The 132500-nt window shown below is 42.0% G+C and overlaps 3 protein-coding genes, 2 long non-coding RNA genes, 1 other non-coding gene and 2 pseudogenes across 8 annotated transcripts in view; 6 read left to right on the forward strand and 2 right to left on the reverse strand.

Moving 5' to 3' along the window:
• sptlc2b (serine palmitoyltransferase, long chain base subunit 2b) overlaps positions 1–1205 on the forward strand; it is a 20880-nt gene extending 19675 nt beyond the window's left edge. The window contains exon 12 of the mRNA XM_070548858.1: positions 1–1205. This exon is cut by the window's left edge and continues 501 nt beyond it. The gene's annotated coding sequence lies outside the window, so the exon portion shown is untranslated.
• A 558-nt stretch (positions 1206–1763) lies between these two features.
• Positions 1764–28420, forward strand: ism2b (isthmin 2b). Its single transcript, XM_015948218.3, has 6 exons — positions 1764–2454; positions 16645–16893; positions 18605–18935; positions 23595–23732; positions 23829–23897; positions 25152–28420. Exons 1-6 carry the CDS (start codon positions 2353–2355, stop codon positions 25667–25669), a joined length of 1407 nt encoding a protein of 468 aa, XP_015803704.3. The 5' UTR covers positions 1764–2352; the 3' UTR covers positions 25670–28420.
• LOC139066355 (uncharacterized) lies at positions 20100–21383 on the forward strand (annotated as a pseudogene).
• A 9688-nt stretch (positions 28421–38108) lies between the features above and the next one.
• On the forward strand, positions 38109–39654 carry LOC107378155 (tubulin alpha-3 chain-like; annotated as a pseudogene).
• A 1651-nt stretch (positions 39655–41305) lies between these two features.
• Positions 41306–81070, reverse strand: LOC129162055 (uncharacterized). The gene is made up of 4 exons (XR_008562089.2): positions 80888–81070; positions 79606–79755; positions 73870–73945; positions 41306–41614 (listed from the first exon to the last, which is right to left on the reverse strand). It is a non-coding gene; the product is annotated as an uncharacterized lncRNA (long non-coding RNA).
• LOC139066356 (uncharacterized) lies at positions 44588–56668 on the reverse strand. Of its 3 annotated transcripts, XR_011519255.1 has the most exons (6): positions 55292–56651; positions 52885–52950; positions 48036–48095; positions 47823–47936; positions 47073–47147; positions 44610–45208 (listed from the first exon to the last, which is right to left on the reverse strand). It is a non-coding gene; the product is annotated as an uncharacterized lncRNA (long non-coding RNA). The 3 variants fall into 3 exon arrangements; XR_011519254.1 differs by having other exon boundaries at positions 44588–45208; positions 48036–52950; positions 55292–56668; XR_011519253.1 differs by having other exon boundaries at positions 44612–45208; positions 52885–56647.
• Positions 81071–81157: 87 nt separating the features above from the next.
• trnat-ugu (transfer RNA threonine (anticodon UGU)) lies at positions 81158–81230 on the forward strand. Its single transcript has one exon. It is a non-coding gene; the product is annotated as a tRNA-Thr (tRNA).
• Positions 81231–82896: 1666 nt separating this feature from the next.
• On the forward strand, positions 82897–85753 carry LOC107378067 (cholesterol 24-hydroxylase-like). Its single transcript, XM_070541894.1, has 8 exons — positions 82897–82920; positions 83029–83139; positions 83385–83458; positions 84621–84707; positions 84861–84968; positions 85137–85221; positions 85410–85520; positions 85661–85753. Exons 1-8 carry the CDS (start codon positions 82897–82899, stop codon positions 85751–85753), a joined length of 693 nt encoding a protein of 230 aa, XP_070397995.1.
• Positions 85754–132500: the final 46747 nt, after the last annotated feature.

Consider the following 132500-nt stretch of genomic DNA (forward strand, 5'->3'; position numbering starts at 1 on the left):
CGGATGACGGGGTGAGCATGTGTCCTGCTTATTCTGTTCCTGAAGACTCCTACTCGAACCGATTCTAGATGATCCGATTCTTCTCCTAACCAAAGGATGTTTATGTATAGATCTATTTTCTACCTTTTCCTCTTCAAATGCAAAACAGATGTTCCTAAAAGAAAATTAAGAAGATGTGTAACGGGGAAAGAATTCCAGGGAGCACGACTGACAGATATTTTTTTACTGCTCATATTTTTTTTTTTTTAGAAACAGTTTCAGTCTAATTTTACTGTTTACACCTGCACTCAAAAATGAGCCTAGAGTCTTTAACATTTCTAAAATGAGTTACACGTGTGATGTTGCTTTCTGTTGGATTTCTGCTCACTCAAGTGCTTTTTATGTAAATCTGAACGCGCTCTAACGCGGGTCTGTATGTATGACGATGCCGCGCTCATCTGATCTACAGATCTATTTAAGACGCGCTCGTTTGTTTCCGATCACCTGAAAAAGGCAGCTCTAAATGTCTTCATTCAACTGCACCACTGAAAGGCGTTTGAAATGCTCGCATGACGTAGGCAGGGAGATCAACTCAAACACCATATTTCTATATTTCCTCTAAAGTGGCTCTGGCATTCCGCGTGGACCTGGCTGGAAGATTTCTGTTGACGGTCAGAGCGTTGATGTGAACTTTAGACAAACGTCCATAAAGATGAAAGAAATACGTAAAGAGCCATGTTTGTTGGACATTCGATGTCCTCTTTACTTCCATTAAACTGTTTATTTTTGGGGGTGATGCATTCCAACGTTGTTTTCTAACGGTGTGAATAAGAACTGATTCATCCTTTTTTATTTTTTTTACCAAAATGTGGAAAACATGACTGATCTGCGTGCCCTCCAACAGAAAAGTGCCCCAACAAAGAATTTACTTCCCATCAAAGTTTCCTCTCAAGCTGACTGGAGGAGCATGCAGAATGTGAAGTCTCGACAGTTCTGCCTGCGAAAGCAAAAAAAGAACGTAATCACAAACAGCGACGTGCTGTTTCTTACTAGCAGGTTAAAAATCTGGGGAGACGTTTCTGAAATGTGTCCCAGTGGAAACGTATCAGCTGCTTTTTGCCCCTGACGTCGTTTTGGTTTAGGAACAAGCTCTGGAAGGAGTTTGTAAAGCCATAAGATTTGTTGCCCGTGTTGCTGAAACAGATTAAAACAATTTTCAATTTAAAGCGTGTTCTGGAGTGAGTTTGTTTGTTTAGCACATGCACACGAACCGGAGGGGAAAGGCTTTAAAAACTAATGAGATCATCATTTTGGTCAAGTTTCATGCAAGACTGAGTTTGACATCATCTCTTTGACTAATCTCTGAGCTTTCTTAAGTCGATGGTGACGTTCTTTAACTGCGAAGACTAGAAATGAATCGATTGTGTGTTCAATGACATTTCTAAATCCATTCATCCATGGTTTGAGATATTTCACTTTCACAAATTTGACATGTTTGAAGAATTCATCTGTGAAAATGGGGGGGAAAGCCATTTTTGACCATTTTTACTGAAATCCCCAGAAGCTAATATTTGTTGCTATTTTTGTAAATTTAGAAACGAAAGAGATTTTTTAAAAAAGTTTGTCTAAATTGCGTTTGAAGTTTAATGTCAAAATAAATCATGACAAACAGGCTGAACAAAACCTTTTCCTGCCTGGATTATCTTTGGTATTATTTTCACTTCCAGAGTTAAAATCGTTTCGTATCCATGAGGAAACTTCTGTTCCTGGTGACGTAGCCCCCCCCCCCCCCCCCCCCCACACACACACACACACACACATATACACACACACACACACACAGCTGGGAGCAATCCCACCCCCTCAGCATGTAACCTGTAATTGCGAGCCTAGAAGTTTACTGGACCGGTTGGCTGGGGCTGCACACACGCGGGTCCTATAGAACCGCAGGATGAACTTCAGCTTGATAATGGATTAACCAGCAAACTCCTGATGTCTGTGGATGAAACACCCACGACGAGTGAGTCACTCTCAGCTCCACACAGCTGAATAAACCCGCGCTGGTGCGGACGGGAAAGTTTTTCTTGGGTATTTAACTTCCCAGTGCTTAAAGCGTGCTCAGAGTCCGGCTTTTTATGGAGAAGTGGCGCGCGCGGAGCGACAGTTGCTGCGCGAGCCTCTTGTATCCGTCATGGACAGCGCGCGGGTGCGCATCCCCACAACTCAGCTGGCTCTAGAAGTTACTTTTGTTCCGAGCTGAAGTTAAAGGCTGACGGAGGGGTCTCTCTTCTGACCTAACGAGCTCTTTTACTCAGAACCAAACAGAAGACAGGTCTTATTATTTTAACAAAAGGAAACATCAAAGTGGAGAAGATGCGTCAGGAGGTCGCGAGGAGATTCCAGATGCTGCTCGTGCTCTGGTCCTTCAGCGTGGGGACAGGCTTCCCCACTAAACACAAGAACTTTCCTCACAAAGTAAGTTTTATGGGGCTGTTTTCTATTGACTGTTACTATTTGTGACTAACTCACAGTTAGTTTTTTAATTACTGTCTTTGGCAGCCAATTAACGCTTTAATTAATATGTAAATAGCGTTTTTTAGTGGCGTCTTATTTTTTCTTCTTATTTATAACAATAACAATTTTAAATGAACATAGTCTGTAAATTATTGTAACATTGTTTCTATACTTAAACAGGCTACTGAAGTTCCAAAAAGAGTGAAAAAGCAGAGAAAAACTAATTATTTTAGCTTAAACCAAAGTCTAAATCTACCTTTTATTGTGAATGAATGATTTTACTAAAACGTCACTCTCAAACTTCTTTTGCATTTTTATTTGTCACTGAACCCATTACAGAATGAATGAATTAGTGATTCCTCAGGTCTTGGTGCAGCATGCTTACGGTAGGTGACTGGTGATGATGGAATTATTGGCATAGACACTGTTTTGATGGCCTTTCTATTGTCGATACCGATAAATAAATGGCATGGTCAGCCAATGGCCAATTTGTGCTGCCGATATTTTGGGCTGATTTTTATGGCCGATATTTAGACGTTTTCCACCTTCATGCTAAAATGTCACAAATATAATCAGTTGACACACAAAATTTCATAAGTAAAATTTTTGAAAACTGAATTTAACCAGCTGTTAGATCTTAATATTGTGCACTGCTGTGTTAAAACCAGACGTTTCACTAAAGTTAATAATATAAAAGTTAGTTAAATGAACAAGTATTAAATATTTAAAACTGCTAAGTAAAAGAAATTTTAATTGGAAATCATTTTAGAGTAATTATGTAACGGCACCGGGCTGCCCAGGGATGTGTCTGACTTTAAAATATCTTTACAGAGGAAGTGGACGTATATCGGCTGATGCCGATATTTTATCGGAACATATATCAGCCCAATATATCAGCCGACCGATATATTGGTCTACCCTACTCCAAAGTAGAGGCCGACTGTAATGGAGACCAGGGGTTCCATTCATTACGATTTATGTTCTGTTATTTCCAATTGAAGGGTGTTATTGAAGTGATTTATTTTGTGTTGGACATTTGTAAACAAATTCTTCGGAAGCAGAGGGAATGGCCACCCTTCCTGTGTAAAGAGGAAATGTTGGTTAAATGTCAATATGTGTTTAAGTTAATCTCCAAAGTTTCACTCACCTTTCAGGTGGTGTCTCCTCAGCAGGGCGGGGCAGGGAAGTTTGTGTCCCAGGTGCTTCTGTTAAGCTGCTGGAGCATACCACTTAAATAAGGTGTGATTCCTGGAGGAGTTATGTGAAACCTAGTTTCTTTTGTTTGAGTGAACTTGGATTTATTTAGTTAATATAATTTGTATTTATGTAAATAATGTTTGGTATCATTTATTATTTGGTGGTTGGGTTTGGTAAATATTATTTAGTTATTATTTCTTTGATTACCCCTTTTCTTGGTTTCTTCCAATCATTCACTTGGTTATAAAAGGCAGTGAGCATTAGTGTTAGTTGTTGGTGATGGTGACAAGACATGCTGCAATAAATCCACCTCAACCTGATTTATTTGTTTGCCTCTCCTTCAAACCACGTGCCGCCGCAGGTCAAAACTGACACCGATCGATATGGTTTTTTTAAGGTCGATGCTGATACCGATTTTTAAAGAATTATACTTCATTTTACATCAGCATCCAGTCGTTTGTGTTCCAAACTGGTTTTCGTCAACTGAGATAGACCAGTTTTCATGTATGCTGTAGAATAATTTGTATACAACATGCCAAACATGTGCATTGAAATTCTTTTTATTGCTTTTTTATTTCATCTAAATGACATCAATTGATTTAGGTAACTCCCCTTAATGACTACTTTTCTCCGTGAGTACATGTTACTTTTTTTGCTCCGCTCTTCTCTCCATGTATAGTAACGCTTGCTACGACTGGGCATCCACCCTGCTATCATAAATCCAAACTTGTGTGTGCAGCTCCACACGCTGTGCAGTGTGTGGTGTTTCTAAGGGGATGTTTGTGTTATACACAGACATATTTGGAAATCAAAGTCTGTTTGTGTGTGTCAGAGTTAAGATTTGGTCTTTGAACTCTCCGTCTTGTGTGGCCTCCCATTGATGCCCTGTTAGAACTTTCTCTTTCATCATCTGTCTGATTTATGTCAAAGCCCAGAGAGATGGAGAGAAAACAGAAGAAGGGATGGATTAGTGAGAATATAATCTCACTGGAGTATGTGTGAGTGTTCCATTAGGTAGGTATGTGTTGGTCCAGGTATTGTTTCAGGGTCGAACAGATTCTTATGTAACTAGTATAAGGTCAAGTGTCATTCATCTGCTTATTTACATTGGCTCTTTTTTGCAGTTGTGTGGAATTTCCTGTTTCTTCTTTACCCCCCATGGCATTGAAGTGGCCTCTTTCCCAAAAGCAGGACCCGTTTGTCCACCGCCTTGTACCCCTTGCTGCTCCCCACCCCCCTCTGCCTTACAACCTTACCCTGTTTCCACCAGGCCATGCATTTGTTGTCTTGGTTCTATTTGAAAAATTTGCCGATCAAAGAGTGCCCATAGTTGATTGTTCTTCTGTAATGGTTTGGAAACAGCCAAGTGCAGAGGCCTTTGATTGCTGTGTGCACATAAATCAGGGCTGCCACACTGCATGCCTTCCCGTTCCTACCGGATCTCATCCCAACCCCTCACCTCACTCCACCCCCGTTGGCCTCATCCAGCCTCCGAACCCCTCCAACCTAAATGTGCAGCAGCAGTAGCAGTAGCCTTGAAATTGACATTTACTTCCCTTAAAAAAAACAACACAATGTACCTCTAAAAAACATCTAGTTTGAGACTGGAGTCTCCAAGTCAGACTGGGGTCCTCTCTGTTAAGCACACTACATGCCATCAGTCATAAGGTCTTTGATCAGAGGAGCCCCACTACTGAGAGAGGAGAGCAGGATCAGAGGGGGGAGGAGTGATATGCAGGGCAAAAGAATACAAGATCCAGATGTGAAACAACACAAGATGAGGATGGTGTGAAAGTATGTGAGTCTCCTTCATAAGTCTGGACTTCAGATATTTTGAGTGAGTGTTAGGTGAGTTAGATCTGACAGTACACTGAGAGATTTGTTAAATCTAGGTATCAGAGATATTTAGCAATAAAACTCTATTTTTATGCATTCTGATCATTGATTTCAGTACTTTTAGATTTCAGTGATGGAATTGTTGTGTTTAATCATCACCCCGGCACCAATAGGCAAATGGCAGAGGATATTTTTTGCCCCTCTTGATGTTTGTGTTTGCAAAAATCCCAAGAACCACTGGACACATTTGAATGAAACTCTCAAAAAAGTAATCATTTAATGTGACTGATAAATGTTTGAAGTCAACCCACTTTAAGAAGGCTACCATAGAACTTAACCAACCCATCTAGATTACTGTAACACACTTTTCACATGTTTTAACAAAAAAGCCATTGACCTCCTTCAGTTGGTCCAGAACTCTGCAGCGAGACTCCTAACTGGAGCAAACAGAAGAGCACACATCACTCCTCTTCTAATGTCTCTCCACTGGTTACCCTTAAACTTTAGAGTTCATTTTAGAATCCTGACTATAACTTTCAATGCTCTATGATCAGGCTCCTCCCTATATTACTGAACTGTTAAAGCCTTGTGCTCCAACCCAGCCCTCAGGTCCACACACCAGAACCTTCTAGAAGTTCCAAAGACCATATACAAAAGTCGAGGTGATCGCTCCTTCCAGACTGTGGCACACCGATTCTGGAATGATCTTCCTTTTGTCAGAACCCAAGTCCCCAAACCAGCCTCACCCAGCTAGCCGATCTCCACCATGGACCACAACTCCCAGCATGCCCCTCACAGGGATTCCCTCCACATCACACCTACGTCACGAACCACGACTATATACAGAAGTCGCCTCCCCAGCTCACCACTCAGTCATCGTTTCTTCGGATCTATGATCAGAGTTTCCAAGCAACCGATCCATCTTACGAACTCTCAGCTCACAGTAAATGTTCTTACTTACGTCTGGAAAACCCAGCATTTCCGTGTAACTTCATTGACGCTCGAACGCTCGGGAATTCCTAGATTAAACCGTGAGCCGGCGTTTCACCGAAGCTATCACTTCCGCGTCTGTGAGACCACGCTCTCTACAAGCTCAACTCCCGTATCCAGCCGACCAGTCTGACAGGATGACTGAGTCCGTTAACCCAGCGGAGTTTGAGCAAATGAAGAATGAGATTGTTCAGCTCCACGCCTTGGTCGATTGGCTCAACACCAAGGTGAACTCCCTGACCGACCTCACCCTTCAATTGACCACATCCCTCAATGCTCTCCAGCAGCAAGCCCTCGCTCCACCTAAGGAGGAGCCGCAGTTCAGCCTACCGGAGAGGTGGAATGGAAAGGTTGGGAGCCCTGATGATCTGCTCGCCTCCCTCGATATGCAATTCGAGTGCCAACCAGGACGCTTCCCCACTGCCCGCTCTCGGGTTGCGCACCTCACCTCCCTGCTTTCTGGACGCGCTCAGGAGTGGGCCACTGCTCTTTATAATTCTAAATCCCCTGCCTGCAATGACTATGCTGCTTTTTTGGCCGCCCTCAGGAAGACCTTTGTTCCACCCAGTAGCGAAGTGGGGGCTGAAGCACGTCTCTTAAAGCTCCGCCAACGGGAACGCTCAGTGTGCACCTATGCATCAGAGTTTCGCACCATCGCGGCCAAACTACAGTGGGATGACTCTGCCCTTCGAGCTGTCTTCTTGGAGGGGTTGGCGCCCTACATCCGAGACAAGACGGTGGGAAAAGAACTGCCCCAGACCCTGGATGAGGTTGCCGAACTGGCGCTGCGCATCGACCAGCGGGTTCTGGTTCGACCCAGGTCCTCCACTCGCTCACTCAGAGCTCCCGGACCTCTTCCTCGTTCACCAACGCCAGCTTCCGGACCCACTTCTACTGAGGAGCCTATGCAGCTAGGCCACCTTCCCCCGGAGGAGAGACAGCGACGGTGTCGCGAGGGTCTCTGTGCCTATTGTGGCTCTCCCGACCACAGGCCCCTGGACTGCCCATTACGGCCGGGAAATGGAGGAGCCCACTGAGTATTGGGGTAGCTCAGCCCGGGTCACCCTCTGCCCCTATCTCTTCTCACCGACTCCTCCTTCCTGTCACCCTCTTTCACGACGAGACCTCAGGTACATGATTTGGTGGACTCGGGGGCCGCCGACAACTTCATGGACGTGGATCTGGCTAAACGCCTACGGATCCCCCTGACTCCCCTGAAACGAGTTGTTCCGGTGACCTCGGTGGATGGCAGACCTCTCCAGCCCTATCCTGTCAAAGACCGAACCCAGTCACTCCAGATGGTCCTCCAAGGCCACAGGGAAACCCTCCACTTTCTCATCATCTCCGCTCCCTCCTCTCCTCTAATCCTGGGGTTCCCCTGGCTCTGTCTCCACGACCCCCAGATTTCCTGGTCCCAGAACCGCCTTTTAGGCTGGGGGACCCAGTGCCAGGTCCACCTCTCTCCTCCTCCACCCATGGCAGACCGCCCGGCTGGTGGTCTTGGTCCTCTACCGCCCAATCTGCCACTACCCTATTGGGATCTGGCCACAGTCTTCGATAAGCGACGCGCCACCACAATGCTGCCTCACTGCCCATATGACATGGAGATCAAGCTACAACCAGGTACCAGTCCTCCCCATAGGCGCCTTTTCTCGGTCTCCCTCCAAATCCAGAGCTATGGAGGAATACATCAACCAGGCCCTCCAGCAGGGTTTCATCCGACCCTCCTCTTCCCCGGGTGCTGCAGGCTTCTTCTTTGTGAAGAAAAAGGAAGGTGACCTTCGTCCCTGTATAGATTACTGGGGTCTAAACAAGTTCACTATCAGGGACCGCCATCCCCTGCCACTCCTCACGACTGCTCTGGACTCCATCTCCCAGGCACGGATCTTCATAAAACTGGACATCCAGAGCGCCTACAATCTGGTCTGCATCAAAGCTGGGGATGAGTGGAAGACCACATTCATCACACCCACCGTCATTGGGAGTATCAGGTCATGCCCTTCGGGTTGTGCAATAGCCCCGCCATATTTCAGTGCCTCATTAACGATGTCCTCCGTGACATGCTGGGCCAGTGGGTGTTTGCCTACCTGGATGACATCCTAATTTACTCCAAGTCCGAGGCCGAACACCTCCATCATGTTCGTGCCGTCCTGACCCGGCTCCTGAACAATAACCTATACTGCAAGCCCGAGAAATGCTCTTTCCACCAGCGGACCATCTCATTCCTGGGCTTCATGATTTCGGATCAGGGCATAACCATGGACCCTCAGAAGGTCCAGGCGGTCACTGACTGGCCCCTTCCTACGAGCCTAAAACAGCTACAGAGTTTTCTGGGCTTCTGCAACTTTTACCGCCGTTTTATTAAGAACTTCAGCACCATTGTGGCAACGCTCACCTCCCTCACCCGACCAAGCCCACTCGGCCAACCGTTCCGTCTAACTCCAGATGCCATTCGGGCCTTCCGCCACCTGGTCACCCGGTTCACGTCGGCCCCTCTCCTCCGCCATCCAGAGACTACGGAGCCCTTTGTGGTCGAAGTCGATGCCTCGGACGTCGGTGCCGGTGCCATCCTGTCCCAAGGCGGGCCCGACGACAGACTCCATCCCTGCGCCTACTTCTCTAGGAAGTTTTCCGCCACCCAGCAGAGGTATGGCGTGGGTGATCGTGAACTGCTGGCCATAAAATGGGCGCTGGAGGAGTGGAGACAGTGGCTTCTAGGCACCACCCAGCCTTTCACTATCTGGACGGACCACCAGAACCCGACTCACATCTGATCCGCCAAGCAGCTCAATCCTCGCCAGGCCCGCTGGGTCCTCTTCTTCGAGCCCTATGAGTTCCATCTCGCCTACCGCCCTGGAACTAAGAACCAGAAGGCTGATGCCCTCACCCGCCAGTTCACACACTCCACGCCGACGTCTGAGCATGCACCAATTCTCCCAGAGCACCATTTCCTGGCCCACCTAAGGTGGCCGTTGGAGGAGGCTATCCAGAACGCCCTCCGGGACGACCCTGCACCTCCAGAGACCCCCCGCGGGTCGTCTCTATGTCTCTACATCCTGTCGCAGCGATGTGTCGAACTATTCCTGGAGAACGTGGTGCGCCTCCACGGCTTCCCTGTCGATGTGGTCCCCGACCGGGGCCCCCAGTATACAGCCCGATTCTGGAAAGCCTTTTGCCACCTAATGGGAGCATCGGTCAGCCTATCCTCAGGCTATCACCCGCAGACCAGTGGTCAGACGGAGCAGGCTAACCAACAGCTGGGTCGGTACCTCCGGTGCTTTGTCTCGGCCCAACCCTCGCACCCTCGCAATGGCCTAAATACCTCCTCTGGGCAGAGCTGTCCCACAATCTTCACACCCTTCAACCACTCATATGTCCCCTTTCGAGGTCTGCTATGGCTACCAGCCCCCGGTCTTCGCCCACCAGGAGCCCGAAGTTGCTGCATCTGCCGCGCAATCCCTAGTGAGGCGCTGCAAGAATGCCTGGATCAAAGCGCGAGCTTCCATCACCCGAGCTATCGCCCGTTACGCTCGCCAACATCTCTGCCGACACCGTCCTGGTCCCTCCTATGTCCCTGGGGATAAGGTCTGGGTGTCCACCGCGGACCTCCGCTTCCGTGCTGGATCCAAGAAGCTCGCTCCCTGGTTCCTCGGGCCTTACACAATACAGAAGGTCATCAACCCAGTCTCGTACCGGCTGCGGTTGCCGGCGACTCTCCTCGTTCATCCCACCTTCCTCATCTCCCGACTCAAGCCCTATTTGGAATCCTCCCTGCTTCCGCCTCCGGCTCCGGCGCCTCCGCCTGCCCGCTTCCTCGACGGTGATCCCATCTACACCGTCTGATGCGTCCTGGACGCCCGTCGCAGGGGTCGGGGATGGCAGTACCTCGTGGACTGGGCGGACTACGGCCCCGAGGAACGCCCCTGGGAACTGGCCCGCTCCATCCTGGATCCTACCCTTATCTCTGACTTCTGGGGCCGCCGGGGCCGCCCTGGGACTTCAGGAGCGTCCCTGGACGGGGGGGGGAAGTCCCCAAACCAGCCTCTCCCAGCTAGCCGATCTCCACCATGGACCACAACTCCCAGCATGCAGCATGTCCCTCGCGGGGATTCCCTCCACGTCGCACCTACGTCATGAACCGGGACTATATACGGAAGTCGCCTCCCCAGCTCACCACTCAGTCATTGTTTCTTCAGATCTATGATCAGAGTTTCCAAGCAACCGATCCATCTTACGAACTCTCAGCTCACAGTAAGTGTTCTTACTTACTTCATGAAAAACCAGCATTTCCGTGTCACTTCATTGACGCACGAACGCTCTGGGATTCCTAGATTAAACCGTGAGCCGGCGTTTCACCGACGCTATCACTTCCGCGTCTGTGAGACCACGCTCTCTACAAGCTCAACTCCCGTATCCAGCCGATCAGTCTGACACCTTTATCCTTTCATAACAATGACAGTCTGGGCACCTTTAAAAAACAGCTTAAGACCATTTTATTTAAAGCTGCTTTCACCTAAACCTTTTATTTTCTCATTTTTAACTCAGATTTGTAATCATATTTCATCTGTTCATGAAATTTTATAATTTTATGACTTTGTTTTGATCTATGTGAAGCACTTTGTGATTTTATTTCTGTGATAAGTGCTATACAAATAAAATTTACTTAGTTACTTACTACAAAAATAGCGGTGACTCAGTATGAAATATACTGAGCAAAGGTTTGGTGTGTTTGTTTCTCAGAGTCAATCACTTGACATACTCTTGGATTTTTCCATGAGGTTGTGCATAATTTCATCTTTAGGATTTACCCACGATGGTTAAAGTCTAAAGATCTGGTTTGTAGAAGGGCCGAAAGGTGCAGGCAAATGCAGGGAGAGGCAGGCTGGCAGGTAAACTTGAAAAATAATTAGATTTTAATGCATTTACTTGTTCCGCATTGACAACTTTCAGTCAGTCTGTCACTTCGAATAGTAAAATGTCAATAACGATTGCAGCTCAATGTGCTTTTAAAGATACAATAAGTAAGAATTATGAAGTGAAAAACTCCCAAAATTTTCTAATGTCTTGGAAGGAAAGTTACATTGAAACCGATTTTCTTCTCAGCCGGGTGGGGGGTTGTCAGTTTTCTCCTCTTAAAAAAACATAAGAGGGAGATCATTTTTGTTTACAATCTGTCCCACCTCCATACTACTTGGTTACAGAGCCAATCATATGTGCGGCTGCAAGGTTGCCAAGTCTGTGCCAGCAACTGCTTCTGTGTCAGCATTTGTACTTCGACACTGGCCGGCAAAAAGCAGCATCGCTGTGGAAAGGATGGAGGCCAGTAAAGGGAGCGACCCAGAAGCTAAAAATATAAGCAAAAGAAAGTGTAAACAATGTTTGTTTTATTTTATATTGGGCAACGAAAGCTAAAGGCTAACATTGAGCCCCATACCCACTTCATACCGCCATCACATAAGGTTTTGTTAAAAAGGACATGATTGCGCCATGTTACTGCCACACTCTGACCACTTAGGCCTAATTTATAGTTCTCCGTCTGCGTTGGGATGGACGCACGCAACGCCATTATTCGTCCTTTTGAGGGCTCTCCGACAGGTTCGCAAGGACAAACGAAGTCAAGCACTCTTTTCTAAACATTTGTCCGTCGAGACGGAGAACGCAAGCTTGTGATTGGTCAGGAGGCCGCTGTCGTCTACAGCGCCGCCATTGCGCCCTCAAAAACATAAAGAGAGCCAAGGATATCTAGCAGCAGACATGGGGCAGCTTAAAGAATACCTCGCGGAGAAACTCTAAAAATATGAACATTTTATTCCCCCATGACTGGAGGAGTGAAAGGATCCGCAGCAAGCGTTTTATTCATGGACGGAAATGACGGGAACCATAGGTTTAGAGGTGGCGAGCGCATGAAGAGGTGGAGGAGGATGAGTGACAAATTTGTCTGTTTTTAAATGTCTCTTAAATACAAAATACACAATATAAACACACTATCTTGAACCGGATACATGACAGGATACCACAGAACAGCGCTACGCCCTCTGCTGTCCTGGTGGGGAATTGCTTTGGAACAATCCCAGGAGGTGGAGAAGTATGAGGGCAAATAGTCTCGGTCCATTCGTGCGTGTCTCTCCCTGGTGAAGCTGATGGAGAAGTATATATTAGGCTTTATAAACGACCCAAGGCTCCCTCATGCCGGCTCAACGTTGCGGAAAATTGGCGGCATTGTATTGTAAAAAATGCTAGTATGACTCGTCATTTAGATTCTTTTAGTGCTGATCTGTAACTGGAAATAGTTACTCAGAGCAGGCTCGTTTGTTTTGATACATCTACAACAGTACATACATTTGACCACAGGATGTCATTTTTATTTGATACACATTGAAGTACAAGACAGCTAAATGGTATTGTATTGAAGCCTCTTTTAGAAAACAATGTCGCCAATTTGCCGCAATGCTGAGCTGTCATCTGGGAGCCTTTGGTTGTTTATAAGTGGTCAGACCGTGCGGCAATGTGGTGCAATCATGTCTTTTACAAAAGATTAGGCGATGGCGGTATAAAGGGTGTATGGGGGCGGTCTCTGCTCTGCCGTGGACTTTCATTTATCGTGGACATAACTTATCACCCAAACTTATCGCCCTTGTTCACTTTCATTTTCAATATAGTTGCCGGCTGGAGCTCGGCAGTAACTCCCCACATTATCATGACACCTCCCTTTGTTTTCCAAGGCGTAAAATGCATTCACAAGTCCAGCATTGCAGTAATATACAAAGTAATTACCAAGTGTAACGGCACAAATGGCGCGAAATTCCCACAATGCCATGTCGCCACGGCGCGTTTACAAGACACGTGGCAGCAGTATTATGCTGATTTGCTGGCATGGTGTGCCTTCTAAAAAGGGCTGTGGAGAGTTGAAAGTGTCCAGTTCAGTCCAAGATACAAAAATATCAAGAAATAAAAAGAACTAATTATACAACTGAAATAAACAAATAATTGCACCAATTTATTCCCAATTTTTGTAGTTGTACATGCATTTTATGAAGTGAAAAAGGTAAAGTAAAATAAAATGTCATTAACAACAAACATTTATTGTAGAGCCTGGAAGAGTAGCTTAATCTAAAACATGTTGATTTGTGTTAGGTCTCCGGGAAGGTTTTTGTAGATTAATATGTTGAAGTTGTAAGTTGTTGCTGAATACTGAAGTGAATTGTGACCGTTTTCACTGGCTTTACTTTAATAAGTCTAACTTGATGAGATGTCTAGTTGGTCATTTCTGATTTATTACAAACGCAACGTTCCCAAACACTGTATTCGGTTACAAAGAGAAAGTATTCCCAACAGGTCGCCTGTTTGTCTTTGCCTGTTTACTTATATTTAAAGAGGGGGATCAACGCCATCATTCATCTTTCATGGCAGGTTTTTCCTCTTTACAGACTTTAGATGTCCGCACCCCTAAATCTGACCGCTGATGCAAGGTTTTTATGAGACAATCAGAGGCAGGCTCTGAAACATACACCCACTTGCAGAGGCCATAATTGTAAATCATCTACTTGCTGGCCATGAATTCAGTCATTTCTTCAACTCTTTAACCTTCTAACTGCTCCTGTTTTACAGAGCTGACCACAAACTGGCTCAAAATCCTTGTCCAATCATATGTTTGGGCCAGTTAATCACATGACACAGACATGTCCTTTAAAAGCAGCTCACTGGAGAATCAGACAAACTAAGTATTCATTTATTATTCACATGGCAGACATAAGGGAGATAATAAGAGCAATTTAGCTGATTTTCTAAAGTTCATTATAAAGGAATATAAAGTTGCTCTCTGGATTATTTCTTTTATCTGATGGCACCATCCAGTGGCTGACGGGCTCATCACATTGTTTTACTTCCAACGCCTCTTGTTCACAAACTCGTTGTTTTAGCCAACAAAACAGATAAAACACGTTGTTTTACAATTATTATGCTCATGTTGTGTTGTGTTTTCATATATTTTTATTTGAAATACGTGCTTGTCCATGAGAAAGGTCGCCAACTCTGCATCAATCAAGATACGTCTTTAAACGCTGGAGCACACTCTGATTGACGTCTGTGTGTAAGCGGTAGTCTAACGCTATTGGTTAGTGCTGACCGGCGCGCCGATCATATTGCATTGAGCTCTATTGTACAGGGGGCGGGATTAGCAAAAACAAAAAAGACATGTTGCCTAAATCACAATACAGGACAATCACTTTTATGGGTTTCTGACAAAACAATCATAGTTCCTGAAAAGATAAAACTACAAATAGCATCTTTAAAAGATTCATTTCCTTGGAAAGCATTAATGCAGCACAATTGTGAGACTTCATGTAATGAAATGTTGACTTGTTCAGAGCTTACCTGTAGATTAAAGGATATTATAACTGTCTGATCAGGAATAGGGGTGTGTATTGGCAAGGATCTGATGATACGACATAAATCTGGTTTCAATGCCCATAACAACTCAGGCTCTTTTGGCGGAGCACTGTTGCCCCACAGAAAGAAGGTTGCAGTTCGAGACTCAGCTTCGGCCTTTCCGCATGTCCTCTCCATGCATGCGTGGGTTTTCCTACTCCGGTTTTCCCCACAGGGGTTTGTCCTATAGGTTAAAAATTGTATGTCGCTTTAAAGCATCTGCCAAATAAATAAACATAAATCACAAAATAGGGGAGACCATACCCTATATTACGAGACTAAAAGCCAGACGATGTTTGCAATTTTTAAGACTGAGTTTAATTGGAAAATAAACCAGATGCATTTAAATAGGGCTGAACAATTTTAGGAAAAGATGAAACTGCGATTTAGGCTGCGCAGTGGTTAGAGCTGTTGCCTTGTAGCAAGAAGGTCCTGGGTTCGCTTCCCGGCCTGGGATCTTACTGCATGGAGTTTGCATGTTCTCCCTGTGCATGCGTGGGTTCTCTCCGGGTACTCTGGCTTCCTCCCACAGTCCAACAACATGACTGTTAGGTTTACTGGTCTGTCCAAATTGTCCTTAGGTGTGTGTGTGTGTGTGTGTGTGTGTGTGTGTGTGCATGATTGTTTATCCTGTGTGTCTCTGTGTTGCCCTGCGATGGACTGGCTCTCTGTCCAGGGTGTACCCTGCCTGATTGCCCGTTGACCGCTGGAGATACCCCCCCCCCCCCCCCCCCCCCCCGCGACCCTGCGTGGACAAAGCGGGTTCAGAAAATGGATGGATGGCTGGAAATCGCAGTTTTTTTTTTCAGGAGAATTTGCAATTTAAGTTCGATTTCCGATTTTCTTCAAATCAAGGTTCAACACATTATTAACATTATATTCATATAAATCATAGCATAAAATATTGAAATTTTCTTACATCCCTAGTCCGAACTGGAATTAAGCTTCAGAGGAAAGTGCTGCTTGACCTGAGTTAAGAATGCAGTCATAACTGCCCAGTAAATATGTCTCTAACTTGTGTCTTTCCAACACAACAATTATTCTTTATTTACTTACTGTAAAATCTGAAAAGTCACTTGAAGCAGGGCCACATAATGACAGCAACAGAGCAGGCTCAGACACACTTCATCCACCCAGGGGTCCCACGCCTCCCAGGCCCTCTCATTAAAGCTAAAAGAGGATCTTTCTGGCACAGGATGCTCTTTGTCCACAGTCTGGATGCCATAGCTGTTGTGGAAATCAAACAAATGCCGGTTGATCGCCTGCTGCTTAGTTTGATGGCTTATTTTTTGGCGGTGGTGGTGGTGGTGGTGGTGGTGGTGGGGGGGGGGGGGGGGGGTGCTATGACCAAGCTGTAAAGTAGAGGATTTTATCGCAGTTATATTTATGTTTATTTATTTGGCAGATGCTTTTATCCAAAGTGATGTACGATTAGTAGTTACATCATGGAAGCATGGAATGGTTGTATTTTCTCACCATTAAACCATCATTTGTAGCATAATATATACAGATTTGGTTATTACCTCTAAAGTAACTACTGTTTTTTAGTGTTAGTTGTTGATGTATGTAGTCTGTTAACTCCTTAAAAGATTTTTGCTTTAAATTTCAAAAGTTTCTTTTAGTAATGTTTCTTTCTTCAATTAATTTAATGCAAGACTTTGTAGTTGAGATAAACTCACCTCTACCTATGTCAATCTTTAGATTTACAGCCAACCAGTTCACAGTGGTGGGGTCCAGCATGCTTCTGAGACTTTAGAGGAGCACAACCAGGTTCAGAGTCTTCTGCCAGAGCCCCACAGCCAGCAGAAGAGGTGGTCTCACTCCCAGCATCGCTCTGTTGGTGTTCTTCCCCAGCCTGAACCAGAGGAGACCAAACCCTTTATCTTCGACCTAAAGAACTTTCCAGACCTAGCCAATGCGGACATCAATTCCCAGAACCCCAACATACAGGCAAGTGGGAGAAAAGGACCCAACTTTTTTTAAAATTTTTTATTGTATTTTAGAGCATGTACCAATGTGAAAGGCTTTAAATGCCCGCACCTTAAAACACAACTGTTTTTTTTTTTCATTTAGAACCAGGTGATATGGGGGACATGGCATTATTAAAAATCTGTTGCAACATTTACGGAACAGTTGAATAGATTTTTTTAATGCAACTTACTATTAAAGTCTCTCAATCATCTACCAACTTATTTGAAATGTGGTCACCAATTCCTTCCCAAAACATTTCCCTTTCTGACTCCTGAAAACTGAACAGAGAAAGGTTTCAGATAACCACTCAGACTCTTGGGAGAAAACCTTTACCTACATTTTTAAAACATGTTCAACATTTCACTGACAGAGGAGTGTGACCCTGCAACCCTTCACCAGACATTTTTTTAAACTTGCACAGAAAGCTGTTTGCATTAGCAACCCGGTGAGATACAGACTTTATTAATAGGTCCTTAATAGCCAGGGGCGCCTCCAGGACATTTTAATAGGGGTGGCCAGAAGAAATATTTGCGATGGGACACCAAATTGGTCCTTGTTGCAACTCTGGGAGAGATTAGCCTGTGGCGATGTATTGCATTGCTCCTTAATTTCTTTTTATTTAGAAAAAAAACCCAGTATGTATCCAAAATATTTAACTAAAATTTTACAAACACAAACATTTCAGAAAAATAAATTTCAGTTATTTAAAGTGTTATTTCAAATGTTATTTTAAAATGCTTTTTTTTATTTAATTCACCTGTTGCTGTGTTCACAAAAAACTATGGAGATAAAAATGTTTTTAGAATGGTGAGCAGCAGAAACATGTATTTTTTTTATTCTGAATATTTCTTTACTCATTAATTGTATTATTTTTATTTAGCTTTACAATTATGTCTTGAATGAATAAGATCAATTTATGGTTTAAGTGAACATTAATATGATTTATGATTTAATAGCAATTTATTAACAATGGCTTTTGCGGGGGGCGCATTTTGTAGGGGGTGGCCATGGCCACCCCTGGCCACCCCTTGGGGGTGCCATTGTTTATACCCTGTTGGTTGACAACAAGAACTTTGTAGATTGCTGTGGCTGTTGTGTGTGTAGAGGGTGTGTTCAAAACCTATTTAGCTGTCTCAAATGCGTCAAACCAACACTGACAAACTGCAAAAAATTCTACAAGATTGACTGGGTTACATTCCCTGTTAGTGGTCATAATATTGTGGCTAATTGGTGAATGTTTACATCATGCTCAGAGGGTGATTAAATCTTTTATGAGTTTTCCTTGTAGCATATAAACAAGGCACTGAGGATATGTTAAGTTTAAAGTAAACAAGATGAGTTTTCATACTGTAGCGTCTCGGATGAGTCATGTCGATTTAATGAGAGGCACTTATCCAGAATAAAGGTTCACATTCTCCGCCTGATTGTTTTGTTCACTGAATGTTCATTTTCACTCTTTGACTTAGAACTGCGAAAAGAGTGGAGTCACTAAAGTGTCATCTGAGGAGAGATATTAAGTCAAGTGTTAAAACAAACTTGACTAACTTTTTGGTTGCTTTTTTGTTGTCGATGTACTTTTACTTATATGAAAAAAAATGTTTTTCAATCTTGAAATTAATTATTAAGTCAGGAAAAAAGATGTCCATGTTACTTGGTGTGTCTAAATTATTATTAATTTTGTTGTGTTTAGGTCACCATAGAGGTGGTGGATGACCCTCAGATGGAGGTAGAAATGGACCTGGCTAATGAAAAAGACTGGCTACCCCCTTCCTCCTCCTCCCCTTCCTCCACTGTAGACTGGCTCGGAGGAAAGAAGCTTTTCTGGCCGCTGTTTTGGAGTTACACTGACTCTGATTCCAGTGAAGGCAGCAACAGTCGGTTAGGTGTAGAGGAAGCTGGTGAGGAGGGGGAGGAATATTACACTTTGGATTATGGCAGTGAAGAGCCCTTACCCAGTGGGGTGGGTGGAGAGTGGGACAACCATTGGAACGAAGGTTGGAATCGCATGCAGACTTACTATGGTATGTTTCATCAAATGGCCTGTCTTTTGTCTACCAGCAATTATTTTTTGTTCAACAATTTATAATGTGGGAAAACGAGTAAAGAGTAAAGAGTAAAGAGTAAATATTTCACATGATTGGTAGCTTGTCAAGTCATCCTAAATACATCATATTGGAATATCATGACAAAGAAGATTTATTTCATTAATTCCATTCAGAAAGGGAAACTTGTATATTAAATGAATGAATTACAGACAAACATATATTTAAAACGTTTATTTTGTTAATTTTGATGATTATGACTGACAACTAATGAAAATTCCATATTCAGTATCTCAGAATATAAGAATAGCAATTAAGACCAATGTATAAAAAAGGAATTTAGAAATGTTGGTCAACTGAAAAGTATGAACATGTTCAGTGCGCCATATTTGGTTGGGGCTCCTTTGGCCTGGATTACTGCAGCAGTGCGGGGTGGCATGGAGTCGACCAGTCTGTGGCACAGATCAGGTGTTATGAGAGCCCGTGTTACTCTGATAGTGGCCTTCAGCTCTTCTTAATTGTTGGGTCTCCTGAACATTCGCTACCACAAACTCCTTCTAGCCCAACCATCTCAAGCTCTACTGCTTCATTTTCCTCTCTTTCCCCTCTCACTGAGAACCGTATGTCCAAGCTTCTCACGTGCAGCCGCCCTACTACATGCCCACTTGACCCCATTCTGACTAAGCTGCTCCAAGTTATTGCTCCTACAGTAGCCGCAGCAGTCACACATGTGATTAACGCTTCACTGACATCCGGTACATTTCCCACCTCTCTCAAGCATGCTCAGGTTAAAACGCTGCTAAAAAAAAAACCCCATCTCTTCCTCCAAATCACGTGGAGAACTACCGACCTATCTCTCTCCTCCATTTTCTGTCCAAAATCATTCAAGCAGATCACAGAATACCTCTCACAAAACTGTCTGCTTGACCCTTACCAGTCTGGGTTCTAAAAGGGCCACTCCACTGAAACTGCTCTGTTAGCAGTGACGGAATCCTTAAAAGAAGCTAGAGCGACTGCCAAACCCTCAGTGCTTATCCTGCTCGACTTATCAGCTGCATTTGACACGGTCAACCATGGCTTCCTTTTGTCCACACTCTCTAGCATGGGCATTACAGAGAAAGCACACGCCTGGTTTGAATCGTACCTCACAGGACGATCATTCAGTGTATCTTGGCTTGGACAATCCTCTACCGTGCACCATCTTGCCACAGGAGTCCCCCAGGCTTTTGTACTAGGACCTCTTCTCTTTGCCATATACACCACCTCACGTGCTATGCAGACGACACCCAGCTCTATCTGTCATTTCCATCGGACGACCACACTGTGTCTGCACGAATATCAAACTGTCTCTCTAACATATGGAAATGGATGAAATCCCACCATCTCCAGCTCAACCTCTCTAAAACTGAACTACTTGTCATCCCAGCAAAACCATCCATACAGCACAATATCTCAATCCAAAATGACTTCCTATCTCTGGCTCCTTCAAAGGCAGTTCGAAATCTGGGTGTTGTGATTGATGAACACCTGACCTTTAAAGATCATGTTGCCTCAGTTGCTCGTTCATGCCGCTTTGCGCTGTATAACATACGAAAGATCAGACCATACCTAACACAGCATGCCACCCAGCTCCTGGTGCAATCTACTGTCATCTCCCACCTCGATTACTGCAATGCCCTTCTAACTGGTCTTCCAGCCTGTACTGTGAGACCTCTTCAAATGGTCCAGAATGCAGCGGTGCGTCTGGTCTTCAATCAGCCAAAAAGAGCACACGTCACCCCTCTGTTCATTAAGCTCCACTGGTTACCGCTAGCAGCACGCATCAAATTCAAATTGCTAACACTAGCATACAAAGTCTGAGACGGTACGGCTCCCATCTACCTGAATCCTCTTGCAAAGGCTTACGTCTCGGCCCGGCCGCTCCGGTCATCACAGGATCATCGGCTAGCAGTGCCTACGCCACGCTCAGGACAATCCAGGCTCTTCTCATGCATCATTCCACAAAGTGGAATGACCTTCCAAGCACTACCAGAACAGCGGCTTCCTTTTCAATTTTCAAGAAACTCCTGAAGACCCTGCTCTTCAGAGAGCATCTTCTAAACTAGCACCCTCCCTGCACCCGTCCCCTCTCTCTACTGTCCACTCCTTGTTCCCTCCTCTCCATGATTGATGTCAATGTTGTTGTTGATGATGTTGTTGTTAGCTTCAAGGGCAACATGCCGATTATCATTTGTAAGTCACTTTGGACAAAAGCGTCTGCTAAATACATAAACACACACACACACACACACACACACACACACACACACACACACACACACACACACACACACACACACACATATATAAAATCAAACACCCTCTCCCCAAACATGGCTCTTGCATGCTGTAAGTCTTCTGGAGCCCAGATCAATATATTGGGATGTATTTTAGAGGAGTAAGGCTGCAGCACACTGGTGGTCATTTCTTACCAGAAAAAGAAGTATCTATAATATTGGGTCTTAACTGGGTTAAATACTGGTGGAGTTTACACGGAATGCAACTCCCAAATAACAAAAAAACAAAAAACAAAACATGAGCCTCAGAAAAAAAAATCTATAAATGCTAAAAGGAGGCAAACCTGCTAAGGTCCTTGACCGAAACCATGTTATTTAGTGGTGATTTAGTTTGATTTGATGAAATTTTAGCTCAAAACCGCTGCCAGGTGTTAAAATGACAGTACTCACTGTGAGCTGCTTTTTGCCTCTTCGTCTGCAGCACGCTGTCTCCATGACTGCCATTGGTCAATGACGACATGTGACTGACAAACTAGAACAAAGCTCGTTCGTGAACAAGATGAATCACTGCACTTTTCTCTGATTTATTCCAATAAAGAGTGATTGAAACACAACAGAATCAGTAAAAAAGAAATCAAGGAATCTAATTGATCAAACCATTCGAATCATATGATGGTTCGTTTCAGCCCTACTATTGAGGCTACAACGGAGTGTGGCTAGACCAACCTGTAGAGCAAATTCTTTTGCTACTACTATGGTTTGTCTGGATTTTTAGGCTGCACGATTGGCCTTATCAGTGACTGATGAATCTGATACCCGTCATTCCCAAGATGCAATAAAAATATCTTTAAAAATCAGTTAACACACAATCACAATCATTGAGCACTTATTTAAACCTTGCAATAACAGAAAACTTCATTACAGAAGTTTTTACCCACAAAATCAAAATTTAAAGTAAACCAAAAACTGAAAATAAAAGTATTCTGACAATTAAAGTTGTTTGAGATACTTTGGTATCAAATACAAAATATAAATCTGCATTCGTTCTCAAAAACAGAATCGGTGCATCTGTAGTACAGCAGCTGAGGGAGCTGGTGTGAGAACATAACAAATGCTTGTGAGCGACTGAACAACTTCTACGGAATGCTCGACTATCACAGAGAGCCAAATGATGCCAGCATACGAGGAAGCATGAGCACTCGACCATAAAGGCATTGTGAGCTACGGTTGCTTTGAAGTCGACACTGCCGTGCTGGTCGCAGAGGCCCGCCTTTTGAAGATGGACTTGATGCGCTCGCTAATGGCAGCATGAGGCCGGACGGCACTGTTCCCTGGGACAAAACATCCCTCTGCTTGTGGACAATTAGAGGGCAGATTGGGAACGCAGAATGACAGGGACTATTTGGCTGTCTCTTTCATCCTTCTAGACCCCCCCCCCCCCCCTCTACTAGACCCTGATCGCCCTCGCCGTCCTGTGCGGCTCAGCCTTTTAAGTGTTCAGGAATGTAGGGAGACTGTAAAGGGCACTTGTGTCTCCAACTGCACAGATGATGTATTCAGTGGTAAAAATAGAGAAAAATGTGAGTGAAAGAACATTTCAGTCATTGAGAGAAAGAAAGATTATTATAGAAGAAGAGTCATGAACTCAGTTTAATGTGCTAATATAACTCTAAAAACGTTTCCAATAAATCAGATCGTTATTTGTTGTGATGGATTTAAAGGGGAACCCCATGGTTGCTGGTGTCTTAACGTTATTTTCCTTCTTTATAAATAAAGACGACTTGTCGAAGAGCAACATTGTCTATCAAATGGTCACATATAACGTCTCTGTGAACAGAAAGCAAGGATGCCAACCTTAGCTTCTTCTGTAATTACAGCTCTCCTGAGACTTCATAATCGCACGTCCACATGGCGAGTTGGCATTGCCCACAAAGTAAAATTGGGTGCTTGCTACACCCAAGCTGGTATTTCTGCACCCACCTCGCCTTTAATCAGGAATGACTTGTTTTTAGTGTTATTAACACCACAAGGAAATATGGTGCGGAGGCGGACAGCCACAGCACAGCATCTCTCCCTCTAATTTTACTGGAGTCTGATTAAAAAGAGTGTAGCGCGTCAGATGGGAAAAAAGTTAAGCCAGGGGAAAATTGTCATTTGTATAAACTGAGACATTTCGGAAACTTTGAGAGCTTGTTCTGGATTAGACAGTTGAAGTACACAAATCCTTGTCAAAACAAAAGTTTAGTTATGTTGTCTTTGTTTTACACTAATCTAATCAGAGTATAGAGCTGGCTTTGAACTGCGTTGGATAAACAAGAGCTTTAGAGTCAGCGCTGATTCTGATACAGTTTTCTCTCCACAGAGAAAGACACAGATGAGTGGACTCCTTGGTCTCCATGCTCAGTGACATGTGGACACGGGGAAAGGAAGAGGACAAAGTCTTGTGGCTACTCCTGCACTCTGACTGAAGCTTCTAAATGTGACCTGGATCCTTGTCCTGGTTAGAATCGGCCTCTATCTTAATAACCGTAATGCTTTTAGACTGGTTTACCATCTAATTTCTACTGAAACCCATCTACTCATTTGCTTTTCGCAGGTGATGTCAACACCATGGTAGAACCTTTCCCTTTTGAGATGGAGAATGGCACAGAACCCTTTGGAACAGGTGAGTCTTTTCAGATTTTAACAATGTACAATATAGTAGTTTCATTGTACTTTGTAATTTGCAATTTAAATCTTTTTTGGAATTGTCAACTAGTTAATAGACATGGTTTTGTTATTAGACCTTTGGCTTTGAGATGCTAGAAGCCTTATTAGAGGTGTAGAACACTCATTTAATAAATACATTTGCAGTGGTCTGTAGTACTCTGGGGAAAAAGCTTCATTGCACCAGTTTCAGGAACTAAAAATGGCCAGATCAGAGGAGAGCTTCAGATGGCAGGATTTGGAGTTTTATTTGCTGATATTTGGACATCTCACCTCGAATTGGATAACAGCAACAAGGATGTTTAACCTCCACAAACAACACAAGGAGGAGTTCTGCCATGTTGTTGAGTTGCTAATGCTAACAGTTAGCTTCTACTAGCTTAGATGTTCTAAGCTGCAGGGCTGCCAACTCTAACGCATCTGACCCCCTTCACTCACTCTCACTATCACGCCACACCTCCAATGTCTCACTCTGAAAAAGCACCCCCCCCCCCCCCCTCATGCATGGAAAACTTAAAGTTGGCCGCCCTGTTGCTGTTTCCTGGACGCTAAACCAACAACCTTCCCCGACGTGAGTCAAAATGGATGAGTCCATGATTGTTAAATAACAGTGTGATGTAGATCTGTCCAACTTTTCAAACCCTAGAGTTTCACCGTCTATTTTCAATTAGAAGCTAAATGCAGGATATATGTGTAGGAGACTCTTTTCATGTTCAGCCTGCATGAAAAACTCAGAGTGACTGATAATAATTAGAAACAATCATTAAAAAACAGGTTTTCAGTGTTCCACACATGTAAAAAAAGGACAATATGGGCTTTACTGTTAATATATTCTGTTAAATACTTTCAAATGTGTTAAATACATTTTAAAACAGGCTGCTCACCGAAGACACGTGCCTGAGTCATGTAAAACAAACAAGGGCATTTGCTACAATGATGCAGGAAAAGAGAAACGTCGGAAATACTATTAAAAACAGAAAAAGCTAAATGTAGGTTTTTTAATATTTTCTTTTACAAATCCGATCCAGGTCACTGAAAGGGCTCATGTCTGACTTTCCCTTTGGGACCTAAAATGACTAAATCCATCTCCTCCCATTACAACATGTCTCTAGTAAGCCGTAGGACTCCATGCTAACACCTGCTCTTTCTGTCACCGGCGTAGCGTGAACTTTTTAGGACACATTTAGAATCCCTTTGTCCTATTTCCCAGCAGATGTGGACAGCTGTGAGAAATGGCTCAATTGCAAGAGCGAGTTCCTCCAGAGGTATCTGCACCAGGTTCTGTCTGAGCTCCCCAGCTGCCCCTGCTCCTACCCGTCCGAGGTGGCGTACACTGTGGTCAGCCTGCACGACGACACTCACGGCCAGCCGTTTCGCTGGCGGGACGCCAGCAGCCCCAAGGAGCGTCTGGATATCTACAAGCCCTCGGCACGCAGCTGCATTCGCTCTGCGCTCTCCGGCGACTCATCCACTCTCGCAGCGCAGCACTGTTGTTACGACGAGTTTGGACGGCTGATCACGCGAGGGAAAGGCGCGGGCACGCCTAACCTCATCAGTGCGGAGTTCTCCCACGAACTGCACTTCAAAGTGGATGTGCTGCCATGGATCCTGTGCAAGGGGGACTGGAGTCGCTTCCACGAAGTGCGGCCGCCAAACAACGGATTGAGCTGCCCAGAAAACCCCCATGAAGACGTGTTTATGAATGAACTCGAGGAGGCCAGGGAGTACTGAGGCATCACAGCCAAAAAACGACCATGTGTCAGCCAGAAAGTCAGAGGACACAATCATGATTTTAACTGAAGATATCACTTTAAACCTCCATATCAGCTGTCAAGCATGCACAGGAAACTCAGAGGAAATCTATAATTGTGATTGTGAGTTTTGTGGTATAGTCGGGTTATCTAATTTTATAACTAAACAATCCAAGCAAATGGATGGGATGTTGTCTCACTGATTGCCAACCTCTTACTCATCTGGTATTATATCACATTTTAATTCCTAAACATTCCTGGATGAATGTAACCATTAAGTCCACCATAACTGGCTTCTGTTTTGCATTTTGAAGCGTTTTAATTGACAAAAGCAACACACGGTCTACATTCAGGTCATGTTTTCCTTCATTTTTACAGTAGAAAGTGCTATGTGAGTAAGGGTTGGTGATTTTTAGGACAATGACACAGCTACAGGCAGGATCCAGTGGACAAATATCGAATAATGCTGCTACAGTATATGCAAAAGACCCAAAATGCTTCACGCATTTACTTTAATGCACATCACAGCCAGAGCTGTCCAGTGTTACGGGCATATGGCTTTACACAACCCTGCTGTCCTCAGCAGACCTTCTAGGGAAAACAAAAAAGAGGTTAATGAGGTGGTAATGATTCAGAACAAAAGCAAATCTGATTTTAAATATTTCATCACACGGGTTGATTTGTTTGCTCGCATTTTCCTTGTGTGATCTGGGTGCCAAAGAGATACAAATCTAACTGTTGGTGCCAGTATGAATCCAGCCTCCACATATCTCCAGAGCAGATGTAGGAAAAACAGAGATTAGATTTCACTCAAAGATGTGTCTGTACAATGTTCTCAGGGGGACTAACTCACTATGACAAACACATTAGTTTTTTTACCTCGTCAGCAGAGCACTTCTGGGTCCTGTACAAATGTGTTGGGGTAAACGTTAGTGGGAGTTTACTAGCTGTGTAAAACAGATTGAAAGTGAGGAACAGATGATGTTTTGTGCGGTTTTTAAAAGCTGATCAAACACTTAAAAGCAAACGGTTGATGTATATGGTAAGAAGTTGCTCTCAGGCTGTTTATGCACAGAACTAGACTGGATAGAAAGGACATTCCCTCCGATAGAAAGTAATTGAGTTGGTAGCTGTTCTAATTAAGAATGTGTGTACCAGCAGCAGGACTTAGTTGATTGGACCAAATTCTTTAAAGAGCAAGTCACCCCCAAATCCACTTTTTTGGCTGATAATCTATGTAAATGTTTATGTATTTAGCAGACGAGTGTCTGTAAATGAGTGTCTAATTGTGCTGTAGACACATGTAGTCAGTAATTTGGAACTTTAGTGCATCTTAGTTAAGTTTTTAAATATTCTGCCTAAAGCTGTCAGTGTTGCGCCCTCTTCAGGCAAAAACTCCGCCCTACATTTGATTTTAAATCTGCTATCGCTATTGGCTAAGAGGTACTCTGTGACGTTAGCTGGTACCATATGATGTCACAATGTCGCTGTGAGCCAGTGTGTGTATTTGTTAGCGACGCCACCCTCTTGGTCTGCCAGGAACGCCTCCTTGTAGCGCATTTTTCAAACAGGAAATGGGAGTGGAGTAAGAATCTGGTAGGGGTGACTTGCTCTTTAAGTTTTTGATATCACGTTTGTTATGAGGATTTTAAAAGGCCAGAGTTATTACACAGGCAGATGGCCTCAGTCACCTTAGGCAAAATAATCCTAGTAAGTTCAAACAAAGGCATCTGAACTTATTTTAAAACTCACGGATATCTGAACTATGGCGATCCTTCTCAGTTAGCCTAAAAGGCTGACCTCTAAGCTTTTAAACCGAGGTGAGCTTCCCCTTTCTGGAAAGACGAGCTGCTATGCAACTCGCCCTTCTCTTGATGGTAACAAGCACTCTGAAGGGAGGAGAGGGATTTACATGCAAGTTCAGCTAGCATGAACTCGTGCAGAGCCAATCTCTGAGTTTCCACTGTAGCTGAGCTGAACACGTACAAATTCCCCCCCCCCCCCCCCACCTGACCCCAGTGACCACTTCAAACAATGCCGCTCTTTTGTTGACTCTTTCTTCTCGCGCTCCAGATTATAACAACCACTCAGGAACTTACCAATTCTCACTTTGCAGTGAAAAAGCTCCTCAGATGAGAGGCAACCCTTCGTTTGAACTTACTGGTTAAAAGTCTAGGAGTTTGTGCCAATATAACTGTCCTTCACTTCCAGATCAACAACAATGTTCGTCAAACCAACCTAACAAATGACAGATTTAAATTCTTCCTCCAGACACACACTTGGACTTTGGAGCAGCCAGTCTTTAAAGAAAGGCACTTTATTTTTGCCGTTATTTGATGACAGTGTTATTGTGTGAAGGTGAGCTTGCCAGAAGTGCTGCATTCTTACACGAAGGCGCAAACACATGTACGTGTTATTAAAAAAAGCATGATCTTTTTGTGATTGCTGAATCCAGCATTACATTATATATGTTGTTGTACAGTATTTATTTGTCTGTTCTCTATTTTTAAAACATTTGATGAAGCTTTGAAGTGTCTCTACTCAACATGGTGCACCAATCAGACTTAAAAATGAAGGCACCCGTTAACAAAGGGAAACCGCTTGTCTCAGATCACTTCCCACAGAAGCAACAGGTGTCTGTATTTAATTTGGTGTTGGACCACGGTGTTCTATGAATATGTTGTTGCAAATATATTGAAGAAAATATATATAAAGAGCTTGCATTCATCAACTGATTCTTGTTTTTCTTATGATTGGCGTCTTCTTTTTCCACACTTCAAATGCTGTGTAGTTGGAGCCAAGCAAAGCAGGCTGCTGTAGAGAAAAATGCTCTAAAAACAACGGGTTACGCTTTAACTCACAAGAAGAAGGCAAAGAAGTGCAGTTTCCAATCTCAAACGACTCCTTTAAGTGTTATTTATCCCCTTGAAACGTGTTTTAACGATCAAATAAAGTCAGACAGTCGAAAGGAATGTCCCTGGCTAATGTCGAGAGTGCTGTCCAGAGTTGATGGAAACTGCTTTGCTTTGTAATCTGTAAATGTGATGTGGTGAGTTAGTGCCCTCCCTAATGAGATGTAATGAGAATTTGCCAGTGATTTGTCTCTCCTGAACTCAGTTTTCTAATCAAAATGCAAAAACAGCATCCAGTTGCTGCTATTACATGACGGCAGAGTGCAGTAGATGTGGAAAAGCGTTGTTAGTATAAAATCAGATGGGTGCAAATCTAAAACTACAAAGACTTTCTCTGTATAAACAATCAACCACAGGTTTTTTTCATGCATCCAGAACATGTTGTGGGCATGTTTGTGGCGGTTCATGAGCGTGCCAGCCACACATTTCTGACCAATGTGTTTTTCCAGCTAAAAGTTGTAAGACAAGAAAAAGGATGACTGGAAAATGAAGTTGATTTAAACTCTAGAAACTACGTTTAGCCACCAGAATGATGCAGAAGTTAATTACACTTCTAAAAGGTTCACTCACAGGCACCATTGCTGTGGTTTCCGAGCTCAAGACCTTTCCTTCTGTCTCTCTAGAGGATTAAATGACATTGAGACTACAAGTTCAAAGGTCACAGTAATGCAAATCCTCATCTCATTTAATTTAAATAGTCATCTCAGGTACTCTAAATCCTGTCAGGGATTTTTCTTTCATTCCTTTTGACCCAATAATAATATAAGTAAATGTGTCCAAATGAACAGGGATGTGCTGATGATGCCATCTGTCTGTCCCAGTACTGTTCTCACTGTTAAATGATCAGCAGGTCATTGTGTGGTTCTTAGGTTGACTACAGATGAGGACTAAGTGGAGGGAAGCCAGACACATGTTGACCACATTGCTGCTGCTGAATAACAGATAAATAACCGCAGATGTGTGGACTGAGGAGAACGCTGGAAAAGGCAAAACAGAAGGGAGGGGAACTGGGAAGAACATGAAAGAGAGGGGAGGTTTGAAACCCCCACAGCTAAGAGATGTTATCTGACATGCTGAATGAAGCAGGAGTTTTCTGGGCAGAGGCTTTTTAAAAGGTGAATTTTCTTCACGGCTTGTGCATCACATCGCTGAAGGAGTGTGTTGTGGTTACACAGAAGTTCAAGCTGCTTCACAGGAATGATTTCTCACCCAAAAACATACAAAACTGGGCCAACAGTCAAGGTCGTAACGCAAGATTTGTTTGGCACCTTCCTTTTCAAGCAGTGAGGGTGTTGTATGATGCATTTGTTTAGCTATAGCACCAGTGGATCAGGCCTGGTGCCAGTATTTGGTGGTTACAGATCTGTTTACGTTTGTAGGCTGGCAGGAACATGAGACTTCCTCTGCGTGTACTGTGGCTGGTTGACCTGCAACAGTGTGGCCCTTCATGTGCCTGCCTGCTCTCCTTACAAGCTCCCCCAATCCCAACCCCCAACAGCGATCACTTACAAAGAAAGGTAACGCCGCACAAACAAATATCAATTCACCCATCCATCCATCCATTTTCATCTGCTTTTCCGGAGTCGGGTCGCGGGGGCAGTAGCCTAAGGCGAGAGGCCCAGACTTCCCTCTCCCCAGCCACTTGGGCCAGCTCTTCTGGGGGAATCCCAAGGCGTTCCCTGGCCAAGTGAGAGACATAGTCCCTCCACAGGTGTCCTGGGTCTACCTTTAGGTCCCCCCCTGGTTGGACGTGCCCGGAAAACCTCACCAGGGAGGCGTCCAGGAGGCATCCTGACCAGATGCCCGAGCCATCTCAACTGGCTCCTCTCAATGTGGAGGAGCAGCGGGTCTACTCCGAGCCTCTCCCGAATGACCGAGCTTCTCACCCATAGTCCCTCTATTGTGTCCTGGGTCTTCCTTTAGGTCTCCTCCTGGTTGGATGTGCCCAGAAAACCTCACCAGAGAGGCATCCATAAGGCATCCTGACCAGACGCTCAAGCAACCTCTACTGGCTCTTCTCAAGCAGCGGGTCTACTCCAAGCCTCACCGGAATGACCCTATCTCTAAGGGAGAGCCCAGACACCCTGTGGAGAAAACTCATTTTGGCCGCTTGTATCTGCGATCTTGTTCTTTCGGTCACTACCACGACAGATAGGTACAGTCCCTGCATCACTGCAGATGCAGCACCAGTCTGTCTATTAATCTCATGCTCCATCTTTCCCTCATTTGTGAAAAAGACCCCAACCACTTGGGACAGGACCTCATCCCTGACCTAGAGAAGGCATTCTACCCTTTTTTGGCTCAGAGAGAACAATTGTATTTAAAAAAGAAAGGGTATTACACAACCTTTAACATTTCCAGATGGAATAGTAGTAGTATTGACCAAAAACCTGCAATATCCAGTCCTATGCAAGTTTTCTGCCCTCTGCTGGAGGATCTGCAGGTGGTGAGGACCAATATTACTTGTCTTTCACTGTTATATTGTTGTATTATATTACACACAAAAAAATCTGTTTATTTTATTGATGCTTTATTAACATTAAACAATACATAGTTAAGTTTAAAATTTTTTTAAACAACTTTTTATTCTGTTAATATTTTAGGCATTACAACATTAGGATGTTTAAATAAAAGCAAAGTCATCACCATTACCAAAATATGAGCCGGGATAGAAACAAAGTCATCCAACTTTAAACCAGAATAGAATAATTAGGGTTAAGTCTACAAATAAACCAGTTTTAATTAGTTACTGGTGTTTTCAACACCCAACCAAATCATTTTATTAGCTTTAACCAAGCAGTTTTGTCACTTCGACGTAACCAGGTAGTCGTGGTTCCTAAACCTAGCCAACTAAACCTCTACACGCTTTTCTTTTTCATGCTCAGATAATTTCACTGTTTCCTATCAAACAGTTTTTTTTCTGTCATATGCAGTTTGCTTAAACATAACCAAGAATTATTTGAAGCCTAATTTAAGAATAAATGAATAGTAAGAAAGAAATAAAATGAAGAGAGACATTGACATCTTGAATGGACATTCATCCCTTGGGGATACATATGTATATGGCTGGAACACAAACACACCAACTGACATCTCCTTTGCTACGTGTGCCTTGGTAAATGTTCTTGTTAGGCAAGTATGATATTGAGCATCATAGTCCCAACATTGGACATCAGTTTCCCTAAAGGAGTCTGAATACCTTGCATTCCTTGGATAAACCAAACTACAAACCTTGGTTTGTTTACTCATGTCCAGTGGGAGTCTTAATTTTCTCCAACGTGGATTCTCTGTTGATAATATAATCAAAAGAAAATACAATACAATACCTTTGGACATGGGGGTGGAACGGCAGCCAGCCAGCCATAACAACATCAAACAGCCCCTAGCCTCCAGCACATACATGAAGCCAAGAACCTAGACCAAAAATATGATTGCTTCTTTTTTAAAGATAAGAATGCAGACAGGCCTGAAGGTTATTGCAAACAATTTACACTGGTAAGAGGCAGAAAATACCAGTGAAAGAACGAATCACAGCGAACAAATGGGAAGAAGAAGGTAGACTTAGACCAGGACATCAGTGAGTCTAGCAAAAATATCAAGCACATAAAAGTCTTATACAATTTCAAAACAAAAGTAAATTGGGTAAATTGTGCAAAAGAAGACATAATAATGTTTTTTTGTGTGTACTCGTCTTTAAGATGAATAATACAAAAAGACTCAAGTGATGATCTGATGCAGAAACAACACATTGAAGACTGATGCTGAACGTCACCTGCTGAGTAAGAAGCCCAAAAGAATGAAGAATTATCAAATTTAACTCCAAATGGGCTACTTGAATAAAGTTAAATACTGTCCTATTTGAGGTGAACGTGTTATATTTGCTCTAAAATCACCTTTATTAAGTTCTAGTACTTGGTTAGTCCCCGTCTGCCTTCAGAACTGCTTTAATTCGTCATCTCATAGATTCAACAGGGTGCTGGAAACATTACTCAGAAGTCCTGGTTCATGATGACATGACAACATCACACATTTACATCCATGATGTGTGAATCTCCCATTCCACTTCATGCCAAAGGTTCTGGACTGAACTGAGATCGGGTGACAGTGGAGGCTGTAGGAGTCCAGTGAACTCATCATCGTGTTCAAGAAACCAGTTAGAGATGATTTGAGATTTGTAACCCTAACCCTAGCCCATTATCCTGCTCAAGTAACCACCAATGTTGCCCACCAAAAAGGACCCTAAACCTTGCAAAGGTTTTAAAGAGTGAAAATCAGTCAGATCAAGTGCATAGATTTGGTGTTTTCTCCTATAAATCGATTGCTATGCAGGATGACATGTCTGGAAAACAAAGATGCCGCAAACAGGAGGAAGTGAACTAAGCTAGAAGGTTTGTGTTTGCTCCGTCAACTCTTTTAAATTTCCTAAATGTCACTAACGATCTACCATTTGTGCCTTTGATTCACAAAGAGCATTTGGATCACTTGGTTTTACACCTCTGTGTGCATTTGGTCTGCAGGAAACTATTTGGTGAGTCACAGAATGCGTTCTTCCTGTTTTTTCCCCTGTGGTCTTGAAGATTCAGTGTAATTGCATATAAAATCACAGGAGGGGTTTCCACTTCACTAGCTGAAGGGTGTGCTGAAGGGCATTGATGTGCAACAGTATTCATTTGCATGGCTTGATCAGTTGAACCTATTTTAAGTTTGGTTGAGATTGCCTCCAAGCTGAAACTGATTCATAGTGGGAAGATGAGCTCCACTGTCAGAGGAAGTGCTGTTTGGTTCATAGCAACAGACGTAATCTCCAGTCTGTCGTCCTATATATGGTCATTTCAAGCTAATGGGCTTGGACAGGTGCCACGCCTTCTTCATCACAGGGTGGGAGTAACTACTATGTTTAAAATTACCAAGCATAAAACCAGCAAATGTTGACATTGAACTGGTTGCCACATGCTTTATGATGATGGTAAATATACTTTGTTTGCATAAACTGATGTAGTCAAACTGATTTCATTTGTTTAAATATGCATCTTTTTTTCATTTATGCTACAGAATATAGATATAGTAGTTGTAGTTTAGCCACTTTTGTGTATTGTGTAAACGTCTGGACAGAAATCTCTGAAATAGTTTGTGCGTGCTGTTGGACTCATGTTCCCAGTCCGAAGTCTTCAGCCTAAATGCCCTGATGACCACTGGCACTACCAAGGCATTGGATTTCAACAAATTCTTCTTTCAGTCCCTGGTATTTCTTATATTTTCATGTTTATTCTAGATGTTATAGTCAGTTGTGTTCTCTACACCTAATGTCAACATCTTGCTCTTTAGTTTTGTTGACCACTACAAGTTCTATTTTGTATAGGCTCCACCCTTTAGGGCTGCCATTGGATAACATTCTCTGTTAGCCAGAATCACTGGAGAGCTTGCAATATATGCCTGGATACCACAGGTCCTATTCTGGTATAAAAGGGGTGCTAGCCCCTTTCTCGTCACCCATTTTTCCTTCAAAAATCAGTCTCACGCCCAGGGCCATGTCAAGGCATTGTGGGCGCGGCAGGATGCCCCCCTCCCCCGTATCTCAGGGCTTCCCCAGAAGCCTCAGTACTTTGCACCCTGGTTCTGTCCTGCAGGTGCTAATGGACAGGGGTGCTGCCTGCAGCACTGTGAAGATGCATGCTGAAGCTGTGTCTTCCTGTCATCACGGCTAGAGACAGATCAGTTTATAATCTCCTCATAAAATGTTTTTAGGGGCATCAGGTGACGTGAACCTGCGTGCCGCTCACCAGTCCCCACTAGCCTTTCAGATCCAGGAGTCTTCCCTGGACTTTTCCTCCTCCCCACAATCCAGGCCACTTTCCATCTACCCTGACTGGTGCTCACTTGCTACATCTCACACTCTGTAATCTGAGATGCAATTCCCACAGGGTAGGGCTGGGCGTTATGGCCTAAAATCAATATCACGATATATTGAGGATTTCACCTTGATAACGATAAATGGACGATATCTACAGGTTTGCGCAGAAACAAAAGTAATCCACTAGATGGGGCTGTCACATGTATCACATTGAGTCACATTTTTACGTGACTCAAGTTGGTACAGCTTCTTAAAGGGACATGAACGTTGCCAACCTACAGACACCTTTTCATTATTTTTATTATCAAATTTATCGGCATGGGGAAAATGTTTTCGACGAGTCAGAAATTTTGATAACGATATATTTTCGATTCATTGCACAGCCCTACCACAGGGTGTTTGTGTATTACAGGGACTATTCCATTGGACGTCCTCTGTCGACCCAGTGCCTTCACACTGCCTGTGTGAGGCCTTTTTCCCTTGCTTATGCTTCATCAAGGTGTAACTCCCTGATAAGGTGAGAGCGCATTCCACCAGAGGGTTTTTTTCATCTTCTAAGGAGCTGACCAGTAATATGTTGGCTGCAGCTTGGTCTTCCGCATGCTCGCTCATTTATTCTTATTGCGAAATGCCTCTTCAGGATCCCTCTCTCACTCCATGCTTGGAGCCTCGATGGGCTGATTGGGATGTTCTGTGGCAGCGTGCCTATCCGCTCTCCAACTGCGAGTGCTTATGTCGCATCCGGACATGGATAATTGAGTCACACACCTCTATCACCATCCCTGATGGTTTTTCATCAATGCCCCATTACTCCCTCCTTTGAATCTTGCCAGGGCTTCCTCTTGGCACATTGGTCACCTTCCTCCTGTCTGGAGCGGTGTTTCTTACCCTGCTGGGTCGAGTGAGTCACTTATTTTTACTTGACTGGGCGTTATTGACACTTGCACAGCATCCTTCTGGGAGAAGTGTGTGTTTTGATGTAGTGGTTTTTTACTGGATGTGCCCTCTGTGTTCGATTGAACTAGAGAGACGTAAACTCATCTAGCTCTGCCTTTAATCCATTGGCAGCCTTAAAGGGCGGAGCCGATATGAAATAGAACGACGGTTAAGTATTGTAACCCCAGATCCTATGGGTATAGGTACAGCACCGGACCTCACTGATGGGTGTCACTGGATGCAGGTGAGTGAAGCGGAGGTGAGGATCCAAATGCTGGGGTGGAAGCAGGCAGGTAGACAGGAGCGTTTTAAAGGTTTTAACAAGGAGCATGCTGGACATAGAAATAATGAATCGACAAGACACACAGAACTGAGAGGGTTTAAATACATGAGGGCTGGAAGCTTGGGTGATTGGAAAATTAGAGGCAGGTGGGAGTAATCAGGAGACACAGGACTGAGCAGAGTGGGGAGACAGGACAGGGTGTGACAGATGGGGCTAGCACCCCTTTTATGACGGAATAGAGCCTGCGGTGGGCAGGCATATTGAAAACGCTTTATTGATTCATGGCTAACAGAGAATGTTTTCCAATGGCAGACTTAAAGGGCTGCGCCTCTACTAATAGAATTTAGACTAACAATACGTAAGCATCGGTCCAGGTGCTTATTTATCACCATTTTGTCTTTCAGAATCTGGAGGTCAAGCCACCTTCAGGTGAATTTCACCCAAAGTTTCTGTCAGCACAGAATGGGAACTAAAAACAAAGGTCTATTAGTCAAAAATAATTATTAAAATAAGTCTTAGTGTGGCTTGACTTGACTCAGATTGTCTTGACTTTGTTTGACAGAACTTGACTTTGCTAAACTTTTATGCAATTAAATTTTTATTTATATAGCACTTATCACAGACAGAATCACAAAGTTCTTCACATAGATCAAAACAAAATTAAACATAATGATCTCAAAACAGAAATAGATTAACATCAGAAAAAAAATTAAGTCATAAAATTAGAACATTTCATAAAGCAAATGAAAGATGATTACACATTTGAGTAAAAAAATAGAAAACAAAAAATTTATCTGAAAGTAGCTTATAAGTAATTTCTAACAGCACCCCTCTGTTTAACTTGAAAGGGTTCAGCTCGGTCATACGGCTTTTTCCAACAGCGTGGTTCGGTAGTGGGTAACACTTTACGATAACTTTATTAACATTATTAAGCATTAGATAAAGTTTAACAGATCGCACCCCTCTGCCCTTTTTTCAACCCTTAAGGACACTTAAAGTTAACAATATTGGGAATGATAACAAAAGGATCCTTTGTTTATTAATGCTCAATAATACAAAGGGCCCTTTAATGTAAAGTGTTACCCAGTATTGTCCGTTTTAGTGCCTGCTTTGTTGTGGTTCCCAGCATTCCGAGCCATTTCGAAAACGCAACATCAGCAACCGTCAGTCATTGATTGGCAAGGGGGCAGACTCACTGGTTGTTCCAGAGCTTTATGCCTGCTGCTGTTTTCAGAGTATGACAAAAAGCTTGAGAAAAACAATCAATCAATCTGTCTATCTTTTTCTCTTTCTCTCTCTGTCTTATTAAAAAATATTAAATAATGGCGCTCTCTAGTGGAGAACACCATAGATAGCAACTGCAAAAGAGGAAAATAAAATGAGCACTAAAGTTAAACTACAAATACATTTATTAAGCATGTTAAATGGCTGAATTAAATAAAGTTGATTATCTTAAACAAATAACAGTCTTTCTATGAGCAACAGCAATTTTGTCTATTTTAATTATTTCATCATGCATGCACTTAATCACGCCTTTAAAAATAAAATAAAATAATATTGTGAACACAAGTGTTGCAAATAAGAGTTTTTCACGTTTGAAAAAAAACCCGTTGTGTTTTAAAACTGGGGCTTACCATTGGCTCCCGCCGAAACTGAAGCCAAACGTTTACAAGCCCCGCCTTCTTACAAGGCTATAAAAACAAGCTGCTTGCCGCCGTCACACAGCGCCTCCCAACCGCGATACTTCAACGTATAAAGGGAACAATAACTGCTGAAAATGGTGAGTAAAAGGCCTTAATGTCTTAAGAAGTTGCGTTTGAAATATTTGGAAGAGGAGCTGGAGGGATGAACGAAACTTCTGTACCCTACCATTTTATGTTTGTTAAAGTTAACACCGGTCATTCGTAGCTAAACTGACGCAGTTAAAAAATACGTTTAACCGCTCATGAATATCCATTTTTTCACCGCTTCATTGAGTTTAAGTAGTATTCTTGATGGCTGAATAATATTTTTGGAGAATTATGTTTACAGTTAAGAACCGAAACATTATGCGGAAATTTTCCATTTTTAGCTCGAACGTTAACCCCAGGCCTGGCCGTTGGAGGCAGGGCGGTATCGTCGGCTCGCCTTTGCCAAGCGTGTCTTTCTCATCGACATATATACTGGATAATTCATTTCCATAGACTCCAATAGCACGTTTTTGAGGCTAAATGGGAGGTGGCCACCAAGCCCCCACAATGCGGCTTCGAAATGGACTCCAACCCAGAAGTAGCATAAATTGTTGTCATGAGTGTAAACTAGATCATTTAAACAAAAATCATGTTTTGGTACCAGGCTGTAAACATGTTTATTTCTGCTGTGAAATTGGTATTTTACTAAAAGTTCAAATGTGATGAGTAGGCCCATAATCATTCGTGTGCTTTCTGTTCCACAGCGCGAGTGCATCTCCATTCATGTCGGCCAGGCCGGAGTCCAGATGGGCAACGCATGCTGGGAACTCAACTGCCTGGAGCATGGTATACAGCCAGATGGGCAAATGCCCAGCAACATGAGCGTTGGAGGGGAAGATGACTCCTTTAACACCTTCTTTAGTGAGACCGGTTCAGGGAAACATATTCCCAGAGCCATCTTTGTGGACCTGGAGCCAGCTGTCATTGGTGAGATCACTGATTTAATGCTCACATGGTCACATTCTACACTAAAGAGAATAATGTTCAATACTTGAATATAAAATCTGTTAACTGATTTTTCTTTTTCTTAGATGAGGTTCGTACAGGAACCTATCGGCAGCTCTTCCTGTCGCGATGTGTGGCTGGAGATGGTGGACCATGTGTGGTGGTGGGTTCCGGAGGCAGAAGAGCAGGCACGGAGAACGTAAAAACAAATTTAATTACTGAACGGGAACGGCAGGAACAAACACAACGGTGACAACAAACAACAATGATCTGACGAAGGACAGGAGCAAAACATGTTGTATAAATACACAAGGCTGATTGGGAACACATGGGCAGGTTAACGAGGGACAGGTGAAAACAATATGGACTAATCGGGGCAGGAGAGAGACACAGTCAAGAGGGAGGGGGCAGATCGTGACACTTCCACCCAGAGCAGCTCATCACTGGAAAGGAAGATGCTGCAAACAACTATGCCTATGGTCACAAAACGTATCTCACCAGAGCCGGGAATGGAAACCAGGGGCGTTTCAGGTTGTAGACTCGCGTGGTCACGCGAGGGTCCGGCGCAGGTGGAGGTGCCGCAGGGCCAACGGTCAACGCGCAGGTGGAATCGGACATGTCGGTGTCAGCCAGCGCCGGTACAGGACACCAGACCCCCACGCCCGCGGTAGGCGAATCACAAGCCTCCGGGCACAAGGTTACCAGTGCCTGCTGCAGCGCGTCGCCGTCACCGACGTCTCCGATCGGGAAGGAGATGATTGACTTCGTTTTGGACCGAATCCACAAGCTGGTAGGTTTAATTTATTGAATTTCATGATTCTTTGTGGTTCTAAACTAACATGAGAAACTGTCCTGTTAAGGCTGACCAGTGCACAGGTCTCCAGGGTTTCCTCATCTTCCACTCCTTCGGAGGGGGAACTGGTTCTGGCTTCACCTCCCTGCTGATGGAGCGTCTGTCTGTTGACTACGGCAAGAAGCCCAAGCTGAAGTTTGCAGTTTATCCAGCTCCTCAGGTGTCCACGGCTGTGGTGGAACCTTACAACTCCATCCTCACCACCCACGCCACCCTGGAGCACTCGGACTGTGCCTTCATGGTGGACAATGAGGCCATCTCTGGCATCTGCCGCAGGGACCTGGACATCGGGCGTCCTACCTACACCACCCTGAACAGGCTGATTGGACAAATCGTGTCCTCCATCACTGCCTCCCTGTGCTTTGATGGGGCCTTGAACGTGGACCTGGCAAGAGTTCCAGACCAACCTGGTGCCCTACCCTCGTATCCACTTCCCTCATTTTGTCTATGCATGACATTCAGTATATCTTCAGAAACGTCTTCATTGCTTTGTGGCTGATGTATTGGTTGAACAGTTAAAGGATGAGTCAAAAGATGAGAGGATTCTGGAATATTGTCCTCTTCCTGGTGACGATGCAGATATTTTGAGGAATCCTCAATCCATTGCCTTGTTTTTGTAGGTTGCACATCTTCTATGCCCCCGTTATCTCCGCAGAGAAGGCCTAAGGCCTAGGAGAGGGGATGGAGGAAGGGGAGTTCTCGGAGGCCAGGGAGGACATGGCTGCCCTAGAGAAGGACTACGAGGAACTGGGCATTGACAGCGTTGGGGAGGAAGATGAGTACTAAAGTTTAAGTGTGTGTTTGTGAATGAGTTGTTCTGTTGAAACGTTATAGAAATCTCATCTTGTTTGTATGTTTGTGGGTTTCTTATTTTTTCCCACAAGTTTAAAAGTTCAGAAAGAAACTGAAGTGGGTCTGTTAAAGCAGGTTACAGAGAAGATGGTGTAAGAATAGCCTTTTAACTGGTAAACTTGGTTGTTACTGTTCTGTAAAATCCTGAACATTTGAAATGCCTGATAAAGTTTATGAATAAACTGTACTACAAAGGTTTGTTCTTACTGGTTTAAATTAAGATGTCTAACTTAAAAGAATCTCAGAATTAAAGTGGGTCAGGTGTGAACATTGGGTTTTCAGATATTGCAGTGGGATGCTAAAGCTATTAATCCTACCAAAAACCACCGGTTTTGGTGCAGCAGCTATTCAATGATCAAAAAATGAAAAAAGAAAAAGCTCACAGTGGTAAAAAAAAAAAATAAATAAAACAGTTAAAACCAAAAAGGATTAAAGCCAGTTAAAACCGCCAGACTTGACAGCTCGCACAACCAGGTGCTCTGACAGCTCACTCAGGGCTTGTGCTGATTTATGGAGCTGATTTCTTTTACTGTAAATCTAACAGTGTTTATACATCTGTAGATTTAGGAGGAATAAATATTCACTGACTGCATGTGACTTAACCTTGAAGCCTGACTCGTACTAGTATCAAAGCCTCATTATAAAGCAGGTTTATTTACAGACGCGAGTCTGCTGTACAATGGCGCCACCGGTCCCTCTGAAGACAACCAGCAGGCAAGGTGGGTTAAGTGTCTTGCCCAAGGACATCTAATATCTAATCTTCTTTGGGTTTGTAAGATACTTGCTACCTTTAGTTTGGATGAAGTGTAGCATAATTCGTGGAATTAGAAAACCAATGAAACAACAATGTGTCAAGACAAGAAATAAGCTTTGACGGATCAATGTCAAGAAAAACAAATAGTGTCTGAAGTGGGATTCGAACGCACGCCTCCAGGGGAGACTACGACCTGAACGTAGCACCTAGACCGCTCGGTCATCCTGACCACTTCTATTAGTGGAAACCCTCGTTATATTTGTTGATAACCATTCAGTTGGGGTTACTTCACAACCTGTTCACCTACTGCAATTCTTAATTACATGTATCTGCAGCATTAGCCAAAAATCACACATGAAATCATTTTATATAATACAAATCTGTCCCATGATGTGCAGAGGCAGAGCTGGCCTAAATGGCGCCCTGTGCGAGATCCCCCTGTGACCCCCCCCCCCCCCCCCCCCACACACACACACACACACACACACACAAGAAAAAAATTACACCTACAACTTTGTTTCAAATTGCGTGGAGTGTATCATATATGACAACGTTTGCTAACCGAATACAACATCCAGCTCCTGGCCACCTTCTCACCACTTGTCAAAGTTCTACTGAAATAGTGATGATGACGACATCTTCCATCGCCTTCATTCCTGGGAAATACAAAAGTAGTTGGCACCTTAGTAGGTCCTCTTCGAACTAGCTCTGTGCGTATGCTGTCGGTAAATGGTGATGGCCACTTGGCTGGGTCTGAAGAAAGAGGCTCATCATCACCTTCAATGGGACTCATTGGTTGATCGGTTTCTCTATTGGCAGAAAACAGAAGCATAACTCAACACATTGCTATGTGGACCATTTCACATATTCTATTAAAATACAATATGTGACATTCAAATTTCTCTAATGTTTGCAGGACACACACACACACACACACACACACACACACACACGCATACATGTATATATATACTTCTGAGGACACTGACCCTACCTATCTTTGTGAGGACATCCACTTCCTGCATAGCTGTAGTGTTGGGCCATGAAAATCTGACACTAGATGTGAGTGAAGAGTCAGAATCTCACTTCAAATTGTTGAAAAATCAAAGTAAAAAAAATATTTATTTGGTGTACTTGTGAGGACCCACAACCGTTGCTAGGCAGATTAGATGATGTCCTCACAATTCTGTATTTCCTCCCTAACCAATTTTTGATTAAATTTCCACATGAAAAATTAAAAATTCTTAAACTTTCAAAGCAATTTTAACTAATCAAACTGTTTTTACAAATATGTAACACTTGTTTATTATCAAATTGGCAATAGCAAAGTAAAATTTTAACATCTTGAATCACAGAGAAGCTTTTAATGTTTGCCTATAAAATACTCTATCAGTTTAAAATTTTTGTTTAGTTTTTCTTAAGAAAAAATAAAATATATTAGCTTAATTATTTTCTTGTTTGAGTGTGTAAGTTGCTAGATTTTCTTTATACTTTCAAAATGTTTTGCTTCTAATCCAAAGAGCTTTGTAATATTAAAGTGGAATGAGTGGAGCATCAAGCCCAAGTATTGTAGTGTGATTTTGGAGCTTATCCCTCTCCTTATTCTGGTCAGAATTGACAAAGCTCCTCAAATAAGAAGTGAAACATATTCAAATAACCAAAACAACTCAGTTGCCTCAACCCAAATCTACAAGGAATAACACAAACTGCATTTCGGAGAACCTTCACCAGGATTTAGCTTAAATAATATTAGATAAGGATTTTTTCTGTAATTCCCTATTCCAAGTTGTGCGGTGAAGTCTGAGCAGGTAACAGTTCATCGAGGCACCACACAAATGCTGCAAACTAAAAGGACAGACAATCATCAACATTAGGGATGCACAATCTGCATCAATAAGTTATTTTTAACATATTGGTATTGGTCCGATAAATAAAACTTGGTCAATATTAACAACAAATATTTTTTTTCCATTTTGTTTCCATTTGTTTATCTGTTTCAGATGGTTAGGGGGGTGGTGTGTATTTGTTTAGCCATGTGACAGTTATTTTAATATTCTCATAAGCGTAAATGTGTGTGGTGTGTGTACATAACAACGTAAATTCAGCTTTAATAATTTTCAATCAGTACAAAATTTGCTTATTTTAGAAGCATGTCAGTATATCTGTATCAGCAAATATCAGCTATCGGCCATAACAGTGATATCATCCATCCATCCATCCATTGTCGTCCGCTTATCCGGGGTTGGGTCGTGGGGGCAGTAGCCTAAACAAGGGAGCCCAGACTTCCCTCTCCCCAGCCACTTGGGCCGGCTCCTCCGGGGGAATCCCAAAGCGTTCCCTGGCCAGCCATGAGACATAGTATCTCCAGCGTGTCCTGGGTCTTCCTTTAGGCCTTCTCCCGGTTGGACGTGCCCGGAAAACCTCACCAGGGAGGCGTCCAGGAAGCATCCTAACCAGAAGCCCTAGCCACCTCAACTGGCTCCACTCGATGTGGAGGAGCAGCGGGTCTCTAAGGGAGAGCCCAGCCACCCTGCGGAGAAAACTATTTTTGGCCATTTGTATCTGCAATCTTGTTCTTTCAGTCACTACCCTAAACTCATGACCATAGATGAGGGTAGGAACATAGATCGACCGGTAAATCGAGAGCTTTGCCTTCTGGCTCAGCTCTCTCTTCACCACGACAGATCGGTACAACGTCTGCAGTACTGCAGAAGCAGTGATATTAATATCAAATATTGGTATCGGCTCATCGACTAATAAACATAGAATGATTTTGGATGGTGAAAGGTATCAAATTATCCTGGAGGAACCCAGACATACATAGGAAAAATATGCAACCACCATAAAGACTAAGCTGGATTCAAACTGCATTCAGCCGTGCAGCTCCCTGTAAATCTTAGTTACAGAACATAAATAACAGGAAACATGACAGAAATTACTACAAAGTAGTTATTTTATTGAAGTAAAAAGGATTTCATTAAACTTTGCAATTGTGACTGCAACAGTTGAACTAAAATAAACTTTAGGCACCTTTAAACATTACATACATATATGAACTCAGCTCCTGTTTCTTTTAAAATTGAATATGTTTACTTTTTTCTTTTTTGAGCTAAAATGCAGTTATACATGCAGTTTTTAAAATCTTTCTAATTCATCTGCTGATAAAATATAAATTTTAGATACCAAATAAAGTAAACACGGTGCATAAAATTACATAAATGAACTCAGATCCTTCTGCTTTGAAAAAGAAAATTTTCAAATATTGTTTTTATTTTCTTTTTGAGCTGTGATGCTGCTCTACTAGTAGTTCTGACATATTTCTAACTTCTAATAAATTAATACAACTTTAGGTACCATTAAATGCTCTGCATTTAACATTGCATGCATTAACTCAGCTTCTGCTGCTTTTAAAATAAAACATATCAACTACAGTTTTTTTTTCTTTTTTGAGCTGTGATGTAGGCTTGCAGAGATTAACCAGTTTGACTATTAACCCCTGATAACCCCCCTTAAAGATGTCTACCACACCAACAATAAAAAAAGGACTATGGCGTGACCCTCATGGACAAAGACAAAAGTGAAACTGAACGTGCTCACGCAGCAGAAGCAGAACCAGTGACAACAACCTTCGGGACTCCTCCATTTCCACCTAAGAAGCGGTTGAAGTCTCCTGTGTGGGATGATATCTAATATATCTAAACTATTTCCACACAGGAGAATTCAACCTCTTCCGAGGTAGAAATGGAGGAGTCCCGATGGTTGTTTTCACTGATCATGCTTCTGCTGCGGGCGCGTGTTCAGTTTCAGTTTTGTTTTTGTACTTACGAGTTACGCTATTGTCTTTTAGTTTTAGTTTGATGGTGTTGAAGATCTATTTACTTGGGGTTAACCAGGGTTAATAGTCAAAACGATTAATCCCTGCAATGCTACTGTGATGCTGTTCTACTTATAGTTTTTAACATCTTTCCAACATGTAATAAAATTTAAATATCTTTAGGTACCATAAAATGCTCTGCTTGTAACATTTTTGATCTGCAATGCTGTTATAATTATAGTTTTTAACATATTTCCAATGTCTCATAAAATAAAAATAACTAGGTATCATTAAATGCTCTGCTTGTAACATTACATGCATTAACTCAGCTCCTGCTGCTTTTAACGCAAAAACTACAGCCTTTTTCTTTTTTGATCAGGGATGTGGTTATAGATGCAGTTTTTTACATCTTTCCAACTTCTGTTCTAAAGTGCTGTCTCTGTACTGAGTGCTTTCACACACAGCATTTTACCAGGAACTCTTTCAAGAGTGATGTACCGACCAAGCTGTTGCCAAACCGCTTCTTTCCCAGATTTGCTCCAAATCTTTCGGTTGAATTTCTTAGAGGTTAAATCCTGTTGATCCATGTCTGTAACAAAAAAAAAAAAAAAAGAAACATGCTTTTATTAGTTAAAGTCATGACATCATGTTTAGGTTGTGTTTTCAATTCTGACTGTTTGGATTAGGGATGAGCCGGATACTCGTTTCAGAAGAGTATCCGGTACGGATAAAGCATTTTTGACAAGTGAAACGAGTAAAAATCGTAAATATCTGTAATCGTGCTGAAGGAAAATCCTCATTGGGTAACTGACTGTCTTCACGCTCTGTGATTGGCCAGTCAAATAGAGCACCCGCCCCTCCCTACACACAAAACTCAGCAGCCGGGAGCTCACAGCTCAGTCCGTGTCCGGTCCATCCAGAAAACTCCAAATCTTGCAAAAATTCATCTTGCAGTGCAAGGTTACAGACTTGGATCAGTGGGAAAACCCCTTTTCTAACCAGCCCAGTCAATTTCCTAAGATGGCAATATTTGGTTAGCTTTAGCTAGCATTTCATATTAAAAGTGATGAAAAATACTCTGTAAGGATCCTATTTTTTGGTGACCTCAATAATCACAGCCTGCAAATGAAATAACAGGAAGGAATACAGGAGTTATTTTAGACCGGGGACTACATTACGACAACAAACTGCTGCATGGCGCTGCTGCAATGCACAAGAACATCACGCAGCAACCCCAAAAAGACACCTACATTTATAAACACAAATACATAGCTACTGGGCTTATATCTGGGCTTAGATTCCAGTTCCTGAAGGACCTTGGTTCAGCGTGGTTGGACCTACAGAAATATTTGAAATTAAATTACTTACTACAAGTTTTTCAAACGTCTGTAACCCCCAAATTCCACTACCTCCGCTCCGCTCCGCTGCGGTCCGCCCCTGCCTTCCGCAGCCGCTCGCTTCCGAACTCAATTTTTACCGGTATGCGCTCTACAACGGCTCCGCTCCGGTGCGGAGACCTGAGGTGGGCAAACAAGCATGCGCGGGATTTTCAAGATCTTGCGATACAGTCCGAGCAATAAACGCGGAAGTTAGATCCAAACACCCATTGTGTTGGAGAAGCATCGGCATGAACTGTTTAATCTGCCCATCATTTGTGTAGAGATCAGCAGTGTTTGGATCAACAAAGTGTGACTACTTTGATAGTGAAAACTGTATTTATGGCTAACTTTTGTGCATTTAAACTTCAGCCGCCACTGATAGTTGTTAAAAGTTGTTAAACCTGTGCATATGAAACAAAAAACGCCTTTTGTTTATCAATTTATTGTGAAAAACGGAAGTTGTGCTTGCTCCTTTTCCTGTTGGGCGATGGTGATTTCTGTCCATTGACTGCGGAGGTGCTCCGGCGTCCGGCGAAAATAGGATCGATTCTATTTTTGCCGGACGCCGGAACAGAGGACGGCGCACGGCGCCGCACTGCCGGAGCACAGCCGCAGTAGTGGAATTGCTCTGATTGACTACAACGGGACCGATTTTGCTCCGGCGTTCGTGTCGGAGCGGAGGTAGTGGAATTTGGGGGTTAGACAATGTTTCCCATCCCAAGCGTGAAGCTGACAACGGAGCTGGAGAGTTCCTTCAGTAGCAGACTTACGCATTCTAGGTGTATGAAGGCATTTTGTCATTAATCCTTCCTTTCTGCAGCTGTTAAACTTTATAACTACCAAGATCACCACAAACCAAGTAAACAGCTTTTTTATCCCTGCTGACTTTTGTTATTTGCACAGTTTCTGTGTTTATTATATAATATTAAATGCACTATCTTGGGCAGGATAACACAGAGCAGTGCTACGCCCTGTTGTCCTGGCTGGGAACTGCTTTACAACACTCCCCAGGAGACTGAGAAGTCGGAAAGCAAAACATCTCTGTCCGTGTGTGTGAATGTGGAAACCACGCACCTGTTTTGTCCTTTCCATTTGACTCCTTAGACCACTCAGCTCCTGAAGGTTCTTGGCTCATCATATCTGGATGATCTACAAAAACATTTTAGATTATATGGCTTAATACAAGTTTTTTTTAGACTCTGAACTGTAGCTAGGAAATGTATCAACAGATCTATAATTGTTGTTGATAAACAGAAAAAGTTTAGCATCTAACTGAAGGAAAACTGAAGTCAAGTATCTTTGTGCCTAAAATGTTAATATGGTAATGATTTGATGAACTTCCATCTTTCTATAAAGGTTTATGTGAACTCAAACATCCCAAATACATTTCTGTATTCATAATAAGGACAACAATGTGAAATTAATGGGAATAAATGGCCTGTATAGGTATAGCGCCTTCTAAGGCCCCCAAGGCGCTTCACAACACAATCTGCTGCTGTTGTTATTTCCTTGGGCAAGGCACTTAACTCGCTTTGCCTGCTGGTGGTGGTCAGAGGGACCGGTGGCGCCAGTGTTCAGCAGGCCACGACAGCAGCACTCTCTGGTTGGAGCTGGGATCAAACCCGCAACCTTCCGGTTTCTGGACAATCCTCTCTACCTCCTGAGCTACTGCTGCCCCTAAGTAGTTAAGTTGTTCATACTTGTTGTAAAATGTCAAACCTCAGTTTCTTTTTTTAAGGTAATCTCTTTCAGTCTTTTATGGGGAGAATGAATTGCATGTTAGCCATTTTCAGTTACTTAAATATTTGAAAATCTGAACCAAACCTTGAGTAAAACCATGGACAGTGAGCAGGGAAGGGGAATGGGTGGGTGTTCCTTTGTTGGTCTGCTTCTTCTTTGATTTCCCTGTAGGCCTTTGGGTGCACAAGGTGGGTTCATCTAGAGTGATATGAAATTTATGAAAAAAAAATCCACTTAAAGCATTATAAAAAGAAACGGAGGCACGCCAATCCAGTAAGCCATTGATCATTGACTGACCTTCAGAACTTTGGTCGAGCCCATTGCTTTTGTTTCTCAGCTTTTATCTTTTGAAAGATGCTGCAAAGAAAAGAAAAATAGATCTAATGTCAAGCTATAGACATAACAGTAATAATTTCCTTAAAGAGCAAGTCACCCCAGAGTATAACTTCACCCACACTTCCCATTTTAAAAATGCAACAAAAGGAGGAGTTGCCAGCTTCCCCATACTCTGATTTTTTCCATCATCTGTGTGTATTTTTAAATCCACTGAGTCATACTGTTTTCGCATTCTGATTCAGGTGTCTCAACCCACAATCATTACTAGGGGTGTAATGGTACGTTGAACTCGTATTCAGTTTAGTTCAATGTTTAATATTCCGTATATTATTATTATTATTATTATATTTATTTATTTAATATCTGAAGTGACTCGTTACAACCGAGGAATGCAGCAAAGCATTTGTGAAGCCACAACATGCACAACCTTGAGGTGGATGGGCTACAGCAGCAGAAGACCCCACGGGGCACCACTCATCTCTACTACAAATAGGAAAAAGAGGCTACAATTTGCACAAGATCACCAAAATATGATGGTTGAAGACTGGAAAAATGTTGCTGGTCTGATGAGTCTGGATTTCTGTTGAGACATTCAAATGGTAGTCAGAATTTGGTGTAAACAGAATGAGAACATGGATCCATCATGCCTTGTTACCACTGTGCAGGCTGGTGGTGGTGGTGTCATGGTGTGGGGGATGTTTTCTTGGTACACTTTAGGCCCCTTAGTGCCCATTGGGCATGGTTTAAATGCCACAGGCTACCTGAGCATTGTTTCTGACCATGTCCATACCTTCATGACCACCATGTACCCATCCTCTGATGGCTACTTCCAGCAGGATAATGCACCATGTCATAAAGCTCCAATCTTTTGAAATTGGTTTCTTGAACATGGCAATGAGTTCACTGTACTACAATGGCCCCCACAGTCAGCAGATCTAAACCCGATAGAGCATCTGTGGGATGTGGTGGAACGGGAGCTTCGTGCCCTGGATGTGCATCCCACACATCTCCATCAACTGCAAGATGCTATCCTATAAATATGAGCAAACATTTCTAAAGAATGCTTTCAGCAACTTGTTGACTCAGTAGCCATGTTTACATGCACCAAATTTCCTCAATCCAATTCAAATCTTGGTTGATCGGAATTTCTGAATCACTGTTCACATGGACACAAACTGAAATGATCTGATCATGCCGTGCTTATAAATGCATTAAGCATTCAATCCGATTAAATAGGTTGAGCATGCGCAGAAAGTTGCCTTTCCCGGAAGAAAAATTGTAAACAAACACCATGAAACGAAATGAAAAATGTAAAAACAGAAATAACAATTCTTCCTGCTTTCCCGATTCATTTATTCACTTCAATATTTTTATTTTGCTCATAGAAGTTACGTTTTCTTCAGTGAATAACTGCAGATCTATGCTTTGCTGCATTTTTATTGTTGATTAAAATAAGGGAGGGTTATGTTTCTACCTCTTGATCAGCTGGTCCGTGGGTCTGAAGTGACAGATATGCCGTTGCGCTGCACTGTGGCGCAGAGTGGGGATGGGGGCGTTTAGACTCATGTTTTATTACTGAGCTCTGTTGTGGCTTATTATTCTTAACATGTGACAATCAGCTGAAACTGTTGAGAAAAATCTGTTTAAAATAAAACAACAGAAGACGTTCAGAAAGTTTAGAAGCCTGTGTTCATCATTAACGAACCGCATCTCAGGTCATCTGCGTTAATGTGCTTTTAACACGGACTTTACTGTTGTCCAGAATATTTAACCGAGGATGTTTTCCTACCCAACATCAGCCTCCAATCAGGTCTGTAAAACTGATATTATCCTGTCTTCTTTACAAGCGTCTCTGGCGTCTCCATCACCTGCTGCAGAAGTTGCTGCGTTCAAAGCTGACAGAAACGGGGATCTGTGCGCTGCAACCTCCGCAATAAACTTGGGTATTTCCAGTACAGATTTGAAAATGTTTGTCGAGTGATTTGTGCAATAATCAGATTTTTATTTTACTTCTACAAAATGCAAGTTCTGAATTAAATATTACTGAAACGGGACGGCTTGTTATCAAATTTAAAAGCCTCTGCTCATTGATTACGCTGTCATTTTTGAAGTCAGGCAGTCCAAATGACAGCGGAGAGGCCCGCTCGCTGTTGCACACATGCGCAGTGGGCATTATTTTACCCCAACAATCCGAATAGCTGTGTACATGCACGTCAATCAGAATGATGATCGGACAAAACCACCTCCCTCAATCGAATTGAAATTTCAATCCGATCGGGCCAAATCGGATCAGAATATTTGATTGACATGTTTACATGCAGAATTTTTTATCTGATTGGGCGTTCAATCTGATGAAATATGCGCATGTAAATGTGGCTACTGCCACGTCGAATTAAGACGGTTCTGAAGGCAAAAGGGGGTCAAACACCGTATTAGTATGGTGTTCCTAATAATCCTTTAGGAAGAATAGAATAGAATACACTTTATTGATCCCACAGTGGGGAAATTCACTTGTTACAGCAGCACCAACACTTAAGGGGATAATCAGAAGAAAATTATGATATAGGTACATGTATATACACATAGGCAGTAATCTAGTAATGTAACCTTCGACCACTAAAAAAACACGAATAAAAATGAAAAAAACTTGGGTTCCAACACTATGCAGCATGCTGTGACAACCTGGGCCGCATTCCGCTTGGCCTGCCGGTACCCATCAGCTGCCTCTGGAGTCCCACAGGCCAAACAGACCCTATAGGACTCTTTATCTTCAGCTTGACGGCATCCCTAACCGTTGGTGTCCACCAGTGGGTTTGGGGGTTGCCACCACGACAGACACCAACAACCCTGCGGCCGTAGCTCCGGTCAGCCACCTCGACAATGAAAGCACGGAACATGGCTCACTCGGACTCCATGTCCCCCGCCTCCCCCAGAACATTTTGAAAGTTTTGTCCGAGGTGAGAATTTAAACTTCTTCTGACAGGAGACTCTGCCAGACGTTCCCAGAAGACCCTCACAATACCTTTGGGCCTGCCAGGTCTGACCGGCATCTTCCCCCACCATCAAAGCCAACTCACCACCAGGTAGTGGTCAGTTGACAGCTCCGCCTCTCTCTTTACCCGAGTGTCCAAGACATGCGGTTGCAGATTAGATGAAATGTCAACAAAGTCGATCATCGAGCTGCGGCCTAAGGTATCCTGGTGCCAAGAGCACATATGGACACCTTTATGTCTGAAAATTGTGTTAGTTATAGACAAGCCATGACGAGCACAGATATCCAACAACAAACACCACTCAAATTCAGATCAGGGGGGCCGTTCCTCCCCACCACACCTCTCCAGGTCTCACTGTCGTTGCCCACGTGAGCGTTAAAGTCCCCCAGCGGAATGAGGGAGTCACCAGAAGGAGTGCTTTCCAGCACCTCCTCCAAGGACTCCAAAAAGGGTGGGTAGTCTGAACTGTAGTTTGGTGCATAAGCACAGACAACAGTCAGAACCCGTCCCCCCACACGTAGGCAGAGGGAGGCTACCCTCTCGTCCACCAAGGTAAACCCCAATGTACAGACACCAAGATGGGGGGCAACTAGTATGCCCACCCCGCTCGGCGCCTCTCAGTGGGGGCAACTCCAGAGTGGTAGAGTGTCCAGCCCCTCTCAAGGAATCTGGTTCCAGAGCCAGACCCATGTATCGATGTGAGTCCGACTATATCTAGTCGAGGTGACATTCCACGTACCGAGAGCCAGCTTCTGTAGCCAAGGATCAGACCGCATCTGAGCCTTCGGCTTCCACCCATCACACATTGCACCTGACCCCTTTGGCTCTTCCCACAAGTGGTGAGCCCATTGGAAGGGGGACCCACCTTTTCTCTTTGGGCTGTGCCCGGCCGGGCTGGGTGAAAGCCCAGCCACCAGGCGCTCGCCGACGTGCCCCACCTCCAGACCTGGCTCCAGAGTGGGGCCCCGGTGACCCACATCCGGGTGAGTGAACACTGTGTCAATTTATATTATTCATCATAATGGGTCATTGGGCTGCTTTTGGTCTGATCCCTCACCTAGGACCTGTTTGCCATGAGTGACCCTACCAGAGGCATAAGCCTCAGACAATATAGCTCCTAGGATCATTGGGACACACAAACCCTCTCACCGCGGTAAGGTGGCAACCCAGGGAGGGGCGTCTGGCGCAATTACATGTGAAAACTCTCTCGAGATGTAATGGGCTGGAGACCAACAGCCAGTAACTCAATGTCATTTGTGCAGAGTTTATTTTTAATGGTCACATACGCTGGGTTGCACCATTTCTCATTATTAAACACAACCAGACCCCCACTCTTGCGCTTCACACTCCACGCTCCTGTCGGCCCACGTGAGTTTAAATTCTCCCAGTGAAACCTCAGTCAGCTATGAGCTCATCCGTCCACGTTTCCTTAAAAAATAACAGACTACACTGTCTGTAGTCTTGCTGCAACCTGGTCAGTGCTGTGAGCTTGTCCATCTTATTGAGAAGAGAACGGACATTTCCCATAATCACGGAGGGAAAGGGTGAGTGTAGGTTTCTGACAGAGAACCCAGCTTGCTGACTGGTGGACTGTCTTAGGCTGAATTTTTAAACTCTAAATAAGATGCACTAAAAAGCCATAATAATGACCACACATTTCTACAGCACTATTAGACACTCATTGATACAGTTTATCAGCAAAAAATAAGTTGATTTGGGGGTGACTTGCTCTTTAAGTGATGTCTGCCAATATAGTTAGTGGATAGACCAGGAGTCACAACAACTCATACAATCACGTGAATGTGGAAGTCACTCACCTGTTTTCTCTTTCTCATTGAAATCCTCTGGAATCCCAGCTCCTGAGGGGCATTGGCTCTGCATGTCTGGAAAGATGTCAGATTAGATGATTTAACACAAGTTTATCAATAATTTGAACTATGGCTATGACTATTTAGCAGAGTTATTAATAAAGTTAGCAAAGTTTGAAATATGAAGGGCAGTCTAAGGCACTCCTTTACATTATTCAAGCTGTCTAATCAGCCCCTTGATTTGCCACACCTTTGAGGTGGGATGGATTATCTTGGTAAAGAAAAAGTGCTCGAGAACACACATGTAGACAGATTTCAGAATAATATTTGAGGGTCATGGGTGTTTGGTGTATGTAGAAAAAGTTTCAACTGTTTGAGTTCAGCTCATGAAAAATGGGAGCAAAGACAAAAGTGTTGCGTTTATATTTTTGTTCAGTGTAGATAACCAATCTAGCAAAAAAGCCATGTTTGGTGTGTTACAGCTGGCCGTAAGAACTGGTTCTCTTAAAAGATCCAGGGTTCCCATCACTAGTTAAAAGCGTCCGGCATCCGGCCCAAAATGGGTCAATCCAATTGTGTGTCAGCACTTTGCTGTAGGGTGGGAGTTCGTTTTGACGATCGTATCAAGAGCCCTATCCTGGCAGCAGCCAGCTAGTGCCAGCCGGGCACTACCTTGCGCGTCCTTCAGTCAGTTCAAAATATTCTACCACACAGCCCTCCCTCTTTCAGCCGGTTTCTGCTGCAGAGAGTCCAGATCTAAATGTGTAGACTCTACACGAGGCTACACATAGAGATCTGGCTGCTGCTAGGTTAGGGTCTTACAGCTCGGCTCACTAAAATGAACCGGCTCTTTCGGCTCTTAAACAGCTCCTCATATTTTTCGTTTCCTAAATGAATTTATCACCAGAAATTATATAAAACTGTATGTAAACTGAATTACTAATCTACAATATACATTTTATCAAGTGTTTATTGTTTAAATAACTTATTTTATTCAACATGAAGCAGAGAGCTACATAAACACATTTTAAATGACAAAAACAAACTCTGCAAGTAAAATTTGTATTAGTTTTGAACTATTATAGCCTTTTGGATATATTTACCCTTTGCACAATCTACACTCTGTCTTTTAATTGTCACTGTAGTTAAAATTTGTCCAAACCTTGGTGCCTGTCCTGTTTTCACTCATGTCCTCACCTTTCTGAAGCTTTGTTTGATTTTCCTTTCTCCTCTTACAGATTTGTCCCCACCAATATTTACAGGTCTTATCAGTTAATGTAATTTGTCTCACAGGCATTTTGTGCATGCCACCCCTCTCCCTGCCTTCACAGCATCGGAGCTCAGTGAAGCTGATCTCCCCCACTTGAAAAGTAAAAGCAAATAGGTTTGTGCCACTGTCGCCCCAATTTTAACTGCACAAACGAAGAACTAAAATGTAGACTATTTTGGAATGTTTTGGAGCATCACACAACAATAAAACTTGTTATATCTCAGAAACCATAGCAACACAAATTATATTTCAACAGCACAAACCAGCACAAACATAGCACTAAAAAGTAGACTACTTTGAACTGTTTTGGTGCAGTCTGGGTTAGGGTTAAGAATAACCTATAAAATAAAGTGTAATATCTCAGAAACTAACCGCACAGCCTATTTGCTTTTACTGGAGGTCAGCTTCACTGAGGCCCGCTGCACATGTGCGCTCAAGTTTTGCTGTGTTCTAGTGGCTCCAGGGCCTGCGGGTACAGTCTATGTAACTCACTTTGACTTCTCCAAGAGGGAGCCAGTTCCTGCAGAAGGGACCTTTCTCCTAACAGTCACATAAACAAGTCGGCTCTGAGAGCCGTTTCGTTCGTGGCCAACACGTCACTAGTGGGTTTTTTTAAATGTCAAAAACTGATTATTGTATCCACATTGCCTATGAAAGATTAGATTTCCCAACAAAATAATATTTCTCTCTTTTTAGATTTCATTGTACACCTTCCATCACACTGAATCCTTTTTATAATGTTAATGAACCCTATCACAAAATAGAACAACACTGCTCTGGTTGAAATGTACAGCATTATTAATGTTACATAAGACAAAACCATGTCCCTGATACAAAATTACTGAAAACTACACTTTGAGTCCTCACAAATACAGCTCACTTCAGGCCCCGTAGCTTTACCATGCAGACAGCCACTTTGTTTTAATTTAAAAATAAGTTTTAAAAATGTAAGTAGGTAAAGCGTGTCTTTATTTCTTTAAACATACCTTAAAGTTGAAAGAAAACAATAGTCTCTGATAGAAAATTACCTAAAACTCACAAGCACAGCTCAATTCAGTTCAAATTGTTTTAGCATGATAAGAGCTGTAATTGTCTTATTAAAAAAAGTGTAAATGATTTCATGGAATATTTTAAATTATATGTTACCTTTTTGGGCTGTGGAGTTATTCCTCTTTTCCTCTGTAGAATTAGTCAAAGACTGACAAAGTTGGAGAGATCCAGGGCAGCTCCGGTACTTTCCATCTACAATGCACATGCTGCTTTCACGAACAATGAGACTGCAAACTTGATACATTAAAAATTTAGGGTTTTCCAGCTGATAATGTCTTAACAGACTTCAGGCATGAGCTAATTTCATGTGCAATATTTAAGCAATAATCATTTTACAGAAAACTCATAGCATTCACAAATAAACCTCTTTAGATGTTTTTATTTCAGTATAGTTGGACACACCAATTTTCCCTGAATGCATCATGAACTTTTGCTCCCCTGTCCAGTGCAGGTGCAGAGCCACTCCCCACCCCCACTCCCAAAAAGTCTGTTTCTGCTGAAAACTAAAATCACACTTGACCATGTGAGTCTCATATGTATATATTAGATATTTATTAATAAATATATGAGCATATATTTCAACAGCTTACACACACATACATACATACACACACATTATATATATAATATTTATCCTGTTCATTTAATTTATTTTTTATGTATTGGGGCTCAACCAATGAATCAACTGTGATGGTGCAGAGAACAAGAACGTTCATACCTACAAACTCTGAAGGGGTGAAAACTGTGACAAATAAAATCAACCCCTGTAAATGGTCCTTGCATGCTGCAGATGTGAATCAGTAAGTTTTATAGTGGCCTGGGGTGTCATTTATAAAGCTTGCTTACCCACAAAATGGGGTGCAAAACTGCAAAAGTAACTTGCCATTCAAACTTTGGGATTTATAAAGGAAAAAGTAGTGGGAAAATGTGGGCAACTTTGAGTTGACCTAAGGAGCTGGCTTACGCACATTTTGGACATGGAGAGTTTTTGGATTTTGGACAATGTTAAAAGTATAGGAGCTTTTTTGGGGACATTTGAGGGGGCTCTTTAGACTAAGAATGACATATCAGAATGCAGACACTACCGCCTTAAAGGGAGGGTTATGACGATGAAGTGACCTGATTTCTGACCATTTACATCACTCCTGTGACCCACACCGTGACCTCAAAATTAGTGGAAAAGGCCATGTTAAAGTATGGGATCTTTTTGAAGAACATTTGGGGGGGCTTTTTTGCGTATGAATGACATATCAGAATAAAGACATGACCGCCTCGAAGGGAGGGTTATGACGATGAAGTGACCTGATTTAAGACCCTTTACATCCCTCCTGTGACCCACACCTTGACCTCAAAATTAGTGGAAAAGGCAATGTTAAAGTATAGGAGCTTTTTGAAGTACGGGGGTGGGGGAATTTTTTGCGCATGAATGACATATCAGAATGTAGAAATGACCGCCTCAAAGGGAGGGTTATGATGATGAAGTCACCTGATTTAAGACCATTTACATCCCTCCTGTGACCCACACCGTGACCTCAAAATTAGTGGAAAAGGCAATGTTAAAGTATAGGAGCTTTTTGAAGTACGGGGGTGGGGGAATTTTTTGCGCATGAATGACGTATCAGAATGCAGACACTACTGCCTTAAAGGGAGGGTTATGACGATGAAGTGACCTGATTTCTGACCATTTACATCACTCCTGTGACTCACACACTGACCTCAAAATTAGTGGAAAAGGCAATGTTAAAGTATAGGATCTTTTTGAAGAACGTTTGGGGGGGCTTTTTTGCGTATGAATGACATATCAGAATAAAGACATGACCGCCTCGAAGGGAGGGTTATGATGATGAAGTGACTTGATTTAAGACCCTTTACATCATTCCTGTGACCCACGCCGTGACCTCAAAACTTGTGGAAAAGGCAATGTTAAAGTATAGGAGCTTTTTGAAGTATGGGGGTGGGGTCTTTTTTGCGCATGAATGACGTATCAGAATGCAGATATGACCGCCTCAAAGGGAGGGTTATGATGATGAAGTGACCTGATTTAAGACCCTTTACATTGCTCCTGTGACCCACACCGTGACCTCAAAATTAGTGGAAAAGGCAATGTTAAAGTATGGGATCTTTTTGATCTCATGACACATCTGCGTGACCATCACCCACAACTCTACAGTAAACGCAAGGCAAGTTAACGTTAGCGTTTTAACTAAAATGCGTGATCCGAGGATTTGGGTTGAGGGTGAATGCAACGAGTTGCTATATAAAGCAGCCGAAACACTGCAACCTGCATGTAAACCGTGTCGCAGACACCCCCATATTGAAATGACGCTATGCATTACGGGGCTCCCAGGGACAGTTAAGAGTTGGTCTCTCTCCGAGAATAATTATGAATTTAACAATGATTACTGCCTGATGACATTTTCCCAAATTTGCAAAGCTCACCGGAAGGACACAAACCGAGGACAATTTTTTCCTGATATTCAGGGTTTATGTAGTTGTCTGAAAATGTAACACGTTTAAAAAAATACCACGATAATACTGAAAACCGTGATAATTTTGGTCACAATAACCGTGAGGTTAAATTTTCACACCGTGACAATGCTAGACATGACCACCTCGAAGGGAGGGTTATGATGATGAAGTGACCTGAATTAAGACCCTTTACAACCCTCCTGTGACCCACACCGTGACCTCAAAATTAGTGGAAAAGGCAATGTTAAAGTATGGGATCTTTTTGAAGTACGGGGAAGGGGGAATTTTTTGCGCATGAATGACTATATAAAGCAGCTGCAGCACCGCTACCTGCATGTAAACCGTGTCGCGGACATCCCCATTTTGAAATGACGCTATGCATTACGGGGCTCCCAGGGACAGTTAAGAGTTGGTCTCTCTCCGAGAATAATTATGAATTTAACAATGATTACTGCCTGATGACATTTTCCCAAATTTGCAAAGCTCACCGGAAGGACACAAACCGAGGACAATTTTTTCCTGATATTCAGGGTTTATGTAGTTGTCTGAAAATGTAACACGTTTAAAAAAATACCACGATAATACCGAAAACCGTGATAATTTACGTCACAATAACCGTGAGGTTAAATTTTCACACCGTGACAATGCTAGACATGACCACCTCGAAGGGAGGGTTATGATGATGAAGTGACCTGATTTAAGACCCTTTACATCCCTCCTGTGACCCACACCGTGCCCTCAAAATTAGTGGAAAAGGCAATGTTAAAGTATGGGATCTTTTTGAAGTACGAGGAAGGGGGAATTTTTTGCGCATGAATGACTATATAAAGCAGCTGCAGCACCGCTACCTGCATGTAAACCGTGTCGCGGACATCCCCATTTTGAAATGACGCTATACATTACGGGGCTCCCTGGGACAGTTAAGAGTTGGTCTCTCTCCGAGAATGATTATGAATTTAACAATGATTACTGCCTGATGACATTTTCCCAAATCTGCAAAGCTCACCGGAAGGACACAAACCGAGGACAATTTTTCCCTGATATAGGGTTTATGACTCAAGTAAGGGTAAAAAAAAGTATCTGATTAGAAGGCTACTTGAGTACCGAGTATCATCTGATCTAATATTTTTAAAATGATGACATCAAGCAGACAAAAAATAAGAAGTTATGGGCAAATATGCTAGAAATGACCGCCTCGAAGGGAGGGTTATGAAGATGAAGTGACTTGATTTAAGACCCTTTACATCCCTCCTGTGACCCACACCGTGACCTCAAAATTAGTGGAAAAGGCAATGTTAAAATATGGGATCTTTTTGAAGAACATTTCGGGGGCTTTTTTTGTGTTTGAATGACTTATAAGAATAAAGACATGACCGCCTCGAAGGGAGGGTTATGATGATGAAGTGACCTGATTTAAGACCATTTACATCCCTCCTGTGACCCACACCGTGCCCTCAAAATTAGTGGAAAAGGCAATGTTAAAGTATAGGAGCTTTTTGAAGTACGAGGAAGGGGGATTTTTTTGCGCATGAATGACTATATAAAGCAGCTGCAGCACCGCTACCTGCATGTAAACCGTGTCGCGGACATCCCCATTTTGAAATGACGCTATGCATTACGGGGCTCCCAGGGACAGTTAAGAGTTGGTCTCTCTCCGAGAATAATTATGAATTTAACAATGATTACTGCCTGATGACATTTTCCCAAATTTGCAAAGCTCACCGGAAGGACACAAACCGAGGACAATTTTTTCCTGATATTCAGGGTTTATGTAGTTGTCTGAAAATGTAACACGTTTAAAAAAATACCACGATAATACCGAAAACCGTGATAATTTACGTCACAATAACCGTGAGGTTAAATTTTCACACCGTGACAATGCTAGACATGACCACCTCGAAGGGAGGGTTATGATGATGAAGTGACCTGATTTAAGACCCTTTACATCCCTCCTGTGACCCACACCGTGCCCTCAAAATTAGTGGAAAAGGCAATGTTAAAGTATGGGATCTTTTTGAAGTACGAGGAAGGGGGAATTTTTTGCGCATGAATGACTATATAAAGCAGCTGCAGCACCGCTACCTGCATGTAAACCGTGTCGCGGACATCCCCATTTTGAAATGACGCTATACATTACGGGGCTCCCTGGGACAGTTAAGAGTTGGTCTCTCTCCGAGAATGATTATGAATTTAACAATGATTACTGCCTGATGACATTTTCCCAAATCTGCAAAGCTCACCGGAAGGACACAAACCGAGGACAATTTTTCCCTGATATAGGGTTTATGACTCAAGTAAGGGTAAAAAAAAGTATCTGATTAGAAGGCTACTTGAGTACCGAGTATTATCTGATCTAATATTTTTAAAATGATGACATCAAGCAGACAAAAAATAAGAAGTTATGGGCAAATATGCTAGAAATGACCGCCTCGAAGGGAGGGTTATGAAGATGAAGTGACTTGATTTAAGACCCTTTACATCCCTCCTGTGACCCACACCGTGACCTCAAAATTAGTGGAAAAGGCAATGTTAAAATATGGGATCTTTTTGAAGAACATTTCGGGGGCTTTTTTTGTGTATGAATGACTTATAAGAATAAAGACATGACCGCCTCGAAGGGAGGGTTATGATGATGAAGTGACCTGATTTAAGACCATTTACATCCCTCCTGTGACCCACACCGTGCCCTCAAAATTAGTGGAAAAGGCAATGTTAAAGTATAGGAGCTTTTTGAAGTACGAGGAAGGGGGAATTTTTTGCGCATGAATGACTATATAAAGCAGCTGCAGCACCGCTACCTGCATGTAAACCGTGTCGCGGACATCCCCATTTTGAAATGACGCTATGCATTACGGGGCTCCCAGGGACAGTTAAGAGTTGGTCTCTCTCCGAGAATAATTATGAATTTAACAATGATTACTGCCTGATGACATTTTCCCAAATTTGCAAAGCTCACCGGAAGGACACAAACCGAGGACAATTTTTTCCTGATATTCAGGGTTTATGTAGTTGTCTGAAAATGTAACACGTTTAAAAAAATACCACGATAATACCGAAAACCGTGATAATTTACGTCACAATAACCGTGAGGTTAAATTTTCACACCGTGACAATGCTAGACATGACCACCTCGAAGGGAGGGTTATGATGATGAAGTGACCTGATTTAAGACCCTTTACATCCCTCCTGTGACCCACACCGTGCCCTCAAAATTAGTGGAAAAGGCAATGTTAAAGTATGGGATCTTTTTGAAGTACGAGGAAGGGGGAATTTTTTGCGCATGAATGACTATATAAAGCAGCTGCAGCACCGCTACCTGCATGTAAACCGTGTCGCGGACATCCCCATTTTGAAATGACGCTATACATTACGGGGCTCCCTGGGACAGTTAAGAGTTGGTCTCTCTCCGAGAATGATTATGAATTTAACAATGATTACTGCCTGATGACATTTTCCCAAATCTGCAAAGCTCACCGGAAGGACACAAACCGAGGACAATTTTTCCCTGATATAGGGTTTATGACTCAAGTAAGGGTAAAAAAAAGTATCTGATTAGAAGGCTACTTGAGTACCGAGTATCATCTGATCTAATATTTTTAAAATGATGACATCAAGCAGACAAAAAATAAGAAGTTATGGGCAAATATGCTAGAAATGACCGCCTCGAAGGGAGGGTTATGAAGATGAAGTGACTTGATTTAAGACCCTTTACATCCCTCCTGTGACCCACACCGTGACCTCAAAATTAGTGGAAAAGGCAATGTTAAAATATGGGATCTTTTTGAAGAACATTTCGGGGGCTTTTTTTGTGTATGAATGACTTATAAGAATAAAGACATGACCGCCTCGAAGGGAGGGTTATGATGATGAAGTGACCTGATTTAAGACCATTTACATCCCTCCTGTGACCCACACCGTGCCCTCAAAATTAGTGGAAAAGGCAATGTTAAAGTATAGGAGCTTTTTGAAGTACGGGGGTGGGGGAATTTTTTGCGCATGAATGACATATCAGAATGTAGAAATGACCGCCTCAAATGGAGGGTTATGATGATGAAGTGACCTGATTTAAGACCATTTACATCCCTCCTGTGACCCACACCGTGCCCTCAAAATTAGTGGAAAAGGCAATGTTAAAGTATGGGATCTTTTTGAAGTACGAGGAAGGGGGAATTTTTTGCGCATGAATGACTATATAAAGCAGCTGCAGCACCGCTACCTGCATGTAAACCGTGTCGCGGACATCCCCATTTTGAAATGACGCTATACATTACGGGGCTCCCTGGGACAGTTAAGAGTTGGTCTCTCTCCGAGAATGATTATGAATTTAACAATGATTACTGCCTGATGACATTTTCCCAAATCTGCAAAGCTCACCGGAAGGACACAAACCGAGGACAATTTTTCCCTGATATAGGGTTTATGACTCAAGTAAGGGTGAAAAAAAGTATCTGATTAGAAGGCTACTTGAGTACCGAGTATCATCTGATCTAATATTTTTAAAATGATGACATCAAGCAGACAAAAAATAAGAAGTTATGGGCAAATATGCTAGAAATGACCGCCTCGAAGGGAGGGTTATGAAGATGAAGTGACTTGATTTAAGACCCTTTACATCCCTCCTGTGACCCACACCGTGACCTCAAAATTAGTGGAAAAGGCAATGTTAAAATATGGGATCTTTTTGAAGAACATTTCGGGGGCTTTTTTTGTGTATGAATGACTTATAAGAATAAAGACATGACCGCCTCGAAGGGAGGGTTATGATGATGAAGTGACCTGATTTAAGACCATTTACATCCCTCCTGTGACCCACACCGTGCCCTCAAAATTAGTGGAAAAGGCAATGTTAAAGTATAGGAGCTTTTTGAAGTACGGGGGTGGGGGAATTTTTTGCGCATGAATGACATATCAGAATGTAGAAATGACCGCCTCAAATGGAGGGTTATGATGATGAAGTGACCTGATTTAAGACCATTTACATCCCTCCTGTGACCCACACCGTGCCCTCAAAATTAGTGGAAAAGGCAATGTTAAAGTATGGGATCTTTTTGAAGTACGAGGAAGGGGGAATTTTTTGCGCATGAATGACTATATAAAGCAGCTGCAGCACCGCTACCTGCATGTAAACCGTGTCGCGGACATCCCCATTTTGAAATGACGCTATACATTACGGGGCTCCCTGGGACAGTTAAGAGTTGGTCTCTCTCCGAGAATGATTATGAATTTAACAATGATTACTGCCTGATGACATTTTCCCAAATCTGCAAAGCTCACCGGAAGGACACAAACCGAGGACAATTTTTCCCTGATATAGGGTTTATGACTCAAGTAAGGGTAAAAAAAAGTATCTGATTAGAAGGCTACTTGAGTACCGAGTATCATCTGATCTAATATTTTTAAAATGATGACATCAAGCAGACAAAAAATAAGAAGTTATGGGCAAATATGCTAGAAATGACCGCCTCGAAGGGAGGGTTATGAAGATGAAGTGACTTGATTTAAGACCCTTTACATCCCTCCTGTGACCCACACCGTGACCTCAAAATTAGTGGAAAAGGCAATGTTAAAATATGGGATCTTTTTGAAGAACATTTCGGGGGCTTTTTTTGTGTATGAATGACTTATAAGAATAAAGACATGACCGCCTCGAAGGGAGGGTTATGATGATGAAGTGACCTGATTTAAGACCATTTACATCCCTCCTGTGACCCACACCGTGCCCTCAAAATTAGTGGAAAAGGCAATGTTAAAGTATAGGAGCTTTTTGAAGTACGGGGGTGGGGGAATTTTTTGCGCATGAATGACATATCAGAATGTAGAAATGACCGCCTCAAATGGAGGGTTATGATGATGAAGTGACCTGATTTAAGACCATTTACATCCCTCCTGTGACCCACACCGTGCCCTCAAAATTAGTGGAAAAGGCAATGTTAAAGTATGGGATCTTTTTGAAGTACGAGGAAGGGGGAATTTTTTGCGCATGAATGACTATATAAAGCAGCTGCAGCACCGCTACCTGCATGTAAACCGTGTCGCGGACATCCCCATTTTGAAATGACGCTATACATTACGGGGCTCCCTGGGACAGTTAAGAGTTGGTCTCTCTCCGAGAATGATTATGAATTTAACAATGATTACTGCCTGATGACATTTTCCCAAATCTGCAAAGCTCACCGGAAGGACACAAACCGAGGACAATTTTTCCCTGATATAGGGTTTATGACTCAAGTAAGGGTGAAAAAAAGTATCTGATTAGAAGGCTACTTGAGTACCGAGTATCATCTGATCTAATATTTTTAAAATGATGACATCAAGCAGACAAAAAATAAGAAGTTATGGGCAAATATGCTAGAAATGACCGCCTCGAAGGGAGGGTTATGAAGATGAAGTGACTTGATTTAAGACCCTTTACATCCCTCCTGTGACCCACACCGTGACCTCAAAATTAGTGGAAAAGGCAATGTTAAAATATGGGATCTTTTTGAAGAACATTTCGGGGGCTTTTTTTGTGTATGAATGACTTATAAGAATAAAGACATGACCGCCTCGAAGGGAGGGTTATGATGATGAAGTGACCTGATTTAAGACCATTTACATCCCTCCTGTGACCCACACCGTGCCCTCAAAATTAGTGGAAAAGGCAATGTTAAAGTATAGGAGCTTTTTGAAGTACGGGGGTGGGGGAATTTTTTGCGCATGAATGACATATCAGAATGTAGAAATGACCGCCTCAAATGGAGGGTTATGATGATGAAGTGACCTGATTTAAGACCATTTACATCCCTCCTGTGACCCACACCGTGCCCTCAAAATTAGTGGAAAAGGCAATGTTAAAGTATGGGATCTTTTTGAAGTACGAGGAAGGGGGAATTTTTTGCGCATGAATGACTATATAAAGCAGCTGCAGCACCGCTACCTGCATGTAAACCGTGTCGCGGACATCCCCATTTTGAAATGACGCTATACATTACGGGGCTCCCTGGGACAGTTAAGAGTTGGTCTCTCTCCGAGAATGATTATGAATTTAACAATGATTACTGCCTGATGACATTTTCCCAAATCTGCAAAGCTCACCGGAAGGACACAAACCGAGGACAATTTTTCCCTGATATAGGGTTTATGACTCAAGTAAGGGTAAAAAAAAGTATCTGATTAGAAGGCTACTTGAGTACCGAGTATCATCTGATCTAATATTTTTAAAATGATGACATCAAGCAGACAAAAAATAAGAAGTTATGGGCAAATATGCTAGAAATGACCGCCTCGAAGGGAGGGTTATGAAGATGAAGTGACTTGATTTAAGACCCTTTACATCCCTCCTGTGACCCACACCGTGACCTCAAAATTAGTGGAAAAGGCAATGTTAAAATATGGGATCTTTTTGAAGAACATTTCGGGGGCTTTTTTTGTGTATGAATGACTTATAAGAATAATGACATGACCGCCTCGAAGGGAGGGTTATGATGATGAAGTGACCTGATTTAAGACCATTTACATCCCTCCTGTGACCCACACCGTGCCCTCAAAATTAGTGGAAAAGGCAATGTTAAAGTATAGGAGCTTTTTGAAGTACGGGGGTGGGGGAATTTTTTGCGCATGAATGACATATCAGAATGTAGAAATGACCGCCTCAAATGGAGGGTTATGATGATGAAGTGACCTGATTTAAGACCATTTACATCCCTCCTGTGACCCACACCGTGCCCTCAAAATTAGTGGAAAAGGCAATGTTAAAGTATGGGATCTTTTTGAAGTACGAGGAAGGGGGAATTTTTTGCGCATGAATGACTATATAAAGCAGCTGCAGCACCGCTACCTGCATGTAAACCGTGTCGCGGACATCCCCATTTTGAAATGACGCTATACATTACGGGGCTCCCTGGGACAGTTAAGAGTTGGTCTCTCTCCGAGAATGATTATGAATTTAACAATGATTACTGCCTGATGACATTTTCCCAAATCTGCAAAGCTCACCGGAAGGACACAAACCGAGGACAATTTTTCCCTGATATAGGGTTTATGACTCAAGTAAGGGTGAAAAAAAGTATCTGATTAGAAGGCTACTTGAGTACCGAGTATCATCTGATCTAATATTTTTAAAATGATGACATCAAGCAGACAAAAAATAAGAAGTTATGGGCAAATATGCTAGAAATGACCGCCTCGAAGGGAGGGTTATGAAGATGAAGTGACTTGATTTAAGACCCTTTACATCCCTCCTGTGACCCACACCGTGACCTCAAAATTAGTGGAAAAGGCAATGTTAAAATATGGGATCTTTTTGAAGAACATTTCGGGGGCTTTTTTTGTGTATGAATGACTTATAAGAATAAAGACATGACCGCCTCGAAGGGAGGGTTATGATGATGAAGTGACCTGATTTAAGACCATTTACATCCCTCCTGTGACCCACACCGTGCCCTCAAAATTAGTGGAAAAGGCAATGTTAAAGTATAGGAGCTTTTTGAAGTACGGGGGTGGGGGAATTTTTTGCGCATGAATGACATATCAGAATGTAGAAATGACCGCCTCAAATGGAGGGTTATGATGATGAAGTGACCTGATTTAAGACCATTTACATCCCTCCTGTGACCCACACCGTGCCCTCAAAATTAGTGGAAAAGGCAATGTTAAAGTATGGGATCTTTTTGAAGTACGAGGAAGGGGGAATTTTTTGCGCATGAATGACTATATAAAGCAGCTGCAGCACCGCTACCTGCATGTAAACCGTGTCGCGGACATCCCCATTTTGAAATGACGCTATACATTACGGGGCTCCCTGGGACAGTTAAGAGTTGGTCTCTCTCCGAGAATGATTATGAATTTAACAATGATTACTGCCTGATGACATTTTCCCAAATCTGCAAAGCTCACCGGAAGGACACAAACCGAGGACAATTTTTCCCTGATATAGGGTTTATGACTCAAGTAAGGGTAAAAAAAAGTATCTGATTAGAAGGCTACTTGAGTACCGAGTATCATCTGATCTAATATTTTTAAAATGATGACATCAAGCAGACAAAAAATAAGAAGTTATGGGCAAATATGCTAGAAATGACCGCCTCGAAGGGAGGGTTATGAAGATGAAGTGACTTGATTTAAGACCCTTTACATCCCTCCTGTGACCCACACCGTGACCTCAAAATTAGTGGAAAAGGCAATGTTAAAATATGGGATCTTTTTGAAGAACATTTCGGGGGCTTTTTTTGTGTATGAATGACTTATAAGAATAATGACATGACCGCCTCGAAGGGAGGGTTATGATGATGAAGTGACCTGATTTAAGACCATTTACATCCCTCCTGTGACCCACACCGTGCCCTCAAAATTAGTGGAAAAGGCAATGTTAAAGTATAGGAGCTTTTTGAAGTACGGGGGTGGGGGAATTTTTTGCGCATGAATGACATATCAGAATGTAGAAATGACCGCCTCAAATGGAGGGTTATGATGATGAAGTGACCTGATTTAAGACCATTTACATCCCTCCTGTGACCCACACCGTGCCCTCAAAATTAGTGGAAAAGGCAATGTTAAAGTATGGGATCTTTTTGAAGTACGAGGAAGGGGGAATTTTTTGCGCATGAATGACTATATAAAGCAGCTGCAGCACCGCTACCTGCATGTAAACCGTGTCGCGGACATCCCCATTTTGAAATGACGCTATACATTACGGGGCTCCCTGGGACAGTTAAGAGTTGGTCTCTCTCCGAGAATGATTATGAATTTAACAATGATTACTGCCTGATGACATTTTCCCAAATCTGCAAAGCTCACCGGAAGGACACAAACCGAGGACAATTTTTCCCTGATATAGGGTTTATGACTCAAGTAAGGGTAAAAAAAAGTATCTGATTAGAAGGCTACTTGAGTACCGAGTATCATCTGATCTAATATTTTTAAAATGATGACATCAAGCAGACAAAAAATAAGAAGTTATGGGCAAATATGCTAGAAATGACCGCCTCGAAGGGAGGGTTATGAAGATGAAGTGACTTGATTTAAGACCCTTTACATCCCTCCTGTGACCCACACCGTGACCTCAAAATTAGTGGAAAAGGCAATGTTAAAATATGGGATCTTTTTGAAGAACATTTCGGGGGCTTTTTTTGTGTATGAATGACTTATAAGAATAAAGACATGACCGCCTCGAAGGGAGGGTTATGATGATGAAGTGACCTGATTTAAGACCATTTACATCCCTCCTGTGACCCACACCGTGCCCTCAAAATTAGTGGAAAAGGCAATGTTAAAGTATAGGAGCTTTTTGAAGTACGGGGGTGGGGGAATTTTTTGCGCATGAATGACATATCAGAATGTAGAAATGACCGCCTCAAATGGAGGGTTATGATGATGAAGTGACCTGATTTAAGACCATTTACATCCCTCCTGTGACCCACACCGTGCCCTCAAAATTAGTGGAAAAGGCAATGTTAAAGTATGGGATCTTTTTGAAGTACGAGGAAGGGGGAATTTTTTGCGCATGAATGACTATATAAAGCAGCTGCAGCACCGCTACCTGCATGTAAACCGTGTCGCGGACATCCCCATTTTGAAATGACGCTATACATTACGGGGCTCCCTGGGACAGTTAAGAGTTGGTCTCTCTCCGAGAATGATTATGAATTTAACAATGATTACTGCCTGATGACATTTTCCCAAATCTGCAAAGCTCACCGGAAGGACACAAACCGAGGACAATTTTTCCCTGATATAGGGTTTATGACTCAAGTAAGGGTAAAAAAAAGTATCTGATTAGAAGGCTACTTGAGTACCGAGTATCATCTGATCTAATATTTTTAAAATGATGACATCAAGCAGACAAAAAATAAGAAGTTATGGGCAAATATGCTAGAAATGACCGCCTCGAAGGGAGGGTTATGAAGATGAAGTGACTTGATTTAAGACCCTTTACATCCCTCCTGTGACCCACACCGTGACCTCAAAATTAGTGGAAAAGGCAATGTTAAAATATGGGATCTTTTTGAAGAACATTTCGGGGGCTTTTTTTGTGTATGAATGACTTATAAGAATAAAGACATGACCGCCTCGAAGGGAGGGTTATGATGATGAAGTGACCTGATTTAAGACCATTTACATCCCTCCTGTGACCCACACCGTGCCCTCAAAATTAGTGGAAAAGGCAATGTTAAAGTATAGGAGCTTTTTGAAGTACGGGGGTGGGGGAATTTTTTGCGCATGAATGACATATCAGAATGTAGAAATGACCGCCTCAAATGGAGGGTTATGATGATGAAGTGACCTGATTTAAGACCATTTACATCCCTCCTGTGACCCACACCGTGCCCTCAAAATTAGTGGAAAAGGCAATGTTAAAGTATGGGATCTTTTTGAAGTACGAGGAAGGGGGAATTTTTTGCGCATGAATGACTATATAAAGCAGCTGCAGCACCGCTACCTGCATGTAAACCGTGTCGCGGACATCCCCATTTTAAAATGACGCTATACATTACGGGGCTCCCAGGGACAGTTAAGAGTTGGTCTCTCTCCGAGAATAATTATGAATTTAACAATGATTACTGCCTGATGACATTTTCCCAAATCTGCAAAGCTCACCGGAAGGACACAAACCGAGGACAATTTTTTCCTGATATAGGGTTTATGACTCAAGTAAGGGTAAAAAAAAGTATCTGATTAGAAGGCTACTTGAGTACCCAGTATCATCTGATCTAATATTTTTAAAATGATGACATCAAACAGACAAAAAATAAGAAGTTATGGGCAAATATGCTAGAAATGACCGCCTCGAAGGGAGGGTTATGATGATGAAGTGACCTGATTTAAGACCCTTTACATCCCTCCTGTGACCCACACTGTGACCTCAAAATTAGTGGAAAAGGCAATGTTAAAATATGGGATTTTTTGAAGAACATTTCGGGGGTTTTTTTGTGTATGAATGACTTATAAGAATAAAGACATGACCGCCTCGAAGGGAGGGTTATGATGATGAAGTGACCTGATTTAAGAGCCCTCTACATCCCTCCTGTGACCCACACCGTGACCTCAAAATTAGTAGAAAAGGCAATGTTAAAGTTTAGGAGCTTTTTTGAGTACATTTGAGGGGGCTCTTTAGACTAAGAATGACGTATCAGAATGCAGACAATACCGCCTTAAAGGGAGGGTTATGACGATGAAGTTACCTGATTTCTGACCATTTACATCACTCCTGTGACCCACACCGTAACCTCAAATTTAGTGGAAAAGGCCATGTTAAAGTATGGGATCTTTTTGAAGAACATTTGGGGGGGCTTTTTTTCCTTTTGAATGACATATCAGAATAAAGACATGACCGCCTCGAAGGGAGGGTTATGACGATGAAGTGACCTGATTTAAGACCCTTTACATCCCTCCTGTGACCCACACCGTGACCTCAAAAATAGTGGAAAATGCCATGTTAAAGTATGGGATCTTTTTGAAGTACGAGGAAGGGGGAATTTTTTGCGCATGAATGACTATATAAAGCAGCTGCAGCACCGCTACCTGCATGTAAACCGTGTCGCGGACATCCCCATTTTGAAATGACGCTATGCATTACGGGGCTCCCAGGGACAGTTAAGAGTTGGTCTCTCTCCGAGAATAATTATGAATTTAACAATGATTACTGCCTGATGACATTTCCCAAATTTGCAAAGCTCACCGGAAGGACACAAACCGAGGACAATTTTTTCCTGATATAGGGTTTATTACTCAAGTAAGGGTAAAAAAAAGTATCTGATTAGAAGGCTACTTGAGTACCGAGTATCATCTGATCTAATATTTTTAAAATGATGACATCAAACAAACAAAAAATAAGAAGTTATGGGCAAATATTGTATTTTAAATACTAAAGGGGAAAAATGTAAACAAATAAACAACATAATTACAAAATAACAAATTTTAGGCAAAATTTAGACACAAACTGAGGACAATATTTTCCTGATATACAGGGTTTATGTAGTTGTCTGAAAATGTAACACGTTTAAAAAAAATACCACGATTATACCGAAAACAGTGATAATTTTGGTCACAATAACCGTGAGGTTAAATTTTCACACCGTGACAATGCTAGACATGACCACCTCGAAGGGAGGGTTATGATGATGAAGTGACCTGATTTAAGACCCTTTACATCCTTCCTGTGACCCACACCGTGACCTCAAAATTAGTGGAAGAGGCCATGTTAAAGTATGGGATCTTTTTGAAGTACGGGGATGGTGGAATTTTTTGTGCATGAATGACTATATAAAGCAGCTGCAGCACCGCTACCTGCATGTAAACCGTGTCGCAGACACCTCCATATTGAAATGACGCTATGCATTACGGGGCTCCCAGGGACAGTTAAGAGTTGGTCTCTCTCCGAGAATAATTATGAATTTAACAATGATTACTGCCTGATGACATTTTCCCAAATTTGCAAAGCTCACCGGAAGGACAAAAACCGAGGACAATTTTTTCCTGATATACAGGGTTTATGTAGTTGTCTGAAAATGTAACACGTTTAAAAAAAATACCATGATAATACCGAAAACCGTGATAATTTTGGTCACAATAACCGTGAGGTTAAATTTTCACACCGTGACAATGCTAGACATGACCACCTCGAAGGGAGGGTATATGATGATGAAGTGACCTGATTTAAGACCCTTTACATCCCTCCTGTGACCCACACCGTGACCTCAAAATTAGTGGAAAAGGCAATGTTAAAGTATGGGATCTTTTTGAAGTACGGGGATGGGGGAATTTTTTGCGCATGAATGACTATATAAAGCAGCTGCAGCACCGCTACCTGCATGTAAACCGTGTCACGGACATCCCCATTTTGAAATGACGCTATGCATTACGGGGCTCCCAGGGACAGTAAAGAGTTGGTCTCTCTGCGAGAATAATTATGAATTTAACAATGATTACTGCCTGATGACATTTTCCCAAATCTGCAAAGCTCACCGAAAGGACACAAACCGAGGACAATTTTTTCCTGATATAGGGTTTATTACTCAAGAAAGGGTAAAAAAAAGTATCTGATTAGAAGGCTACTTGAGTACCGAGTATCATCTGATCTAATATTTTTAAATTGATGACATCAAACAGACAAAAAATAAGAAGTTGTGGGCAAATAATGTATTTTAAATACTAAAGGGGAAAAATGTAAACAAATAAACAACATAATTACAAAATAACAAATTTTAGGCAAAATTTAGACACAAACTGAGGACAATATTTTCCTGACATACAGGGTTTATGTAGTTGTCTGAAAATGTAACACGTTTAAAAAAATACCGCGATAATACCGAAAACCGTGATAATTTTGGTCACAATAACCGTGAGGTTAAATTTTCACACCGTGACAATGCTAGACATGACCACCTCGAAGGGAGGGTTATGATGATGAAGTGACCTGATTTAAGACCCTTTACATCCCTCCTGTGACCCACACCATGACCTCAAAATTAGTGAAAAAGGCAATGTTAAAGTATAGGAGCTTTTTAGAGTACATTTGAGGGGGCTCTTTAGACTAGGAATGACATATCAGATTGCAGACACTAACGCCTTAAAGGGAGGGTTATGACAATGAAGTGACCTGATTTCTGACCAGTTACATCACTCCTGTGACCCACACCGTGACCTTAAAATTAGTGGAAAAGGCAATGTTAAAGTATAGGAGCTTTTTGAAGCACGGGACTTGGGGGGGCTTTTTAGACTAGGAGAGACATACCAGAACGCAAACACTATCGTCTTAAAGGGAGGGTCAGAACACTATTACTAAAACAATAATTTCATCCAACCATTCATCCATTTTCATCCGCTTATCCTGAGTTGAGGCAGCAGCCTAAGCCATGAGGCCCAGCTGTCCTGAGAGAGAGTTTGGAGAAAATCACAATTTCCCATTGAAAGTGGGGATTTTTGGTTAGGGTTAGGGTTTACAACATATGTGAATTTCGTGTCCCTATGTAGAATATAACTATTTTTAATAATTTAAAAGCAACTGGACGTTTGGGCCAAACCCTAGGCCCCAAACGAAGCCTGACCTATATTTGTGCCCCTTTTTGGCCGCCGTTCGGCCCACGTTGGTTTGATGCACACAAAAGTTGTTTTGGTGCATCCCGATGCTGGCGCGACCCACAGGTTTTGAATTTGTGCCGGTCGCATTGTTGTAAAGGTTTGTTTGGGCCCAGAGGGCAGTTTCCCCGCCATTTTTGCCATGTGCTCGCAAATGTGTTATTTTTCAACCGATTTTCACCAAACAAACACCGATTCGGCATGCCACCGGCACCCCGAGCTAGCCCAGGCGGATTGGTAGCCATTGCATCGTTCTGGTGGTGTTCTGGGTCAGAGGTCACAACGTTTTGGTACATGCAGAAAAAAGGAAGGTTTTGGTCTGAAAAACAATGTTCTCTTCAACCTAGAGACTTGAACCTTTTACTGTGTCTTTACATAGCTGGCAACTCCAAAATATTCAAGTGTCAAGTTGCTGTCTCATTCAAAAGGGTCATATATGCAGAAAAAAGGAATGATTTGGGCTGAAAAACATGGTTCTCTTCAACCTAGAGAATTGAAACTTTAACTATATCTTTACATAGCTGACAGCTCCAACATATTCAAGTTTCAAGTTGCTGTCTCATTCAGAAGGGCCAGAGTTTAGAGCCTATATTGGCTATAGTGTATTATTTAATATGATTTAACAATGAATTTGAATTTATTATTATTGTAATTATTTTTATTTTATATGAATATAAGGAGCAGAATTAGTCATTAGAATTAAATGTTAACCGAGAATTAATTTAAAATATTTTGTCTAAACTTATAAATCCATGTAGTTTTTAAGTTTCATTTCATTTCACTTACTTATCAAGCAGGTCACATAACTACAAAAGCCAATCAGAAAAATCCATGGCCTCAGCCAATCAGAAAATTGGAGCAAAAAATTCAAGTCCAGAGCTGCAGTACTAGTGTGTGTCCACTAGGTGAGCTCAAGAGTTGATTCCAAAACACACATGTCAGTAATTACTATTTTTCTGAGGTATTTTTCTGAAACTTTGCCAGAACACGTTTGAGTGTACTTAAAGAAGATTTAAGGCAAAATTTTGTGAGGACATGGCAAAATGTCCTCACAAAGGAAAATGTCCTCACAGTACAGGTCGTTTGTCAAGCGTACGTCCTCACAAGTATAGTCATACAAACACACACACACACACTTGTGCAAAACTTACCTGGCGTATCTTGTTGGGGAGATGTGGCAGCTGGCTGTCCCTCATCAAGTTCACATATACTGACTGGTAGGTCTCTCTATTGACAGAAAATGGAAGCATAACTCACCACATGCTATATGGAACAATTCCCATATTCTGTGAAAATACTATTTAACAATTTTTTATTGATTTTCTTCATTTGGGTACCAACACATATAATGAAAATAACTCCACTCAAATCATAAAAAAAAAAGACAAGAGACAATTATGTGGCATAAATATACAGATAAACACAAACATGAAAACATTGTGCCCAATACCAATTTTCATTTCCCTTCTGTTAGCAAACCTGAATTCATGGTATGTTTGAAGTAGAACAAAAAATAAATAAATAATGGAGTGAAATAAAGTGTAAAAAAAAGAGAAAAAACAAGCAAAAAAACATACACCACCTGCATACATTAACAATATCAAATTACTTTGTCGTTTCACATTGTATTACCTGTTTCCAAAAAAGCAAAAAATAACTTACAGATCTCATCAAATTTCTCTAACATATGTTTTGTAAAATAGCTTATTCGTTCTAAAGCCACAAAGGATGTCATAGCTTCCAACCAGTCTGAAGTTGCACAAATGTTAGGTTTTTTCCAGCAACGTGCAATACATCTTTTAACCTCCAATAGGCAAATATCCATAAGATGTTTTTTAGAATTAGAAAGGATAAAGTTGTTAGGATATATGTTTAAAATACACAACTTAGGGTCTACAGGTATTACTTCATTAATTATTTTACCAATAATTAAAAGAGTCTCCTTCCAAAAATGTAATATTGGTTGACATTCCCACAGACAATGAAATAAGGATCCCCTTTGAGACTTACATTTAATACATGTGTCAGGTACATCAGGGTTGAACTTATGTAACTTAGTTGGTGTGATATATTGTCTGGTCATCCATTTGTACTGAAGTAATTTGGAGTTTGTATTAACAGTCTGGGTCTTAATTAATGAACAAGTTTCTGTCCACTCTTCCTCTGATATGGTTCCACCCATATCGGAGTTCCAGGCTCTGAAGATGCTCATTGATGAATCCTCAGAACTTTTAATTATCTCATTGTATTTAATGGAAATCTGTACCTTACCTGACTTGTATTTAGCCACAATCTCATCTAAAGTTGATGGTGCAGGTGGGGCAAGGTTGCCATTTTGACTTGATTTAATGAAGTTTCTGACTTGAAGATATTTAAAAAAGTGTTTTGGGGGAATACTAAAGTTAGTCACCAGGTCTTGGAAAGTTCTCATATTCTTTCCTTTATATAAATCAGAGATTGTTGCTAGTCCTTTTAGAGACCAAGTTTTAAATCCTGGGTCGTTTCTCCCTGGAGGAAATTCTTCATTGCCAAAAATTGGCGTAAGAGGGAATAGCTGTCTAGTCCCATCAAGGCAGTTACCTACCTCATGCCATATTTTAATTTTATTTTTTTTAAATGGGTTTTTGGTTACTTTCAACAATTTCTTTATATTTGATGAATATATATAAAGGTTTGGAGAAATTGCAATATTTTGAGCCTCAATATTGACCCAAGCTGGGGATTTATTTATTGGTTCAAAGTAAAACATACCCATCCTAATTTGAGCTGCCCAGAAGTACCATAATAAGTTTGGAACCTGCAATCCTCCTCTATCATATGGTAAATATAATAATGAAAGTCTAAGTCGTGGTCGTTTATTGTTCCAAATAAAGTTGGTGAATGTTTTATTCAAAGATTTAAAATAACTAAGAGGTGGGGAGAGTGGAATAGACTGAAAAAGGTATAAAAACCTACTAAGAACTGACATTTTCAAAATATTTATACGACCTATCATAGAAATAGGCAATGTTGTCCATTTATTAATTTGTTCGGAAATTATATTTGCTAAAGGTGTATAATTGGCTGAGATTATTTTTTCTATTGTAGGGGTAATTTTAACTCCTAAGTACGAAAACCCATATTTTGAGGTGGAAAAATAAGTTTTGATTGGGGGATTTAGTCTCTCTTTATCAGATAGGAACATTATTACTGATTTGTCATTATTTACTTTGTAACCTGAAAAAGTACCAAAAGTTGTTATCAAGGTATGTGAGTTTGGGAGTGATCTTTTTAAATTAGTACAGAATAATCTAATATCATCTGCATACAAGGAAATTTTGTGTTCCATATTATTAGTTTTTATTCCTGTTATGTTCCCTCGTTTGCGAATGGCCATAGCGAGAGGTTCAATGGCCAAAACAAATAGCAATGGGGAAAGGGGACAGCCCTGTCTTGTTCCTCGATTTAAATTAAAAGGTGCGGAAACAAGTCCATTAGTCATTATTTTGGCCTGTGGGTTGGAATATAAAAGTCTAATCCATTTAAGAAAATTCGGACCTAAACCAAACCTCTGCAGAACTTCAAATAAATATTCCCACTCTATCCTGTCAAACGCTTTCTCAGCGTCTAAAGATAGGACTGAGTGGTCTAGAGAGCCTGCTTTCTCATATATAATATTGAGAAGTCTTCTTATATATGGAGACCATAGCGGCCTCGCACAAATCCACACTGGTCTGGGTGAACTATGCAGGGAATGACCTCCTTTAGTCTGCTTGCCAAAGCTTTACACAAAATTTTCAAATCATTATTGAGTAGTGATATTGGTCTATAAGATCCACAATGAGTGGGTGTCTTTCCAGGTTTTAATATCAACGAAATCATTGCCGTGTTTAGTGATGTAGGGAATAAATCCCTGTTATAAGATTCTTTAAACATTTCGAGCAAAGGAAGAATTAACTTAACTTTAAAAATTTTATATATTTCTATTGGAATTGCATCAGGTCCAGGCGCTTTTCCACTAGGCGAATTTGCTATGGCTTCTGATAGTTCTTGCAAACTTAGATCCATTTCTAACGTTGCCAAGGCTTCATTCTCCACGGTGTTAAAATCTATTGAGTCTAGGAAATCTTTCTGTGAGGAAGAGTCATATTCAGATGCATAAAGTTTTTCATAGAACGTTCGAAACGTATCATTAATTTCTATTGAATTAGTAGTCAACACCTCACCTTCCATCATGACCGAGTTTATTACCCTCTCACTCTGTACCTGTTTGATTCACCAAGCTAATAATTTTCCAGCCCTTTCTCCCTGCTCGTAGTAAGATTGTTTTAGTTTGAGAAGACTTGTAGCTTTTCTAGTAGAAAGCAGGTTATATTCTGCTTTGTATTGATTAAGTTCAGCAGTAAATGTGCCACTTGGGTTTTGGAAGAACTTTGTTTCTTTTTCTTTTATTAATTTTTCTAATTTAGCCATTTGCACTGTCTCCTTTTTATTTCTAAAACTCGTATAGCTAATCATTTGACCTCTCAGGAATGCTTTAAAAGCTTCCCACCTTATTGAGGCAGATGTTTCATCAGTATTTTTATCAAAGTACAGATCTATTTGTTCACCTATAAATTTAATAAAGCCTGGGTCTCTAAGCCATATAGGCTGTAAACGCCATTGGTTAGGACGTATTATTGAGTTTGTAAATCTTAAAAGAAAAGAGTGTGGAGCATGATCAGAAATAAGGATGCAATCATACCAGCATTCTGTAGTAATAGAAATCAGGTCAGATGAAATCAAAAAGTAATCAATTCTAGAGAAGCTTCTAGAGACACCAGAGTAGCAAGAATAAGATCGCTGGGTTAAATTTTTAGACCTCCAAATATCTACCAGATTAAAGTCCTTAATCAATTGGAGTATTTCTTTTCTAGTATTAGAATGGGACATATCAATTCCAGTGGATCTATCCAAGTAAGGCTGCAATGTGCAATTAAAGTCTCCACCTATGAAATGACCCGATAAAGTAGCTAGTGTCATAAACAGTTGTCTAAAAAACTCAGGATTGTCATTGTTAGGCCCATAGATATTCACCAAATTTATTTTAACAGACGAGATCTCACATTCAATAATAATATATCTCCCGAATTTGTCTCCAATTTCATTTACAAGTTTGAAAGGAATGGATCTATGTATAAGTGTTATAACCCCTCTAGCATTAGAGCTGACTGAAGCAGAAAACAACCAGCCTGGCCACCTTCTGCTGACTCTGATCACATGTTCCTTAATCAGGTGGGTTTCTTGAATAAATATAATTTTCCCTTTCAGTTGTTGGAGTCGATTCATAACCTGTTTTAATTTAATAAATTTATTGAGACCTCTGACATTCCATGATGTAAATTGAATCTCAGTCATCACTTGAGCTATCTATAAGTAACATACAACATAGATGACAAGATATAAAGTGACTTTGCAGGAGAGAAAAAACAAAAAAACAAAACAAAAAAAAAAAACAGAAAACAAAACAAAAAAAAAAATAAAACACCTGAAACCCCCTCAAACATTCCCCCACCCTCCCTGACCTAATCTGCATCCGATTAGGCTCCGTTCTGAGCCTTGCCATGGAGCTGTGCCGATCCTCTGCATAGGAGGAGCAGCAGGCTAAGTAGACCACGGGGCCCCCATTCAAAATTCCACATTAACCTTGCACAAGTATCCTGAGTTTCAATACCAAACATATATTAATTTATCATTCCAACACAGAGCTGAGCATCAGCCTTAAATGATAGTCTTAATCTGTTCATCTAGTAAGTCACCATTACTGCTGTTGGTTTCTTAGTTCTTGCACAAACCTCTCTGCTGCAGCTGCATCGTCAAAGTTGTGACGTTTTCCCTTGTAGGTAATCAGGAGCCTCGTAGGATGCACAATTCCATATTTCAGAGAAGGGATGGAAAGAGAGGCCAAAGCTTTCTTCACCGCAGTAAAAGTTTTTTGCCTCTTGAGTAATTCAGGCGACACATCTGGGAAAAACATTATTTTCTGATTGTCCAAAAGTATGGTACCTTTAAGTCGTGCTGCGTTCATTATCCGTGTTTTGTCAGCATAATTCAGAAGTTTCACCAACATCACACGGGGTCGAGTAGCCTGTCGGGGGTTGGACGCTCCAGCTCCTGCTGTTTCACCGACACGTCCCAGCCTGTAGGCTTGTTGGATTTGCACAGGTCGGGGGAATGTTTCTGCACCAAACACCTCCGGCAGCCAACTCTTGAGAAATCCACAGGCGTCTGACTTCTCTTTACCTTCAGGAATACCCAAAATACGAAGATTGGATCGGCGAGTCCGGTTTTCTAAGTCATCAACTTTAAGCGTCAGGTCTCTGACAATAGCTTTCATGTCCGCGTTCTCAGCTTGAATAGAAGCAATGTAATCTTCGTTGGTGCTTATTCTACCTTCCGCCTCCGTGACTCGTATTGCCATCGCCTTGAGCTCTGTTTGGACTCCCTGTATTGCCTGTAGGAGTCCGTCAAACCTCGATATGAAGTCGTCTCTCATCGTTTGAAGTGTTGATAGTATAAAGTCTGAGCTGCTAGCCTCCGGCAGGCGGTCTGAGCTACCAGCTTCTGAAGAGTCGCTAGCATTTGCCACCGCAGCTGCCTCACATGGGTCTGGGCCCGGCTCGTTCTTCGCCATTCTTAGTGTCTTTTTGTCCGATTTCGGCGCCATCTCAGCCACACATTCACTGGTTATATGTTAGAGAGGTTTTTTAAATCGAATACAGGTACTACACAGGTCAGTTTGCATAGTTGTTCACGGGAGCTCTCACATGCGTCCGTTCAGCCTCGCGCCATAACCGGAAGTCCGAAAATACTATTTAAATCTCTATAGCTAAATGTTTGCTGGACACACACACGTGTGCAAAACCCACCTTAAGTATCTTCCTGGGGAGATGTGGTGCCAGCAGACTGTCCCTCCTCGAGTTCAAATACTGGCCTACTGGTATGAGCAGTGGAGGTAGATGGCTGTTCCTCAGTGGCAGCTGATGTCATCCCAAAATATCTGCGTAGGGCTCCTGATGCTGCATAAAACAAACAATACAATCTTCATGTCACGTCTGTTGCTTCAGCATTTTAATTAACACGTTACAATGAGCATTTACAGTTTTCAGCAGTGGTGGAAAGAATTCTGAAAATCTGTACTCAAGTACAAGTACTGTTACATTGCTAAAATATTACTCATTTACAAGTAAAAGTACTGATGTTAGAGAAATACTCAAGTAAAAGTACAAAGTATTGATAAAAACCTCAGAGTATTATTTCTTTTTAACGGCTGATTTCACCATCACTTCTCCAGACTGGGGCTGCCTGGAAATTGTGTGTTTTCCTTTACCAAAAGTTAAAATACCAACAATCTATTAATCATTAATAATTGATAAGATACAAAACAAGTGTTTTTCCCTAATTTTTTTGTCGTTTTAAATTTGTATTTCCTTATTCAGCAAATGTCTCCGGCAGACAAAAAACTAAATGACAAGAGGAGCCACGACTATTGATTAAATATCCATGAATCCATTTTAACTGGTTAAATTCCTCAACTCTCCCGCGCTGCTTCTTGGTCACTGTGAGTTTTTAACAAAGCCGCAGTGTGCAGCACACTTAACGCAACATGATGGCATCATCAACTTGTACAGTACAGATGTGCTGAAAGGCGAGAGTCTCAACTTTCAGCTAATAAAAGACCACTCTAGCTATTATAGTTTTTATTTTATGGCAGTTTACAGTTTAAACTGGATCTTACTAGCAGGGCACCTCCAGCGGCCCGCTGCCGCTCCGTTTTCCATGGGGTAATAGCTAATTTCCCGATTCCAAAAAGAAAGGCGAATGGCGCGAGAAAGCAGGACAACCTGCCGTGGTGATCAATACTAATATTAATGTATTTCAGCAAAATTCTCGAAGACTCATTTTTATTTGATAGCGTTTGGTTATTAGCCTTTCGGTTTTCCACTCTTAGCTTTTCATAAAAGCTCATTTGACAAAGAAAAAGCTAGCGGTTGTAAGTAGTTCTAAATACATGCAACGTAAGAAGCTAGCAAAAGACATTTGAACGGATCATCATAGCACCATGCAAAACCTACAGATTAGAGGTTAAGTTGGGGGCAGGTTGGGGGATAGGTGGGAAAAATACCAACTAAATAATAATGACACTCATACCTGCATCTTTTCCTCGTTTCTCCTCCTCTTCTTTTTTTTCCTAAATTGGGCACCAGATGGCTTCGACCGTTTCTTCTCCATTATGTTTGTAAGTGGTGAGTGATATGTCAAACGGTTTTACCTGTATCCCTCCACCATCATTCTCCGAGATCCCTCCGCCCCCACCTGATAAAGGGCGCTATAGAGCGCACTATCCCATCTTGCATCTACAGAGGCGCGGCGGGCACATGTTGCACATATCAAGCTCCACCTCTCGTTGAGTGTGTGTGTGGCTCCATAGCTCAGTGGTTAGAGCACTGGTCTTGTAAACCAGGGGTCGCGAGTTCGATCCTCGCTGGGGCCTAACACGCAGTCTGATGTCCATTATTTTTGCGGATGACCTTTATCCCAACCCACCCACTCATTTTGAACTATCACTGCTTGATTCCAAGTTCTTTGCGCACTCCAACCTTGAATGTTTTTAGTTCTGTGGGTGTTGATAACTGCACTACAAAGATATCAGATCATACGCCCTCTGGCGGCAACAGGATGAAGCTAACTCCACAGTAGAGGGTTTTTACTCTAAAATCAATTTACTAATGGGTCATTTTAAAAATAAATAGATTTAGTTTCAAAACGTTACAAGCCACAAGGTTATAGTTTTTAATAGAACTTGTCAGATATAAAACCAGCCCAATAATTTTTAGTTCAAAGATCAATAAAAACCCAACTGCATCTAATAAACACACAGAGAAATTGATACATTGTTTTGTTAAAGATCATTATTTTGTTTTCAACAGAAAAAGTATTTATGTATTTCGTTTTCACAATGATTGTATAAACTATCCATATAAATGACACAAAACCAAATACAACAAACATAACCAGTAACAGAGTAGAAATTCAAATCTTTTTTTTTTTTTTTACTGTTTTTTCTTTGTCTAAATAAACATTTCATTTTATTACTGGTAATCTGTGATTTGATTTGTCTGATGGCCACACACTCTGTCTTTAAATTTTATTCAACTGGATGAAAACGAAAACAACCCTAACTGCCTGGCTTTCGATAGTAAGGGTTTTTCTGCCCTCTAGCGTTCAAAAGCTGTTTTTACAGGCAATGTTCATAAAGCTTAACAACCCATCAGCACAGCTAAAAAATTCCTTCAAAATAAAACATGATACTTAAAATTTACTACAGGTTTGAAGTTGATGTTCAGCATACTCAGTCTAAATAATGAGAAAGCCAGAAAGTCCTCAATTATACAAACCTCTTAACTATTAGACAAAATAAAAATCTATTGTAACAAGATCAATGAGAAAAAGCAAACTCAGCAGGTAGGTTACAACACAACAAACGTATCAGAACACATGCCCTCACAAGGGCAAACTAGCCCCACAGTTTGAGGAATTTTATTCTTAATAAATTAAATCAAGCTATTAATGGGTAATAAAAATGTTATGTATTTTGTTACAAAATTTTACCAGCATAAGTTTTGGGTTTCTAATAAAAAATGTCAGATATAAAACTAATAAACAGCATCTAATAAACTCACAATGACACTGATGAACATGGTCCATAATTAGTTTAAAACATTAATGATTTAGATTCCACAATGAATGAATACACTACTCTTCTACTTGGGGCGATGATTCTAACATAAATAGAAACTTTACTTGAAAATTCCTTTTACCATCCCTGTTTATAGCCTGTTAAGTTTTTCTGTAATTATTCAACTTTTATTTTCAAATTCTCTTATGGTTTCATCTATTTACATTATCTTTACCACCAAATGGTTCCCGAGCGCTGCTGTGTCTGCAGCTCACCGCTCCCCCAGGGATGGGTCAAATGCGGAGAACAAATTTCGCGCACACATCAGTGTGTGTGACAACTAATGGGACTTGAACTTTTTATATTGAACTTTTCATGTCTTAAAATAAATGTTGCTGCTTTTATTTTTTTATCACATTACACAGCACGAACAGTGCAGCTTATTATAATGATGCTACAAGTAAAACTCATTTTGTGTGATATGCATTTCAGGTTCCAGAAGGTGGTAACACTTCACATATTAATCAGTAGCCTCTATAATTAGAATCACATCATTCCCAATGGGACATTGGTCTGCTGGTTAAGTTAAGTTTGCAGGTGTGTTTGTTTCCAGCTGAAAAATGAAATTACTATCATTTACAGGGCTGAGACCTATGGGCCTGTGTGCAGGATCAACATTCTGCACTGGATTATTTTATGCATAACCTGTCCAGAGGCTACAAAGGTAAAAAAAAAAATAAAAGTTCTGTTCTATTAAAGACAAATTACACACAAATGTAATCAAATGTTTCCAAAATACATACAAATAATCACATAACTGTTTCAGTCACAACACTGAACAGATTTAGTGTACATGCATTGAAGCAGTATTGGTTTAAATAAAAATAAAAAATAGCTCATTACATGTGATGTCAAACTGCGTTCACTCAGAAACTTGGAACGTTGGTATTTTATTGGTTCTGTTTTTAGGAAATCTTGATGTCCCACAAGTACCCCAAGACTGAATTCATCTACAAAAGACTGTCACACCTGTTTGGTCAAAGGTAGCTTTCAGAGTATTAGAAGCAAAAATGGATCTGATCTATAATAATAGTCAGACAACAACTGACTATGGCTGCAGCCATCATTGATCTTAATAATCGTTTAATCTGCCAAAGGCGTCGATTGATGATCGAATAATTGAAAAAGCCTTTATTATTGCTTTTAATTGAAAATGTGATCTAAGTAAAAGATTGATCACGGTTGGAGTATGGTTAGCCAGTAAACTTCTGATGGAGGGAGCTGTCTCTGTTCTGTCAAATCAGCAAATGTGAGAGATTGAAGAACTTTAGTGTTTCTGTCACAGTTTCAACTAGCTTTTGTTCAGGAAGTAAAAGGCAACTATTGTGGTGCTGAAACTTATGTGTTTTTGATTTAGCTTTTAAACGCGTCTGCGGGTTCATACGGCCCAACCAAAGGGATTTCTGTGTGGGCGTGGCCAGTGATAGCTTGTCTCTCCCTTTAAAAGTGACCCCGGCTTTCCACGGGAGCCGTCAGCAGCACGTTACTGCAGCAGCACGTCATAGCTGCTGATAGGAACCGCTGTGGTCAACAGAACCTTTTCCACCGGAGCCGTCAGCAGCGCGAGTCGGCCGCGTCTCAGGAGCAGCATGTCGCGGCCTTTACGCGCCGGTTCTATTTTCTATGCGCGACGCCTCTGAAACGGGTCAAGTTCGACATTTTTGAGGAAGGAAAGACAGGAAATCGGACGCGGAAATGGAGAGAAGCTACCGAGATTTTCAGAATAAAGAACGTACTGCTTTCCAGTTGCGTTACTTTTAGAAAAAGTTACTAACTGTGCGTCCCCGTGAGAAGTTATCACCTAGCTAGCGGTCTCCTTTGTTTTTCAGGTCCGTATTGGCGATTATAAAACGGACAGAACATAAAATACAAACCATGTTGTAGTTTTCTCCTGCTTGTTGTTGTGTTTACTGACGAAGTCACTCGTGTGACTTCGTGCTCGGTCGGTGACAGCTGCTCCCCTGCTGCTTCGCGTCTTGTGGGAAGGGCCAAGCAGCAGTTTACGCGAGCAAGACGTGCTGCTGCAGTAACGTGCTGCTGACGGCTCCCGTGGAAACCCGGGGTGACAAACGGCTCATTCTGGAGGGTCGTAAAAATGTCAAGAACAGAGCTGGTGTGATTGCTTTGTTCTTTCTCATTTTGCAGATTTTTAGGAAACGGCCTGTTAACAGCTCTGGATCATGGATTGTGGCATAAACAGCGTCGGCTCATGAATCCTGCCTTCTACAACTTGTGAATTATTCAGTTATAGTTCAATAATTATTTATATTCTGTGTTTTCCTTTATTGTTTGACAGTGCATCACTGTTCAGTTATAAAATGCCTCTAGGATTTAGCTGGTACCTTCTGCATATTTGTCGTAGGCTGAAACTTTGACTACTTTCAGGTACTTGAGTGATTTGATGGAGGCCTTCAATGAAAAAGCAGAGGATCTGATGGGTAAACTTGCAGATGAAGCTGATAACAACACTGTAGCCAATTTGCAGCACCTTGCTTAGCCAGGAGGGGCTCAGCCAAAAACTAAAATTAGAATTAAATAGACATAATCTTGATTATAACACAGTAGGGTAAGACTATCACCATTACAGATTCCTGAAAAATCACACATAATTCGTGAAATGGGGAAAACTCCGGATTGCTGCTTATTGTTTTAACATTACAGAGTGAGAAAAGAAGTGGATGATGTCATCGGGATGAAATATAACATAAGTTATGAAGATCTCGGAAAATTGACCTACCTCTCACAGGTACGCACCACAACTGACTTTGTACAGATAACATCTTTACTGAGTTCTCGCTTAAGTTTATATCTGAACATCTAATCCAATGAAACTTTGACTTTTTGTTTAGGAAGCAACAGCTAATTAAGTGTATTTGTACTTAATAAGCGGCCCAAATCCTTATAATGACACATCGTGACGTAACCCTCCCACAGGTACTAAAAGAGACGCTGAGACTTTACCCGACAGCTCCAGCTGTGTTCCGTAAGATTCCAGAGGACACGGCGATTGATGGTCTCCACGTCCCTGGAGGAGTCAGCTGTATAGTGAGTTTATTTCTTTAAAACATTTATGTCACCAAAGAAGAAAGTGATTTAATACTTTAAATAAGTGGCCACCTGTAGTTTGATAATCATGAATTTAGAATGTCAATCATGCAAGAATTATATTTAATTGTGATGTTCAGTTTAGCTCCTTCGTAGCTGGAAGACTGGAGAAATTCTCCAAGGAGCCACTGACATTCGATTCAGCCAGATTTCACCCAGATGCTCCGAAGTAGGCAACCTTTAGTTTGATTCTGCTCATCATCGCTAAGCCAGGCTAACGAAGAAAAACTGTGTGTTTGCTGTTCCCCAAGGCCTTATTAAGCTTGGTTTATGCTTGTCGCATTCACTTTCCGCGCGGTGATGCGGCTCGCGGATGGAACGCGCTTCACAACTCGCAGCGTTTATGGTTCATGCGGCTTGTCTCTGCGGTGAGCCAATATTCTCCCAAACTGTAGGGGGCAGCATGGAGCTCTACGGCAAGCATCCAACACTACACCATAGTAGAAGTAGAAATTACTGTTTACAACATGGCATTTCAGCATTTTTAACAGCGTCCTCGTCTTTTCCGACAGTGCGAGCTATTTCTCTTCAAGAATTATTAACAACATGTTGATCACGGTGATCTCTGAGAGCTGAATCATACAAAGGTCTGTATTTACGAACCTCTGCCATATTAGTTATTGCCGGTCCGCCATGTTTTTCCGTGTCTGTCCGTCCGCGTGGTTAGAAATTTTCCGAGGTGCGCGTTGGCGGAAATTCTGGGCTGTGCGGAGGCGCGGTGGAGGGGCGTGGTTGTTAAAATGACGCAAAATGACGCAACTTTTCCGCGCGAAGCCGTGCGGACCTCGCGGACGCGTCAAGCATAAACCAACCTTTACTGCTACTTCCCCTTTGGCCTGGGTCCACGAGCATGCCTGGAGAGAAGTATTCGCAGGTGGGTAGAGACCAAACATTACACGTAATAAAAAACACAGATGCAGTTCAGCGGGTGTTGTTTTTTCAGATGGAGGCTAAAGTTGTGATGGTGAAACTGGTCCAGAGGTTTGATTTCACCCTTGCCCCAGGCCAGACCTTTGACATCCAGGACTCTGCCTTATTGGGACCAAAGAATGGAGTTTTTTGCTTCGTAAAACATCGAAAATGAAAATGTAAAACTTCTCTAACAGGAAATTTGTGTCTCTCAAGGTGTCTGCTCTGTCTTCTCGATCCCCAGTGAGTCGTGGAGGATGGCTGCTTATACTGAGCCAGGATCCTCTGGAGGTTTCTTCCTGTTAAAAGGGAGTTTTCCTCTCCACTGTCGCTGCATGCTTGCTTAGTCTGAGGATTGCTGTAAAGTCACTGACACTATTCAGTGACTTGATGCAATTTGCTGGGTTCCTTATATAGGACATATTATTTCTGATTGGCTTAATGAACTGTGAATTGGAATGTTTATTATGTGAAGTGCCTTGAGACGACTCTTGTCGTGATTTGGCGCTATATAAATAAACTTGAATTGAATTGAATTGAATTGTGTGATTTTCCAGGATGGCTATGACTCTTTCTGGCTGTTGATGTAGATCTTTAATGTTTGTGTTCAGGGTTTTATTAATATGGGACATATTCTAATACCTACAAATAAAATCACCATAAAAGGCATTTTGCCTTTTCACATAGAAACTAAATGACAGTTTGGACACAACGTTGCTATGACCAATGAAACTGGTTTTGGCTGACCAAAGAACCGCCTCAGCATTCAGGTCTAGTGGGACGTTTTCCATTTTAACACCAAAATCTGAATTCCATTAAAAACACACAAGAATCACTGATTAATATGTGCAAACTGATGCTCTCTCAGTGGCCTAGTGGTGGAGTGTCCACCCTGGGACTGGGCAACTGGGGTTCAAAACCGGTCGGGTCTTTGGTATGACCTGACTGGTTTTGAACCCCCTGCCTTTCTGCTTGACACTCAGCCATGGGGGGTTAGATTGGGGGGGCTAAACCACCACATAGTTCCCAAACACGGCCACACCTGCAGCTCACCACTAGCGGAGATGTAATTTCACCAGTGTGTGACGACTAACAGGACTTTATTTGCACTCAGTTTGCTGTCTTGGTGATTTGTGTGAGTGTACACAAGGGGGCGCTGTCATCTAGACTGAATTTTCTGATCTCTGTTCTGTTTTTGACTGTAAGCCATCAGATCAGATGACTACACTTCATAAATAATGAGTGAAAACAGATCCAGAAATAGTTCAGTTTTAATGGTTAATATAGTAATTTAGACCATAAATAATATAGAAATAATCAGCTGTAACTTAATACTTCAGTTGAAGTGGGTGGGTTAGGATTTGTGTGTGTGTGTGTGTGTGTGTGTGTGTGTGTGTGTGTGTGTGTATGTGTGTGTGTGTGTGTTTGCGCGCACATGTGTGTGTGTGTGTGTGAGTGTGTGAAAGTAGTGTGATCTGATCAGGTGTTTTAAGAAGTTAATCACCTTTTGTTTGCATTTGTGAGTCATTTCCATTTATACTGTAATAAATTCTAGTTATTAAGTAAATGTGCATTTAATTATTCTCTGTTTGCTGTCATTAATCAAAAGGCTCAGTGGAATTTGTTTAACTAATTTCCACGATTGTGAACAGTATGCACTTTAATCTGAAAGCTCTCAATGCTCTGCCTCAGATTTACATTTAAATTCATCTTTTTGGCGGTTGACTTTTAGGAGTTTAGATAGATTTGCAGACGTTACATTCTTTGATGTTAGGCTTTCTCTAGGTCGAGTCTTCTTATGTTGTTTTAATTTCTTAGTATCTCGGGGTCTTGTTCACGAGTGAGGGAAAGCTGGAGCGTGAGGTCGATAGGCGGATTGGTGCTGCGTCTGCAGTGATGCGGGCGTTGTACCGGTCTGTCGTGGTGAAGAGAGAGCTGAGTCAGAAGGCGAAGCTCTCGATTTACCGGTCGATCTACGTTCCTACCCTCACCTATGGTCATGAGCTTTGGGTAGTGACAAAAAAGAACAAGATCGCGGATACAAGCGGCCAAAATGAGTTTTCTCCACAGAGTGGCTGGGCTCTCCCTTATAGATAGGGTGAGAAGCTCAGTCATCCGGGAGGGGCTCAGAGTAGACTCGCTGCTTTCCCCACGTCAAGAGGAGCCAGTTGAGGTGGCTCGGGGATCTGGTCAGGATGCCTCCTGGACGCCTCCCTGGTGAGGTTTTCCGGGCACGTCCAACCGGGAGGAGACCTAAAGGTAGACCCAGGACACGGTGGAGGGACTATGTCTCTCACCTGGCCAGGGAACACCTTGGGATTCCCCCGGAGGAGCTGGCCCAAGTGGCTGGGGAGAGGGAAGTCTGGGCCTCTAGACTTAGGCTACTGCCCCAGTGACCCGACTCCGGATAAGCGGAAGAAAATCGATGGATGGATGGATGGATGGATGGAGAATGAATGTGACGTGTTCTAATCTTTGTGTTTTTCCTGGATTTAGATTAGAAATAAGAAATATCTTTCATGGCCCAGTCCCACACAGCTGATCAGCAGTTTGAAGGTCTGATCAGGCAGATAATCCAGCTTTAGTCCAGCGCCCTCCTGCGTTCCGTGTAGTTTTGTCTCCTCTTTCAAGGCGCTGAGTTGTAGAAACATCTCACGATGATGTTAAAAGGCAGAAAATGAATGAGATCATTAACATCACAAGTCTGTTCCACTTTTATTGCATTCAACTTTGTTTTGTTACCCCACTGACACGTCTAACCTGATGGTTTCGTCTTGGACTGATAGAACGTCCGTGAGAATGTTCTGAAGGAATTATTTCACACATAAAAACCATAACAGTCATGAGTCTGGCCACCATTAGGCACACCTGTTCAGCTACAAGCTCATGGCAGCAGCCCACTCACACCGAGGAACGATTTAAAGTCTCCAGACAGCCTAACATGCATGTTTTAGTCTGCAGGGGGAAACAGGAGAAAACGCATGCATGGGAATTGAGCCTGCAACCTTTTTGCTGTGAAGCAACAGTGCTGCCTGTGCCGCTCTGAACTGATACCAGACAGCTTATTAGTTTGGACAAACTGGTTAATAAATGATCTGGAACAGCAGAGATCATTTAAATGAAACCGACGTTATTCTGAAAGCTGATCTTCTTTTTCATTCTTCTGTTTATACGGGCCAAGGTAGCCACTTCCTTGAAATGTAGGACTAATGATGGAGTAATTTATTCGTTTATTTGTTTTTGTGTGACTTTGGATCATTAATACACTTCTAGTTTCAGTGTTGTTCTATCAAATTAAACTTTTTGTTTTTTAGCCTTGTTTAGGTGCTTGATCATGCAGAGCTGTGGAGATGCAACAACCTGAAGATAGTCTTTGCTTTTAGAAGTGAACTCGTTTTATTTCTCTTTCCTAAATGACCCATTGACCCGTAGCAAACCTGATAAATCGACCACTATGGAAGATGACTAATCTCCTCTGGCTGTGAAAGTACCTTGTTCTCTTCGTCTTGTTGCTTAACCTAAAACGTTACTGAGAAACCAGCTGAACAAAAGAACAGACACCTGATGTGACGAACCATCTAACCGTCCATTTCCTCAGTGGACACAAAGGAAATGCCTGACTCCAACCTGACCAAAAAAGGCGGGAAAGACCTTCGTTCTCCAGCAGCCTTAAACCAAAACTCCTAGGAGTATCATGGAGTTGAGTAATGATAATTATTATTTTTTCTCACACAACATCTCAAGATGATGGGTTAGCACTCTGGGAACTGAGAATGACTCCCGGCAACCACCACTAAAGGATAGGCTCAATATGTGTAAATGTAGCTGAGTTACAGCCACGGTTATCCATGGTAGCCATCTTGAATCAGCTTCATTTAGATGCTCCTCCAATGATTTCTTTCTATGAATTGAATTGGAAACCATGAATGACTTCACAAGACATTTGACAATAAAACAGTTAATTTCACTCAGAAAAACTGAGGAAGATCATAACTCTCTGGAGGTACAGCAGACTGTGTAAATCTGATCCTAAGACCTGCTGGTTTGTGTTGGTTTAAGGACCCGAGGGCTTATGTTGGAGCTTCAACTTTTCAACCACACATTGAGAAGAGTGACCATGCAGAGCCCAGAAGGGGTAAAGTGTGTCCATCTTTTGAATTCAGACCAATCCGAAGCCAAAAAGAAGCTTTTCTGGTCAAATTTACTGGCGCCTTGTCCAGGGTGGTCCCAGCCTGTTTGCCCCAAGACTGCTGGAGACAGGCACCAGTCCCCTGCAACCATGGATGGTAAATCAATGTGTTGTCTGATCAGATGAACCCTGATGATCAGACATCAAAAGAAGTTACTTTTTGAACCAGCTAGTAGTTTCTGTCACAGCCATTTTTGAAACTTCTCCAAACTTTGTCCATCTTTCACAAGAATCCCCTCACATTGTTAGATCCAATGAAAGGAACTGCCAGGTTTTCTGTTCTACCACAAGGGGGCGATAAAGTCTTTCCACTCAACACCAGTGATACAGCAAGCTCATCCATTCACCATTCAAGGGCTAATCACGGTGAGAGCCAAAACTGGTGCACATCAGAGTTTTGGGGGCATCTAAATGTCCAACGATTTTTAAAAACAAACATGTTCTGGACTTTAATTCTTTAAAAAGTTGATCTAAATAGGTTAGAACACTTAGGCGCTGATTAACGAGTAGCAAAACGATCACTTAGCATTTTTAAAAACAATATCCATGTTTTCTGTTTTGTCTTTTGTTGTTTGATGATTTTTCCGGTGTCGCTGCACTTTAAAGATAATTCTTCATTTGACCTCTTTGAGCTCCTTGTTGAGTGCTGCTTTTAAGTCATCCGCCATCTATGATTACCTGTAATTAAAGACGTAAAAACAAACATCACTCATTATTGGATAGTAATTGTTTTAGGCTTATTTAATGATGATGATAGGAATAAGAAAGCATAAGATTTAAGAAAATAAACACCTTTATTTGAACGCACACACACACACACACACACACACACACACACACACACACACACACACACACACACACACACACACACACACACACACACACACACGACACGCACCATCCAGGTGAGTTTAATTTAAATAAAGTGAGGTGAAGATTCCTTGAATCATTGATCGGGAATTGGTGAAAAATGTTCAAGTTTGGTTTTTATCTCGTATATTTATGATGTATTAGAAAAATGTGCAAGGAAATCTTGTTTTAGATCTAGAAAAAAACATTTTATTTGTCCAGTTTTATACATTTTCTGCTCTCCAAAAAGGAAACAAGCTCTTTAAACTATTACTACAAAAGTTGTGTTGTGAGAAAAATTAGACTGACATTAAATTTGTGATTCACACTTGATTTTATTCATGTAATTTGTAACCTTCTACGTGACATTCAGAACAGAATTTTAAAACGTAGAGATTTGGTTAGTAAAATCTCACAAAGCTGGCTTTTATTGCCTTTATTATGTTTGGCAGACATGTTTCATTAGGAGGAGATTTGTGCCAGGCAAGACGCACAGATACCCCGCCATAGGGAACAGCCTTATAATGTGGCCTAGTTAAAGGTTTTCTGTTGTTTGCATCCCAAGTTGGTCAAAATTTCCCAAGATATGGCTTGTAAGAGTGCGTATGTTGTTGCTAAGGAACTGTTCCTCCTGTTTCTCCAGTAGGTGGTCTTTTTTATGAATATCATTACATTTCCCCATTCAGGGGAGGGAAGACATCTTTATCCCTTGCACAACATGCATATCAGTATTTCATTTCTTAGGGTGTAGAAAGAAATCTAGGTTTACTGACGGTGCAGATACAGAAAAATTCAGTCTTTTTGTCACATAAATGTTTCAGATCAGCAAACAAATTTCATCATCAGACAAAGATATCCTGTGTAAATACAAGATATAGTTTGAAATGATGCTCTTTTTTACATAATTATTTTGATTTCAGCCACATTGGAGGATTTTCCAGCATGAATGACCTGTTTAACGTCAAAGGTCAGACGTTCTCCTTCAGGATTTTCTGCTAGACAACAGAATTCATTTTTCCATCAACTAGAGCAAATGGTCCTGAAGCAGCAACACAGCCCCAGACCATCACACTACCTCTACTAACTGTGGGTAAGATGTTGTAGTGTTAGTTTTACTCCAGGTGGCTTCAAGTTGATCGTTTCTGTGTGTTTTCTTAAAGAAGACAGCCAGAGGCAAACTTTCTTCGACATGTGAAAAAGTATTAGGTAACACTTAATTACACTAAGGGTCTATTTACTAACTTTACTAAATGCATAATACACTATTAAAAGAAAGTATTAACAACTGCTTAATATTAATGTTAATATTATGTAATGCATTACTGAGCAGACCCCCCCCCCCCCCCCCCCAAGCCCTTTGTCCTAACTTTAAGATCACTTCATAGTTAACAATATCAGGGCTGTTAATGAAGGGATCCTTTGTTTATTAATGCACAATAATCCACTAAGTAATATTAAAAAAGGTGTCCTTTGTTTATTAATGCACAATAATCCACTAAGTAACGTTAATAAAGGGACCCTTTGCATATTAATGCGTGATAATGCACTAAGTAATGTAATAAAGGGACCCTTTGTTTATTAATGCGTAATAATGCACTAAGTAATGTAATAAAGGGACCCTTTGTTTATTAATGCTTAATATTGCACTAAGTAATGTAATAAAGGGACCCTTTGTTTATTAATGCGTAATAATGCACCAAGTTACAATAATAAATGGACCCTTATTGTAAAGTGTCCCCACATAATAAAACCTCAGCTAAAAAAGTATTTTTGGATTTTCAGGGTTGGGATTAAGAAAATCTAGTGTTTTTAAATAGCACTCTCAAAACAGAGGAAACGTTTCCTGTCTGAGCCCGAACCAGCTGACGACGTCATGCCGGTAACTCTCCACAAATATTAGTGTAAACAGTAGCACAGCTACAGTGTTTCTGCGTCAGGATTACAGTAGACAACAAAATGTCATTAGTCAGATGTAGCTTCTGACACCTCTGCTAGTAGGTCAGATATTTTTTTTTAGTCTGGGATACGACAACAAGAATGGATTTTGGATTGCCGGAGAAGTTCAACCGAACTCCGACCACCCGCTAGCTGGATGGCCGGAGATGCAGACATGTTTGAGACTGACCCACAAGTCGACACAGATGAGAATTCTGTTTACCTTTAGAAGTAAAAAAACGATACAGTTCGTTAACTTTTATAGAATTTTTCATTTCTGTGCTCGCAGCGCTTCCACTAGATGATAAATAGAATAGAACAGAATTTATTGATCCCACAATAGGGAAATGCACTTGTTACAGCAGCACCAACACTTAAGAGAATAATTAGAAAAAAAAATAAACACAGATACATTTATATACACACTGGCAGTAAGCTATTTTTGTAATCCTCTACCACAAAAACCGCGGATAAAAATGAAACTTGGGTTCCTGAACTATGCAGCTGTAAGAGACACATTATAGTGTAAACCCGGTATTGCATACAGGTGCTGGCCAGTAAATTAGAATATCATCAAAAGGTTGAAAATATTTCAGTAATTCCATTCAAAACGTGAAACTTGTACATTATATTCATGCAATGCACACAGACCAATGTATTTCCAATGTTCATTACATTTAAATTTCATATTCATAAGTGACAACTAATGAAAACTCCAAATTTGGTATCTCAAAAAATTAGAATATTCTGAAAAGGCTGAATATAGAAGAAAAATGTGGGGGAGATCCACAAAGAGTGGACTGCAGCTGGAGTCAGCGCTTCAAGAACCACCACGAGGAGACTCATGAAAGACATGGGATTCAGGTGTCGCATTCCGTGTGTCAAGCCACTCTTGAACAAGAAACAGCGCAAGAAGCGTCTCGCCTGGGCCAAGGACAAAAAGGACTGGACTGATGCTGAGTGGTCCAAAGTTATGTTTTCTGATGAAAGCAAGTTCTGCTTTTCCTTTGGAAATCAAGGACCCAGAGTCTGGAGGAAGAGCGGAGAAGCACAGAATCCACGTTGCATGAGGTCCAGTGTAAAGTTTCCACCGTCAGTGATGGTGTGGGGTGCCATGTCATCTGCCGGTGTTGGCCCACTCTGTTTCCTGAGGTCCAGGGTCAATGCAGCCGTCTACCAGGAAGTTTTAGAGCACTTCATGCTTCCTGCTGCTGACCAACTTTATGGGGATGCAGACTTCACCTTTCAACAGGACTTGGCACCTGCACACAGTGCCAAAACCACCAGCACCTGGTTCAAGGACCATGGTATCCCTGTCCTTGATTGGCCAGCAAACTCGCCTGACCTTAACCCCATAGAAAATCTATGGGGTATTGTGAAGCGGAGGATGCAATACGCTAGACCCAACAATGCAGAGGAGCTGAAGACGACTATCAGAGCAACCTGGGCTCTCATAACACCTGAGCAGTGCCACAGACTGATCGAGTCCATGCCACGCCGCATTACTGCAGTTATTGAGGCAAAAGGAGCCCCGACTAAGTATTGAGTGCTATACATGCACATTCTTTTCATGTTCATTCTTTTCAGTTGGCCAACATTAGAGAAACAAACATTTTTTCATTGGCCTTTAGAATATTCTAATTTTCTGAGATACCAGATTTGATGTTTTCATTGGTTGTCACCTATAAATATCAAAATTAAACGTAATAAACATCGGAAATACATTGGTCTGTGTGCATTGCATGAATATAATGTACAAGTTTCACGTTTTGAATGGAATTACTGAAATATTTTCAACCTTTTGATGATATTCTAATTTACTGGCCAGCACCTGTATGTATCGAACACATACTGAGTATTGCATTATATGAATTTCTACAATTTTAATGCAAAGTCTGGCCATTACCTTTAAAGCTGTTATTGCAAATTTGGAAAACAAATGAGCTTTAAACATTTTCTCATGCCTCTTAACAATGTTCTAACATACTATAGCTATAAATGTATTGTGGAAAAAAAAATAGTAAAGTGTTTCTCACTCATTTGTCTGAAAACCTCCACCATTAACACGTTTCGGACCAAAAGCAACCACTGGACCACACGGTTGCCGGTCTCGCCAAACTGCCACACTTCCTTGGGTCAGCCACACATTACGCCCTTGCATATTTAGCAACAGAATACCACCGGAGTGAGAGGTTCTTAGCTCAATGATATCAGAGAAGGAGGAACAGCCGGCTGCTAGCACTTGAAATTTAGGACAAACTACCAGAGTCTCAAAAAGAAAAACATTATTTGACATGAATAACAAAACACGCTTGGACCTAGAAAATGGCGACTGGTATTTACGCTTTCTTGTATCTTCCCTTGGCAATTCAGGTTTCCGGTTCCGGTGGACACAGCTACAAGGAAGACGCTCGAGGGGAGGCATGATTGTTCCGCGATTGCGTTTGCACTCAAAACCTAGCTTGTTTGCAGATTTGCTATGACATCTTTAAAGGTGCAAAACGTAAGAATGAGGTAAGAATGACACCTTGTGGTCAAATGTGGTGACTTCAATAACCTTCTCACTACCGTTCTAAGAGTTTCATGGCTGTTGCCAGTTACAAATCAGCACTAGAAGATTCTACATGACAAGCAATAAATAGATAAATACACTGTAAATAAATCTGTTTCAGTGTAACCTCCATTCCAACATGACTGAGAAATTTTACGGTTTTGTGGTTATTTCACAGCAGAATTCTTACACATATTGCTCCTCTTGTAGCAATCAGATCTGCTTGTGAAAAGTGGAACTGATCGGCTTTCAAATACTCAATGTATTCATAATTTAACAATAACTTTTAAGCTAGGTACACTTTTGTTTAACTCTTCATAAAATCATTGTCTATGTTCTATCGGCCTAGCTGCTGTGCGGGCCTTGATTGTGTGGGGTGATTGCACCACGAGCCAGGCCATAACAATCATCCTTTAAAAACTACTAGGTTATTTTGATACTGAAATTTGTTTGTTGTGACAAAAAAATAAAAAAAATAGCAAAATAAATTTGTAAGAAGACACGTACTTTATTCTGAGAATTGTATGTACTTATACCTACACCAACCAGGCCTGCTATCCTACAGCACAGACCTGCTTTATACGTCACCAATTAATCATAGAAAACATTAGGACTTCATCCAGAGGTGTATCCACAGGAGGTCCAGTTTGGGGGTAAGGGGACACCCCTACAGTTGTGGCCTCTCTCACTCTTAGCCTGTGCACTCTGTATGGGGAAGGCGCTCAGGGCATGCCCCCCCTGTTTTCCTGCTGGTACTCCATCTGCTATTGAGGTGGTTATATCCCCCGATTGATGGCAGCACAGTGAGTTTATGACATGTCGCGATGAGTGACAGAGGGTCTCGTCCCAACTGGGTCTCCGATGACGACAACCCTCACATTGGTAGTCGGCACTTTGCCAAGGCTAATGGGAGGAGTGATCCTCTTGCAGCGGAGTGGGACTTGTAGTTTACAGCTGGCTGATAATTTAGGACAAGGAGCTAATCTCTCTGGCTTCTGTCCTGAGACTCTGTGGAGGCACACAATCAAGCCTTTCAGTTCGCTGCTAATTCTGAAAACAATGATCTGTGGTGAAAGTGGGCATCTTCAGAAGCTAGCCATCAGCGCTAACTCCCGATGTGGGCGTTAATAGTTGCTCAGTTGCCAGGGGAGCCTATTGCTCCCCTTTTCTGGGATTCTTTATGACGCTTCTAAACTGGTTTCTGAAGTTTCCCAGTTGACCCAGCAGGACTCCTTTCACACACCTGTCAACACGCTGTTTCCTTCCACTTAGGTGGGCCTGAGTTAAAAAGAAATTGCTTCCTTCATCTCCCACTCCTCTCCTGCTTGCTGAAAACAGGATGATAAAAGCCAGAGTTTCAAATCTGAGCAACTGCAACGATGCTACTGTACCTTCAAAGGGGAAGATGCCACGTTGTGAGATGACAGGGTGGTGATATGAAAGTGTTGTCTCTTTCCTGGGTGAGATCAGAGGAGGCCTGCTTTATGTTTACGACAGCGCTGCTCTGACCAGTGTGGTGGAAGAAAAGTGTCATTCACTGTCATTTCTATGCTCTTTTTTATTTGTCTCTAATTAAATCTTATACAGTTGGTGAAGATGTACAGCTGACATACTGTAAGGGTCTCCTCTCATAAGCAATAGTGGAAAGCCTTTAGATTCAAGCGCTGTTTTTATGCTTTGAACAAATTTCACACCATATGGTGGTTTAGTGCATATTTAGGCAGTAAATCCACAACGTGTATTGTTTACTATAATAAAGCAATCATTTATAAATTAACTACAATACTACGGTCAAAAGTCCCTTAAAGAGCAAGTCACCCCCTACCAGGGACGAAATTTTGATTTCAGAAGTGGGGGGGACACAGCAGGCTTGTGCGGATTTGGGGTGGGGGGTGTTATGTAAAGACCCCTTGACACGTCATGTGCCCATCTCAATAATTTTTCCATCCTCAATATATATATATATATATATATATATATATATCAAAGTTAAAAAATTTACAACTCTATTATTATTTTTATTTATTATCCTTATTGAAGTGCAGTTTTGGCTGTTGACAATGGATAGGCCATTGTATTTATTGTTTTGGGTATTTTTTTATTGTTTTTGGTGCAACATTTTCTAACAGGGAGTGAGATTCCTTTTTTATTTAATTTTTGTTTGTTATTTTTAATTCATTTAGAAGTTCTGGTTCTGGACATTTCAATGTTAAATGAAGGTTTCTTTGTTGCATTTTAAAGGGTGTACTTGCATTATTATGATATATTAACATTATATTAGTGGTTATTTTGGTCTAGATAATGTTGACAATATCGTTTATCATCAACAATTTGTTGGACAAAATATCGTCCAGCAAAATGTGTTACTTTCCCAGGCCTAGTCAAAAGTATAAAAATTATTTATACAAAAACGGTCCTCCTGAGATCTGGCCGTTTGTTCATTTGCTGTGTTAGAGGACATGCTGAACTAATGTTTTACACATGATCATCACCCTAACATTTGAGTGTATAAAAACATATTAAATATGTTTTTCCCCTTAAAAGTGTTTAAACAGTTGTTGCATTTCAACACACAAAAAATAAATGGAAAAAATAAGATAAATCTAATGAAAAGTGTACAGCTTTGACATTAAGCTTAAAAAATCTGTTGACGATGATGATACTGTTCATTTTTCAGAGCTTTTTAATGTGAAAATATGCATTGCAATAGATAAGTTTACAATAAAGTTAAATGATAAAAGTTTGAAGTTACACTTCTACTACTACTACTACTACTAGTAATAATAATTATGATGATAATAGTAATAATAAAAAAATAATAATTATAATAATACGAATAAATTGTGTCTGAGGAGTCAGTTATGTGGAGGAGATGAGTTTGTAAAAGTTAGTTTTGAGTATGTTTGTGAAGGAGGAGGTGAGTCTGAGCTTAATGCAGGGGTGTCACATGTCCAACTTACGTTTTGACTTTGAAAGAAGTCTCTTATATCCACTTTTCGTTTTCTTGACATGCTGCCTCCTGGCTGTGCCTAACTACCAAAGACTCACAAATGAACACTTATTCAAATGTTATGTAGTGGAAGCTGAGCTGAGCTCTGATATTACACAGCGTCTAGTTGACGATGTGACTCAGTACCGGTGTTCCCTAGCGGCTCCAAACTAGCAAAACAACGTGAGCACGTTCTGACTGTTTACAACTTGAGTGACAGCAGCAACAGCCAATAATACGTTAGCAAGTATCAGCAGAGCCAATAGATTAGCTTTTGGGCGGGTCTAATAGTAAAGCGGTTTCCGTTTCGGTCCTAGTGCTCAACCAAATCCATTTAATGGAGCGTAACATTGTTTTTGGACGGAAAAAATTGCAGGGGACCAAAACTGCCTTTTGAAAAAGTGGGGGGGACATGTCCCACCCGTCCCCCCCCAAAATTACGTCCCAGCCCCCTACCAGATTCTTACTCAACTCCCACTTCCTGTTTGAAAAATGCAACAAATGCTGTTGCCTAGCCGACCGAGAGGGCGGAGCCGCTCACAAATACACACACTCACGACATTGTGACATCATAATGTAACATCTAACATCATAGTGTACCTCTTAGCCAATAGCTATGGCAGATTTAAATTCAACTGCAGTGCAGAGCTTTTACCTGACAGTTTTAGGCAGAAAATTAAAATTATAACTAAAATGCACTAAAGTGCAAAACTATTGACCACATGTGTCTGCAGCATGTTTAGACACGCATTTATATAGTTTATCAGGAAAAAAAAGTTGATTTGGGGGTGACTTACTCTTTAAATCAGCCTCCATTATGCCCCCATTACTGCCCCTGCAGTTATGGGGACATGGTCATGAAACAAACACAGATCTGATTTTCATTTGACAGAAAAGAGCCGGAAGAATTATAAATCGAACGTCACACAGAAAACTCTTCAAATTAAAAATCTGGTTGATTTGAAAACCGTGAATGAATGTAAAGTCAAAAAGCAGAAGCAAAAGAGAGAAAATAAACACAAAGTATGATCTGTTCACAAAGAACGACCAACAGAACTTCACAAAAGGTCACATCTGTGGAACAAATGCACTGAAGAAGTGACAACATGTTACACGGATGGCGGCACAGTTGGTTGCACTGCAAGAAGGTTGCAGGTTCAAATCCCAGCTGTGACCTGTCTTCGTTGCGTTAGCACGTTCTCCCCATGCATGTGTGGGTTTTCTCCAGATAGTTCTTCTCCCGAAGACGTAAGAAAACAAACATTTCAGGATAAGTAACTGCATGGGTATTTCCACAATTTTAAGTTTCTTTGGATAAAAGCTTCTGCTAAATAAATAAACAATAACAGAAGTTTAAACAGCTGGAAAAGCTAAAGCTGGCTTCAGAATGTTTCTCTGAATGTTTGTGTTCCTTTTTTATTTGTTTTTATGCGTTCTCTATACTTCTATATAACATTATAAACATTAGGAAAAAGGGATATGACTAGAAAAGTTCTCTACCTCGCCCTTTTAAACATGCATGATCTAAAGCGTGAACAGAGACGAGGGAGTCTACTGTTAGATCGTGCATGGGACTGTCATCAACGGGGAGGGAGCAGCGCGCAGTAGAGGACAGTGTCGCCCTCTGCTGCCCACAGATAAATGGAAAAGGAAGTGACGCTGCAGGTTTCTCCGCTCGCCCAGAACACTGTGTGCTCAGTTTTAGACAGAATAAACACAAATGAATGTAATCAGATGAAAACAAACACAGACATTGAATTTCACAGGGAACTATTTTCATTCAATTCAAATATCAAGTATTTGGAATCAAAAGGCTCAATTTTGTTCAAATCTAGTCAAATGTCATCAAAAAGATGACTGAAATCCAAGCCTGATCATTTGTCTATGAGAACGTGATAATGAGCAAACTCGTAAATCAGAGCCATAATTTCAACGTCTGACAATAAAATGACTTTTCCTGACCCTGAAGTTAGCATTGAGTTTAAAATGGTTCAAAAAGGTTTACTTAATGCTATTCTTTAACAAGAAAATATTTTAGAGACTTGAGATATTGTTTTTTTCCCAACCAAGTTATAAAGAGATATTGCTTTCTTGTCTCGGATTTATGAAATGTAAAATAAAAAATGACAAATACACATTTTCATTAAGGAAAATTGGCAGAAATATCTAAGAGACTACTTAATACACAAGAAAACAACAAATTTGTTTAAATAGATTTAATTTGAAGGAAAAATAATTATTTTCCACCAGCTAACATACCTGTAGTGCAGCCAGAAGCAAGTGTCTGATCTCATTTAGATCCTCTAAATTACCCACAGTTCATCAGCTTAGCAAATAAAATAACTAACAGCAGGAATGTTAGATCAGCAAAATGCAGAAAATTGCATTCTTTGATAAATGAACGTGTTAATTAACTGCAGGTGTGATTCGATGCAAAGCGCCGTTCAGATGTATGGTTTTAATTTATTTGCTGTTTTAAACAAACATGTTTCACAAACCCAACGCAACAGTTTTCCTCTGTGTTCCTGGAGGACTTTCTGAGTCTAAATGATGTTAGCAGGCTTGGCTTATATCAACACATGCACATAAAAACGAAGTCCAAAAAGAGTTTGACAGTGTAAAAATTAAAGAAGATAAATCCAAGTGCTTGTTCATTTTGAAATATGATCAGTCTCTCTGAGTTTCACAAACAGGCCAAGCACAAAAAATCTTTTCTACACCTATTCACTATTAGCCACTGAAGGAAAACAGACGGGGAAACACTCGTATTAGAAAATCCCGTCAGATCTATGTAAAATTAGCATTCATGGGTTCACCCATCTTGGCTCATGATAGGGAACGCTTTGATGATTTAACATCCAGGAGAGAGCAGAGCACATCTCAGCTAGTTGAAGCTAACCGATAGCAACTCAACAACATGGCAGAACTCCTTCAGGCTTGTTTGTGGAGACACAGCATCAATGTTGCAAAGCAAACAGAGTCAGGCCCTGTCCACACGTAGCCGGGGATCTGCCAAAACGTAGATATTTTTCTACGTTTTGGCCTGTCATCCACACGAAAACGGAGTTTTTTCACACGAAAACGGATCTTTTTAAAAACTCCGGCCAAAGTGAAGATCTGTGTTTTCTCCGTTTTGGGTGTCTGCGTGTGGACGGACAAAACCGGAGTTTTAAGGTCCGCAACGTCACTTTCCGCGACAAAAAAATGCTGACATCACGTGTGCGACCTGTGTTTACACTAGCCGGCATCGTGGAAGCCTTCAGAGCTGCGCTCGCTTTATCAATTGTCCAAGCGCTTTTTGCTTGTTTGTTTTTGCAAGCGGAATTACTGCTCCTTGCGGAAGACCACAGACGAAGGACGAGGTTAAGAACGGGGGAAGTACTGCCACCTACAGGTCTGGCATGTCCTTAACAACGTATTTATCTGGGTACGTGTGGACAGAGTTTGTTTTTAAAACGCGGTGGTGTGGATGCAAGTTTTTGGAGGGGCGGATATTCGTTTTCAAATAACCCCGGCTACGTGTGGACTAGGCCTCAGTCATGTTACCGTTTGTCCAAATACCAGGAAATAAGACTCCAAATCCTGCCGTCTTCTGCTCATCTCTCCTCTGGCTCTTTTCCAGTTCCTGAAACAGAAGCTACTGAGCTTTTTTTTCTCATAGAAATCAACTCAAAAGGCTTGTATTTATACTAGAGACCACTGCAAATGTGTAGAAATATTTGTGAACTTGGTCTTTTAACCAGATTAAAGACTGGTTATCAATTCAGTTTCCAGTCTACACTACTTTCACTGCTCACTGCTCCTCTAAACACCCAACCCTTAGCTCCTTTTTGTGGAAGTGGCACAAATAAAACCGATCTGGAGCTGCTGACCAGGGGAAAGTTCTGCTCAGAGTTGAAACATTCCCAGTTTAAAGGCGACCTAAAGGATCCGAGTAAGGAGCCTGCGGACAGCATTCGAACAACATGGAGGAGCAGCTGTTTCTGGATGGCACCCTGCCACCCCTCTCTGTCTGCCTGCTGTGAAGGCTAGCTACCCACTGATGAGGAATTAGAAAGTCATTAAGAAACACAAATAACAGGATGGCACAGTCACAACTAACTCCAGAATGAATTTGTGTCTTCATCTCTACCCTCAAACAGGTGAAGAAATGACGTGTTCAAAACTGATATTTACATTATTCATTTGATCCTGATTGTTGTTTTAGTAAATACTTTCTTACGTAAAATCTCTTTACTTTTTAAAATTTGCCGTCACAGTCTTTGATGTGTTCAGATCCTGTCAAACAATTAATATCTGATGTAGGTAGCTGTTTAGACACATGTTTAGAGAACCAGAGATTAGTTTTGACTAGATTAACAAGATGGTAGCTAATCCTAGCAGGGTCAAAACAGAATAAATTATTACCATCTAAAAACATCTCTAATATCTTAATTTACATGATGGTTCGTGCAGGGGCTTTTTTTTTATAAACCCAACGGTTATTTTTGGCTGAATTACAGACATTCGTGTGATAAGTGCAATCCGAGACCACGGTCTTGGGTCGGAAAAGGGTAGAAGGCCTTCTCCAGGTCAGGGATGAGATCCTGCCTCAAGTGGAGGAGTTTAAGTATCTTGGGGTATTCATGAGTTCATGAGCGAGGGAAAGATGGAGCACGAGATCGACAGGTGAATTAGTGCTGCGTCTGCAGTGATGTGGGTGTGGCAAGGTGGAGAAACGAAGGCCCGGGTGGGATTCGATCCCCAGACTCCCGGGTGAGAGTCATGTGCGCTTACCAGTCAGCCAAAGGGACATCACCTTGGCCAAGTAGCCAGGGTGCATGATCAATTGGGATACAGTGACACGTCGCTCACACTGTCACACAGGCGTTGTACCGATCTGTCATGGTGAAGAGAGAGCTGAGCCGGAAGGCAATGGTCTTGATTTACCGGTCGATCTATGTTTGAATCCTCACCTATGGTCACAAGCTTTGGGTAGTGACCAAAAGAATGAGATTATGGATACAAGTGATTGAAATGAGTTTTCTCTGCAGGGTGGCCGGAGTCTCCCTTAGAGATAGGGTGAGAAGCTCGGTCATCCGGGAGGGGCTCGTTGTAGACCTGCTGCTCCTCCATATCAAGAGAGGCTAGTTGAGGTGGCTCGGACATCTGGTAAGGATGCCTCCTGGATGCCTCCCTGAATAGGTTTTCTGAGCAGGTCTCACCGGGAGAAGGCCTAAAGGAAGACCCAGGACACGCTGTAGAGACTATGTCTCACGGCTGGCCAGGGAACACCTTAGGATTCCCCCTAGATGAGCTGGCCCAAGTCGCTGGGGAGAGGGAAGTCTGGGCCTCCCTGTTTAGGCTACTGTCCCCGAGACCCGACCCCAGACAAGCGGCCGAAAATGGATGGACAGATGGAAATGCAACAGCTAGCTGTCACCCCTGCTTAAACAACCGTGTAAAACATTAAAAAATAACTTACTAAATATAATAGCAAACTTGCTAGGCTGGCATCAATGGTTGCAAAATCTAGCAAAAACCTAAAGGACAAAACATTCCATAGAAAAACATCCAGGCCAGCACTTAAGCCTGGAAAACCGTTCTGTAAGTACTTCGTTAGGCCACGACCCATAAGCAGAGCTCAGTGATGGGGCGGACTCTAAGGTTGTCGTTCGAACTGTCTCTGCACGATTGGACAGCAGTAGGACCAATCAGAGCAACAAACTACATGACCTATTCATCGTTACGGACATCAGTCAACAGGGCAGTCCTCCAAACACTACTGAAGAAGAAGAACCAAATAAATAACCTTTTTTCCAAGAACATAATTTATTCAGCTGAGATTGATCTGGAACTTTGCCTGGATTCCTATACACTAATTTATGATAGGTTCAACTGCCACAGCATAATAAAGAAAGTCGCTTTAAGACACGCATAGGGACGGCGACTTTGTCCTCGTTGTTGCTGCTTCATATTTTCACACGTAAGAACACGATTTGCTGCTTTGCTGTTGGGTAAACCAAAGTTTCTCAGAGCCAGGTTCACTCAGCAGTTTTAAATCTGGTACTATGGAGGCCAGACGGATGGCAGCTTGGTGATTCATACGGATCACATGTCCAGTAACTTCAGCAGACCGTGTCTGATCTCTGCGTGATAAATGTCTGTTTCACTGAGGCCCTCAAACGCACCAAGTGCATTACAGCCCATTTCAGGTCACGCTGCCTGAGAAGTCGGGCCATATGAGAATCTGACAGATATAACGCACGCGGCCTCAACTCGTATTTTTTATGCTTAAATTCTGCAGCCAGCATGCATTGTACTTTGAACGTTATCCCAAGGCTCACTAACCGTGCGCGTCATTGACATACCAGTGACTCTGACTGCACAGTCAATTACACATCTACCTTTCATAGGACGAGAGAAAAAGACAGGGAATGAGTTCATCCATGCATTCAACCTGCAGCAGCCATGCCTTCAGCAGAGGTGAAGCCCATGAGCAGACAGGAGAGACAAGAGGATATTAGGCTAGTTTTTTTTGTTCTATGCGGAGAATAAAGGTTAATAACAGTCCTTTCCTGTGTCATATTTGACATGACCAGTCATCGCAGTAATTACAATCATTACACTCCAAAAGATGTCTAGTTATCCCTCTTAAACACAGGCCACACAAAGGAAATCAATTATTCAATCAGAGCTCTCCCATTCATCCCTGCCTGAGTTCACTTAATTTTGGGCCTGGGTGAATCTGCCACAAATAAACCCCACGACTGCAGAAGAAAAGACGAGCAGGCCCCTAATTTGTACGCTTTCAGCCGGTCAATCACTTTTCAAAGGAATGCAAGCTTATTCTGACAATCAGGCCGACGTGAATGGGAATGGGTTTCATCTGCTACTTTACGTAAGTTATCTGGTGATAAAGAGGGCAGACGAGGCGAGGGAGGGGTGAGTCGACATGTACAGCTCGCGGGCCCCATCTCTCCTCTTTCTCTCGTCACCCTTTCACCTCATCTCTCACCCATCCTCCGCTCCTCATCTCGCCTGTGCCCACTAGGATTGGCAGCATGTAATTTAAAAGCATGGGCACAAAGACCAAATGCCAAGCCCATAATGGAAGCCGGTTGTGTTCTGATTTAAATGGGCTTCTCTGCTCAGGGCCCACGGCCTGTAATTAAGATCACTGGGACAAAGGAGAAGAGACAGTCTTATAATGCAGTCGGGACCTGGTTGAAGAAGAGGGAGTGAAAATATCAACTCCTTGCGCCAAAAATGGAATTTTTTTTTTAGATTCTGGAAGGACAGCGTTGAAGTGATAAGCGGGGAAGACAACTTTGTCTCTTTGTTGTTCCTGACTTGTGACGATCTGATAAATGAACAGTCGCTGGAGGTGTCCATTCATTAAAATGACAGCGTGGACACGCGGTTGAAATTAGTCTCAGCTAACTTTCAAGGATCCACCACAGAAGATGCATCTCTTTGATTACTTATGGAGGATGTCACGTTGCAAAGAGCAGCTTAACTTCAGAGAGAATTACTATCACCAGGCTCCGGCTCCATCAGCATTCCTGTAGGGGTATTTGATCAATCTGAATGATGAAAAGACTACGAGAGGCCTTCATTCCCGGATAGAGGGCTGGAAGTTTCGTCCTCCACATCCACACACCCGCCATCACTCTCTCTTGAGCATTTTTTTGTTCCCGAGGACACACTTTCGCGCTTGGTGCTCTGGGTGGTTGTGTGTTCAGACCTTTTTCCGTTTAATTAGATTTGTTAAAACAATTTTTGGAGTGCTTTATTCGGTAAAAGCTCTCAGGGGTTAATATCCGCAGAACACTTCTGTTCAGCTTCTTTTCACCAATGGAGCATAAATTATTTAAATTATTCAGAATTGTGCGACCTTTTATCTCACCCCCTTTGAAGGCAGCAAATTAAAAATGCAAATGGGCTAACTAATTAATATGCAAATGCATTCATTCCCAGTTAACAATTAGCAATTAAACCTGCAGTGTCTGGAAAGAGCACTGACAAAATTAGCAACTTATTTTTCCATTTAAAAAAATAGTCTGTACTGGTAAAGAAAAAAGAAAAAAAATGATTGAGGATATGACTTTTACTGACAAACACCTGTCTTGATATAAACAAAATTAATAGGATGTCATGTAAGAGACACAGAAATTTGACTATAGTCATGTCTTAACAGAAATCCATGTCATTTGTTCTTGGTTTAGTTCGAAGGCTTTCATAACTCAATCAAACGTTAATTGAAACATCAAAGTCTGAGAGAAATTCTCTGAGTGTGTGAAGGTTTTGTGTAAGAACAGAAGAAAGCAACACACACAGTCAGATGAAGAGTCAGGCAGGCTGAGATACAGAGCTACCTCATTACATAACACAGATTGATAGCAGGTTCGACTTTTTATAGCTGCGGACAGATATCCAGAGCGAAAGAACAGCAGCGGAAAACCATAAAACACCAAGAGCTGTCAAACTGCTTCCTATTTCCTTCGCAGAGCCAAAATGCAATCACACCACTATCTTCTATATTACACCTTATGATACCTAATGTTACAAACTCCACATCAATCATGCATGCCAAGCCCCGACTGCCTCTCCAGTGTCTGAATTTAACCGGATCCAGATCCTTTGATGCGATAGCGGGAAGGTGCGAGGGCCAGCAGGCGTGAACCGCACCTCCTCGTAAAGGTTATCAGTGATACACAGACCCAGGGGGGCACCCGCCTCACCCGGAGCGAAGCAGCTATTCAGCCGAGAACATACAAAGTGATGCATGTGCGAAGATCTCTTTCAGCCGTTCCGCGTTGACAACTGAGGTCAGGAAGTCAGTCAATCAAGGAAACAGGAAGTAGAAAAGGAAAAGGCCTGGTTGTCTTCTAAAGGATGGTTTGTCCTCTTTGATGTCCGATAATGTCCAAGCTAAGAAAAAGAAGCAATCTGGATCCATCTGTTCTTGCCAATTTTAGGTCTATTAAGAGTTCCCTTTTTAAATCAAATACCTAAAATTTTATGACATTTCTGAAAAGTTTCAGTCTTAGTTTCAAAGCATGCCACCCCACAGAAACTGCTTGTTTGAGAGAGTTTGATGACTTACCCTTATTTTTTGTGTTCTGGTACAATTGAATCTAACGCTTGACTCATGCATCTGTATTAAAGTTACCGTTCTTAAATAGTTCTAGTGGTACTTATCAGACCTGAACAGGAGGCATCCTTGTCAGAGATGTGAAGGAGCAGCAGTAACTTAATGAAGGACAGAGCGTCTCATGCTTCCCCCAACTGATGCCAGCCACTATACAAAGGAAGTCACTTGCATGGGGGCTTGTTTAATCACAATCTAAATTTTGTGAACATTAGCTGGGGTTGGAATGTAAAGGAACCAGTATGTTGAGAGCGCTGCCTTTTGGTCATGGACATGACACCAACATGCTGAACCTCTTCGGTTGAGACAAGAATTCACTCCCAAACTGGAAGGAGGGGGCAACATTAACTTGTCCAAGAGTCATGGCCTTTGACTCCTTCCTGCTTCCTTACCCTTGGCCCTTTATCGTGCACGATAAAGAGCACGACTTGATGAGATTGACATAAACACATCACCTGCAAAATGTGGAGATCTGAGGTTCCCAAAGCTAAGCCCAGAATGTCTTGATAAGGCCTTTTTAAAAGACACACCATGCCGGCAAATCAGCTTAGTACTGCCGCCATGGTGTGTCTTATGAACGTGCCACGGTGGCATGGCAATGCAGGAATTTTGCGGCATTCGTGCTGCCACTCTTGGTGGTAATATTGCCGCAATGCCGGACTTGAATGCATATTATGACTTGGAGCAACAGACGGAGGTGTCATGATCATGTTGGGAGTTACTGCCAAGCTACTGCCAGCAATTAAAAATGAAAGTAAACACGAGCAGTAAGTTTTGCTTTTTAAACAGAACCATCTGAAATGGTGAACTGGAGTGATGCAGAGCTCCAGGAGCTTCTCTCCGTTAGAGCTGGAGCTCAGATCAGCTGGCAGTTCACAGGGACTGTAAAGCTTGGTTTATGCTTGACACATTCACTTTCCGCTTGGTGATGCGGCTCACGCTTCACAACTTGCAGCGTTTATGGTTCGTGCGGCTTGTCTCTGCGGTGAACCAATATTCTCCCAAACTGTAGGGGCAGCATGGAGCTCTACGGCATGCACCAACACTAAACCGTAGAAGAAGTAAAAATTACTGTTGTTTACAACATGGCATTTCAGCATTTTTAACAGCGTCCTCGTCTTTTCCGACGGTGCGAGCTATTTCTCTCCAGGAATTATTAACAACATGTTGATCATAGTGATCTTTGAGAGCTGAATCATACAAATGTCTGTATTTACGAACCTCTGCCATAGTAGTTCTTGCCAGTCCGCCATGTTTTTCCACGTCCAACCATCCGCGTGCTTAGAAAATTTCCTAGGTGCGCGGTGCGGAAAGTTTGGGCCGTGCGGAGGCGCGGTGGAGGGCGTGGTTGTTAAAATGACGCAACTTTTCCGCGTGGAGCCGTGCGGACCTCGCAGACGCTTCAAGCATAAACCAACCTTTAGGGACATCCACCTATAGGAGCAGCTTGTCAAAAAATCTTAATGAGTACGGCTTTGATTGGAATACAAAGCAAGTTATGTCTAAGTTAAACGGAAGTCCGCGGCAACGCAGACTGCCCCATACCCTCTTTATACCACCATCGCATAATCTTTTGTAAAAAGGACACGACTGCGCCACATTACCTCCACGGTGTGGCCACTTATAAACGACCTAAATCTCCCTCATGCCGACTCAGTTTTGGGGCAAATTGGCTGCACTGTTTTCTTTAAGAGGCTTATAGACTCTCCTTCCTGCTGCCTTACCCTTGGCTACCAGTCCCAGGTCACGACTTGATGAGATCAATAAACACATCATCTGCAAAATGTGGAGATGAAACCCTCAGGCTCCCAAAGCTAAGCCCAGGATATCTCGATAGTATTCGTTTTGCAAGTGTTTCGATTGTATGCTTTCTTTTAATGCAAACAAATGAGTGTATATTTTGTTAGTACAACTGCTGATTAGAATGACCACATTGCAAATTTTGGTCAGTGAAAGTTGTCTTACCATCACTGTCAACTTCACTTTGCTCTTCAATCGTCAACTTGTGGTAGAAACTCAACGATTGCCACGCCTTTAAACATGACTCTGGTGTTTCATTAACTTGCATTAAGTGCCCACGTCCCCTGACATTTAAGCACTATATTGCCAAAGAAGCCTCATATATTATTTATTGCAGTTTAATATTGTTTTTGAATATTTGTGATGCCTTTAGGCCTGGCTTGCAGACACGTGATATGTTTTAATTTCTCTTTGGAATTGACTTTCTCTTGCTTTGAGTGCCGTTTGATTAAAAGAATGTTCTTGCATAAAAATTTAAACAAACACAAAGTTATTCTCCATTCAGCAGCTGTTTCCTACAATGTCTTTAGATTAGACTCACGTTTTTATTTAAATCACCTCCTAATTGAATTAGTTCTTGTTTACGTTGTGCTGTATGTAGAGAGCGTTCCCTTTAAGAGCATCTAGCCGTACTGACCATCATGGCTGTGACACCCCGCGGCTCTAATTCAGTTGCTGGTTTTCATATACTGCTAATGTGCTAGCGACTGCATAATTGCAGCGCTCCTCACCAGACACTCCACATGCATCTCTTTATCCGCTCATTCGTGGAATAAATAGAACTAAAACACAAGAAACGCAGCAAAGAGCCTCTTTCAAGCAAATAGGCTGGGGGTGGGGAGATAATTAATTCTGAGATTAATGTACTGTAGCAGTGGTGTGTTATTAAAACGCTATTTTTAAATTACAGCTCAGAAAGCACCCCCTTGGGATTAAGAGTGTTAGCCACTGATCTCTGCTTAAGTTATAGATGGAAAAGGAAGGGGGGTATATTTAACATGCCCAGGTCCCATCGTATGGTTCGTGCTGTGGCTGACACTAAAAATTGTTTTCTTTTCTTTTTTCTTTTTCACCTCAGAGATGCAATAAAAAGCCTGAATAGGTGCCTTCATCAATGTGGCTGGAACTTGTGCTTTCCACTAAGAGTGTTTGATAGGCGAGGGCCGCTGCTGGTTTACAAGTGGCATTTGATTAATGAATCTTGCTGTGTCTATTGTAAAACAATTGTTTGCAAAGCAAGGGAGTGTTGGGAGGTTGTTGTAAGGTAGATGACAGATATTCTGGTATTTTACCACTTAAAAGGATCACAACTCAGTGTGGGGCATGTTCAGCTTAAAGGCCTAAACAGGTTATTTTATCAGTTTCAGGTGGGATTTCTGCTGGCTACGAAAGCAGTCAGGTACATTCAGTTTAGAGGTGTCCAACAAGGTTGAAGACATCTATTTAGAGGATAACAAATGTTTATTTATATTAACTAAATTTTGTTATTCTCAATATAAAATGCTAAGATTATTTAGAAATAATATAAATAAAAACATAACAATGGTGTTGTATTAGGATCACTCAGAATAAAAACATAAATGAGATTATGGTTGAAATGTTGAGAAAAACACAGAAAGCACTACACACACTTTATTGTACTATGATTCTACCATACTTATCATATTGTGTCGAAGTATGGGGCAATACTTATAAATCTAATTTATTAAAGATTTGTGTTCTCCAAAAAAGAGTGGTAAGGATAATTATAAATTCTGGATATAGAGATCATACAACTCCATTATTCTATAATTCCAGATTACTCAAATTTTTTGACTTAATTCAATTTAAAACTGTCCTTGTACCGTATAGGGCCATGATGGGTGTACTGCCGTGTAATTTGCAAAGGATGTTTAAAACTCATGAAGAGGGTTATGAATTGAGAGGCGTTGAAAACTTCATTTTTCCATTATACCGAACAACTATGAAAAGTATGTGTGTATCTGTATGTGGTATCAAACTGTGGAACAAACTTGATGTGACTTTAAAATTATGTAAAAACATTAGATCATTTAAAATGTTGTATAAACAACTTATAATTGACTCGTACATAAATAGCAAGTGATAAAAATGGTAATTGGCTTCAAATGGAATATTTTGTTTTTGTTGTTTATTGGTTTTGTTTTCTTTTTCTGTAGATTCATGTGAACAATTGTTTTGTAACTGTCTTTTTATGTAGCAACTAGCAAGGTGAAGATAGAACGACCTGCATAAAGAAAAGTTTTTTTCTTTCAAATTTGTTAATGTGAGCAAATGTGATTTATTAACTGAATTGGGGCTGGACTAGATAAGCTTTTGCTTCTTCCAGTTCCCTCTCAAATGGTTTTATGTTATTGTATGTTTTGTATTGTTTCATTCAACAGCATATGTTTATCGTATTCCTCATTTTTAAAAAAAATATTTTTTTTTGTATGCACCAGGAATATGGGGGAGTGCATATGCAATTTCATGTTTTCGATGGTTTGAGATAAAAAAAAAAGAAGAAAAAAACAAAACAAAACAAAACATTGAAATATAATCTTTGGAATGCCATTTTTATTTTGAGAAAATCCAACCAGCACAGGTAAGAAGACCTATGATAACTTTATAATGTTGAATATGCAGTTCGGTCTAGCCACGCTCCACTGTAGCTTCAGCAGGTCTACCACAATTGTATGTCCAGTCAGTGGCAACGCTATATGTTTGTAGAGAGATGTTGTTTGTATGGGGATTGTTCTAAAGTCACTGACACAAGTCAGTGACTCGAGGCAATCTTCTGGGTGTTCGTACACAGGAAACGTTCACCTAATTGGCATAATGAATTGAACTCAATGCACTGATGAGCCAGTTCAATTGGAATGTTTACTTTGTTAAGTGCCTTGACATTTGGTGCACTTTAAATAAACTGAATTGAGTTGAATATTAAAAAGGCTTAGCCCCAGACCTGCGATGGAGAAAAACAGCTCAGGAACAGCACTCGTGAAATGGCTTTGACATCAACTTTGGACGATTTAGATCTTGTTCCGGCAAGATCCCACTCAAATTAAGCACCGTCTGGGCGTGACGGGACCTGTGACACAGTCAAAATGGCAGTGGTGGGAACCTCTAGCCTAGGCTGCCAAACTCCTCTGTTTAATTCTGCACAGAGAAAGGGTCTGGGAACTCTCCTATTTAAATAAACCAACCCCGTGAGATTTCTAACTGAGCCAATTAGCGCTGAGTAGCGTGCGTCCCACACCACAACGCAGAGTTTGCCGTAAACATGGCGACTGAAGTGTAGTTCGCTGCGGCTCTTTCCTCTGTTCTAATAGACCTGGACACGTCTTTTAAACAACAAGTAGAAGCACTAAAAGCCTTTCTTCTAAAGAAAGATGTTTGCGCTGTCGCCAGATGCCATTTTTGACTACAGCTAAAAACTACAGTGTCGCAGACGTCGCACACAGCGACGCTCAGTTTCTCTTAAACAACGAAGACAGCGGCGGAGTTCGCTGCGGCTCTTTCCTCTGTTCTAAATGACTCGAATGTCTTTAAACCCGCAAAAAGTAGAAGCGTAAAAGCCTTTCATTTAAAAAAAAATGTTAGCGCCGTTGCCAGACGCCTTTTATTACTACTGCTAAAAAGCTACAGCGTCGCGTGGTACAGTCGGCATTTCCGTCTTTTTTTTGATTGGTTATTTTTGAGCTGCCTAGTCCCGCCCCTCAAGCGCCTCTCTGCCTGAGTTACCAGACTCTTTGTCTGTGCAGAATATAAACAGAGGACGAGTCTGGCAGGCCAGGCTAGGGAACTTCCCATATATATCTATATATCTATATATCTATATATATATATATATATATATATGTAACATGAGGAAATATGGGTTTTCTGTCACAAAGGTGGTGTTGGACTCAGCTGGGTCAAAGCTGGGTCGCTGAGAACTTTCACCCACAGATTAAGACCTGAACGCCAGCGAGTCTGGGAGGAAACCATAACATCTGCCACCTGCAGTCTGCCAGAAGAGGTGTTCCCAGGAAATGTAGTCATAACAAGTCTTAAAACTTTCTTTTCTCTATTTTAATGTTAAAGAATAATAATTATCATTTTGCTCATTATAAATGTGTTTAATCAAATGAATGATTCTTATGCTTTGGGTAATTATAATGGATTAATGAATCCATACTTAATTAAATAATGTTTGAGGATGTTTGTTATCGACCTTCACACACACTCAAACACACCCACACACAGATTCTCACAGTAAACTCCAAAACACATTTGCTGACGTACACGTTTTGCTTTGAGAAGAGAAGGGTTTTTGGTAAGTTTCAGTCTTATGATTCAGTTCGTGCTTGACAACGAAAGAGAGAGGACGTGTGAACAACCAAAGGGGGGACAGAGCCGATCGGCTCATTTCTCCCCCCCCCCCCCCCCCCCCCCACGCTATTCCTGCCAAGCCAGACAGGACAGCTGAATCGCAACTTCTAACGCAGACTCATACCGAGTCTTTTGATTTCTGAGTGAACTAAACTTAACAAAACGCATCGACAATACGCTTTGCCATCAACGTGGACCGAGGGCAACTCTGGACCGGTTCGTGGCGCATCTTTGTCTTCTTTGCCAGCCAAGGTGCCCTGGATGAAACATCATCCTAAGGTGACGTCCCGGGTCCAACAGGGGGTCCGATTTTCGGTGAGGCAGAACACGACAGATAGCGTTTTGATGCATCTTTTCCAACTAAACCTAAGTTTATTCAAACCATCACTTTTCACTCAGACACCTGTTTCTTCCTGAAGCAAAATCAGATGCGCACACGCATTCATCTCACCTCATGTTCAATTCTCACTGCACTTTGCACACACGCATCCATAATCACATCATATCACTCTCAACCTTCAGCACCTCCAACAGAAGGTCTATTTGAGCAAGTTTACAATATCAACTGTTAAAGATTGTTCAACAAAGCTGCCAATGTTGATTGTTATTTCCTGTTTGTCAATTTCAAAATCATTAGTTTAATTTGAAGAATTAAAACTTTTAATTGTCAAACTTGTTTCTTCATTGAACTGAAACACAGACCCACGGATATTATCGACAGTTTATCGATGAAAACAACCTTTGAGTCTTCTTAAAACTATACAATTTGGTTATTAATTTAATAAAATTAATATCACAAATTAACATGTAGAATGGTTCCTCTTTCATAAAAGAGCATAAACCACAACGCTACATATATATACATATTACTGCTCACATTTATGCTTTTATATATATATATACATATTACTGCTCATATATACAATATCATCTATCTATCTATCTATCTATCTATCTATCTATCTATCTATCTATATATATATATATATATATATATATATATATATATATATACATGAAAGGGAAAATGTTGTCCTGTGTTTGTGCATGTGCTTGTCAGGCCTTGTGCTTGTGGGTGTAATGTTCTGTTTTTAACACTGGCAGTGAGTGGTTTGCACCTGTGGCTGCTGGCAGACCATCCGGTGCGTCGCAGCTCCGGAGGGACCTTGAAGCCGGTCGCAGTGGGAGAGAGGATCTGTCCTGCTAACCATAATTAGCACAGGCCTGTTGATTCACTGATAATGAGCGAGAGTTCATTAGCGCGTCGCTAATTGCTACCTACTTCACCGCTGCAGCCATGCCAGACCCAAAACCTCTTGCTCTCGGAAAAAGTTTGTCTGTCTGTCACATTAGGAACGCTGCAAAAAAAAAAAGAACTTGCAACCTTTTGGCGCATTGTGGTGGAAACAGATGGATCTCCTTTACACATACATTTGTTACATTACTGTTGATGTCTTTGTATGTTTGTCATTCTCGTGTGGAGCAAAAGTATCTAATATTTTTACATTCATTCTGATGATATATTGTTGTTTATTATGACACGTGGCCTAAGAGAAAGAGTGTGGTTGTGTTATTTTACACAAATGTTGACAAAAAGGACATTAAACTGACTCTAAAGTTAATCTGATAATTAAGACTTGTTTTCTGACAGAATTAATCAACCAACCCTAATCCCAGAGTTTAAAAAAGATAATCGTAAGGTAAGAAATGTTGGAATTAGTTGTATTAGTCAAATTTTGACAATATTTCTCGAAGTCGGTATTGTAAACATGCGGCCTGATATTTGTAAATACATTATGTCATGGCCACTTTTGAGTTTGCAAAGGTCAGTTGGCTGTTGCAGCCATCTAAAATCAGGTTAAAGTAAAAGTAGCTGTTTCTTATCTAGTTACTGCCTGAGATTTCCAACAAGACCTTGTTCGTTAGAAATTTTGCTAACAAACTTTCAATTCAGCAGTTAAAACAAACTCATATTTTGCATGATACAAAATGTGAAAGAACCACATACAATTATTAAAAAGAAGAAAAAACAAAAAAGGAAAAAAACGTCTACTTGAATGTGAATTTACCAGGCGGTACAAATCCCATTTATTACCCCGGCTTTCCACAGGAGCCGTCAGCAGCACGTTACTGCAGCAGCACGTCATAGCTGCTGATAGGAACCGCTGTGGTCAACAGAACCTTTTCCACTGGAGCCGTCAGCAGCGCGAGTCGGCCGCGTCTCAGGAGCAGCATGTCGCGGCCTTTACGTGCCGGTTCTATTTTCTACGCGCGACACCTCTGAAACGGGTCAAGTTCGACATTTTTGGGGAAGGAAAGACAGGAAATCGGACGCAGAAACGGAGAGAAGCTCCCGAGATTTTCAGAATAAAGAACGTACTGCCTTCCGGTTGCTTTACTTTTAAAAAAAGTTACTAAATGTGCGGCCCCGTGAGAAGTTATCACCTAGCTAGCGGTCTCCTTTGTTTTTCAGGTCCATATTGGCGATTATAAAACGGACAGAACATAAAACGCAAACCTTTTGGAGCCATGTTGTAGTTTTCTCCTGCTTGTTGTTGTGTTTACTGATGAAGTCACTCGTGTGACTTCGTGCTCGGTCGGTGACAGCTGCTCCCCTGCTGCTTCGCGTCTTGTGGGAAGGGCCAAGCAGCAGTTTACGCGAGCAAGACGTGCTGCTGCAGTAACGTGCTGCTGACGGCTCCTGTGGAAAGCCGGGGTAAGTGTTATCCATTTAAACCAGCACCCAATTATTAAGTCAAAGTAACATTTGACATTTTTACCGAGGTATTTAGAATAGCAGCTCATGCTGTTTTATCTACTATGCTAACAGATCAATGAACTGAAAGACATTAGGTATAGTAGAAAAAAAATGGTGCTCGTAGTGTTTTGAGAGTGTAAAAAGAACACAGGTATTTCCATGATGTTAAATGGGAGGAAGAAAGAAGCTGACATGTAATTCTTTAAACACAATTATTTGTAATATTTAGTTTAATTTTAATAGCTTTATCCATTAAGTCAAAAAATATATATGTAACCATCATCATTGTCTTAACCTGTTTCTGTATAATGTGTTTTTGTACGGGGCCTGCAAAAGAAAAGTCTGGGCAATATTACATTTTTGCCAGCATAGAATCATATAATGACCAACTTATGTTTGAATTTTCCCAGGATTGTTTATTTATTTATTTATTTGTGTGAACTGCTTCCCTGGTGCTTTCCTCAGCCATCAAAAAGAGGCATCTGGCCAAAACTGTAGGAAACAAGTGGCTGCAGCTAAGCTCAGCTCACAGCTGAGACACGTAGTCAGTGTGTAAACACTCTAAATCAGGTAACACGAGATGGAGATCACAATATGCTGCACACACAACTCGTGCATCCAGAATGACACCGTAAAATTTCCAGAAAAGACCAAACTTTTCCTGTTTTGGTTTGACGTTTTAGACTGAAAATGAGCATTGTATGTGATTTGTGAAATTATTTTGCGGACATTGTTGGTGTCAGGCTAGATTCTGAGTAGTCCAGTTTAGGAACCTGCAACTTATTGTTGAGAATGTCTTCTAATTTGGGCGTGTTTTGAGCCTCTCAAGGTGGCAACAGGATCAGGTATGTTGTTAATTTTATGTTGCTAAATCTGAGATAATCCTTATGTTGTGTTGTGCATTTTTATTAAACACAACATTAGGGTTTCCATCCATTCATCCATCCATCCATCCATCCATTTTCATCTGCTTATCAGGAGTCGGGTCGCGGGGGCAGTAGCCTAAGGCGAGAGGCCCAGACTTCCCTCTCCCCAGCCACTTGGGCCAGCTCCTCCGGGTGAATCCCAAGGCGTTCCCTGGCCAGGTGAGTGACATAGTCCCTCCAACGTGTTCTGGGTCTACCTTTAGGTCTCCTCCCGGTTGGACGTGCCCGGAAAACCTCACCAGGGAGGCGTCCAGGAGGCTTCCTGACCAGATGCCCGAGCCACCTCAACTGGCTCCTCTCAATGTGGAGGAGCAGCGGGTCTCCTCTGCGGGTCTAATCTGAGCCCCTCCCAAATGACCGAGCTTCTCACCCTATCTCTAAGGGAGAGCCCAGACACTCTTAGGAGAAAATGCATTTCGGCCGCTTGTATCCGCGATCTTGTTCTTTCGGTCACTACCCAAAGCTCATGACCATAGGTGAGGGTAGGAACATAGATCGACCGGTAAATCGAGAGCTTCACCTTCTGACTCAGCTCTCTCTTCACCACGACAGACCGGTACAACGCCCGCATCACTGCAGATGCAGCACCAATCCGCCTATCGACGTCACGCTCCAGTTTTCCCTCACTCGTGAACAAGACCCCAAGACATTTAAACTCCTCCACTTGGGGCAGGACCTCATCCCTGACCCGGAGAAGGCATTCTGCCCTTTTCCGAATCAAGACCATGGTCTCAGATTTACAGGAGCTGATTCTCATCCCAGCTGCTTCACACTCGGCTACAAACCGCTCCAGCGAAAGCTGAAGGTCACGTTCTGATGAAGCCAACAGGACCACATAATTTGCAAAAAACAGAGACCTGATCCTCAGGCCACCAAAACGGATGACCTCCACACCTTGGCTGTGCCTAGAAATCCTGTCAATAAAGGTTTTGAACAGAATTGTGACAAAGGGCAGCCTTGGCGGAGTCCAACACTCACTGGGAATGAGCCCGACTTACTGTCGGCAATACAGACCAAGCTCTGACACCGGTCATACAGGGATCTAACAGCCCGTATCAGAGGGCATGGTACCCCCTACTCCTGGAGTACCCCCCACAGGGCCCCCCAAGGGACGGGGTCAAACGCCTTCTCCAAATCCACAAAACACATGTAGACTGGTTGGGCAAATTCCCACGCACCCTCCAGGATCCCCTTAAGGGTATAGAGCTGGTCCAGTGTTCCACGGCCGGGACGAAAACCACATTGCTCCTCCTGAATCTGGGGTTCAAAAATCCGACGGACCCTCCTCTCCAGAACCCCTGAATAGACCTCACCAGGAAGGCTCAGGAGTGTGATCCCCCTGTAGTTGGAACACACCCTGCGGTCCCCCTTTTTAAATAAGGGGACCACCCCCCCTTATTTATATACAAAAAGTTTTGACGACTTGTCAAAAGCTTTGGTGGGCTAAAGAGGTTTTTGCTTCAGGTGGCCGGCCTGAAGCTTCTCTAGAACTGAGGAATCACCAGCGTGATCTGGTTTTAATATTATGATGTTATGATTGTGTAGCCAACCAGAAGCTGACAAGTTTGGATGTTACCAAGAATTTCAGAGACACACGCCTTCTTTGATCCGGAGGCTCTGATCTAGGTAAAAGGTTAATTATGTGTCATGGACTTAACTTTACCTTACTTTGTACTTGTGTGAGTGCAAATGTCATGACCTTGTCCAGTGGGACTACCCCCAATGTCCACGCGATATTGCAGAGCCGCGTCAGCCAACACAGCCCCACAACATCCAGAGCCTTAAGGAACTCCGGGCGGATCTCATCCACCCCTGGAGCCTTGCCACAGAGGAGCTTTTTAACCACCTCAGTGACCTCAGCACCAGAGATTTGAGAGGCCAACCCAAAGCCCCCAGACTCTGCTTCCTCACTGGAAGACGTGTTGGTGGGATTGAGGAGGTTTTCGAAGTATTCTGCCCACTAATCCACAACGTCCTGGGTAGAGGTCAGCAGCACACCGTCCCCACTATAGATAGTGTTGGTAGCGCACTGCTTTCCTCCCCTGAGGCCACCTCCAGGCCTGGCTCCAGAGGGGGGCCCCGGTGACCCACGTCCAGGCAAGGGAACACGGTTTCCATTAATATAATTCATCATAAGAGGTCTTAAATAATAGGGTTTAATAACTTGAATAACTGCCATGTTTCTGGCAGGATTTCAAACTGATGCACTGTTTTCTTCAAAAAGCTTCTGGACAATATTCACAATGCACAATGGCATTTAAAAACATGACAGATGGCATACTGTCTAAACATGAACATGTATTACTGTAGTGCTGTACCCAAATTTAGCAAAGACGGGTGTTCAATTTCCTCAAGCATTATGTTAATGGACCTCTGGACACATAAATGTACCTTGTTCACTGATACTACAACTACTATTATTTGTTGTTATTTGTTAGTCTGTTTATTGTCTTCTCTATACTGTGGAACCTGTACTTATTACAATGCTCAATGACAATTAATTCCACCAGCTCAGCTTTGTTCATTAAAGAATCGTTCATTCATGCATTCTTTTAGAAACAGGTAAAATTTTATCTCAACATAAAACAAACAAAACAACTGCCACAAGAAAAAAAAATTAAACATAAAACATGAAAAATGATTCAAAGGCATGTTGATTGTCCTTGAAATAAAATGTTTAACTTTAAAGTCTTACAATAATTTATATCCATCCATCTATTTTTCTTTACCTGCTTATTCATGCAGGGTCACGGAGGGCAGGTGATTATCTCCAGCTGTCTTCGTGTAAGCAGGTAGGGTACACCCTGGACGGGTTTCCAGTTCATCTCAGGGCAACACAAACAACAATCCGTGCACACACACACTCACACCTAAGGATAATTTAGAGAGACCAATCAACCTGTCAGTCATGTTTTTGGACTGTGTGAGGGAGACAGAACTCATGCATGCACATGCAGGGAGAACATGCAAACTCCATGCAGAAAGACCAGGATGCAAACCCAGGACCTCTTTGCTGCAAAAAAACAGCGCTACCCTCTGTGCCACTGTGGCGCCCCAATAATTTATGCATAAATGCAATCAGATAAAACATTAAATGGTAAGTGTTCTGCATATAGTGCTTTATAGTCAGAAGACTCCTTTATACTACAGTCTATCATTCACCCATTCACTCACAGCTTCACACGCTGGTAGTGATGAGCTACATTGTGGCCACAGTTGCCCTGGCACACATTGTCAGAAGCAAGACTGCCGCACATTTGGCTCCAGGGTGCCTCGGACTAGCACCAAAAGGCAAGGAAGGTAAAGTGTCTTCCCCAAGGGCACAATGACTGATACAGACGGAGCCTGGGTTCAAGCTGGTAACTCACCAGTAACAGGTCAAACTCCTAACCGCTGAGCCACTGTTTCACTATTGGAGAGCTCATGAGTGGAAAAAAGGGTAAGCTTTTGATGAATACAAATGAAAATTGCAAAACACATGTATTAGCTTAATATGATCACTAGTGAAAAAGGGCCCTATAAGCATAAACAAAGCTATGGTTCTCTTGATACTTTAAATAAATAAAAGATAAACAGAAGTCAGTCAGAATGTGGATGATGTTGGCTGACAGGGTCTTCAATTGCAAGTGGTAGAATGTGGTAGAACATGGAATTTAGAACGTTGTACACATCCACCATACTTAAGTCTTTAGGAAGATGGTTTACCGTTGTGGTAACAGGGTCTACACCAGCGGTTCCCAAACTGGGGTCTGGGACCCCCAAGGAGGTCCTCGCAATTGTATCTGTACGAGGTTGTGAGGTTGTGAGGTTAGCACGATCTTATTTGTAAAGATTACATTTATAAAATCCCAATAATACACTCTACAGTATGATAAAAACTCCATATAACTCCTCTGTATGTCTGTATAAAGTATGTAAATTATCACATTTATTGTGTGAATGCGTACAGGAGTTGGGGTTGGGGGTCCTGACTTGTCTTGGACATGGGCAAGGAGGGTCCTCAAGGAACAAACTTTGGGAACCATTGGGATAAACTAGTAAACATTGGTATCAGGATGTGGACTGGAACGACAATGGTGATTTTACTGAAGTAGATATGTGGTCGTTTGAAACCCAGATGTGGAGGTGCTAATGAAGGTAAATCCCTAACGTGTATTGATAGAAACGATAAGGCAAGGGGCTACATCTCGACTCATAACAAGATGGAAGTGACTTACAAAGTTCTGTGCATTTAACTTCTGATGGAAGGTGCTTGGAAGAAGGTAAAAGTCCCATTAGTCACCATCATCACACTGGTGAAGTTACATCTCCGCATCTGACCCATCACCGTGGGGAGGGGTGAGCTGCAGCCATAGCTGCGCTTGGGAACTATTTGGTGATTTAAACCCCCATTCCAACCCCTTAAGGCTGAGTGTCAAGCAGGGAGGCATCGAGTCCCATTTTGTTAAAGGTCTTTGGTATGACCCAACCAGGATCTGAACCCCGATAGCTCAGTCTCATTGCAAACAGTCTACCATTAGGTCACTGAGGAGGTTAAGAAGAAGATTGGAGATGAAGAAGAAGAAAAGATAATCTTTCACATAAACCCCTTGATACATGACCTCACACCCCTGCCTCCCACCTTCTGGACGGTGGGCAAAAAGACGACCCTCCCCAAAAAGACGGCCCTCCCCCATTTTCCCATTGACCACCATTGTTATTATCTGTCAGTTGTCAATAAATTGAGCTAAATTGCAGCTAAATAAAATCTATCAGCATGGTTAACACATGCAGCGCTGCAGGCTGCACAAGTAGACAAAAGAAGGACAGTAATGTAAAATCTGACAGGTTTTCTCAGCTGATAAAACACGCCTAACCCTAACCCTGATGAAATGCACCCAACCCTAAACTTAAACCCGGTTTCACACTAGAAGCATCAGCAGCGCAAATCGGCAGTGGGACGGTTTTCTCGCAAACTTCAAAGTGGTCCTTTTCACACCGGGAGAGTCTTGGCCGTGGCTCGGCTTCCTCGCTGTGTTCGTCGCTGGACTCGCAAGATCCCAAAATCCCTCGAGACTTCAAAGGTCACTGTTTGTTTATGCAATCCACCATTAAACCAAAAAGTAGGAAATCACATTTGATATCGCTGTTTGACGTCATATATGATGTTGTTCCTCTCCACTGCCAGGAATAAAGCCATAAAAACACCGTTGCACTTCTGCAACAATGCAGGGAGTAAATAAGCCGTTGTGTGAGCGCTTTTCTGTCTAGCCCTATGTTAACTGCGTCCCAGAAGCGGGACGCCGCACCGCTGGAGATAGGATCGGATTCTATTTTTGCTGCGTTCCGCTTTTGGGACGCGTCTGAAAAATGTCATGTTGCAACTGGTTTGAAGCACTCCAAAGACTATAATGGAAGCAGTGACGCTCCGCACCACTGAAGCTTTCAGTGTGAAACCGGAGAAACCCCCACAGCTCATTAGCTATTTCAAGCGTATCTGGAAGTTTGCACTAAACACTGTTAACTTTGAGATGTTTATTGTTTTGATCATCTGCACAAAGACGTGTTAGATGATCTAAATCCCCAGTTTTTTTGTTAGCTTAAATCACAAAGATACTGGTCTGCAAAACAGCTGGAGATGGTGTTTTAGCTCCCCAGCGTTGTGCGCATGAGCGCTATTAACCAAATGTAAACATTCAAGAGATTTAGAGCGTCTCTCAAGAAAAAAATCACAAGGCACTTCAGAAAACGAAAGGAGCTCCTGGTTTGCACTGGAAGAGTCGAGTGAGCATTAGCTAGGTGGTGGTGCTGTCTGACATTTGGTACGGTTTGGATTTTAGGTATTTGAAGGAAAACTAGCCATGTTGGTACCATACTGAGACTAAAGTTAGTGTCTTGCTTCGATTTTTATTTCAAAAACACATTTGCATGCTCTTAACGGAAAGGGAATGCCTTACTCATTTTTTACATCTTTCAGTTTTTTGTTATACGTCCAAAGTTACATTAACCTAAAAACTTAAGTAGTTTGCGTTTTTGTCTTTACAAGATAGCCAGGTGAAGGTATGGATGATGGAGGGATTACTAACCAGTACTGTGGTAATATCTGTTAATGTTGTGTATTTCTACACAAGTATCCACCCGTAAGGCAATCTCACCTCAAGAGAGTGATCTGTCTCTTCTCTCCTCCTTTCCAAGAGGTTGAGGCTTTATCAGTGAGACCGTGATGAATTCTCAGCAGACACCCACTCATATGGGCCCTGAGTGAGCATGCATTTAAATGAACCCGCTCTTCCTCTGCCTCCTACTACACAAGGATTTCTAAACTCTCTCTCTTGTCAAGCACTACATCAAACACAATAACAACAGTCCCAGCCCTCCTTTACCCCCCACCCCTGCCATTCTCTACATTCTTCTTTAAGTCATTTTATTCACTGACATTTTACTTTCTTTGGTCCACATCACCAAAGACTCTTTTATCTCCTTTTCACGATGGACTCATCTACATTTTTCTAAAGGACCTTACATCATATCTGAGCTTGTTGCTGCTACCTTTCAAACCACAAAGTCAAAAGCCATCACACTTAACCCACTTGTTTCTTGTCTTTTTTTTTTCCTCCCCTGATTTTAGAACCAGAAGGTGAGAGGCAGTATCCCGGTGATCACAGCATCAAAGCTGCCAGTCAGCCCCGAGGCTGGCACGTCAATCTCGAAGAGAGTTATTCTACTATGAGCGCCTTATCCACAATGTGCTCTGACTTTTTAAGGTACAGCATATCTAATCACTATAAAATACATCACACTCCTGCCTGTTCTTGCTGTACCAACACTCCAATTAAAGGAGATTCGTTCAAGTTTTAGCCCATTTTTTTTAAACCAAAGAATAATGTTGCCCATTAGAACTGTTTGTCCATATTAGAAAACGATTACTAAACCCTTACTGTAACGTGTTTTGTATAATGGACGGGGCATTGGACTTACACTTATGAGAAATCTATTTTATTGTAACAAAATTGATGATGAATTATATTTTATCCTATCAAGCATTTAGTTTCTTTTCTTTCAACACGAGGCAATGTTTAAAGGGACTTAACGGACTTTTGAATTTTTATGCTCATGACTGCCCCCTCAGGCCAAAAGCATAACTGCAGCTTCAATAGTAGGCTCGTGGACGAGGCACGCATGCTGTACGTGCACACTCCTTAACGAAAATAACAGCTGAGACAGTCCCGTGTGTGTGTGTGTGTGTGTGTGTGTGTGTGTGTGTGTGTGTGTGTGTGTGTGTGTGTGTGTGTGTGTGTGGCCCGGAGGACGGAGGACAGGAGAACGTGCAGCTAATTAATTAAATAATTTGGTTCTGTAGCTTTCTCTTCAGCACAGCCGACAAAGGTTTATGATGGGTCAGTCCTCCTGCATGCTCAGATCATTCCCTTCCCTTGCTTGAAAAATTGTTCCAAAATGAAAGTTGAACCCACATCTTTTTTATCTGTGAATTCAATGCCGTTCTGCAGGTCTCAAATAAAAATTTGGGCATCTTACTGTGAAAAAATATGTCATTAATGTAAAAAAGAAACTCTAAATGAACTATGTTCACGCCCAGAATTGAATCCAGGTCTTCTGCATGGGAGTCAGACATCTTACAAGGTGAGCTACACTCTAGTAACATTCACAGTATCTGTAACTTTTATATCCTTGATGACAACTGAAACAACGTCAAACCAAAGAATGGTTCTAAGCGAAAATGGCTATTTTGTTGCTAATTTGCAGGAAATATCTAGAAGAAAGTTCTACTGAAAGTAGCTAAGGGTCCTCAGAAATGTAGCTAGGTTCATCACTAGGCGTTAGGAACAGCGACAAAGTCGCTGAGTTGGCACTGCCTCTCTCTCTGCTGCTAAAGCTACGGATAGCAAATGCTACGGGCGATGCCTGAGCGTGAACGCGCATGAAGCAGCCTGCTCGACCCGAGCATCTCTCTTTTTCTGTGATTTTACAGAAAAACAGGCAATCACAGTAACAATGCCAGGGCTCATTCTACAGGACCAGGGCATTGCAGGAGAATGTATGAAGAAGACATTTATTATTTCTATACATGTTTTGGCTGTCAAACTTCCATAATGCCCCTTTAAGGCGGGCGTGGGGAACCCTGGTCCTCGAGGGCCGGTATCCTGCATGTCTTTGCTCCAACACTTCTGATTCAGTGGTTGATTCACCTGTTCAGCAGCTCATCAAGCTCTGCAGAAGCCTGTTAATCACCTGCTGATTGAAATCAGGTGTGTCAAAGCAGGGTTGAAACTAAAATATGCTGGATAGTGGCCTTTGATGGACCAGGGTTCCCCACCCCTGGTTTAAGGCCTTCCTACAAACTCATAAAGAGATTTATGTGCCACTCCGAAGTAAGATGCTCTGTAAAAATGATAAATAACTACCATCGGATCACTCGTAGCTTTTCGACTGGCCTCTGATCAAAAAGAGCTTGCATGCTGCAGGACTGATGCGTCAATGGCTATTCCTAAGACAGCTTCGATCTTCAAATTTTCACCGAGCAGTGACACACTTTCATGTCTACTGGGCTCACATAAAATGTAGAGATACAAGTTTTTATTTCTTGTTTTGCTCAGCTCCAATATAGATAACAGTCTGAAAAAGTCATATAATCAGAATCTATTCCAGAACAGACGCACCATTAAATATTCCCAATAACATTGGGCATGTGACTTACATTGGCATAAAAAAGTTGCGTTTACATCATAGTTTTGCATGTATCCCTTCTTTTTCTGGCCTCTGCTTGGTGTGTTTGCACACAATCCACCCACTTCAAGCAACTCACTTCAGGTAACGACAAAGACAACGACTTGACCTTCTACAACGTGTATACACAGATGCTCGCTTGGTCTCTTAACTGAACATATTGAAAGCACTTTGATAAATCCTGGGATAAGGAGCAGCCAGCGCCTGACTATAATCCTTTCGGATACTTAACACTAGAAAAAGTGATACAGTTCTTACCATATAGCCAATTATGTGGCAGCTACATAGATAATTTAAATATACTTGAGTAAAAAAACTTGAAAAGTTGCTCAATCTTTCCAAACAAGAAAAGAGCATCTCCACTCTCAGTGGACGGCGTGCAATTAACAAGTTTTACTTTCAGCTGGTAGCTTTTTACAGAGAGACGAGAGATCATCTGTGAAGTTTGAGGAAAACAGTGAGTGATTACTGCTCTGTACCATTTCCACATTCATTGTTTCAGCACATGAAACTGCTTAATTGTAGCTCCTACCTCCCGCCACCAAAACCTCACACCACATTTAGATTTTCCTCAATTAATCCACTGGAGCGCTATTTTTTTTTTCGCAGGGAAATTGAGGAAAGGTCCCAAAGATGTGCCGTAATTATTCCTAATCCCAACAATTTGGGTGCAGCTACCTAATTTGGACATGTAATTTAGGCTCTTTTCTTTTATTCCTTGCATACATTTGCACGTTAATGTTGTCTGTTGTGTGCAGGAGAGTTTTTTTTCTGCGTGATGTCTCACTCGGCGGTGTGGCCCGGTCGGGAGGCTGGGCCAGCTGAGACATGGAGATTGGTTTTGTTTCCCCTTTGCTTTGAAGAGCTTTAACATATTCAGCGTTATTGCTTCTTGTCCGTGGTTTTGGGATGGTAAACCAACACCTTTTGTCGTATGTATGTATGCATGTGAATGTCAGTGCGTCTTTACTGTGAATAAAGATAAACTCCTAATTTTAATAAAGGTTTCTCACACCTAATATCATCAACACACAAGATACCTACTCCGTCACTGCGCTTCCTCACAATGCATACTCTTCAACTTCCTTGTTTTCTATGTTTGTCCAAGTTTTTGTGCTGGCTTGAGGTGGGGTGGGAGGGGGGATGTATAGATATGGCCGCCAGTGTCTGTGGCTCCGTGTTGTGCTGTGACTGCGTCTCCCTGAGATTTGCATAAATAAGCTCCCCCGTCCCAGCATGCCCGCGCTGTTGCCCAGGTGCAAGGACATTTGCATATAGAGCTGTGATAGGGCTCCCCTGGGTCCCCTCTGCAACTGCTGAGCGGGTAGGGGGCCGGCAGCGCCACAAATGAGTTCTGAATTGGAAGCTCACCGCTGCCCTCCATTTTATGCATGTGGAGGTATGGAACAAGTCAAAGAATGACCAGAGACAGGAAAAAGGGAGGTGAAAAAAAGGGAGCAAGAAGGAGATAGACACGTTGAGATGGGTAGCATATGGCAGGAAGCACAAAAGAAGCAACACAGGCTGCTGGTTAGATATGAACAACCTAAATATTTGATCCTAGCTTGGTTTGTTGGTGAGTTTTCACATCAGAGTGGGTCACACAGCTCTTCGTGCACATCACATAACGAATCCCACCATAGTTTCTGCTTATGTAGTACCGTATAGTGTGCTGGACATCCACATACATTAGCTCTTATGCATGTGTGTGTGTGTGTGTGTGTGTGTGTGTGTGTGTGTGTGTGTGTATTTCCATTTCCAGAGCGCCTCAGTGGCCTTTTGAATCAGCAGAATATGGTTTGGGAGTCAGGGAGCAGAGCCCAGTCCTGATTAGTCACATGCCGCTCCTTTGGCGGTACTCTCTCATCTGAGCACCATCGAGCCATCGCTCATTTAAGAGATGAGTTCTGATGGGATGCCGGCCAAAAGGAGCCTTATGAGATCTGTGAGCAGGTTCTGCCAAATGATAGATGCATGGAGTCACTCACAAACCCGGGACTGTTAAACAAAAATGGCTGCATGGGGAAAAAGCTTGATGATCTTTAAATATCCGATATTAAATGATGTATATCTCAGGATGTAGATTGTTTTAATAAAACAGCCAGCATGACCGGTTCCATTATGAGCAATAACCAACAAAAAGGTCACAGATGCAGGTGAAATTTTCTTCTTCGGGTCTTCTGCCCGGTTTTAAGAAGTCATATGTAGACATAGAGACGATAATCTGAATCTTAGGCTTTAAAAATCTTAAATAATACACTCAGATTTGTAACAACTATGTCTAAAATAACATTTTTGGGGCCTTACAGGTGAACACTGATTTGCTTCTCCTGTAAACTTTCTTCTTTGAGTGTTTTTAGCATTCTTTGTCCAGTTGTTCTGCTTTTCATGTTGGTTTGATGCAGCAGGTCCGAAAGAGTCTCTTGTTACGCCATCCACTACCAGCCTCTCCATCATTGAACAGTGTACATTTACTGAAATTTGGCATGCAAATTGAATATGACTGACTATAAATATATATATATTGCAAAAAAGTTGGTCGATTTTACCTTTTTGAAACTTGCAGGAATGATTCATTTGATGCTCTAGTCATAGAAGTGCAATGTACAGAATTTATGCTGTATTCATTCACTGAACCCATCCTGGTAACACCTGGTTTATAACCCGAGTAGAAGCAAAAACATCTTGTAGAACAGGGTTACAGTCTAAAAGGCCTTTGCACTTGGTCTTCACCTATTAGAGAAAAATTATCAGCAAGAAATCTACTTATTTTCAACTGCTGCAAAGACATTCCGACCTCAATTACCAAAGGATGTTGGTCTAAACAAGCAATTGAAAACTCAAGGCCAAACAAAGCTTTGGTGCTCTAATCAAAAATGCTTGGAGGTGAACCAAAACACTCATTAACAGTTTTTTTTAATCTGGGTTGTAAATGTTTCACAATTGAACGTAATGGCAACTCGGTGGAGGAGTCTAATTGGAGGTCAAACACACAATCAAATGTTTGATCAACACGTCATTTGTTCTAAAAAAAATTATCCTTTTATGCGTCCATTTTCTTGATTCCTCACTTGGATTGAACCTCAGCAGTTTCATGTAAAAGTACCAGGCATATTTTCATTTTTTTTAAAGTGCATGTGTTTGTACTGTACCCTCGTGGCTTAACCGTCTACAGAAACCAGTACCACAACTTGACCCGTGATGAAGCACAGGATTGTGCAATTGGCTAATGACGGCGGTGGTAAGCCCTCCTGGAGTGAGTTACGTCAGTTAGAGTAGGCGGTAAGTAGAAGTGGCCCAAAACACACTTCTCAGGAACGCTTCAGTGAGTAGCTCAGCTCACATGTGGTCTGAAAACGGGATCGTCAAAATGTCTCAGTGATCCACCTGTAGTTGCATCACTGAGAATACATGTTAAACCAGGCTTGAACAGGGCGAGTGAAGTTCCCTCCAATTTAACACAACACTCATCACACCTGAGAAAAGGAAAGGAGTTCAGCAGGCAGGCATAAATTATTAAACGAGGTAAAGGAGGTAGCACACGAGAGCGATTTTTAGATTGTCTGCTTCTGTCTCCACTGAGAAGAGATCTAGCCAGTGAGCTTTTACATTTGATTGCATAACAACTGTTGAATTATACATCAGATTAAGTGAAAACAATTGATACATTTACTGAATCATGGCTGACCATGCGTGGTGATTATGTCTAGTCATGTGACCACAGGAAGAGTTGCTATCAGCACTTGATTCAGATTTATAATTTAAACCCATTGTCCTTGAGCAGCTTGACATTTTAACCCATACCTGTACTCTGGCTCATGGATAAATACTTATTTAAGTCCAAGTCGGGACACGATTCCTAGACGCTCAAACCATCCTCTCCCCACTAATCTCCACCAGCTCCTCCAGTGGGACCCCAAGGCATTCCCAGCCTAGCAATAGTCCATATAAGGGCCTTGGATCAACCCAGGGGGTGTTCAACTGATTAATTAGAGGGTGGTTGATAATGTTTTTGCCTCTGTGTTTGTCTATGTTAGCAAAGTCGACAACTGGAAACACAAAAAATGACAGTAGCTAAGTAGTGCGGTGTTGATACAAATAAAAAAACTATTCTGAATTGTTCTTCATGGAGGATCTAAATTACAAGTATCTAATTGAATCGACTCATAAGTCCACAAATCGGTTTAATTGCTAACACAGTTTGCCCCTTTTTACAGCTAAAACTGGAAGGAAATGTCCAGATGGCCATTTTAAGGTGTAGGTCTGAAGGGGTTAGCCTAGTGAACTAGACCAAATTCTTGCTTTGCAAAGTTTGGTCTAGGCATGCTCCATAGAGCTCCGGACCCCACGTGACTCTCAGTTAGTGGACGCCATTTTGGCATGCAAAAAAGGTAAACAAACACGGATGTAACCATGAACATGAACGGGATCCGCTTGGATTTTACTTCGCCGGAGTTTACTTCACACTTTAAAACTGAAGAAATCATTTTATATAGTCAGAAATTAAATAGACTAAACATCTCCGACCCTTACCGTGCCCCTGGGATACTTTTTAAAAACGCCAGAAGATGTCGGAGCGGACTTCTTACCGGCACAACACCGGACCTGGCCGGGGGAACCCCTTGGGATTCCCCCGGCCGGAGGAGCTGTGGAGAAGGTCTGGGACTCTCGACTCTACTGCCCGCTCCGACGCCAGAAGCTGTCGGAGTGGGCTTCTTACCGGCACAACACCGGACCTGACCGGGGAACCCCATGGGATTTACCCGGAGGAGCTGGCTCCGGCGGCTGGGGAGAGGGAAGTCACGCTACTGCCCCCGCAACCCGGCTCCGGATACGCGGATGAAAATGGATGGATGGACGGACAAATAACAGATTTACACGTAAGTAGTCTCGGTGTGTGATCTGACAATTGATCAACCATTGCTTAAAAATTAAATACAGCTTAGCCGGTTAATTGCTGTGATCATAAAACACGGAAACGGCAGCACGCAGAACTCACGAGGCAACATTTTACGTGATGTTTACTTGCTGCTATGAGTAATAAGACAGATAAAGCCACGATAAAATAAGTTTAGGAAGCCCACTAATAATCGTAATAAAAGCATTTAAAATAAATACCATACACAGTTGAGGAAACGTTAAGTACCTGATATGAAGTGGTCGCTGCATAAGTGAAAACCTTTACTCTCGGGATCCCACAGTTTCATTTTAGCCCGGTAACTAGCGCGTTTTATTACAATGATCCAACGTTTGCGGCGCTCCGGATCTTGGGGAATCCTGTAGATGGCTCATTCCTTATGTCGTCCGCGTCTGTTCTGCATCCTGGGGCACAACAGGAATCTACCATAGTTCCCGTTTGATTGAGTTTTCTGACAATAACAAATAGTCCAGCTGCCGGCTTCTGCATGCCAATATGGCGCCGTTTCGATTTGAACTGTTGCATGCCGGGAGATGTGACGTCAACTCCCGGAGCTCTATTGGAACCGCCACAGCTCCTACCAGGACTCTGGCTAGCCAATCACAACTCTCTAGAGGGGTTTCAAACACATAAAGAGCTGTGATTGGTCCATTATGGTGGGCCAATCATAGTGCTCTATCTGCTTGGTGAACAAATCACAGAGCTTTATCCGCTTTGTGGGCCAATCAGAGCACTCTATATGCCTGGTGGGTGGGATGATGCAACAGAGTGAAACAAGAGTATGTCACATTCATTGTCCAGTGGAATGCGGAGATCATTTGAAAGACAACGGTAGAACCCGCCCCACAACCGAGAGCCATCAATG

This window comes from Nothobranchius furzeri, chromosome 2, assembly GCF_043380555.1.
Source record: "Nothobranchius furzeri strain GRZ-AD chromosome 2, NfurGRZ-RIMD1, whole genome shotgun sequence".
Taxonomy (NCBI): Eukaryota; Metazoa; Chordata; class Actinopteri; order Cyprinodontiformes; family Nothobranchiidae; genus Nothobranchius; species Nothobranchius furzeri.

What these genes read in the sequence shown, in the direction of transcription:
- LOC107378067 (XM_070541894.1), top strand. Translation starts at nt 82,897, where the DNA reads ATGCATTTCAGGTTCCAGAAGGTG. An exon ending in ATTTCAGGTTCCAGAAGGTG is followed by an intron (nt 82,921 to 83,028) that starts GTAACACTTCAC and finishes GTTTGTTTCCAG; the next exon opens with CTGAAAAATGAAATTACTAT. An exon ending in GCCAATTTGCAGCACCTTGC is followed by an intron (nt 84,969 to 85,136) that starts TTAGCCAGGAGG and finishes TTAACATTACAG; the next exon opens with AGTGAGAAAAGAAGTGGATG.
- ism2b (XM_015948218.3), top strand. Translation starts at nt 2,353, where the DNA reads ATGCGTCAGGAGGTCGCGAGGAGATTCCAGATGCTGCTCGTGCTCTGG. An exon ending in TGACCTGGATCCTTGTCCTG is followed by an intron (nt 23,733 to 23,828) that starts GTTAGAATCGGC and finishes TGCTTTTCGCAG; the next exon opens with GTGATGTCAACACCATGGTA. An exon ending in CACAGAACCCTTTGGAACAG is followed by an intron (nt 23,898 to 25,151) that starts GTGAGTCTTTTC and finishes ATTTCCCAGCAG; the next exon opens with ATGTGGACAGCTGTGAGAAA.